This window comes from Magnolia sinica, chromosome 18 (assembly GCF_029962835.1).
Source record: "Magnolia sinica isolate HGM2019 chromosome 18, MsV1, whole genome shotgun sequence".
Classification (NCBI taxonomy): Eukaryota; Viridiplantae; Streptophyta; class Magnoliopsida; order Magnoliales; family Magnoliaceae; genus Magnolia; species Magnolia sinica.
Genome location: NC_080590.1, coordinates 27,855,698 through 27,999,876, shown reverse-complemented (window position 1 = coordinate 27,999,876; position 144,179 = coordinate 27,855,698). Strand labels below are relative to the sequence as shown.

At 39.2% G+C, this 144,179-nt stretch overlaps 6 protein-coding genes and 1 pseudogene across 9 annotated transcripts; 3 read left to right on the top strand and 4 right to left on the bottom strand.

Moving 5' to 3' along the window:
* Positions 1-16,889: 16,889 nt before the first annotated feature.
* Positions 16,890-34,429, bottom strand: LOC131232814 (uncharacterized). 4 transcript variants are annotated; one of them, XM_058229297.1, is made up of 6 exons: positions 33,962-34,429; positions 24,204-24,358; positions 23,785-23,851; positions 18,250-18,292; positions 18,014-18,114; positions 16,890-17,429 (listed from the first exon to the last, which is right to left on the bottom strand). In XM_058229297.1, exons 1-5 carry the CDS (start codon positions 34,299-34,301, stop codon positions 18,021-18,023), a joined length of 699 nt encoding a protein of 232 aa, XP_058085280.1. In that variant the 5' UTR covers positions 34,302-34,429; the 3' UTR covers positions 16,890-17,429; positions 18,014-18,020. The 4 variants fall into 4 exon arrangements, with proteins under 4 accessions (XP_058085280.1, XP_058085279.1, XP_058085282.1 ...); XM_058229296.1 differs by having other exon boundaries at positions 18,250-18,298; positions 33,962-34,425; XM_058229299.1 differs by lacking the exon at positions 23,785-23,851.
* Positions 34,430-58,713: 24,284 nt separating this feature from the next.
* LOC131233287 (protein ROH1A) lies at positions 58,714-60,100 on the top strand. Its single transcript, XM_058229934.1, has one exon. The coding sequence runs from the start codon at positions 58,832-58,834 to the stop codon at positions 60,035-60,037; it is 1,206 nt and encodes a 401-aa protein (XP_058085917.1). The 5' UTR covers positions 58,714-58,831; the 3' UTR covers positions 60,038-60,100.
* An 8,120-nt stretch (positions 60,101-68,220) lies between these two features.
* LOC131234042 (CAAX prenyl protease 1 homolog) lies at positions 68,221-104,587 on the bottom strand. Its single transcript, XM_058231004.1, has 14 exons — positions 104,350-104,587; positions 101,851-101,998; positions 101,556-101,640; positions 101,389-101,484; positions 97,764-97,829; positions 95,798-95,896; positions 95,484-95,597; positions 95,159-95,269; positions 92,214-92,276; positions 72,260-72,352; positions 71,352-71,465; positions 69,912-69,983; positions 69,253-69,318; positions 68,221-68,733 (listed from the first exon to the last, which is right to left on the bottom strand). The coding sequence occupies exons 1-14, from the start codon at positions 104,378-104,380 to the stop codon at positions 68,617-68,619; spliced, it is 1,275 nt and encodes a 424-aa protein (XP_058086987.1). The 5' UTR covers positions 104,381-104,587; the 3' UTR covers positions 68,221-68,616.
* Positions 104,588-112,036: 7,449 nt separating this feature from the next.
* Positions 112,037-112,628, top strand: LOC131232325 (small ribosomal subunit protein uS4y-like). The gene is made up of 2 exons (XM_058228561.1): positions 112,037-112,138; positions 112,263-112,628. Exons 1-2 carry the CDS (start codon positions 112,037-112,039, stop codon positions 112,626-112,628), a joined length of 468 nt encoding a protein of 155 aa, XP_058084544.1.
* Positions 112,629-117,866: 5,238 nt separating this feature from the next.
* LOC131232830 (non-functional NADPH-dependent codeinone reductase 2-like) lies at positions 117,867-120,994 on the bottom strand. Its single transcript, XM_058229319.1, has 4 exons — positions 120,614-120,994; positions 120,224-120,467; positions 119,961-120,140; positions 117,867-118,501 (listed from the first exon to the last, which is right to left on the bottom strand). The coding sequence occupies exons 1-4, from the start codon at positions 120,925-120,927 to the stop codon at positions 118,277-118,279; spliced, it is 963 nt and encodes a 320-aa protein (XP_058085302.1). The 5' UTR covers positions 120,928-120,994; the 3' UTR covers positions 117,867-118,276.
* A 4,206-nt stretch (positions 120,995-125,200) lies between these two features.
* Positions 125,201-128,255, top strand: LOC131233696 (pentatricopeptide repeat-containing protein At1g06140, mitochondrial-like). The gene has a single exon (XM_058230484.1). It carries the CDS (start codon positions 125,578-125,580, stop codon positions 127,693-127,695), a length of 2,118 nt encoding a protein of 705 aa, XP_058086467.1. The 5' UTR covers positions 125,201-125,577; the 3' UTR covers positions 127,696-128,255.
* A 3,408-nt stretch (positions 128,256-131,663) lies between these two features.
* LOC131233385 (small ribosomal subunit protein eS10z-like) lies at positions 131,664-140,555 on the bottom strand (annotated as a pseudogene).
* Positions 140,556-144,179: the final 3,624 nt, after the last annotated feature.

Here is a 144,179-nt window from a genome sequence, read left to right as displayed (position 1 = left end):
AATATCAAAATTGCAGATAAGGAAATCGAACCGTCACAGATTACACTGAAGAATTTCAATGGTTGGCTACACGAAATGATCTGTCAGAATCTGAGTCACATAAGGTGGCACAATTTATAGGTGGGTTGCGACCGACAATTCAGGACTGAGTTCAGATGTACCCAGTCGGGACTATGGATGAAGTAGTTTAATTGGCGAGTAGGGCAAAAACACAACTTGTAAGAGCTCTTGCTCGTCCATATCCTTCAACATGACCCCCCATGACGGGTCCCACGCAGGATCTAATGCTGCCATGAGGAAAAGACCCAGTACCTCAACTTCCTTCAACCACAAACCATGATACGGGAAGCAGCTCATCCAGACCTCAACGTGCAACACCCACAACAGCGGGTCCGAGCAGGATTCCAAATCCTTATGCTCGGCCAAGGTTGAACAATTGTTACCGCTGTGGCCAACCAGGCCACTTATCAAATACTTATCCTCAACATCCCGCAGCACACTTGACTATAAACGAAGGGGGCACTGAAGATGAGGCCGTAGAAGAAGACCATCGCTTTGATGAACATGAGCAAACCACTGAAGAAATAGCAAGTGGCGATGAAGTAACGGGCGAGAATTCTGGTGAATTTCTAGTTGTGAGGCGATTACTGTATGCCCCATGAAAGGAATTACATCCACAGCGACACAATATATTTCGTACTCGATGCACCGTCAATGGAAAGGTCTGTGATATGATCATAGATAGTGATAGTAGCGAGAACATCGTCTCGAGAGTGATGGTGGACAAGTTGCAGCTACCAACGATGAAACATCCTTCCTCATACTCAATTGGATGGATAAAAAAGGTGAATGAGACCAAGGTAACTGAACAATGCACTATCTCATTTTCAATTGACAAAAATTATAAGGATCAAATACTTTGTGACGTGGTCGATATGGAAGCTTGTCATATGTTACTCGGTCAACCCCGGCAGTCGGACCGTGATGTGACCCATCGGGGACGAGATAATGTTTACGTATTCATTAAGGATAGTCGAAAAATAATCCTTGCCCTTATGGCACCAGAGAACTACCTTGAAGCCTCTAAAGTAGAGGGAAGTTCCCTCTTGACCATTCAGAATTTCATCGAGAAATCCAAGGAAACCGGCGAGGTATACGCCATATAGTGGTGAAGGGCGAGGAAGAGGAACCCTCAAACATCCCTCCAAGTTTAAGATTGTTGCTAAACGAATTCAAAGAAGTCTGGCCTGAGGATTTACCTGATGCATTGCCCGCCATGAGGGACATCTAACATCACATAGACCTCGTCCCTGGGGCTAGCCTGCCCAACCGCTCTCATTATCAGATAGTCCGAAGGAGTGTGAGATACTTCAAGGGCAAGTAGAGGAATTGACTCGTAAGGGTCTCTTAAGAGAGAGCATGAGCCCATGTGCCGTACTAGCATTATTAACGCCAAAAAAGATGGAAGCTGGTGCATGTGTGTCGACAGGCGGGCAATCAACAAAATTACCATCAAATATCGGTTCCCAATACCACGGTTGGACGACATGCTCGATATGTTAGAAGGGGCCAAGATGTTCTCTAAACTAGATCTAAGGAGATGGTCCATCAGATTTGTATTCGACCCGGTGATGAGTGAAAAACGGCATTCAAGACCAAGGAAGGGTTGTATGAGTGGTTGGTCATGCCCTTCGGCCTATCGAATGCACCAAGTACTTTCATGCGTTTGATGAATCAAGTTCTAAAACCGTTCACTGGCCGATTTCTGGTAGTATATTTTGATGACATATTGATATATAGCTAGGATGAGGCGGAGCACAGGAAACATCTCAGGCAGGTGTTGCAGGTCCTACAAATTAACAAGTTATACCTTAACTTGAAGAAGTGTAGTTTTTAACTGACAGCCTGTTATTTATAAGATTTGTTATAACGTCCACAGGTATTCGTGTGGATGATGAAAATGTGCGAGCTATTAGGGAATGACCGATCCCGACAAACATGCATGAGGTGAGGAGTTTTCACTGGTTGGCGACTTTCTATCGTCGATTTGTGCGAGATTTTAGCACCATAGTCGCGCCTATAACAGATTGCATGAGAAAAGGACCGTTCTAGTGGACGGATAAAGCTAACAAGAGCTTTCATGAGATCAAGCATTGTTTGTCTACAACACCGATCTTGGTGCTTCCTAATTTTGACAAATTGTTTGAGGTTGAGTGTGACGCTTCATACGTCGGAATTAGAGAAGTATTATCACAGGAAGGCAAGCCGGTAGCCTTCTACAGTGAGAAGCTCAGCGAAGCCCGAAAGAAGTGGTCGACTTATGAGCTTGAGTTGTACGCAGTTATTCAGGCGCTGCGACATCCGCGGCATTATCTGATTCAAAAGGAGTTTATTTTGTACACTGACCATCAAGCATTAAAGTTTATTAATAGCCAAACTAACGTGAATCGTGTGCATGCTAGATGGGTTACATTTTTACAGAAATTCATGTTCGTTCTGAAGCACAAGTCAGGGCAGCAGAACAAGGTAGCTGATGCACTTAGCCGTCGTGCATCACTACTTATTACGATGAGCAACGAGGTGGTCGGCTTCGACTGTCTCAAGGAGCTGTATGTCGAGGATGAAGACTTCAAAGATTCTTGGATGAATTGCTAAAAAGGTCACCCCAATGACCTTCATATACAGGATGATTTTCTCTTCAAAGGAAATTGATTGTGCATCCCCCAAAGTTCTCTAAGGGAGCAGATTATTCAGGAGCTACATGGAGGTGGCCTCGGTGAACACCTGGGGCGAGATAAGACACGAGCTCTTGTGGAAGAGCGGTATTACTGGCCGCAATTAGTATGCGATGTGGGAAAAGCTATACAACGTTGTCATGTTTGTCAGACTTCCAAGGGACAATTTCAGAATACGGGCCTCTACACCCCGTTACCTGTGCCTGATGGTCCTTGGAAGGATTTATCAATGGACTTCGTGCTTGGTCTCCCACAAACACAACGCGACATGGATTCGGTGTTCGTGGTGGTAGATCGTTTCTCCAAGATGGCGCACTTTATCCCATGCAAGAAGACCCTCGATGCAACACACATGGCGAATCTATTTTTCATGGAGGTCGTATGGCTACACGGGGTCTCTAAGACCATTACTTCTAATCGTGATATGAAGTTCATTAGGCGGACTTTATGGAAATGATTCGATACACGACTTCAATTCAGCAGTGCTTACCACCCACAGACTGATGGGCAAACCGAAGTTATAAATCACACGTTGGGAAACCTCCTTCGCTGTATTTCAGGAGAAAAATCTAAGCAATGAGATTTGGCCTTGTCTCAAGTAGAGTTTGCATTCAACAACATGGTGAACCGCTCGACAGGGAGATCACCGTTCCAGATTATCTACGGACGAGTGCCTCGTCACACACTTGACTTGGTCCCTCTGCCCAAGCACCCAGGCACGAGCATTGCAGCAGAACATATGGCAGACAAGATCATGGGCATCCATGCAGAAGTGCAGATCAAGCTACATGCCTCGAACGAGAAGTAAAAGGAATAAGGACAAGCATCGGCGACAACAAGTGTTCGAGGTAGGCGACCGCGTTATGGTCCATCTGCGCAAAGAGAGATTTCCGACCGGGACGTATAACAAGTTGAAAAATAAGAAGATTGGACCCGTCCTAATCATTCGAAAGATCAATGACAACACTTATGTTGTTGATCTTCCAGATGACATGGTGATCTCACGGACTTTCAATGTCGCGGACCTGACCAAGTATCATGAACCAGAGCAGGATGAGAACTCGAGGATGAGTTCTTTTGAAGTGGAGGGGACTGATGTAGAGTGGGTCACGGACAGTTTCATGGCCAAGATGGATCAAAAAAGGCCCGGTCGATGACAGAAGTGATCCGGACCGTTGGACCTTAGATCGGGCGTATCTCGCAATCCGGAATGAGTTACCTGACATAAAATATATGATTTTGGGGTAGGATGAGCTACTTTAGCCAACCAACCCTGCTACGCCGGATTACGTAGCCTGGAATTGAGAAAAACCCCTGGATCGACGGTCGTTTCCCTATTTTAATTTCGTTTTTACTATAAATAGTAAGTTTTAGTTTTATTATAACTCTTCATTTGTCGGGCTTTAGGAGTTGCGCCCAACGTGAAAAGAGCTTAGAATAATTAGGAGAACGGTTTGGTGAAGCCAAATAGGACACTTACTATTTTTGGCCGAAAACCTTGCGCACTAGTAGACATTACGACCGTCTATAAATAGTAAGTTTACTATTTATAGTAAGTTATGGATTCTAGGAGTTTTGAGTTGTAGTTTGATTCTGATTTCTTTCCCATTGCTTGGTACCCCTATTTAAAGGGTTGTGAACTCGTTTTTATTCATCAATTAATCAATTTCGAATTTATTAGAATTTATTTCTATTTTCTACTTTCTTTCCTCGTGGATTCGAGAAGTCTCTGTGAGGAGTCTAGAGAAGCTCCGTGGATTCGGAGTAGTTATCCTCATCACATTCATCTCTGCGTCAATGAGAGACCATAAACAATTAAATAACAAAAAAGTTGTTCATCGTGGTCTCTTTAAAATCTGAAGTTATAGGCTCTGGTTCAGAATCTCTCTCCTCCACTTGTAATGGTAAGAATTTAATGTTAGTGGAAGGAGTGACATCAACTTCCTGGCCAATATGATCGTTTAAATCCGCAAAGTGATCCAGGGAGACATCAAGAGATTCAGGAGTTTCAGTTAAAAGAAACTCATCATCTTCAAATGTATATATTAAGTTCATTTCATGGGTCAGGTCCTCATCCTCTTGTGGCTTGTGTAAATGAAACACATTGAATTCTACCGTCATATTCACAAAAGATATTTTCATTATTCTATTATGGTAATTTATGATGGCATTAGCAGTGGCCAAGAATGGCCGGCCTAATATGATCAGAATTTGAGCACCCATATTTGAAGCTAAGTATGTGTTCAAGATGATGAAATCTACTGGGTAGTAAAATCTATCGACTTGGACCAACATATTTTCTATCATACCTCTCAGTATTTTAGTCGAGCAATCAGCTAGTTGTAATGTTGTTTTGGTGGGTTTCAACTCACCGAGGCCTAACAGTTCATATACCGAGTATGGTATCATATTAACACTTGCCCTAAGGTCTAGAAGTGCGTTATCAACCCTAAAGTTTCCAATCACACATGAGATCATACGACTTCCAGAATCCTTATATTTTGGAGGAGTGTTTTGATTGATTATGGCGCTCACCTATTCAGTCAAAAACACTTTCTTGTGTATGTTCAGCATTCCCTTTACCACGCACAGATTTTTCAAGAATTTGGCGTAAGATAGGAACTGTTTAATTTCATCTAACAAGAGGGTGTTAATCTTGACTTGTTGAAAACCCTCTAGAATATTTTGATTCTCACTTAGCCTTTTTGATCATGTGATAAGAAGTTGGGGAAATGGGGCCACGAGTTTATATCCTTACAATGGCTCTTTGTCATATGGAGCATTGTTAAATTCACCACCATCCTTTGAATTTTTGAACTCTTTAGGTTTCTCAGCCTTCCTTAGAATCTCTGTCTATTTCATTTTCACTTTTTAAGGTGGTGATAGTTTTAACATATTCCAGATGCTGAGTTAAAAAGTTGATATTACATATCTCACATTGTTTTTTGGGTTTAAGTTGTGGTTGGGCCGGAAAGATCCCAATTTTCCTAACATTCAGTTGTGTCTCAAATCTTGCAACCAAAGTTCTAACCTCATTTATATCCTGCAGTTGCTCCTGCCTAAAGTCCTCATGATTTACAGTAATATTATCATCTCGTTGGGAAGCTTACCTATTTGTCTATTACTCACCCCAACACCACTTAAGTTGTGAATGTTATTAATGATCAATTCATACAGAAACCATGCATGCTCACATTACTTAGAAGCAATGTACTGTATTTTTCATTATTTTTAACTATCGCTGGGAGTATTTTTCATTCTAACCATGGTCATCTTGACATTTATGCTTGTTGTGTACGTTACTGATTTTAAGTCTGCATCTGGGTTCTGTAGTTTGATAGGTAGCAACCTTGTTACATAGAAAAGCAAGAAACGGTATCTTATTGTGCGTTTCTTTACCAAGGCTGAATATAAATCCATGAGGCATGGCATAAGATATTTTTCATACTTTATTTGTCTCTCTATGATATTGCCGTAACAATCAAAGAAACATTCACACGGCTTCTAATCATGTGTTTTATAAACATACGAGGCGCATTGAAGTTAATTATCATTTTTATGTTGAAAAAGTTATCCAGTAAAATTATTTGCAGAAAGAACAATTAATTAATATTTTATCAAGAGAGTTACTGGGCCTTATTTAGTTAACATTAATTATCTCCAAAGCTAATTATGATTGACATTCATACGCTGATCTAAGAAAGAACGTTAGTATATATGTATTTCTCTATAATATTACAAAGACCATGGTATCTTTTGTTTTTTCTTTCTTTTTTAATCCTTGTCTATTTGACATTATCTCTAAACACGCATGATTAATATTTATACTCCAGTAAGAAAAAGTGTTAGCATGTATATATTTCTCTGTAATTTTATAGAGACCACCATTATCTTCTTCTTTTTCCTACTGTCTTTGTAAATAAAGAGAAGGGAGAGAAAAATCCCGGCCTAATTTGACAATAATTAGAAATTATTAAGACATGATAATTAGTAATTAGTAGATTAGTTAGTTTGTCGACTCATATTTGAAACTGCCACAACACTCGATTTTGACACTTTAGTTGGTGTTACGCATGTCATGTCATGTGGCAAGGACTTTTAAGCAAAGTTCGTTTGGATAATTAACCAGTGTTATAAGTTTGGAATCTTGGAATATCTACTCCATCGTTTACATGCTTCATGCGCTAATACGATTTCCGTTGTTCATGGGCGTTGTTTTTATGTTATGCAAATACAGTATGAATACTGTAGTTGAATATGTACTAGTACCCTTGAATGGCTGAGTTGGGGCCCACCTTCTGGTGATCAAGCTGTTCATCTGGTGGGTCCCATCGTTGGATAAACGATACCCAAATACTCACTTGTCAGATGGTCTGTATTTACTGGGGTCCATCATCAGTAGGTTAGGATCATCCAGCAGGGGTCGTGGATCACTAAAAGGTGGGCCCCATGTAGAATTTGTTGGGCAAACAAATCTCCACTGAATCGCTGTATCGGTTTGGATTATTGGAAGATGAGCCGGATTCAAAGCCTAAGATCCCGACGTATCTTATTGGATTTATTCCAGCAAACGGAAGCGGATTGCGTACTGAGTAACTCACTACGCAATTCTGTGGGATCCACCATGATTTAAATATTTTATCTACTCCGTCCATCCATTTTTACATAAAATTTGAGGTATTGATCCCAAAAATGAAGTATATCCAAATCTCAAGTGGACCTCCCCTCGGGAAACAGTGTGAATTGAAATTCTACCGTTGAAAATTTCTTGACGGCCATAGAAGGTTTGGATCAAGCTGATATTTGTGTTTTCACTTAATTCATGTCCGTGTGATATTATGAACAGGTTGGATGACAAATAAACACCACTGTTAGCCCTAGAAAGGTTTCAGCGGTGAAAATCATTATTCCCACTGTTTCTTGTGGTGTGGTCCACTTGAGTCTTGGGCATAGTTATATTTTCGAATCAACCACTAAAATAATCTGGAACAACGAATGGACGGCGTGGATAAGCCACGTACATTTAAAATAGGCCCAACTTAGTTTACTCAGTACGATAAAAGCGTACTGAGTAACTCAGTACGCAATCCAATTTCCCAGCAATCCTTTCCCTCATGCATTCAAAAGTTACCTGCCCTTTCAACAAGGAAGAGTGTAATAACAACCAAGCTTTGTGGTCCACGGTAATGTTTGTGTAACATCCACTCCGTCCACCAGCTGCAATACGTCATGCTAGCATCTAACCCCAAATCAGGATGATATAAAAACTCAGGTGGGCCACACCAGAGGGAGCAGTGTGGATGGGAATGCCCATCGTAGAAACCTTCGTGGGGCTTGCCATGTTGTTTATATGTCATCGAACCGTTCGTTAGATGGGAACTTCCTGGATGAAGATAATTAATAAAAATAAGCCAGATATAAAAATAAGGAGCACAACAACTCGAGATTTTAGAGGTTTTAGGCGTTATTTTACATTTTTCTCTTGGTGTGGCCCACCTGAGTCTTGGATAGCTCTTAAATTTCTTAATTGTACGGTGAAAATGAGGTAGCGTATCTTATGGACGGAATGGATGTCTCACGAACATCACTGTGGCGCCATAGAAATTTGGTGTTTCAAGCGCTTTCCACAACAGGTGTTGTAGAGGATTCCGGCCCCCGTCCGACACGGAAGCGATTGCGTCCTGCACCCGCCTCCACGATAATCCGTCCATGCAGGACACCGTGCGGCTCATCTTAATGTATGCGTTTTATCCACACCGTTCATCCATTTTTTCAGGTTAGTTTTAGGTATGAACCCAAAAATGAGGCAGATCCAACGCTCAAGTGGACCACTCCGTAGGAAGCAGCGGTGATAATGACACCTACCGTTGAAACCTTCGTAGAGGCCATCGTGATGTTTACTTGCCACCCACTGCTGATAAGGTCATATAAAACCGGATGAAGGGAAAACACAAATGATATAAAACTTCTGCGGTTCCCAGAAGTTTTTAATGGCAGGCATCCAATCCTCTGTGTGGCGTTCACTTGAACCTTGGATCTACCTAATTTTTGGGTTTATATCCTAAAATGATCTTTTAAAAAATGAATGGACGGCGGGGATAAAACCCATACATCATGGTGGGCCCCACAGAGCCCTGCCTGAACTGATTATCGTCCAGGCGAGAGCAGGACGCAATCCGCTTCCCTCCGACACGCATACATGCCCATCATTACCACCAACCACATGAGGGGCATTCCAGTTATTAAAAAAATCAAGGTCATTTCCGTAATTTGAGAGACTGCTGTGGCCAAATCCGGAGGCATGATGTGAAACGATACCAACGTGATGATACGAGAGAAAATCAGAGACTTTCGAGTGCCTTCGGAGCACTGTAACTTATAGTGCTCCTTGTTGTACTTGGACACTTGTACGTTGTAATTAATCGATCAGTGCCGTCCATTAGGTCCTGCAACACAGTTCATGGCCCACCATGCAAACATCTAACTGACCATCTGATGCAATCCATCCGTTATTTTCCCTTCCTCTTCATAGCCAACTATTTTCCAATCAATGGATGGGATGCTTCAGATTCTAGGACGCAAGTGATAATCTAAGTCCATGAGCGTTGCATGATGTTCCCAACAATTAGATCGCTTAAATTGTTGATCGCACCTATTTCCTGTAAATGATCTTGGCCATCCATTTTTTTGGCGATCGATCAGACGGGTAGAATCTTCTGATTTGTGTGGTTCTTGTCTGGTAGCCCATGAAATGTGCATGGGTCGTGATGGACAGCCCAGATCACTCAATTGAACCGTACAAGTCTCTCAATGCAACTAGGAGCCCTGTAACTTACAGTGCTCTGATAGCACTGCATCATTTCCCAGCATAAATCAAGTTGCTTTCTCATCATGAGCCTTGAAAGGGATGAATGAAAGACGAGCGAACGTCCCTCGACAATCCGTAAAGAGTAGTTATTTGATACTCTGGCAGGGTGAGATGCTTGATACACAGGCACTTAACCAAATTAAAAACCACCGACCCTAGAATGACACGTCAGAATCACATGGAAGTTCAATTTCAATACCAAACCAATGTATATATATTGTATTATATGATCCGAATCTGTTTTACGTTGAGATACTTGTAAGCCACATGTACAGTATTCCATAACGGAAACGGATTTGCTACTCCCCTGCCACGGCTAATGGCTGCTGGTCGGTGCTCTGTGGGCCCCAACATGATGTATTTGTTTCATCCATGCTGTCCATCTATTTTTCTAGTTCATTTTAGAGTATGAGACAAAAAATGAGGTATATCCAAATCTCAAGTGGACCACATAATAGGAAACAGTGTTGAATGAACATCGACCATTAAAAACTTTTTGGGCCCATAAAAGTTTTGGATCAAGCTGATCTTTGTTTTTTCCCTTCATCTAGGTCTGTATGACCTAATCAACAGATTGGATGTCAAATAAACAGTACAGGGGGCTTTATGAGGATTTTAATGGTGGATATCCAATCACTATTGTTTTCCTGTGTCGTGGTTCACATGATATTTATATCCCGCTAATTTCTGGAATGAAGCCATAAAATGATCTTTAAAAATGGTTGAACGGCATGGATGAAACACATACATCATGGCGGGGCCCACGGAGCACCGACCACCAGCGACCCGGCTGGTGGCAGGGAGAGTAGCCAATCCGTTTCTATAACAGACATCACATAACCGTAGGATCGAAGCTTCTCTTGTACGGAAACCCTGGCACGCAAATCTATATAATAATAACAATATTTAAATTAAAAGGACTTTGTGTTTTCTCCTGCCGTCTTTTTCCCACAGAGAGACGGAGATTTCCCACCGACTATAATCCTCTGCAACGGGTGCCATACCGAGCGGCTATAGCTCGCTATAGCACCGAACTCTGTGAGGCCCACCACATTGTGTTTGTAAAATCCACACCGTCCATTGGTGATACTTGTTCTTTTCACCTAGTACCCAAAAATTGGATAGATCCAAAAGCAAGTTGGACCTGATGCAACATATGAAATACTTTCCACGGCGTGGCTTGGACTGATTTTGTACCCCAAGAGATGATCAAACCTGATGGACATGATGGATTTCACATGCACAATACAGTGGACCCCACAGAGATTGAATGAGATAATCACATGCTATATAATCTTATCTATTGTAAATGATAATTCAGCCTACTGCATGCAAATCAATGACTCCTATGTGGAAGGGGGGGCTTGCTTCTATTTCGTACTCGTGTTTCTACTCTTTTAAAACCATAACTCAAGTTGTAATTATTAATACTTAAAGAGAATGAGGACAGGTTCTTGTCTCCTACCCTGAATGATTATAGCTATAAAGATATGCTAGCTTCTCATTAATCTCACGTGAGAAATGCTGCCGACACATTCGGGTATGGGATCCTCTCAAAACGACTCGATCAACCCATTTGCACCAATGACTTGTGCTTCATTATCCACCGTTGGATCCGCAATATGGACCGTATGATTTTTCAGACTAGAGAGTTCTATTGCATGTGAACGGTGGATGCATGGTTTTGAGACTCAGTCATTACTCGGGCTAACTTGTTCTGTCCTGAGTCGAGCCGAGACTCGGCCACTTACTCCTTATTTTCAAGCCTGGCCGAACCAACCCATTTTTTTCAAAAAACGACAAGATTTTCTAAATCTCATGATATTTTCAGGGAAATTTTAATAAACAATAATATCGTGGGATTTTCAAAACTTGGCAAATTTACATTGTATAGCAAAATAATAGTGATTTTAATGAAACAAACATTTAAAAGTTTAAATTAAATTATTTTTAGTTTTTAGAAGTATTTAATTTGTTGATGTGGTGGTTCATTGTTTTCTCAATTTAGTCACTCGATCAATCTGGTTGAGTGTGCCAAACTATTATTGCCTTGGTCTGTTATTTTACTAATTTAGTTGTGTGAATAGCATTGGCATATCAAAATTGAGTTGGCAATTCAATTCAAACTGAACAACTATGACTCCAAGCATTGAAAAAGGCACATATATGGTATATGATTGAGATGGAATGAGATTAGTCGACTATTCAGTCACTCGCTTAATATATAGATAGAATAAGGAGATATTCAGAAGACAAAGTTCATTTTCTAATTTGGCTTCAGTATGAAATGACTTTCTAGTACATATGAAAGATCGAGAAAGAAATCCTTACAGCTAGTCACGAAAAGCAGATGTGGAACACCTTCCTAATCAAATAGATAACTAAATCTAGTATATGAGCACAAATAAGATTAACAACTAATTGATTATTGTCACGAATTGGTAGAAAAAGATAAATTGATTACACTAAGGAATGTAATTGACAGATAATTAAATAACCATTTAACACTACACAACCTTTTTTATCTTACTCTTGCCATCTATCTTGTATCTGCTTCTACACTATTATTCTTCGATTAACCACTTAATGAATGATTTGGCGTCGCTTGATATGCTCGAACTGTACTATTATAAAAAAAATTTCGTATGTTTTCATAGATCTCCAAATATACCACGCAAATCCATTCAGATCATACATATCTTACTTTGATAGGCTTTTACATGAATCGGTGACAATGGGAGTGAATATAATTTATAATAAATATTTTTTAAATAGTTTTTTTTTTTTCCTCAAAACCTAAAATCTCGTGAGAAATTCCAATGCCGAGAACGAGATTTGTTACCATTGCCTGATCGGCTCCACATCGAATCCAAGAGTCTTACCTAAAACCTTAGGTGGGTGAGCCGCTACCGTTCCTTAAAATTATGGTGAACTATCATACGAGTCTGACCTAAGAGTGTACATTTGCTCCTGCTCAAACATGCCAACATGATACACCTGTGAGATCGAAGCACTTCAACAGATGGGCCTCGGGGTTCATATTTCATGTGTCAGGAATCAGGTCCATCGGTTCATCTGACAAGCCACACGTGTACGTTAAAAGTGGACCTTTTGATCAATATTTCTTACCCATCCATTTCTTTCATACGCTCATGGCCATGTGAACCACTGATTTCTGTGGTGTGGTCCATCGAAAATTTATTTCTACTTCGTTTTTGGGTTGACCTAAATAAATAAGTTAAAAAAGCAGATGGACAGCCTAAATATACAATAGATACATCAAGATGGACCCTAATTCCGCTCCATGTCAACAGAAATCATGGCCCATCTACAGAATGAGGCCTAAGCAAAAAGCGTCTTGGATTTCTCACACGTGCTAAGTGGACTAATGCTAGCCAAACGTACGCAAAAAGTACACGTGCATGGGGGTACACTGATCTGGATTGACGTCTGCATGCTTGGTATCTACGAAAGGGTAACTCAACACGTGCCTACACTGCTCCAGCGCATGCGTGGTGTAGCTAACTCCACACCTGAGTACTCATGGTGCTGCGTATCAAATGATTATTCGCAATGAGAGAAGCTTTGAACAGATTGTCTATGCCGCGTTTGGATATCCAATCGAATTTAATTGCAATGATGAAAATCCTAAAAGAGTAAAGAGTACTAAAGTGGGGACCAAGCTATTTATGATTGTGGATTAAAGTGATGGCACCTGCTGTCGCCGTGTACTTTATAATAATCAAACTGAATGTATTGCAATTCAGTTCAATTGAACATCCAAACGCACCCTCTATCTAATTTGTTGTCTTGGGGTTTTGAAAAAAATGGTTGATTAATTTCATTGAGAACAATGGAAAGTGTTCAGGTAATTAGATTGATGATCATGGCCAATTATTGGATTTGATTGGATTTTTAATACGGATGTATTGAAAGGTCATCCAATGGTCCAGATGCATTGTCTCATAGCCATTTTGATTAGCTAGATATGGTGTACTCATTTAATTTATAGGCTTGGTACTGTGAGTACAAGTTTAATTGGACCATCCATGTGGAACCCCATTGTATCAATGGACCATGGCTTGATGATCTTAACCATTCATGAGGCGTAACATGGGTTATTTTCCGATAACCTCTCTGATTCGAAGAGCCTATCAGTGCATTTGCAGGTCACATATCTTCACTCAGGGTTCAGGTTCGGGCCAATCCCTCGTTTCAACTGGCAGACTGAGTGGAGATACCTCGTTTCAACACTTGAGGTCTTGGTATCGATCCCTAGCGGGGGTGGCTAACATGGAGTGTGTGTTCTGACATGGGTGTGTACTAACAAACTAATGCAAAAAAAAAAAAAAAAGGTTCAGGTTCAGGCCATTTCTCAATCTACTTGCATAGGATTGCGTCATCATTTAGTGATAGAAATTATGTTGTATGATTGTATGAGGTTTACCGGGCAACAATGAAATTCATGAATTTGGGATTATAAAATTTGAAAACTCAAATTCATGAGTTTTGGATTTTCAATTTCAGTAGGAGTCTAACTAAAATGAGCCATGATTATTATTTTTAAGTATTTGTTTAAATAAAATTTATGGTTCACAAATTGAGAATATATTCCATGACAAATTTGCTATTTCCACTATGATACCATGTCATTCCGCTATGATATCGTGTCCAACAACCATGCACTTTCTCTAAAATCTCGACCTGTCAAAGGATGGTGTATTAATGTATGTAAAGGGATATTAACTCATCATTTTTTTTATTTTTAACTTTTTTTTACACACCCACACACACCCCCACACACTCACGCTGGTGGAATTTCACCACCTATGGGTACTCGAACCCTTGACCAGGAGTTGAAACTCCTGAGAGTCTACCACCCGAGCAAGAGTAAGGACCCATCTTAACTGATCATCATTACAATCAAATATAAGTGATGTCATTACACAATCACAAAGTAAATAATTATTAGCCACTTCCAGCTATTTACAATTGTAATTGGAAAACCATACACCCTCTCAAACAACTAAGTAATTCCTAAATGAAAAAGATGAGCATTGATAAGTTGATTGATCGGGATGGCTCATTAGGTTCTGAATGTATTTCTGGGGCTAAGGCATAAAAAATCATGCTTGACCAGATGATTTGGTCCATTTATAGGTTGCCTTCTTTAATAGCCATCTGTTTTCAACGCCATGGATGGGATAATTTGGGTCCTTAGAAAGATTTGATCCTCTGAAACCATGAATCTCAACAATGGATGGACTAAACTATCAGTTAGGTCTATATTTTCGTAAATAACATCAACTGCCCTCGTATGGTTATGATCGTCCAAACAGTGTATCTGTAAATGCTTGCTCATGAAATATTTTCTGGACCTAATGGACGGCCCAAATCAGTTAATTGCATATCCAAGTTCCCCGGTGCAACTAGGAGCACTACAAGTTATAGTACTCAAAACTGATTCCTGTAGAACTTTTTTAATAATGCTGGTAATCATTTGAAACTCTGGCTGCCTATGGTGTTTGATAGGATCCGTGGAACAATCCTAACCTCTGATTCTTGATTCTTGGACACTTGTTTATAGGAACAGGGTTATTAGATATTTTCATTTTCAACCGTCCAATAAATGTCCGCTAATCGGGTATTTGACTAATTCACGTAAGTGTAATTTTCCGGTTCATGATACATCTATATTGGGACACACAATTTTAACAGTTTAATTTGAATTACATGTTTTTTCAGGTATGCAATTTCTAAGTAATTAATAATTGCATGCATATCATCCATCACATTGCCAGAGTAGCAAAGTTTTTCTCTTTTCATATAAATCCATGGAGAATTTGTAATATTGATTGTGATATGAGGAAATGAACAATGATTTAGGCCATACCACTGTAAAGGAAACTTGTTTAAAACTACCTATCTGGTAAAGAGGTTGAATTCTTGATGTAAGATGGATCCAGAAAAAGGGAGGTTCTAGTTATAGTCTAGAAACGGTTAGATTGATCTGCGTATTTTACTACATAAATGGTTTGTTTCACAGCTTGACGATCCCTTGTTTTCTTCACCTTCATGAGAAGCTAGTTCTGTAGGTGACTCTCGAGCCTTCAGCCGTCCATCGCATTGTGAAAATAATCTAAAGGACACCATCATGTGTTTAGCTAGAGCACTAAGTTGTGGGTAATCCTATGAAAGTAGCAATCAGAAGCCCTTTCTGCATAGTTCAGCTCAAACTAATTTGAAGGCAAAGCACACATGGGTTTTAATTGAATTTCTATTGACCGCGTATGGCCATTAGCATAGATGATTCATCTTGCAAGGCAAACACAAAGGGGTTCTTTGGATGAATGAACGGGCATTTGGAAAGGGAAGTAATCCGTGATCCATGGATATTTGATTCCTAGATATATATAGACTTAGAAGATGCTGAAATTGTGTTTGGATGCATGGATAGCTGGTCCATGGTTGTTGAGAATATTTGCTTAAGAAAACCTCTTGGAAGTCGTTTTCCTTAAGATTGCAGAGCAGAAGCATATGTAAGAAAGATGATCAGTGGTGTATATGTCCGCACGATCTCAGCCATGTAGTAAATGGGCCCTAAAATATTAAAATGACCTCTTCTTAAATTGGGGCAATGTTATGTTCCATTAACTAGGGTACAATTGCAGTAGGAATGTGGCATGAAGAGCAATCCTTGTGGAACACTTCGTGACGCAGCTGCACCCCGACGCCAGGATATTCAATTCATGTGGAGACCCATGCCACAAGGAACCCTGACTCAAGCGACAGCTGCAGCCAAACAGTGGAAAACTCTCTCACACACGAACGTCTTTAACTTGGATGGTGTCCGTGGTGGACAGATGATGTGGGATCTGCAATCTCTGTTTTGCTCAGCGGGCCACAATTAGACCACCGTGACAAATCACCAAAATGATGAAAATATCACAACAATATTGCCAAAAATACACTAAATGATATTATGGAGAGGGCACCACATATCCTCAACCTGTTTCTGTATTTTATTCTTAACAGGACAACGGTTCATGGGTTAGACAGTTCCAAAAGAGAGGTTTCTCTAGGGCATGGCCCATCCAATCAGTGGTCTGATCTGCCAAAGCCAGGAGCTGACTTTTGTGGACTCAGGAACCAGGGCACCACATAACCTGGAGCCTTGAAACCGTACACATTGGGCTTGTTGATAAATGCTTCAAAACCAAAAGTAACTCTACCAGAAAGAATGACTGCAAACTTTCATGTTAGGCCATTTTCATGCAACTCATTCATCACCCAAAAAAAGGAAAAGACAAATCTATTCAGCTGATGAGTATATATTTACAGTATAAACTACCCGACAACTCCGACATTGTATACACATACTCAGGCCAATGGTCTGAAATCGACAAACAAATGTTGCCAATTGGAGGTTAAGAATATAACATAAATCTGATTTTGGGGTTGTGCCTCATCTACAGTGGTGCCCAGTGGATTGGATTGATGTACAGGGACGGCGTGCATCCAGCGGCTGTCTGCAAGCATATGGCCAATCAAATGCCAGAGTATCAACTTCACCCCAACCAAGTATCTAGTTGATGTTAGGATCTATGGCACAGAAATAGAACCTTATACAATCAGAACTTATCCGCAATCTAACGCATGATCACTTCTTGGATCCAATTGGGTCAGCCTTTGCCAATTCATATTGAATCGTTCGCATTACAAAATTAAGGCTTGAAAAGGAAACATATGGATTTGAAACACAGCTGGATGCTGGCGTGCACTCCACCTCATAGTATCTATGGTGCACTGCAGATACTGGCCTCAACCTGCAAGCAAAATTATTTACATGGTCAAGATGGTTGATCCAATGGGACCCACAGGAGATGATGAGTGATGTAACAAGACCTTATAACTCCTGACATAGATCACATGACAGAACCTACCAACATTTCAACCAAATTTTCATCATGTGTTCTGTAAATCTGAACATCTGTACAAAAAACTTTTATCTACACAAAATAACAAGCTGAATGGTACAAAATGTCGTCTTGCATGGACCATAGTCTCTTTCATTCAGTACTAGACTTTTTACTTCTTTTATCCTTTCTTTCCTGACAGTAGCCCATGCATGTTTCAATTGCATGAAAGACTACACTGCATCTCATGCAGGCAGTTGTTTTACTATAAGTGGGGCCACCATAACATGGGCTCTCATGAATGCTCACATTAAAGTGCATTGAAGTGGGTTGCTCTAACATGCATTGCCACCTGTTGCCAATGATGCTGCACACGTCACTGCCAAGCATTTCGAAAGACTAAACTGATCTGGATTGTCCTATACATGATGATTCATGACATGTAACAAGCTTTTGCTTTCAATGTAAAAAGCTTCGACGTGTCAAAAACGCACCTGATATTCAAGCGCCTGTTCTCCGACCCCATGCCCCATGGCCAGGTGTGAATATTTGCTTGAGCAGTGCCATTTTTGGAACATTCCAGTGTTCCACATGCCTGAAACCCCAAATGATATTGGTTACAAGAAAAAAAGGCGGCAGCCGGGGGGGTGGGGGGGTGTGGGGTGTGGAGAAAAAAAAACAAAGGACTGAAAGGTTCAAAATTAAAACAATATTATCAAAAACATGTTACCTGCACACTCTTCCAGATTGAGCGAAATAGTATTCAGTATATCCTGTAGCTATGGAAAAAAGAAATGACATTGTCACAATCAGCAAGACAGGAGCATAATAGAGAAGAATGATAACCCAACAATGCATGTGGTATAAAAGTTGCTCACATGCACTTGGTTCACACTTCACATAGGCAGTGGAATCAACATATATGAGTACTCAGTGCACCACCTACACAAAGCAATCAAAGCACATACAGGCACCTTTTTGGTACGTGAGCATGGTTGTAGCATTCTTCCCATGCTTGATTAAAAACAAAAACATTGTTTTGACCAGTTTCTATTAAATCTGCCAGCAACCAGTATGTATGGTAGATATGTGAACAGGTATTTTACAAAGTTCTGCCGAGAACTTGGACATAGCCCTCAGTTTTAAATTTGCGCAAGTTTCGCTCATAGTCCAATTATCCAATCCTTTGATATGATGGGACCCACTGTGAATGGTCCATGCACCATAAATCCCAATCCTAGCTATCAAAATTTTGGCCTTCTTACATTTGAATGTGGACAGTTGATGAATTGTTTAATTACCCATCTATTTCCTGGACACATTGAAGGTGACTGAGCCTCATTTTGTTCCAAATCTGATAAGCATCCAATGGGGGAGTTATCTTTAGAGATTAGGGTTACAGCAATGGCACATCATGATTTTAATCTGGAGATCGTTACCGTGGACACCCACATTCCTGAGCACCCATGAAGCTGAATACCCTTGCTTTCCAAATAGGGTTTCTGAAGTTGCAGAACTCGAGGACCCACGAAGGGATCCTGCAGAGGTTCATCTCAGACTTATTAGCTTCAGATGTTTTCATCCAAGGAGACTAATCGTCTAAAGGGGTTTGCAACCCCGGATCAGTCAGAATCTTTCTGGATTTCTCGAGATCTCTATTGACACAACACCTTCCATCCTTATCTGAACTCTCACTCTAATCTAATCAGAATCCCCAGGGAAGCTTGTTGAATATGGGCACTGACGTGACAGTTTTTTATTCACTTGAGCCAGCAGTGTTCAACACAGATGGGTCCATCTAGAGCCGTCCCCGAGTAACTCGCATCCACTAATTTCCCAGCGTCTATATAAAGCATTGTATTTGTTAATTTCAAAGCTATTAGACATAATTAGGAGAGTGGCTTGAGAAAGATGGGAGCCAACCGTTGGTCCCAGACTTGAAGCACATTGATAGTTGATTTTCACCAATTCTTCTTCTCTGTCAGTATTGTGAGTCAGTGTGCTTGGTCTAGCTTGCATGCTGCCAGCCACACCGTTTTGCTTTTCTTGATTCTTGTAAGTCTACCAGACCACGCCTTTACCTTTGCAGCCAATCTTGTTAAAGTCATTATTATATCATGAATCGTAATAGGGGTTGAATCGTATCAAATTGCAAGTCATCCATAACCGTTTTTCTTTTCTTGATTCTTGTAAGTCTACCGGACCATGCCTCTACCCTTCCAGCCAATCTTGTTAAAGTCATTATTATATCATGAATCATAATAGGGGTTGAATCATATCAAATTGCAAGTCATCCATAAATCATAAGTTTTTTTTTTTTTCTGATTTTCTTTAAAAAACAAGAAAAAAAATCTGAAAAATTAAAATTAAAAACTAAATCAGAAAAAAATTAAAAACTCATCAAACATTCATCTCCCATCATTATGCACCCAGAAAAGTAAACACATCATGATAGTGTTAAAGGATTCTTGTTTGTCCTTTATTTTTTGTCTTTCAAGAAATTTACCGCAAGAAACGTATGAGAATCATTTAACTCATGTCCTTTTTTCCTTTCTTGACAGTACAATTGCATTGGAAAAAGCGGCATTCGATTAAAAAAGTAAAATGGAATTTATTAAAATAAACCAATCGACCTGTTTTAAAAGATTCTTAAAGTCCCACCAATTTAAAAACCTAAAATTGAAGCCAAATAAAAAATTAAAAGAAGAAGATGAAGAGAGAACGAGTATAATTTGAATCATAAAATGGGAACCAAATCCTAAATCATAGGATTCCAATCACATAATTGCAGGATTCACCCAAAAAAGGGATTAAAATCCCTTTGCCTAAGCAGAGGTTATATTGGGAAGTATGGTAGGGATAGGTGGTTAATGATCCTGCCGACTGTGTGGTGGGCTTTATGGAGTGAAAGGAACAAGAGGCTATTCCAGAATTCCTCAAAATCTCTTGAGGGCAGTTGTAGACCAAATATTTTCGTCTATTTCAGAATGGTAACCGTTAATGGTTGGGTTCTTGTGGGTTGATCTCTTTTCTTTCCTTTTTGTACTCGTTTCCTACGTTGCTTTTGGCGAGCAGGCCTCATAGATCAGAATATTGGTATCGTATCGACCGATATGACCATATCATATCTGTATCAGCCAGATACAATACGCAATAAGGGTGTGTAATGCAGGGGCATTTTCACACAGGCTCGAGTGGGGTAGCAAGTGAGATGCGGGGACACACTCGGGGTAGGCAGCCCGTGTGAGGCGGGTGGCTCGTGAGATGCAGTACCCATGTGATTTAGGGCCCACGAGGGTGGTTCGGCCGAGGTCCTAACCCATGAGATGTGGGACCTGAGCTATGAGATAAAGGGATTGATTCGCCATACTCTAACAGTTCGAGCTTTTAGAGAAAGTGGTTAATTGTCCTGCATCAAATTGGTATCAGAGCGAGAGTTCTCGGGTTCGAGACTCCTCACCGGGGGTGATTAATGCAGGGGCATTTTCACACCGGGCTCGAGTGGGGTAGCCTGTGGGATGCGGGGATACACTCGAGGTGGGCTGCCCGAGTGAGGTGGGTGACTCGTGAGAAGCGGGCCCCACCCGTGTGATTCGGGTGGCTCGTGTGAGGCGGTGCTCATGTGATTTGGGGCCCACGAGGGGGGTTCGGCCAAGGTCCTAACCCATGAGATGTGGGGACTGGGCTATGAGATAAGGGATTGATTCGCCACGCTCTAACAGTTCGAGCTTTTAGAGAAAGTGCTTAATTGTCATGCATCAGTATGTATCGGCCCGTTATGAAAAAAGGGTACCGTATTGGCCGTATTGTTGTCGATATTTCATGGGCGTATCGGCTTCAACCAATACAACTAAAAAAGACTTCTTTTTCTTCTTCTTTTTTTGGCGTTTTTCTCTACTCCTTTTAATTTCTCTGCAGAGAGGGATTGTTTTCAATGCATTTCCGACCAAATATAGATCAGATTTGAAGATCGAAACTTGTTTTTTGCATTTCAAATCAAAGAATCGAAGCTCTCGGGTTTGGTTTTGCAAGAATCAGGAAAAAAAAAAAAGGTAAATAATTTTTTTTTTTTTTAAATCTAGAATCCTATCGAAACAACAATATAGACTATTTCAGTAAGATCTTTGGTTGATTTGATCTAGATTTGGGGTGTTTTCTTTTTTTCTTTTCTATTTTCTTTATGCAAGTTTTTTTCTGACAATTTTAGGAAAACGTTTTTCAATTAATTTTTTTCATTGATTTTTGTTATAAGGCTTGAGTATTAGAAGACTATGGATCTACTGATTTGTTGAAGATTTGGGAGTTTTACTCTTCTTCTTCTTTTCTTTTCTTTTTTTACATAAGTATTTTCTGAAATTTTCTGAAATAATCTTAAATTACTTTTTTTTTTTTCTTGTTATGAATCTCGAGGAGTATTAGAATATGAAACTACTGATTTGTTGAAGATTTGGGTTTTTTTATTTACACATGTAATTTCTAAAAAAATCATAAGAAAGTTTTAATATTTTTTTGTTTAATTCTTGTAATGATGCTCGAGGAGTATTAAAAGACTATGGATCTAATGATTTTACACATGCATTGATTAGAAAAAATATTTTCTACATTTTTTCTATTTTCGAGTTAATTTTTGGACATTTTCTGTTTTTAAAAATAATTTTAGAAAATTTATATTAATTAATAGATAATCATATCAACAATTTATGATATTAATTTCTAACATATATCAACAATTTATATTAAAAAAATTCAACACCACACCTTACAATAGGTCAACTCGTCAGGACAACATTCTTACCAAAGAATGGTCCGATGCACCATTGAATACATGATCAAAACACAAAAAAAAAAAAAAAAAGGGATCGATTCTTGCACATCTCTTTTCTTTCTTTTTTTTTTCTTTTTCTATTTTTCCAATATATTTCTGTATTTTTTTCTTTTTTTAAAATTAAAAAAAAAAAAAGACCGATACAAGCCAATCTAGCCCGATATGGCCCTGATACCGATATGCGACACCGTATCGTATCATTTTTCCACTGGGCTGATACAACGATCAATACTGTCATTCAGAACAATGGCAGGCTTTTAATAAAATTTCCATTAATCTTCAAAAAAAAAAAAAAAATCCCTTTGCCTAAGATTAAACTTAAATTGTAAATCGTAAACCATAGGTTTATGAAAACTATGCTTGCAGCCAGCCAGACTTTGTTTTGGTAGCAAAAATGGCATGCCCACCTAGTGTTTTAAATAGTGAATAGTGTGTAGCACAGTGATCAACCCTCTGATGCGTGAGGCCTAGCGTATAGCTTAAGCTATACATTACTGCTAGGTTTTTAATCAAAGTTGCGCTTCATTGCAGCAATTCAAGATATTTTACACCAAATTAGACTGATTAATAATGAAATTTAACAAATTTTCATGATATTTGGTACAACCTAACATAATAGGGAAGGGCAATGATTAAGTATAAAGGTAAAGGAGCAACAAAACTGATTTAATACTATCACCTATATTATTTTACTAAAAGCATTGAAAAGATAAACTAATTTTTATAGAGAATAGAAAATTGTAACAAATCATTGAAAACATTACTTGATCTTAATGTTGTAGTAAAAAATAACTTGTAATGTGAGTTATGTAGCATGTAGTGTACTCTATGTAGCATTTAGCGTATGCAAATTATCATGTAGCGTAGGTTACACACGACTCAAGCTACTTTCATAAGCTTCGTAACGTTACGGCTAAGCTACGCAACATAGCATAAGCTACACTCTACATAGCATAGCTATTTAAAACACTGTGCCCACCATCTGTAAGAGAAAAAACCTTCCTAGCAAGGTGTTTTCTTAATAACAGTGGAATCTATCAGCTCGACTATTTTCTGCCCCCTTCTCTGCTGTACCAACGGTAGGACTGAACATCAAGCACCTTTGCATCATCCAGCATTTTCATTTGCAGTTACCCTCAACAGTAGAGACCTGAGCGGAAGAACAAGGTTTTTCACAAGCCATTCCATAGTCGGTCCAGTGGTTTGATTACTGAACCATGAGGATCCATGTCCAGAAAATGAAAACCTAAGCCTATTGTACAAATTCTCAAGCTGACTACTGCATAATAAATACCTCATACTTAATAGGCAGCTAGCCCCGTGCACTAAAACAGCCGTTATATCACAATATAAACATCAGAATATGTTTCCGCATATGCCTGGCTCATGTAGCTGTGACAATAATTGACACTAATATTTTAGAACTAGTATTGAACATACCTGAAAGAACGGGCCTCCAAGGAAATGACATGACACAACTAAAACGCCAATGCCCAATTCCCTTATCCTGCATCGAGGCACAATTTGTTATCACAAGTTAGGTAAGGCCGCTAATAATTCATCTTTTACAACTTTGACTGGTGATCCAAGAATGATCAGAATTGCAGATGAGATTCAAAAGCCCACAACTTGTACCATAACACCAAGTGGGTTCGGGTTGGCAAATGGACCAAGCTGCCCTGAGCAAAATAAATTTAATTAGGCCCAGCCCTCTTGTCTGAGCAGTTCAAAATCTGGACCCAAATAAAATCCATGATGCCCATTGCTACCCCTTAAGTTGGTTGAAAGAGCATTGTAAGTTCTTTGTCAAACTAGTTCTTCATCCCAAAGCGCTAGAAAATTAAACTAAGCAGACTCACCTCAAAGTCTTCCCATTTTGTTAGTTTCATATCTGATTTTTCAAGGAGGGACCCAAAATTCGTACAATTTCGTTTAAAACGACGAAGCCCTCGGAATGAACCTGCTGGATCAGCAAATTCACAGTCCTCTTCGTAAGCGTTGAGTGTCAAATTTCCTGCAACATGAGAATTTATGGCTGTGACTATCATCAACAGTAACAACTTTCCCAATTAAAGTAAAATATCACAATCATAGCTAAATACATATTTTGTACTATACTGCACAAGGAAACAGATCTTTGCCTGTGATCATTCATATAACCATGACAGTATCCATATAAAGAGTTCTTTTCTAATGCAATCTCAAACACATTATCCAACCAGAATTTATGCATGTTCCTCATATACAAATCTATGTTCTACTTGTAAATTTGTTGATGATAATGTTCAAAAGCAGTACCCGAAAAAAAAAAAACTAATATCAATTATTTTATTGTAGAAAGTTAGGATTTTCATCATAGAATTCCTCAGGAATTCTTATTATATATATATATTAAAAATGATAGACTTTTTGCAAGTACCAGAACATGCTTTTTGTAGGCTCAACTGACCAAAATGCACTCTCTACCTTTTCTTCTAAAATCTGGAGGTTGAGCATTATGGGGCCCATGTGGTGCATGACATCCATCCCTTCCAACAAGTGCAACACACCATGATGATCAGACAAACAAAAAACTCAGGCCTATCCAATCATTAGGTGGGCCATGCCATAAAAACAATACACACGACCCAAAAACCTCCAATTTATGTGTGACCCACCTGGTGATTGGATCTGCCTGAGTTGTAGATCCTATGATGTTGGATGTCATACACACACCACATGGACCCACAGTGCTCTACTCCACTTTTTAGAAGAAAAAAGTAGGCGAGGGCAATTCGGTAATTTCATTGCCTAAAAGCACTTTTTGTACCTCAGAAAGTCAAGGCATTGCTTGGTAAAACCCGAATTCTTGAGGAATTTTGCGGTAAAAATCCCTAGAAAGTTTGACTTGTTGTACGAAAAAATTCATGTACTCTGCAATGTTTGAAAAGCCATGGAGGCTTACGCCCCAAACCAAGGCCAAAGGGACACACCTCAAGATGCAAAAATTTTATTAAAGAAGAACAAAAGAGGAAATACAATGCTGATGATGAGAGATCATCACAACAACCCCTCAAAAGCCTCCATAGAAGAACTAGCAAATATAAAAGAGGATATTGCCCATTCCGCAATGAGACTCTTGGCTTTTAAAAGACCTTATCTGAAGAGTTCGATTTCTCACAGAAAGGCATATTGTTACACTCATGCCAAATTGACCAAATACCAACAAATAAAGAAATCCACTATAGAAACTTCCTTTTTCTCCCATGAATATCAGAATGACACAACGTGAAGAAGTCAATTATAGAACGATGCATCACCCACCCAACCTTTAACAAATAAAAAAATGACTACCAAATCTTCCGCGAGAAACAACAATGCATAAGTAGGTCATCCATAGATTCAATGTCTCAAAGGTGCAAGAGACACATGCTTATTCATCTCCCTCCCTCCCTCATATATATATATATATATATATATATATATATATATCGACGGGTAAATTTTATTAGAGAGAAAAAAAATAGAACCACAAGGGAAAAAAAAAAATTTTAATACAACATGGAGAACCATCTCCTATCTATAACAGACAACGACCCAGCACTGGTTCCTGCTTTGGCAAGGGCATCGGCCATACTATTCGCACCCCTGTTGATTCTTGAAAATTTCACACACTAATTTTCTAACAGCTTGAAGATTTCCTCCAGGATATTGGTCAACCTCCAGGGATACGCCTTTGAAACCGCCCAGGAGATGGCATTTGTTGAACCTCCCTCAACAAGTGCCGGGAAACAATTGTGGACAACAACCACTTTGATCGCATTCAGAATAGCTGCAGCCTCTGTGAAATTAGAATCAGCAATGCCAATCGGGCCTGAAAACTTGACAATCACAACCCCACTGCTAGAGCAGATAGCCCGTCCCCTCCCAACACTTTGAGGTTTTCTTTTAAATGGTAGTAAGAAAACATTTTTCTATCAGCTAGATATCCAGCCTTCCTCTCTTAGTTGGGTGTGTGAAACAGACCATAGTTGAGGCTCACATTGAAACCATTCACATGCAAACATAGTCCCCCCAAAGTATTAACCCAAGCACAACTATTACATCCATGCCTTGAAGGGCGAGCTATGAGCAAGCAAATATATGGTCAAGGAGGAGCAGATAGTATTCTATGTACCGATGGTATCGACTAATACTATCATAACGGAGCCCACTGACATGAGATACATGGGGAACTGAAAATATCTCTTGTAGTGCAGTAAATATCACATTTATCGTGTGACATATAGCAATTCGCAATGATATTGTGATATATCACATAAGGACCCTTTCTGAAAATCCATTTTATTATCTATACATGCAATAATATCGCTTGCATTGATCATATGGATTGAAAATCCTGCAAAATCCGCATAGTTGTTTCAACTCAGAACACAATTTTGGAGGAGAAATCATGATCCGGGAGTGGAAATGCCCCAGGATCCACTCTGAGAAAAAGTTAAATTAAAGTTTAAATTCGTTTCTTTTGTACATACTAGGGAGAAATAATTGCAACTTCGTATCTATGTAATTTCTAGGACAAAAAAAGGCATGACCCATGAACAAAATGTCAGCTGCATAATCAAGATCTGGGAGAAAATTAGGCTTGTTTTATACAGTGTAAGTCAATGGACAGCCAATGGCCTGACTCAGTTTACTGGCATGACCCACGTAATGAATGGATTGCTTGGTTTTTAACAGTAAAAGATCTTGATGGCGTGAACCATCCTTTGAACGGCTCGGATGTACATCACACATTGGTGGAAAGGACCCATATGTTATCAATTTTTCTCCCCCACCACCACTCGTGACAAAATAAGGCAGCTTGAAATATCCATCATCTTATGAGGACTAAAATGCCATAAAAATGCCCGCCAAAATATCCATTCTTATGGATAGCTAAGGCCACAGGACCAACCTATCATGCATTGAACATAAAAGCCATACATATGGTGCCATGTAGATGACCAAAATTCGAAATCGTCAGTTCAACACGAGCCATGTGTACCTTCAATAAGATAACACATGTTGCTCGTGTTATTCTCATAGATTCACCCATGGGTTTGCAATTTTCATGGATAGAGAGCTAATTCTTAAAGTAGAAGTGATCTAGTGGGCTATGTGTTTAGAAGCCTTCCCATGCATGTAGCTACATTTGGAGTAAGTTCGCATCCACATCATCCATCTGACCATCCATTCCAATTCACTCTTCTTCAACTACCATGCAAAAGTCTGACAACCAAGTGGTCCTAAACAAACACAAAATTCACCACAAAATGTAAGATTTGCTTGTAAATGACTCACAGGATGTAACTCACTCACAGGTGAAATTTCACACCCAAACACCATATGTGAGTTATAGGTAAGTCACTTCTCACTAATGGAACTTACAGGCATCCAAACGACCCCTATAGGTAAATGATTTACAGGCTGTGTTTGGATGCTAAAAAATGCCTAGAAATCATTTACAGCTTTTAGCCCCATTTGATTTCCCAACAAAAAGTTGTGATTTTATTTATAGGCTATCCATTTACAACTTAACGGCGATAATTTCGAACGTCAGAGAGACGAATCCTAATTAGATCAGAATTTTTTAGGGCCTACATCCCAATTGGACCAAATTTTATTTTTGGGGCCCACATCTTGATTGGACTTTTTTTTTACCCACATCCTGATTAGACCAGATTATATTTTTAGGGCCCACGTCTTAATTGGAACCAATTTTTTTGGGGGGCCCACGTCTTGATTGGACCCTTTACTTATTTATTTATTATTTTATTTTTTTGCTTGACCCCCACCCCAAGGATGAAACTCTTGAGTTAATTAGACCTAATGGTTTAGTTACTTGGGGTGGCCCGCATCTTGATTGGACCAAATTTTTGTGGGGCTCACATCTTGATTGGACCAGATTTTTTTTTAGGCCCCACATCCTGATTGGACTAGATCGTTTATGGTTAACCATTTTATATTTAGTCATTTGTCCTCACAAAAGGGCATTTGAATTCTTGAGTCCACTTCTATAGCTCACCTAAATGCTTTGTTTAACGTGAGAATCAGCCCTAAGCTTTATTGAAATGGGATCAACCTAATGATCCATCTTAAATGAAGCTCTTATATGTTATTTGAATATTTTTTAAGGATTTAACTCTCCAAGCTATATCGTGAGTGAATACCCAATTACAATATATAAATAATTCACAGGCTATCCAAACTGTTGAGAAATAAATATAATTTTTGTAAAGTTGTAATAGTGTGGGAAACTAATATTGTAAAGATAAAAGTTTCAAGAGAGTCACCTAGAATGTTCATGGTTTTAAATTCATACGAAAACTGGCATGAGTAGTTGGGGTAGGTAGAATCTCATTAAATGAAAATAAAAGTGTAGAAAGAACCCCAAGGGCCTATATATACATGTAGGGGAGCTTCATTGTAAAACAACAAGTGAGAAATATTCAATACAAGTGAGTTTTTTCCATTTCTATTCTTCAAGTCCTTCCTCTTGTCCTATTTCTTGCTTATGTAAAAGCCTAAGAGTGTCAAAGGCCTCTTTACATACAACACAGTAGTATCAAAGCTAAAGGTCCATAGATGGCAAATGGGATGATGCCGTTTAAAGCTCCTCAGCTCACCAAAGACAACTATGAGAATTGTTGTATCCAAATGAAGGTGTTGATTGGCTCTCAAGATGTATGGGAAATCATTAAGAAATGGTATGTTAAGCCACACGATGAAACCGCGTTACCCCAAAATCAAAGAGAGACTGTACAAGATGCAAGAAAGAGAGACAAGAAGGCTCTCTTCCTCATCTATCAAGAAATGGATGGGGCCGCTTTTGAGAAGATCACGTGCGCCACCACCTCAAAGCAAGCATGGAGTATTCTACAAAACTCGTTTAAAGGGATTGATCAAGTGAAGAAGGTACGTCTCCAAACTCTTAGAGGTGAATTTGAAGCTGTGCATATGAAAGAGTCAAAATTAATTTTAGATTATTTTTCAAGAGTATTGGGTATTGTAAATCAATTACGAAGAAATCGTGAAACTTTGGATGAAATTCGTGTGGTTGAGAAAATCTTACAGTTTAAGATCCAAAGTTTGACCATATTGGTGTAGCCATTGAAGAATCAAATGATTTGGATTCTATGACCATTGATCAACTCATGAGATCTTTACAAGCTCATGAAGAAAGAATTAATAAGAAGAAACAAGAGTCGTTGGAGAAATTACTTCAAACAAAGCTCACATTCAAAGATGACCAAGAAGATTCTAAAAGTCAAAGAGGTCGAGGATGAGGCCGTGGTCGAGAAAGAGAAAGAGGAGGACACATCTACAACTTCAAAGAAAGAATTCAAAATTATCATCATACAAGAGGACACATAAGAGGAAATTTTACAAGGCCAAGGTATGAAATCTCGAGACAAATTTCAAGTTCAATATTTTGGTTGTAAAAAGTATGGCCACTATGCTCATGAATATAGAAGTCGTACTAACCATGTTGAAGAGAAAGGTAATTATGTTTAAAGGAATGAAAATGAAGAGTCAACTGAATTGTTGGCTTATAAAGGTGATGAAAGAGGAGAGCAAAACGTGTCGTATCTTGATATCGGAGCAAGCAACCACATGTGCAGGATGAGCATGTTCATCGAGCTAGATGAATCAGCAAGAGGCCATGTCACATTTGGAGACTCGTCTAAAATTCCGATAAAAGGGATAGGTAAAATCCTAATCCGTTTGAGAAATGAAAATCATCAATTTATCTCTAATGTTTATTATGTGACGGATATGAAAAATAATACATTGAGCTTGAGGCAACTCTTAGAGAAAGGCAAAGATATTCATATGAAAAATCGTAGTCTTTTAATAAGAGACCAGAGAAGTAATTTGATTGCTAATGTGACCATGTCAAATAATAGGATGTTCGCATTGAATATTCAAAATGATGTTGCAAGATGTCTGTATGCTTGTTTGAAAGATCTGTCATGGCTTTAGCACTTACGATTTGGGCATCTAAATTTTAAAGGACTAAAATTATTATTCAAGCAAAAGTTGGTGAGGGATTGTCATTAGTTGATCATCCATAACAACTTTGTGCAGGTTGTGTTCTTGGCAAACATTTTGGAAGAAGATCTCCAAAAGAGGCATCAAGAAGAGCCACAAAGCCACTTCAACTCATTCATACGGACGTGTGTGGGTCAATTACTCCTTCCTCACTTAGTAAGAACAATTATTTTCTCATTTTTTATGCTTTTAGTTGAAAAACTTGGGTTTATTTCCTTTTTTAAAAAATCCAAAGTTTTTTGTGCTATAAAGAAATCCAAGGGTTTTGTTAAAAAGGAAAGTGGATTACATATTAAAGCCATGAGGTTTGATAGAAGCGAATTCACATCGAAAGAATTTGAAGCATATTGTGGAAAACATGGGATTCAACGTCCTTTAACGATCCATACACGCCTCAACAAAATGAGGTGTCCGAAGGAAAGAATAGGGCATTTCTTAACATTGCTCGAAGCATGTTGAAGAGCAAAAGAATACCTAAAGAATTTTAGGCAAAAGCGGTAGATTGTGCAGTTTATTTAATGAACCATTCCCCTCACAAGAAGCGTGTGGAACAAAACACCACAGGAAGCATGGAGTTGAAGAAAGTCGAGCGTTTCACATCTGCAGGTTTTTAAAGGCATCGCTTATGCACATGTGCCTGATCAAAAGAGGTCCAAGCTAGATAGCAACAATGCAAAGTACATCTTCCTTGGCTATAATACTTGCTCCAAAGGCTACAAATTGTATAACCCAAGCAATGAAAAAATGATTGCAAGTAGAGATGTTGAGTTCGATGAAGAAGGCACATGGGATTGGACTACAAAGGAAGAAAACTATGACATCTTTCCTCTAGAAGAAGATGATCAAGTGACACGAATGCCCGCTACTCCACCTCCATCTCCAACTTCATCCACTCATGGTGAGCCACCATCATCATCTTCATCAAAAGAAAATTCAAGTGAAAGGCCAACGCACATGAGAAGCATATGGTAGATTTATGAGGTAACCGAAAATTTAAATGATTTTACATTATTTTGTCTCTTTGCTAATTGTGAACTAGTAAGCTTTGAAGATGCCATACAAGACAAAAGGTGGAAAGAAGCCATGAATGAAGAAATCAACTCAATCGAGAGAAACAATAGATGGGAGTTGGCCACTTTAATAAAAGGGCAACAAGCAATTGGAGTCAAGTGGGTGTTCAAGGCAAAGAAAATTGCGAAAGGAGAAGTTGAAAGATACAAAGCAAGATCGATAGAAAAAGAGTATAACCAACGACCCAAAATTGACTATGATGAGATATTAGCTCATGTTACTCGCTTGGAAACTGTAAGGTTAATCATTTTTCTAGCCACACAAAAATAGATGGACAATATTTCAAATGGATGTAAAATTCGCCTTTTTAAATGGATATCTTGAAGAAGTTTATGTGGAGCAACCATTGGGCTATGTTAAAAAGGGGGCATGAAAATTAAGTATTAAAATTGAAAAGGGCCTTATATGGCTTGAAGCAAGCACCAAGGGCATGGAAGAGTAGAATTTATCAATATTTCCAAGAAAATAATTTTATCAAATGCCCATACGAACATGCCCTTTATACTAAGGTGAATGAAAATGGATATATTTATTTGCATGTATATAGATGACTTGATTTTTACAGGAGATAATCCAAGAATGTTTAAGGAGTTCAAGGAATCAATGGTTCGAGAATTCGAAATGACGAACATCAGCCTCATGTCATACTTCATTGGCATAAAAGTGAAGCAAATGGATGAAGGAATCTTTATCTCTTAAGAAGGCTACACAAGATAAGTTCTCGAGAAATTCAATATGTACAATTGCAAGCCGATAAGCACACCCATGGAATGTTATCTCAAGTTGACAAAGTATAATGAAGAAGAAAATGTGGACTCCACACTCTTCAAGAGCTTAATCAGAAGTCTTTGATACTTGACATGCACAAGACTGGACATTCTATATAGAGTTGGGCTAGTGAGCCAGTACATGAAAGAATCAAAATCTTCTCACATTAAGACAACTAAGAGGATTCTTCAACATATAAAAGGTATAATAAGTTATTGTTTGCTTTATTCATCATCTTAAGACTTTCAACTTGCAAGCTATTCAGACTGTGATTAGGGATGAGACGTGGATGATAGAAAAAGCACATCTGGTTTTATATTTTACATGGGAGAAATTGCTTTTACATGGCAATCAAAGAAACAACCGATTGCCACTCTTTCAACATGTGAAGCTAAATATGTAGCCGCAACATCGGGGGTATACCATACAATTTGGCTAAGGAATCTTCTCAAATAGATTCAAATGCACCAAGAGGAGCCTACAAATATCTATGTCGACAATAAGTCCTCCATTGGCATAGCAAAGAATTCCGTATTTAATGAGGAGCAAGCATATCGACACTCGCTTCCACTTCATCCAAGAGCATATGAAGAACAAGAAGATCGAGCTCATTTTTGTCGCATCACAAGATCAAGATGCTAACATTTTCATGAAACCCGTCAAAGCCGACATCTTCAACAAGTTAATAAATATACTTTGAATGGTTGATGGAAGAAAATTATGCTTAAGGGAGTGTTGAGAAATAAACATAATTTTTATAAAGTTGTAATAGTGCAAGAAACTAATATTGTAAGGATAAGAGTTTTAATAGAGCCACGTAGAATGTTCATAGTTTTAAATTCATATGGAAATTGGCATGGGTAGTTGGGGTAGGTAGAATATCATTAAATGAAAAGAAAAGTGTAGAAAGGACCCCAAGGGCCTATATATACATGCAGAAGGGCTTCATTGTAAAACAACAAGTGAGAAATATTCAATACAAGTGAGTTTTTTCTATTTCCATTCTTCAAGCCCTTCCTCTTGTCCTATTTCTTGCTTGTGTAAAAGTCTAAGAGTGCCAAAGGCCTCTTTATATACAACACAGACAATCACTTGCTTAGGGCGTGTTTGGTTTTCCAACTTCCCGTGTAATGCAAAGTAAATGAGCCATCATTATCATTTCAATGTCTTTGTTTAAACAACAATTACAACTCGTAAATCAAAAGTCAAATACACTCGTAAAGGAAACAAGTAAAGAAAATTGTAATCATTATATTTTTACATTATAAAACTACCAGTTTTTTACAGTGATCTCCGGTGAAACAAACAATGGTAGCAAACTCATCATTGCAATCAAATGTAGGTGATGTCACCACACAATTATAGAAGTAATCATTGCCCATTTCCAGCCATTTACCATTGTAATTGGAAAACTGAAACACCCCCTTAACGCCAAACAGGACAGGCTGTTAATGATTTACACCTTTAAAACAATTACCACTTAAACCATTTACACGCATCCAAACGAGCCCTTATCATGAAATGTCATGAAAGAACCAGTGCCATGTTTTTGCGTGTGTTTGGTTGCACCCAATATCACGAAATTTCATGAATTTTGCACCAAATTAGACTGCTCAATGATGAAATATCATGAAATTTCGTGATATTTGGTGCAACCAAACGCAGCCTTCAAGAACCACGAAAACGCTATTTGAATTTCTCGAACCTGTGACGAAGTAAGACCGGCCGAAGTCCTCCTTGATGGTTTCAACGACCACACCACGATCGATCACTCCCAACCCGTCAAGCTCTACGTCCGCAGTTTCAGCAACAGACTGCGGCCGTGGCCGAAAGAAGGACGCAGCAATGCCGAGCAGCTCGGATCCGTACCAGGCCACCTTGAGCAACGCATTGTCGGATTGGGACTCTCGATCGATGGGAGATTTCGGGTTCTGGGCGTTGCGACGGAAGTTGCAGGATTTCCGGCGCGGCTCCGGCGAGAAGAAGCCGGCGAGGCGGCGAGAATGGAGATTGGGGGCGAGAGAGACAGAGAGAAGGGAAGACATTTGGGGAAGCAGAGAGGAAGGAAAGCGTCTGGAATTGGATTTGGATTTTGTTCGCCATTGCTATCAATTCATCTGGAGTGAATGAATAGCAGCCAGTGACATTGCACGGTGGGGTTACATGCGCACCGTCGTCGAATAGTAGAAGTGTGATGCTAACTTGCGCAGCTGGTGACGAGGGTGTAAATGGGCCGAGCCAATCCGAGCCGGGCTCGGGTAACAAGGGAAGGACGTGCACAGCCCAGCCCAGTTAGGTGATACAGGTTTTGAGCTGAGCCAGGTCAGGTCATCCATACCAGCCCATTGGGAACCTGTATGGGCAAGCTGGGTCCCCTATGGTTCAACCCAAGCCCAACCCATCTTTTCAAATGGACCGCATTTTCAAACCTCCACTGCCATACCTGATGATGGTCGGTGACGCCCAAGTCGGGCACGGATCAACTCGGCCCACTTCAATGATGAGGTTTTGCCCTGCCCTATCAAGAATAGCCCATAGGGCTGTGCAGCATTTTCTAAAAAAACACGGGGTTTACCTTCAATTTCTCACAATATGCAAAATAGCAGCAGCAGTAGTTTACCCGTATTTCATCAAACACTAAAATCAAAATACAAGAGTAGTTTGGTAATGTAATGTTTTTTTTTTTTTAGTGATTTGTTCCATATCCATACCTTCCTCGCCACCCGCATATCCTACAGAGAATGTATGCACCCGAAACAACATTTGGCTGTGTCATTTCATCGAATACTTGGTGAGCAACATCAATATCAAAATAATTGAGTCATCAAATTGGTTCGACCTGAGTTCGATTCAAGTTGAGGTTTGATCTAAGTCAATTCAAGCTTAGACAAGCACAGCTCAAAAAAAATTTCGAGCTCCAAAAATCAGTTCGGCTAGGCTCGAACTCAGTTTCGAACCGAGTCGAATCGAGCTTTTTCGAGTTGAATCGAATGAGTTAACCGAGCTAAGTTGGTTCATGTACAGCTCAACCCATAGGTGATGGAGTGAATCTAGACCGTCCATCTGTTGCGTACTTGCCACAAATGAGTTGCAGTTGAACATCAAACGGAACTGATGCCATCCATATGGGCAGCAGCATTCAAATGGACAGTCAAAGTTAAAATAGATTCAGCTTAAGTACTCTGACAATTTGGTAAATTGTTAATTTCATGATGAGCTCTTCAAAGTTTTATAAACATGGAATGCAACGATATCTGAAAATATATATTACAACTCATAACATTCATTATTTGTTGAGTAATGTAGTGGAATAAACTCATGGGAATCTCTCCATGCACATCGTTTCATTAATTCGGACGATTTGGACCGTCCATTAAGTCTGGTATACCTTGAAAATTTCAGACTGATCAGACAATCCAATCTTTCCAGTCAGTAGCATGAAAAAAGGATGTAGAGGATTATTAATAGCAGATAGGCCCAGTCAGGATGATTTAACCATCTGATGATTGTGATTCTTGACTGGGAGAGGTACATAGTCCACAAGATCATTACTCTTATTTGTTATCAACATTTTTCCAAGATGGACGTGGGACCCACCAGTCTTCTGGCCATTATCTTGGCATGATCACCTGTTCAACGTAATTTTTATTTAATTTTTATTGATCGAAGCGTCTTTAATCTGTTATTGAAACATGATTATTTTTTTTCAATCAACAACCTTATCAATTTGATCGAGAAAATTCGAAAATTCATATTTGCTCTCTGGATACTTTTAGACATTGTCGATTCGATCAACAGATATGTTAATTCGATCAATGGTCTGTTGAGTCCTTTCAATTCAATCAACAGTTTGACTGGCAGTTTGCATAAGTTTTGCGTAAGTGTGTATTTTGTTTCTAATTATGTATGAGGTGTATAAATACCATGTTAATTACACTATTAGAATTTTAAGACATGAAATAGCATAATATGAGAGCTTGAGAGTGAAGAGTTTTGAGAGGGAGAAAGCCAAGGTTTTTGATTCGTAAGTTGTTCCATCTCTTGTAACCTTTTAATATAATGAATTGTTCGCCGCTTTGTGCCGTGATTTTCTTTTTTTTCCGCAAGGATTTTTTCACGTAAAATTCATGTGTTATCTATGGTTGCTTAAATTTTCTTTCTATATTACATTGTTTGATTCTATTTGAGGTTACTTCTGCGCCCAACAGGTCGAGTTAGGGCTTATTGTGTTTCCATCAAGTGGTATTAAAGCATACATTGGGTTTTCTAAATGAATATGTAAACATGGCATATAGGGGATTGAATGTGAAGTTTGATACGAAGAAGTTCACAGGTAAAAACAATTTTGAATTATAAAATTTGAAGATGAAAGCCTTCCTAATTCAACAAAGACTTCAGCATGCACTCCTTAAAAAAGTGAAACATCTTGAATCGATGAAGGAAGGGGTTTGTGATAAACTTGATCAAAAGGCGATTAGCACAATCCAATTATGCTTGGCTGATAAAGTCATGTACAAAGCCATTGATAAGACGACCACCGCAGGATTATGGGTGAAGTTAAAAAGCATTTACATGATGAAATCGCTCACCAATCGCCTGTATTGAAAAGATTGTTTTATAATCTAAAGATGACGGATGGGTTAGATCTCTCTAAGCACATCAACATCTTCAACAAATTAGGTTGCAAACTGACAAGCGTGGAAGTGAAGATTGATGAAGAAGACAAATCCCTAAATTTGTTGACGTCTCTCCCGAAGTCCTACGAGTATCTGGTGGATACTATGTGTTATAGTAGGGATACCTTGGACCTTGATACCATTATAATGTCCCTTTAGTCAAAGCAGTTGAGAATGAATAATGGAGAGAAATATATTTCTAAGAGTGTACTAGTTGATAAGGGAAGATAATTTGAGCGAGAAGAATGGAAAGTCGCAATCAAGGTCCAATTCGATTGGTAAGATAAGTTGAAGTATTGGAATTATAGTAAGATGAGACCTAAAAAGAATAATTGCACAAATCCCAAAACCCATAAGGAGGATAAATTAGATGATTCGTTGAAGGAAGCCAATTCTGCGAAATTTAGTGAAGGAACGAGTCATTGTGACGTGTTGTCCGTGTTCAAGGTCAGTCACTTTTTATAATGAGAGGATCTTGGATACAGGGCATCATGACACATACATCCTCATCAGAGTTGGTTCATCACATATAGTAAGTATAATAGTGGCCTAGTTCTTACGGGCAATTATCATGCCTATAAGATGATAGAAATTGGTTCGGTTTGTATCAGAATATTTGATAGAGTGGATACTGATATGGTTACGTTATGGAATTGAAGAAGAATTTGATATATCTGAGAGCTCTAGATACAATCGGGTGCAAAATTTACCAATTGCGAACGTGTCTTGAAAATTTTTAAAGGGGCACTCACTGTTATGACGGTACAGAGGAGAGGAAACATTTACTGGTTTAATTCTTAGTCTTAAAATTTTTTATTTAGATATATGCGAGCACTACATATACGTAAAACAATCATGTTGAGTTTTAAAACCAGAAAACATGCTAATAAAAGATAGCTTAACTATATGCATTTGAATGTATAGGAGCCGTCAGCCGTGTTTCTGAATAAGGCTTTATTTTTTATCACACTTCTTGATAACTTCTTTAAAAATGTTTAGGTTTATTTCATGAAGCATAAATATAATGTTTTCGCCACTTTCAAGACATAGAAAATAATGGTTGAAAAGCAAAGAAAATGAAAGTTAAAAATTATAAGGACAAACAACAACGAAGAATTTACTTATAGGGAGTTTAATCAATACTATAAAGATGAGGGGATCATAAGGCATAACACAGTGAAGCATACACCAGAACAGAATGGTGTGGCTGAAAGTATGAATCGACTCTTTTAGAAAGAGCCTAAGTATGTCGAGTAATGTTGTGTTAAGTAAGGAGTTATGAACTGAAACCATAAACACAGGTTGCTATTTAGTGAATTGATTTTCGTCTATACTAATTGATTGTAAAATTCCAGAGGAAGTATGGAGTAGTTAGGAAGTTAATTACTTTACTTAAGGCTTCACATATTTAGTTGTGATGCTTAATCTCATGTACCGTCAGTTGAGAGAGATGGGCTACACTAAAGGGTGAAGAAGTGTATGTTTGTCGACTATGGTGATGGTGTGAAAAGATACAGACTGTATGACCAGATTTTACACAAGATCATATTTAGTCAGGACGTGAAGTTCAATAAAGATTCCTTATTCCGGAAGGATAAGCATAAGGAATTGAAAAAATCAGTAATTGACACTAAATAAGATAAAGTTAAAACACTTAAGTAAGTTAAGCCGCATATAGAGGTACAGGAAGAGGTGGTGCCACCACCTATCAGGAGAATCTACTGAGGGATCTCATGGTACTATTGAGATACATGAATAACTCAAATGTTGCGTTTGCTCTCATTATAGATGAGGGGGATCCATCTACCTTTCAGGAAACATTAGAAGACACAAACGATGAGATGTGGATAGCAACGAAGTATGATAAGCTAGACTCTCTATACAATAATGAAACATGGGAGCCAGTGGAGCTGCCTATTGAAAGGAAAGCAATTATGTGAAAGTAAATTTTTTGTAAGAAACTGAGTAGGTATAAGGTCAGATTAGTAGTGAATGGTTATGCTTAAAATGAGGATGTTAACTTCAATGAGATATTCACACATGTGGTCAAGCAAGTATCTATCAAATTCATATTGAGATTGGTTGCCTAATATAATCCGAAATTGAAACTTTTAGATGTGGAGGCTGTTTTTATACGGAGAACTAGAAGAGCGGATTTAAATGAAGCAACCTGAAGGGTTCAGCATACAGGAAAAACATAATATGATTTATACATTAAAGAGGTCGTTGTATGACCTTAAGCATTCACCCAAGCAGTTGTACAAAAAGTTTGATTCCTTCATGTCGAGTCAGCGGTTTATTAAAAGCAAATTCGATCATTATGTCTATTTCAAATAATTGGGTGATAAGGAATTCATTATTCTGGTGTTGTATGTTAATGATATGCTTTATCATCAGCCATAACATGTCTGGAATCACATATTGAATACTTAGTTATCTAGGACATTCGAGATGAAAGATCTACAAGTTGTACAAAGGATTCTCGGCATCGATTTATATAATGAGGGGGAAAGGAGTAGGCTATGGTTGTCTCATAAAAAGTATCTTAAGAAGGACTTGGTCAAGCTTGGACTAAAAAAGGTTAAACTGGTTAACACACCCCATACTGTTCACTTTCGACTTTCTTTAGAACAATGTCGTACGTCAAAGAAAGAAAAGTGGTATATATCTCGTGTACCCTATTCAAGTGCGGTTGGCAATCTTATGTATATCATGATCTGTATTAGATCGAATATTTCACATGTGATGGGTTTTGTGAGCAGATATATGTCAAACCTCGACAAGCAACACTGACAATGAAGATGGTTACTTCGTTACATATGAGGTAAGACGGACTACATCTCGATGTTTGAAAAATCTAAGGAGAGATTTATAGGCTATGTGGATGCGGATTATGCTAGGAATGTGGATAATAGAAGGTCGACTCCCAGTTACTCATATGTGTTAGCGGGTGGAGTGATCAATTGGATGTCGAAGCTTCAGTCTGTAGTCATCCTTTCCGCAACCGAAGCGGGAATATATGATAGTTATGGAAGCATTTAAGGAAATTGTTTTATTAAAAGGAATAACAAATGAGTTGAAGCTTTAACAAGAAGTCGTACCTGTGCATTGTGACAGCGAAAGTGCAATCAATTTGGCGAAAAACTTGATATATCATTTTTGAATTAAATACATTAATGTTTGTCATTATTTTATTCGACATAAGCTAGAGGAATGCGGTGTTACTTTTAAGAAGATTCACTTTGGTGAGAATCCAGCGAACATACCTACAAATGTGGCTTTTACATAGAAGTTCAGATTTTGCTCGACTTCTCTAGGCTTAACAAAGAAGGGATGAAGATAAAGTATGCACAAAAAGCGACAATGATGAATATTAAAGATGGTGATAGCACTCAGCTTGGAGTGGTGGAGCTTGAAGATTAAAGCCACGGTAGAGATTGTTAATCAAAGCACCTTTAATATATTGCTGAAATAGGATTTTCGATTCGATTGACAAACTTGTCTATTCGATTAAGAAAATCTATAAATTCATGTTTGATCTCCGAACACTTTTAGACGTTGTCAATTTGGTCGAAGTTGTGTCGATTTAATCGATGGTTTATCGACTCCTGTTGATTCGATCGACAGCTTGCATAAATTTTGGATAAGTGTGCATTTTGTTTCTAATTATGTATGGGGTGTATAAATATCATTTTAATTATGCGATTAAGGTTTTAAGACATGAAGAAGCATAAGGTGAGAGATTGAGAGCCAGGGGTTTTGAGAGGGAGAGAGCTAGAGTTTTTGATATACAAGTTATTCCATCTCTTGTAACCTTTTGGTATAGTAGATTGTTCATCACTTTGTGTCATGGTTTTTTTTCATATGGGTTTTTTTACATGAATGTGTTCTCTATGGTTACTTGAATTTTCTTTTTCGATTGCATAATTGTTTGATTTTGTCTAAGATTGCTTCTACACCTAATAAGTTGTGTTAGGGTTTGTTGCATTCCCAACATTTTTTTAGCTAAAGGCATCACTCACCACTAGACATTTCTAGGGAGAAGAATCAACCTTATGGCACAACAGAGTTGATGTTGTTTTAGCACTGATCTGGCTACTTTGCCAACACCAACCAATGTGACACTTGTGTGCGCCATTTCTCATATGGACCCCCTCTTTCTTTTTCTTTTTCTTTTTTACACCCGCACACACACCCCACACACTCATGCTAGTGGAATTTCACCACCTATGGATACTCGAACCCTTTACCGGGTGTTGAAACTCCTGAGAGTCTACCACCCAAGCAAGAGTTAGGATCCCATATGGACCCCTTCGTATGTGGCTTGACTAGAATATCAGGCCGATCTGGTCATCAGGTAGCCACACTTGTGATGAATGGCACCCATTGCATTTCTTTCGAACACATGCAGCTGCTCAATTATCATACCAGCCTATGCATGGGGAGCGGTCCCATTAGATGAACCACTACAGCTGTTAGAGAAGAAACTTAGGATCTAAAACATAAAAGCTTGAATCGTGTATGAGTGTCCTCAAGACTGTAAATGCCCCTACCACTTTAACTGGCACTGCAAAGGAATATTCCAGCATATCCATAGATAACCAAGCCCAATCACAAGACTTTTGTTGCACAATAAATGTAGTACTATTGGACAACTCAAACACATTAGGAAATAATTCGGAAAGAGAGATTGTGAGAGTAAGAATATTTTCCCAAGGCACCCAAGTAGCCCTATGTCATGCATGTGCATTTGAGTATAGTGCTTCATATGATCCTTATGGCAAAACTCGACTCCTCCTCTAGCCATCAAATTTTAAAAAAAATAAAAATTAAAAATTAAAAAAAATAAATCAAAATAAAAATAAAAAATCAAAATTTAGTGGGAAAATAAAAAATCATCCTCAAATTATTTTATATTTTGAAAATATCCAACAATAGGATGTATGAAAGAGCTCGCATTTCTTTGTTTCAAGTTAGGCGGATGGCTTCCTACTTAGGCGACGTCCTGCAAGTCGGGTAGAGGCAGGGCAAGCCTTCTGGCCAGTGTTCACGAACCATATCATGGCTGGGAACCATTTGGTAAACGGTTTAATGACCAGATTGGCAATGGGCCAATCTCGACCGACCAATTGACAAGCCATCTCTTGGATGGGCCAGTGATCAATATTCACAATAACCAGATTCTTTTAACCATTCAAGAGCTGTTTTCTTTATCTCATTGCATTATTTTGTCTCAGCCTGAAAAGAATCTACAAATCATGTGGTTACAAACTTCCATTGGACACAATTTTGGGCCATGGCTGGTTCAATTGGTGGTCCACTGTCACTAATCAACTGTTTGTAAGGTTGGCATTATTTATAAATGGCGCCCTCATGCATCATCAAAATTTCAGTGAACGTGGTGAGGTGGCCATTTGGAAATGGGCTGTGGGCCATATCAGCAGTGGATCAAAGGTGGGTCCATGACCTCGCTGGACCCAACACTATTTTCTCCCACATAAGCCATGGACCAAAAGGTCACTTGCAGTGGATCAATCACTACCATCGGCACTAAACAAAAATCTCACTTGTTTTAATTATGAGATTGGAATGGGCTCATCGTTAGAATTTTCCATTTTGTTGGCAATAACAAATCAATGGTTTTGATGCAACGTAATGGTTGTGTATTAGATGGATTTTTTACATCGATACGATAATTCTAAATAGTTGTAATTTTTATTACTTTTCATGTATATTTATTATTTTTATTAATTTCTTTCCTTATATAATTGAGAGAATTCTCCAGGTTATTACAACGTTGACTAGTCCGTTCATCTCTTTGATAGGAAAGGCTCAGTACCAGTGATGGTCCTGGCCCACCACGCAGTACGGCTCGAAGCGGTTAACTTAGATCTTAGGAGGGTTCTATTGTGGGGGCTGCTAGTTTTGAAGATAGACACAGTCACTAGAAATTGTACACATGAAATATACTAACTCAAGTAGACCCACTGTATACCTCATTTCAACAATGAGGTCTTGGTATCGATTCCTAATGGGAGTGACTAACAGTGATGTGTGAACTGACAGTGGGGTATACTAACAAGGTAACAATAAATATATATATATAGAGAGTCACTAGATTGTGCAGCTAATTGTAGCCAAGTGTCAATCCCAAGATCAGGTTGGCTGAAGAATCCTAACCCTTGATTCGTGGACACTTGTCCATGGAAATAGGACCATTGGATATTTTTCATTTTTAACTGTGGAATAAATGCCTACCAATCCAATACTCATATAATCAAATTTTTTGGTTGGATGCATTTACACTTGCTGCCATAATTTGACTACTCATATTAGAGTTGGGCATGGAAAGACTAAACTTGTTCAGGCCCGACACGACCTGAGCCGAGTAAGTGATTCGATTCAAACTGAGTAGACTTTGTCTAATTTGAACTCAAACCGAGTCGAATTTGGGTCACCTAGTAACTCAATTCAACTCAACTCGATTCGAAACCTGACTCATGTATATAAAAAGAACTCAAATTTGACATTTCATATATGAGATGCCATGTAGCTGATGGAGAGGCTGCGTTCTAAGTTGTGATTTCAGCTCATAAATACCTGTCACACCTGACTCGACTTGTCGCTAACTCAACCCAACTTGGTACCTGTGACCAGGTCGGACTCTGTCCGAATTAGTCCAAGCCAAACTCGGACTGGGATCAGGTCAGGCATGCTACACTCGGTACCGAGTCAAGGAGTATGGGTCAGGTTTGTTTCAAAACCAGGTCGAGTTAGGTCAGCCCTAACTCGGTCCGCCTTGACTTGATGCCGGCTCTAACTCGCATGCCACATATGCAATTTCGAAGTGCCAGATTATCATCCGTCACTGCCAGAGTAATCAAAGACGGTAGTGGATGCAAGAGAGGGGCCTTGATCCATGGGCCAGTATTGATGCAAGTCCAGTAAAAAGCCCATGTTGGACTCCCGTCGTTTTTGGATTTGAGAAAAAACATTGCATGGGTCCCACAACTATAAGGATACTTAGCATGCACGCAAAATCCTGAGCTTTTGTCAGTAGGGCCCACCATATATTGTCCATATCCCTTTAGATCACCTTACTCAGATAATCCTGATTGAACCAACAGAGCACTTTTGACCATGACTTTTCTTTTTCTTTTTCTATTATTCTGGAAGTCGTAGACTCCCATGATAGTTTTGCACCATTTTGAAAATGGTGGTGACTCTATCCTCCGTCTCGGACTGACGTACATCCAGATTTCCCAAATTTTGTGTTCGATCGTGGATGAAGTCACACTGATCAAGCGATCCTAACCATTCACAGCCATCAAATGGATGGGAAAGTGAAAAGTGAGTCGTCCAAATTTGAAGGGAAAAATCAGACGGTTAATTTTATCTTCTCAGTACAATTTTTAGTTATTCTCCGTTCACAGATGGCATGTTTGATTTTCTCATGTAAATATAAATGCAGTGAAAATGGACAATAATTATTAATTACCATCATCGATACCTTATGTTGATTTGGCTTCTACTTTTTTCAACTAAAAAATTGAGGCTACCAAATAAATAGGGGACCGACCAAGATGTATGTGGATTATCCACACCGTCCATCCATCATGCTAATCGAATTAAGGCATGAGCCAAAAAATGAGGCAGATTCAAAGTTCAAATGGACCACACCACATTAAAAATGTAATCGAACACTTACAGTTAAAAACTTCTTAGGGCTACTGTTTACTTTGGTGTGGGCCATTTGAACGTTGGATTTTTCTTATTTTTTGGCTCATGCCTCGTAATGTTATGGTAGAACGGATGAACGATACAGATATGTCATATACATGACGATAGGGCCCACAAATCTATGCCAATCATTTTGAACCGTTTTTCAAAGCCAAATACCCACTAATTTTCAAACAGGTGAAATTGTAGTAATTAACCAATTAAAAGTATTTGCCTTGAATTTGGAAAATCAAATCGGCATTAAAAGGAAATGGTACTACTAGGAGTTCGACCTTACGGAACTTTTCATGAGATAGAGATGTGTGGGCCCCACCGTGATGTGTGTCCAAAATTAATACAGTAAATTTGATGGGTACTCTTTAGGTTATGGGATGTGCCAAAAATCAGCTATATACAGTACTTGGGTGGGTCATATCAACTAAAACCATGTGAATACATGCCTAAAACATATAAAACTACATTGTGGGGCCCACATGAGTTTTAGATGTTGCTGAAACTTGGTCTGACCCCTCATCAAAATGGGACACACACAATGGATGGTATGGATTTTTTTAAAGAAATCTCGATGGGCCCAATAAATGATTGTGAATGTTTTAATGGGAAGGTAACCCCTCTCAACTATTGCTTGTGGTGTGGCCCACTCAATCATAGATTAACTTTATTTTCAATTCCATAACCCACCATGGAATGTTGCATCTGACTGATAGAGTAGATTTTCAACACACATCATGGTGGGGCCCACACAGCTCGACCCCATGGAAAGTTCCCATGAGGTGACCTCATAGTACTATTTACCATTATAAAAATACCTAAGAAATGCTAAACGGGCGGGCTCTGACGGACCCTAACCCGACCAACAGGTAAGAATTTAGGCTCGGGTCTATAACCGTGCCTGATATACCAGCCCGAGCCTGGGTCATTATAATAAACGCCCAACCGTCTAAACAATAGTGGGCCCACCATTATGATGGGCTGTATATCAACACTTACATCCAACCCATGTTGGATCAGATACACACTCCTTGATACATTTTTTTATTGGGTCCACAACAGACGTTCATTGAAAATGGGTTTCTCACGTGGTAAAATTGAACAATAGTGGTCAAACGAGCCATCCTTTGCCAGTTAGCTAGATGCCGCCTCTAGATGACGTTATATATAGTAGAGATGGGACCCACCATTATTCAATCATAATCATGTGTATTTTCACTGTGGGCCCTTATTAGATGATCTTAACCTTCTGATTCCCATCTTTAATCGATCTTAACCATATATAGCAGTTGATTAGGTGGATTTCCATGTTGGCCCATCTTTAGATGTTCTTAACCATGTGGGTCCCTTCAAAAATCGATCATAACCATATCTGACGGTGGATGATTTTAACTATGGGGCCCACCATTAGTCTATCCGAATAAACTTAATTTGCACATGTATAATAGTAAGAGTTTGATATTTATTAATATGTATACCAAGCCATAATTTTCTAGTAGTAAATTTCAATAGAAGTCCTATAGTAAATTAGGACTTGGATACAAGCCACCGCAACAAGCATAGATATAATGCAAGTCGTGGTTGACCATGGAACGTGAGATCCAGGTAGACCATCAGCTGGGTCCACGTTATTGATGGGCTGCTCCAAATGTCGGGTTGGTCCATTCATCACCTACCTGGACTGGTAGCCAGCTAATGATTGGCTGGGCTGATGTTGAGCCTGGACATTTGATACTGTGGGCCCATCTGATGAATGGCTCAGATCTCACTCATGATCCACATGGCACGTGTGGGATACTAGAATTCCTATGGGTACTAAAACCTAGGATTTCAACTGAATAAATGTCGTGATGGAAACAGTCCAAAACCTCATAAAGACATGACCATCATTATAACCAATAAAGAAGAGAGTCAAATTGATTTTTGGACCACTTGCAACCATTTCTTTACTTGTATATATTTCAAAGCGATAGACAAAACTGATAATTTACCACCATTTAAGAAAGAAAGAAATTTGACATCAACCCTTCTGAGATGCAATTTCAATGAGACTAAGTTAACAGATGGTCTCATCTCCTAGGTGATATATTTTCCGTCCATGCTTCATCCACGATGGCACCATGATTTGGACGGTCCGGATTGCTTCACATATAGTCTCTACCATTCCAAAAAATGTGATGAATGATTACCATACTTTGGCCCTAATAAATATAAAAAATTGCTACAGTCAGTCAAAATATAAGGAGACGGGACGAGACAACAGTGTGTATTTTGGCCTCTTCTGTGTTGAAAGTCTACTAAAGAAGAAATGACATTTGGCAAGTTTCCCACAACTCATACTTCCATGAATTTGTTTTATCTCCATGGATTTTATATGTCAATTAGCATCCTATACCTACTTAGCATTTGTATTATAATAGTTATTTGCATGTGTAATTATATGAATAATGGAAAACTTTGATACTCAGGCAAGGTGTGATGGATGATACGCTGGCGTTGAGAAATCATTCCACACGTGGTATGCAAGTAATTCAAAATGAATTGGCCAGAGTATTGGCTTATATAAAAATTACACTAATTTGATTATCTTAATATCGAAATATTGGTGGACCTTATTTGGAGGGTTGGAGAAAAATATCCAATGGTTCTATCTTAGCTAATAAATGTACATGTATAAAAAATTAGGATTGTTTAAGACTTTGGTTTTTGGCATTGTGACTTATTTACAGTGAGATTAGTCAGTTTATCTCATGCTACCATATCCTATGTTTGCAATTTTTGAGTGCTCGGATGTCATGCACCATGTAAATTGAATAGGTACCTGGGTAGCACTGCCCCGAACTACTTGAAAGATGCTGACTTACTGGCATGTTAGTTTTTGGTAGAGGATGCAATTGATGAAGTGTAGTAGAGAGAAGGGGGAGTAATAAAGAGTAAGGTATAAGTTACGTGTAATGTAAAGAGAGATGGTGCAAAATGATTTCACTAGTAGATAATTCATTCTTTCTTTTTTTTTCTTTTTGTTTTTGTGACTCATTTAAATATTCAACTTATCTTCTACTTATTTTAAGAAAACATCCTAAAATGAGTCGAGGTAAACAAATATATAGAATAAATTCATAGTACCATCACGGTGGAGCCTAAAGTATAACTTTGTCACATGATGTAAGAAAAGATGTGAAACCATAAGAAAAAGATCATCATCTTCTTCAGGTGATTAAAAACCTTTAATCATCCATAAGAAAATTCTTTAATCCACAAGATTAAAAAAGAATTCAAAATTTTATTAATAAAGATCTCTCTAACACAACCAGTTACATAACTTATAAAGAAAGGCTCAAATTCTAATAGAAATTCTAATTCAATTAGAATAGAAATTATCCCAAATAGTACTTTTTATATTTTAGAAAAATAATCCTAAATTAGCTTTATCAGAGCATTCCCAACTTGATTCGGAGCAACTTTTTAAAAAGACAAAAATACTAAACTCTAAAAATAAAAAATACAATGGAATTAAAATTTACTAAAAATAATAAATTTCACCTAAAAACATAATTTTAAATAGGAAACAAGCACATTCTTATAAAATAAATTGACACGAACCATTGGAGGGTTAGTTGACCCCATATGGCCCACTATATAAAGATCAAAACGTGGATAAGAAGTTATATCTAATTTACAATGTCCACTTTGAAAAATAATTTCTTCTTATTTAGAAGGAATTTTTTCAAACCGTGTTTGGAACTTAATTACATTATGCCCTATATATGTAGGATTGAGCCAAATCTTATGGATTAAATCCACTTTTATTTGAACTTCTTTCAATCCAACTATGCCGAGAATCACCGCAAAAGCTATCTAAGAAGATGCATAGAGGTGAAATTGGTATACACAATTCATAAGAAGGAATCAATATAACAATATGACACACAAGCTTTTAAAAAAAAAAAAAAACTAAAGAGCATATATCTTGGCATTATTAGTTACCAGAGTAAATTTTGCTAAATTTTTATGAACAAATCTGAACCGTGTGTTAGATACCAGATACATTATTCATAATTTCATTGAAAACGTTCTCTCTTATTCTTGATATATTCAAAATTCTCAGGAAACTTGGCCAAACGCTACTTGCATTATTGTATATGGTGTAGATATTGTAATGTCATTCGCATGCATGCTGTCATGCAAAGGTAATTAGTGGGCTACCCTTTGCTGAAGCGGTGGACCCCACTTTTTTGTAGCCATTCAACCAAAGTTCCATCATCTCATGGGTGGGTCCCGTTGCTCTGTCAGTACTGGAAGGAAGCTGATGTAGGAGAATCTCGTTTACAAGATTTCACGCGTAAAGCTCCAAAATAAGAAGATAAGAAAACGATGTGTAGGATCTGCTGTCGGACGCTTTGAGAGGAGTGGATATGCGTTAGGTAATCTGGACCACTAATCCGTTGCGTCCCTCCGTAGATGGACCATGAACCCAAAGATCTGTTTCATAGGGCAATCATTGATGCGATTTTCCTCCTCAGGTCAGAGGAGATGAGGTGCGGTTCGGATGCCACAAATAGTAGAATCTCCGCACTGCTCGACCAGTCCTGCAACCGGTCGAGTGAACAGTGCTCGACTAATCCTGGGTCACTCAACTTAAAGTCTAGCGAGCTCTGTGAACAGTACTCGACCAGTCGAGGGTCGGCTCGACCAGTCGAGTGAACAGTGCTCGACCAATCCTGCAACCTGCACGACCAGTCTTGATTACGCAGATTTGAGTCTGATTTTGTGTGGGATTCGAAATTTTGAAGCGGCTTTCACAAGGGTGCGAAAGAGAGTTTCCTAAACTATAAATAGGAAGTCCCTAGAATTTTCTGGGGCATCCAAGAGGTAAGGCAAGAGGGTTTCCTAAAACTTTACAAGGATTTGTTAAAGGGTTTAGGGCTATCAAAGGTGTGTGAGAGAGAGAGAGAGAGAGAGAGAGAAAGCTTGTGGAAAAGAGACTATGCTCGTAGAGGTAATCTACCATATCTCGACGCTTCCACGTCCTCGTAATCAGTGAGATCTCTCCATTTTCTTTGTTTCTCTTATTATTTACCCACTCCTGCGTAAGTGAAAAGGTTGTAACGTTCTACTTCATAGTGAATTGTTGATCTAGACGAGGTCCCGTGGTTTTTACCTCTTTGAGGATTTTTCACGTAAAAATCTCGTGTGGTATGGTTTTTGCTTTGATTTCTTTCATAGTTTTATTATCCCATAATTCAGGTTTGTTTTAGGATGCTAGATCCTAAGGTTTTGTGCAAGGCCCCCAATAAATTGGTATTAGAGATAAGTTCATTAAACGGGTAAGATCGGTTTTGAATTATGGAAGGTGGCTCATCAAGAATTATCAACCTCAATGGTTCTAATTGGACCATATGGAAGGCTAAGATGGAGGACTTGTTTTATTAAAAGGACTTATATTCTTCAATTTTAGGCATATCAGCAAAATTCAAGAACATATCTGATGATAATTGGAAGAAGATGGACCGGAAGGCGGTGGGGTTTACTAGATAATGGTTGGGCGTTTCTGTATTCCACCATGTGTCTACGGAGATATCAGCCGCTAACTTATGGCTGAAATTGGAAGGACTGTATGAGAGGAAGACAGCCGGTAATAAGATTTTTCTGATAAGGCGACTTGTGAATCTCAAGTTTAAAGATGGTGGTTCTATGGCCGAGCATATGAATGAGGTCAGCAATATAGTGAACCAACTCTCCTCTATGAAGATGGTCCTGGATGATGAATTGTAGGCTTTGTTACTACTTAGTTCATTGCCTGGCAGTTGAGAGACATTGGTGGTACCTCTAAGTAACTCCGCGCCAGACGAAAAGATTTTCACAGAACAGGTTATTAGCTGTCTCTTTAATGAGGAGACAATGAGGAAGTCTCAGGGGTCTACTCAGCAAGAAGCCCTTGTGACACAAGAACAGAGGAGGGGAAAGAACAAGAAGGGTGAGAAGGCCTGAGATAAATCAAGAGGCAAGTCGAGTATCAAGAAGGATGTTGAATACTGAAATTGTGGTAAGAATGGCCACTAAAAGCATGAATGTCGTAAAAATAAGAACGACAAGAAATGTAAAGGAAAGGAGAAGGAAAATGAATCAGATTCAGATGGCGACGTTGTAGTTATTCTTTCAGTAGATCATGATGTTTGTCTCACGGCTACAAGTCATGACACCAATTGGGTGATTGACTCAGGAGATTCTTTTCATGCGACTCCACGCATAGACTTCTTCATAAGCTACAAGTCAGGTGACTATGGGACCGTGAAGATGGAAAATTCTGACGTATCGAAAATCGTAAGAGTCGGTGATATTTGTGTGAAGACCAATGTGGGCTGCATATTGGTTCTCAAGGATGTTAGGCATATTCCAGACATTCGCCTCAACTTGATGTCGACGGGAAGGTTGGATGATGATGACTATGAAAGTCGGTTTGCTGGTGGGCGCTGGAAGCTCATTAAGGGTTCATTGATCGCAGTTAAAGGAAAGAAGTGTTGCACCCTTTACAAGGCAAGTGTCAGTGTGTGCAAGGGTGGGTTGAACGCAGCGGAAGATTCAGCTATTGACATGTGATACAAGCGTCTAGGTCATATGAGTGAAAAAGCTTCAAGTACTAGCGAGGAAGCGACTCCTTCCAGACGTGACAGGTATACCTCTCAAAAACCTGTATTGATTGTTTATCAGGGAAACAGCATAGAGTTTCATTTATTAAATCTACTTCTCATGTTAATAAGGTGCATATATTAGATTTGGTTTATTATGATGTTTGTGGTCCTATGAGGATAAAAACCTTGGGTGGGGCATTGTATTTTGTTATTTTTATAGATCATGCATCTAAGAGGGTTTGGGTTTATATTTTGAAATCTAAGGACGGGGTCTTTGGTGTGTTTAAATTGTTTGATGCTATGGTCGAGAGAAAGACAGGTAGATCATTGAAGTGCATTCACACTGACAATGGTGGTGAATACATTAGTTACTTTTATAAGTATTGTAAGTCCCTGGGTATACGACATGAATAGACGATTCCCAAGACCCCCCAGCATAATGGTGTAGCTGAGCGAATGAATTGCACCATTGTAGAGAGAATCAGATGCATGTTATCTCATGTGAAATTGTCCAAGACGTTCTGGGGAGAAGCAATGCACACGGCGGTGTATTTGATAAACAGGTCTCCATCAGCCCCATTGAATGGAGTACCTGAGAAGGTGTGAACTGGACAGGATCCATCGTACAGTCATCTCAGGGTGTTTAGATGCAGGGTATCCGTTCACGTACCAAAGGACGAGAGGTCCAAGCTCGATATAAAGATCAGGCAGTGTGTGTTCTTGGGATATGGTGATGAAAAGTTTGGTTACAAATTTTGGGATCCGACCGAGAAGAAGCTCATCAGGAGCAGAGATGTGGTTTTCTTTGAAGATCAGTGTATATAAGACATTGATAAGCTAGAGAAGAACCAGCCTAGTTCAAGTGAGCTAGAGGACATAGATCTGATTATTCATCCCGTGGTGCCTGATAATGGGAGAGTACAGCAAGGTGTAGAGGACGAGGGAGTTCCTTTAAAAGATGGACCAGGGAAGCAGCCCCCACTTGATCCACCTGTTAAGCCACAGGTAAGGAGGCTATCTAGGGACAGACAGTCGTCTAAGAGGTACTCGCACCATGAGTACATTATGCTGATTGATGAGGGGAGCCAGAAGATTATTCTGAGGCCATAGCCGACGAGCATAAGGAGTGGTTGAAAGCTATACAAGAGGAGATGTAATCCTTGCATAAGAACCACCTATGATATGGTGAAATTACTTAAGTGTAAGAAAGCTTTGAGCAATAAGTGGGTGTTCAGAAAGAAGGTTGAGCAGAAGAATTCATAGACGAGATTCAAGGCCAGACTTGTGGTAAAAGGGTTCAGCCAGAGGAAAGGTAGAGACTTCGAGGAGATATTCTCACCAGTGGTGAAGATGACATCCATATGGGTGTTGCTTGGGTTGGCGGCTAACATGGATCTGGAGATAGAGCAATTAGATGTTAAAACTGTCTTCCTCTATTGTAACTTGGAAGAAGAGATTTACATGTACCAACCAGAGGGGTCCGAAGTTAAGGGCAAAGAGCATATGGTGTGTAGGCTGAGGAAGAACTTGTATGGGCTAAAAAAAGCTCCACGGCAATGGTACAAGAAATTCGACTCATTTATGTTAAAGCATGGGTATGACAGAACGAAGTCGGACCACTGTGTGTTCACGCGCAAGTTCTCAGATGATGATTTCTTAGTTCTACTATTATACGTTAATGACATGCTCATCATGGGAAAAGACATCAAGAAGATCGATAGGCTGAAACAGGAGTTGGACAAGTCATTTGCGATGAAAGATTTGGGCTCGGCGAAACAAATCCTAAGAATGGAGATAACCCATGACAGAAGCAGCAAGAAGCTTTGGCTGTCACAAGAGTGGTATATTGAGAAAGTCCTAAAGCGGTTCAATATGAATGCAGCGAAGCCGGTCAGTACTCCACTAGATGGTCACTTCAGATTGAGCGACAGACAGTGTCCCAAGACGAAGACAGAGGTGGAAGAGATATAGAAGATACCCTATGCGTCAGCCGTAGGAAGTTTGATATATGCTATAGTGTGTACACGCCCAGACATAGCATATGCGGTTGGTGTTGTTAGTCGATATCTTGCCAATCCTGGTAAAGAACATTGGGAAGCGGTGAAGTGGATACTGTGGTATCTAAGAGGCTCATTCAGATTGAGCCTATACTATGGTGACGGTAAACCTGTGTTAGAGGGCTACACAGATGCAGATATGGCGAGCGATATAGACTCCAAGAAGTCTACATCGGGATTCATGTTCACGTTTGCAGAGGGAGCAGTTTCTTGGCAGAGCAAGCTACAGAAGGTCATAGCATTGTTTACGACAAAAGCCGAGTACATTGCAGTCAAAGAGGCATGTAAAGATATGCTTTGAATGAAGAAGTTCCTACAGGAACTTAGCCTGAAGCAGGAGCAGTACATGGTCTATTACGATAGTCAAAGTTTTATACACTTGAGCAAGAATTCAAGTCAGCACTCCAAGTCGAAGCACATAGAGATTCGGTATCACTGGATCAGGGATACTTTTGGAACAGAAGGTGTTACAGCTTGAGAAGGTCCACAAGGACGATAATGGGTCAAACATGATAACCAAGGCTTTGCTCAAGGATAAGTTTGAGGTTTGTCGAAACCTGACTGGCTTGAAGAAGGTGAATTCCTCCTGATTCAGAAAGGGAGAGATTTGATGGGGTTTTCCTCCTCAAGTTAGAGGAGATGAGGTGCGGTTCGGATGCCACAAATAGTGAAATTCCCGCGCTACTCGACCAGTCCTGCTTCCTGCTCGACCGGTCGAGTGAACAGTGTTCGACCAGTCCTGGATCACTTGACTCAAAGTCCAACGAGCTCTGTGAACAGTGCTCGACCAGTCCTGCAACCTGCACGACCAGTCCTGGTTACGCAGATTTGAGTCTGATTTTGTGCGAAATTTGAAATTTTGAGGTGGCTTTCGCAATGGTGCGAATGAAAGTTTCTTAAACTATAAATAGGAGGTCCCTAGGGTTTTCTAGGGTATTCAAGAGGTAAGGCAGGAGGGTTTCCTAAAGCTTTGCAAGGGTTTGCTAAAGGGTTTAGTGTTATCAAAGGTGTGAGAGAGAGAGAGGAAGCTTATGGAAGGGAGGCTATGCTCGTAAAGGTAATCTACCATATCTCAGCGCTTCTACGTCCTTGTAATCAGTGAGATCTCTCCGTTTTATTTGTTTCTCTTATTATTTATCCACTCCTGCATGAGTGAATAAGGTTGTAACGTTCTACTTTATAGTGGATTGTTGATCTGGACGAGGTCCCGTGGTTTTTACCTCTTTAAGGATTTTCCACGTAAAAATCTCTTATGTGGCGTGATTTGTTCTTTGATTTATTGCATTGCTTTATTATCTCATTATTCAGGTTTGTTCTGGAAGGATAGATCCTAAGGTTTTATGCAAGGCCCCCGACAATCATAACCTTTCAATTTATGGCCCAGTTGATAAGATAATTAAAGAAACGGTCCAGATTCATCCATCCACGATTGGATACAACAGACCAATGGTCTGGATTTACGGGTCTACTTGGGTACAATGTTCACAGCTGCAGCTCTGTCATCCTCACATCTTCCGATCTAACATACACATACGAGACTGATCGTTCATCAGATTGGGCCAGTTTAATCATCAGGTGGATTGCACGTGCGTGAAGAAATGGATAATTGAAGTGATAATAAACAGTGGTCCAAAATCAACGCACATACGGCACCTGATTAATGGGCCAACCTGATGAATTTCCATGGCCATCAAGTGCCACGTCAGCATGTATGGAGCACTTGCAATGGACCCACATCGTCCGCTTGCAGTTCACTGACAGGAAACTCTCATGTGGACATTGGATGACAACCGTTCGATCACCGCTGACGGTATTTCTCGAACTACCGCCATTTTCCCTGATTCCATCTGCATATAGCTTACACGGTTGTCACTTAAATGCCAACACGAAGAAAAAAGCGTAGTTTATTGGGCCAGATTACAGTGCGAGTTTGCCATAACTTTACCATGACAAAATACATGAATGTTCGACAATCCAAGCTGTTCAAATTGTCGGCCCCATTGTCATGGGGTCATATATAAAAATTCGTATTCATCAGATCATCCTAACTGTTCATTTTCTGTCCATCAAATGGACAGTTCAATGAGCAAAAATTAGGTAGCTAAACTCATCCGATCAGCTTGCATCTCAAACTATGATCGAAAAACAACAGGGCCCACTGTTTGGACGGTCTGAATTAACATACATGTTTGCCAGTGTCCCTTGATGAGTTGCCACAGTTTCTAAACGCGCCCCAGCGTCTTTTTTTTTATTTTTCATTGAAAAGAAAAGAGTAGAAAGACAGCACCGTCGCCTATCAACTGGGATGGTTTGATGGTTTGGCCAGTGAATCGCGCCATCCTAGTTCTATTATCCCACGTGCAAATGATACACGTGCGTGAGATCCGGCTCGTTCATCAGGTTGACCGCGCGCGTATGCTTAAAGGAAGTTAAGAAAAAATATTTTTTTAGAAAAAGACCAGCAGTTCACACCGAACGCGCATGTATGGCTCATCTTGTAATCGAAGCGGCCTACTTCTCGGCCGCTTAAATACGGAATAAGGCCCACCATATGAACGGCCTAGATCTCGTAAGAAGGCACCGCCTTTGCTTGTGTAGGCATACATACGTATGGCTTCCCAAGCAAGTCCAAAGAAAAGCCAAAGAATTCCTGTGGCTCTCCGTCGCTGTTTGGACTTTGGACTCTCAAGGCAGCCACGTGGGAACACGACTAGGCAAGCATGGGACCCAACCAAGCGTCATCTAACGGCGCAATCGACAGCCGGCAACGGCCGTTAGTGGGCCCAAACTGACCTCAGCGGATCCTTGAACGTGCGGGGGCGTCAGGTATCGGGTCGCGCGGACCCGGTCATATCGCTTATTTCTATTTTGAATTTTCAACGAACAAACCCCTCCCCAGTTATTAGATACCCACATGCCGGGGCAGAAATGCCATCTCTTGCTGACTCGGCCCCATTCCGACGTAGCACGTTCAGACAATTCGCTCCCTGAATAAAAGACCATGCTTCAGCAAGAAACTACGATAATGCCATCCAGTTTGGTAAAACCTCTGGAAAAAAATGGTGGGTCCCCGTTTAGATATTTCACGAGCCAGAAAAGCAGCCTATGGTCTGGAATCAACAAACATGTTTCCATAAATCAGAGTCTAATGTCGTTCAATCGATCTGGCTTTGACCTATTTATCTATATGACGCTTTATTTGCTTCATTAGGACAAGTGTACAACTTGTCAGTGCCTGAGCATCAACCATCACAGTCCGCCAGAGTATCAAAGCTTTCCCAGAGGTTTGACTATGGTGAAAAGCTGTGTACGGTACAGTAATTCCTTTTTACACTCTTGAAATTATGGGTACCAGTTCAGATATATCGTAAACAAAAACCCACCGTTATTTGATCATCTGATACCGGATTAGTGGACGGATTTTAACAAAAAAGTGTTCGTAAATCAGATCGGTTAAGGTTTCTGAACCAAAATGGTTTAGGGACGGTAACTTAGCAACAGTGAGTTCCACAATTTGGTCGGCTTATTTTGAATTATGTATGCCACGTGTACAAGTTCCAAGTGCATGTGTATCAAGTGTCGTACTCTGCCAGAGTATTGAGTAACTTCCTTTTAAATCTTTCTTGCAAGTTGCAAGTTGCAACCGCCTTCAGCCACAAGGAAGAGATACTTTTAACGTTTTTGCTTTTTCTTAATTGGTGAAAGAGATGCTTTAACGTTTACAGTAGAGGAGTTATATAATACTCGAGCTGCAATTGTACACGTGCTGCATATAAACCAAAATAAAACCTACTAGATTGTGCGGTCCACTGTCGCAAGTCACGGTACAAAGATCGAATCGGTTGAATAATGGGGACGCGGATTGAATAAAACCTACTAGATTGTACACGTGCTGGGAACGAGCAGGAGCGTTAAGTGGACACCTTTGATGTATGGGTCTTATCCACACCGTCCATTCATTTTTTTCGTATCATTTTAAGGTACAACCCAAAAATAAGCAAATAAATCAGTTTTTCATATCATTTTAGGGTATAAATCATTATGGGCCTAAAGAAGTTCCAAACGTTGAAAGGTGTTTTGTGTTGGAGAGAAAAAAATGAGTTTTGTGAGCGGGTGTCACCGGCGATGACATGAACCAGTGAGAAGCTACGGCCCAGAATTTCAGTGTGCCTTCAGCACGGACGATCTACACTAATTTTTGGTTCATGATACATCTACACTGATTAAAAATATCATTTTTATGGTTTAATTTAACTACTTGTACGCCAATTGTGTAATTACTAAGTGCCTGCGTATCATCTGTTACGCTGCCAGAGTATTGAAGTTTTTCTCATCACAGAAGGCATATGGACAATGGCAAAATGTACAAGATTGTCCTCTGCCTCTGCAACAAATTAGCGCGGTAATCTAATCTTCAGGATAATTATCTAACCAAAGGTGGTGATGAAGGGCCCACTTACGCCCACCACTCAAAAAGTGAAAGCAGGTGGGCACTCCACCTCCTACCCAACTTGAAATGACAGTGGTACGATTCTCCATGCAGGAATCCTGTCCAACAAAAAGCTCTGTAGATCCACACCGTCTATTTTTGGGCTACGATCTTTCCAGCCTGGGAGATTTCAGGATATCCCAACCAACGGTGAGGTGCAATGAAAGCAACGGTCTAAGACAGATGAACATATCATGGGCCCCACGGAAGGATGGAAATGGATCTACATCAAAATCTTGGAGGAATGATTTTATGCAGCTCACCATACTTCCGTAGCCATCCGATCATAGGCCAGGAACATTCAGACAGAGCTCAAAGCAGAGCAATAGTTCACGTTCAACCAGTGTAACTCATAACTGCATACGGTCAGACTTAGCCAATCATTGGATTTTTACCGGTAGCCCATCAACACGGTGGCCCACCAGATCAGACCAATCACGTCCACATGTCATGACCATTGAAAATGGCAGGACAGACCACGAAGACCACCTGGCAAAAATCCAGCCGTTCCACTCATAAGGTGGGCCACACCGTTGGAATCAATGGAAAACTGACCGAGTCAACATACAGTAAAGGCCCAATTAGTGATCGGTTAGAAATATGATAATCATGGTGGAGCCTATCGTTTTCAGGGTACTGATTTCACAGAAAGAAGGCATTTTGGTGCAAGTTCTGGTCCAGTAGGCTGTAGGTGATAAGATCCCTTCCCCAAGCAACCCAATGTCATTGAAGTAATTGTATCCACAATCATGGGCATTTCTGTAAATCCAAAATCAACGTCCAAGAGAAGAAACGGTCTTTTCCCACACAAGCCATCCATGTATAAATTCCCAGACGATTCTTCTTCTCAAACCCCCTCTCTCTCTCTCTCTCTCTCTCTCTGTCTCTAATAAGCAAACCATCCCATTTCCAACCAATTCATACACTTAGCTACATCCTATCCATCCATCCATCCATCCATCCATCCGTCCGTCCATCCATACAGCAAAGATGCCGGCGACCGATTACCAGGGAACTTCAGTTCCTCTGGCTTTCTTCGGTCGTTCGATCCTCAGCATCCGTCGGAACCAAGTCGTTTCGATGGAAGGCAACCATGAACAAGAGCTCGAGGACTTTGAGCTATTCCAGAAACATGTCGCCGACCGCCTCGCCGATCTTGCCTCATCAGACAGTAAGGACGACAGGGAGGATGGCCTTCTCTCCCTCCCATGGCTCCGGAAGCTCCTCGACTTCTTCCTAAGCTGCGAGGAGGAATTCAAGGCCATGCTCATTCTAGGTCGCAACCCGACCCACATCTCCAGGCCCCCGCTCGATCGCCTAATCACAGAACTGCTCGATCGGGCTGTGAAGGCGCTGGATGTATGCAACGCTATCACCGATGGAATTGACTCGATCCATCACTGGAGGAAGCAAGCTGAGATCGCCGTTTCCGCTCTCGAGCAACGACCTTTGGGGGAAGGGCAATTCCGGCGTGCGAAGAGGGCGTTGACGGCGCTCGTCGCTTCGATGACCATTGACGACAAGGACGGCCAAAACAGAGCAGCGGAGAGGACTTGGTCCTTTGGAAGGAAAGGCAATGGCAGTGCAACTGCAATCAAAGAACATGGCAACAGGCATGTACGGTCGTTTTCTTGGAGTGTATCGAGGACGTGGTCCGCTTCCAAGCAGATGCAAGCAATGGCGAACAATCTCGCCGCCCCACGCGGAGCAGAGCTTAACGGGCTGGCATTGCCGATATACACGATGGGCACGATTCTGCTGTTCGTCATGTGGGCCCTCGTCGCCGCGATCCCTTGTCAGGATCGGAGCGGCCTTAATATGCATTTCCCCTTGCCGCCGAGGCAGCTAGCTTGGGCAGGGCCGTTGATTAGCTTACAGGAGAGAATTGCTGAGGAGTGGAGGAAGAAGGAGAAGAAGGGCTCGGTGGGATTGATGGAGGAGCTGCATGAGTTGGAGAGGTGCGCAAATGGCCTGATGGAACTCACTGATACAACTCAATTCCCGGTGGAGGCAGATCAGATGGATCAGATTAGAACACAGGCAGGTGATCTGGCCCAGGCATGTAGGACCATGGAAGAGGAGCTGATTCCATTTCGGCGCCAGGTCAGGGAGGTCTTCCACAGGATCGTGAATAGCCGGACAGAGGTTCTTGATTGCTTGAATCAAGCCACCCGACTTCCCACAACGGTTTTGTAATGGCAAGGAGCAGTGTGATTGACTACGGCAGACAGTGGCGAGAGTGGTTTGATGATGATGAACCTAGTGGTTTGATGATGATGAACCTGGTTTTGGCCTGCATAGATGAATTTGTGTATGAGAAACAATTTGATGAGAATGAATGATTCTTTCATTCATGGTGGCGGTTGTACATTTTTGTTTTAATCAACTTGGTTTGATCTCAGATCGTCTGTTCCGTGGGTTGATTGAGGGAGGTTGAAATCAGGTTGATTTGAGTTACTGAGTCATTGTAAGGGGTTGAAAAGCCTCATTGAGACACTCTGCATCAAAAGAGCAAACCGTGCTGTTTGTTCTATTTCTCTGTATGTTCTGTAGATAGAATATAAAACATTTGTTCAGTGCAATCTTGTTTTGAATCATAAACCTTTCTTCCCTTCTTGTATTTGTGCAAAAGAAAGTGACAATCTTGGCCATTGACTTGGATGGGTCGCGTTCAAGAATCTGATTAGGAGAATTGTCTGGATTAAGTGGTAATTGGAAGTAATGTCAATGAGTGATGTGCATCAGGGCTAATGCAATTCCAGCAAACACCCTTGATCGATATGCAATCACAGAAAGGCTATAAAAAATAAGGCATGAAGGCCACCCCACCATGATACATACATTGATGCTTCTTTTTGAACCTCATCTCAAATTGATCAAACCAGAAAGAATTCAAGTGCAGGATTATGTGAATCTTCTTCTTTATTTGCATTTGAGCAGATATCAATTGGCATTCTCCTTCTCAGTCATTTTATTTTCTAATTTTTATTTCTTGTTTTGGTTAGTGTCTCTTTGACTGCACCATGACTAACAAGATACAAATTTTAAGTTAATAATCTTAAGGGTGCGTTTGGTTGCCATATCTAATTGAATTTCAATTACTTCCAATTTGAACCTGAAAGGAACAAAATATGCAATTTGGAGGCTGCTTCATCATTATGAATGCTAGGAAACATTTTTTTTTCAAATTGCCTATTGATTAAACTGAATGTTTGCAATTCAATTCACTTATGGAACCAAACACAGCTTGAATGATTAGAATCTTAATAAAAATGCATCAGGTACAAAAGCATCCGCCTTTGCAGTTGCATTACCTGATTTAACCCCATTAGGTTGCTAGGGAAAGTAATCCTTTCAATGCACTTCCATGTCAAATCCTCTTCTTCTTCTTCTTCTTTTTTCTCCCCTTTTTTCAGAACACCGCAGTTCCCATTCTACCAATTCGTAGACCCTTTTTTTTTCCCAAGGCAGTGTGGTGTTCTGCACATCTCTTCAACTGGGGTCAAAGTCTCCATCAGCTGCGATTGGAAATTAAAATAAGCATTGAAAGGAGGGCGGATCATTAACAGATACAGCTGGAATTGCTTCAAACAAATCATAAAAGAATATGATGATGGGACACTTGTGATTCAGCAAAATGAAGATAAACCATCATAAACATAAAATGCACTAATTCAAGTATTAGCATTGCATACAGGATCTGTTGCCCTGTTGGTATGTATGGTGAATGCCAATTTTCAACGAGTTTTTATCCATAAGGATTTAAATCCAAAGCATAAGGGCATTTGCTTCTTGAAAAAACCTCCTGCATGCATTAAAGGGCCCACCTATCTTATTATAAACTTGGGCCCAACCGTCCAAACAAGCCTTTTCTGCAGATATTGTCCTGTAAGTTTCATTTGGACGTGTATGATCTGTTCAATCAATCTCAACAGGCCATCATCTAGCCCACTATTCATAGGTCACTGAGCGAAAATCACACCAATTGGATGATTCTAACCATTCAATCAATAGCCTACAAAATGGATGGTCGAGATTGTTTACAAAAAATTAAAAAATAAAATTTGGTCCAATCATCAATTTAAACCATCCGTTACTTGGGTTCCAGCTCAATTGACTATTCGGTTCCAAAAAGACTCCGTTAGGCGATCGTAACCATCCCATCCCAGCCTTGGAAGACATACAGGTGTAAATAGAAGGCCGTGTTTGATCATCCAATCACTGACTTTTGCATGGGGGTCCATTAAGTGTGGATTGGATCTAATGGATGGTACAGATCACTTCATTCAGTTATCCTCATGCCCAAATGTAGCTTACAGCACTGTATCATGTCACTGTACTCAAAATTTAACAGAGCATTGCTGCAGATGAGCATTTGATGAATGTCCACTGAAAAGATTAGTGGCCATCACATCATTTCAGTAACTCAGTCGCAACCACAGACCTAGTTGCATAGGAAAGCTCTCGCTATGTGAAGCTCGTGAGGGCATGTGAAGCTCGTGAACAAAAGACATATGGATCCTTGAAAAAGTAGGACCAGAGAGGCCATCACAATCATCACTCTTTTAAAAAGTAAGAAGATATTAACTCCAATACCATCGTTACAAAAACTGTTGGTATGGCCCAGTGGAAAAAACACTTGATGATCATCTGATTCTTAAATAAATAAATTCCTAGAAAACTGATGGATCATTTGTTGGCCCATGCAGGGATCAATGAACCGTAACAAATGCGCCCAACTACACCCACTTTTACTAGTAATTCGATGATCTCGTAAAGTGAGCTAAAGCATATATAATCAAAATCTTGAGCCTCACACCTCTTGAGGTCTAATGATTAATCTTCCAATGCATCTTAAAGTCAATCATAGACAAAACCTCCCCCAAACTAGAGACTACAACTAGGTTAACCAGTGCAAGAATCCAATAAATCCAAACTAGGATCTTGTATTCATGGCACACTCACACTCACACATGGGGTAGGGGAAAGGCACACGACTCAATGTCATGCTTGACAGTGGAGAGTTTCGTTACGACTCGTCGTTAATCCCCTCACAAACAATGACCATATCTATCATCATAGTGATGACAATAATCACAAGTTTGTCCTAAAACCTGCTTTATGATAGGGTATTAAGATCTATGGATCACAACCCTCATGTGGTTAGTGACCACAACTCTCCTGTATATTTTAGATACATCTACGTATTAAGTAAAGCATACCAAAAAATTCATCTAAGACCTTTGGTCTTGATGATCTATGGTTTAGATCATCAATATCACATCACTAGTGGATTGGGTTCACATTGGTTCTCCAGGGCACAACTCCAGCATTGATTCTTCTTTAGGGCTATTTTGGGAACATGGAATTGAAATCCTGAATCTATAATCCTTTATTTGAAATTCTGGATTTTCAATTCTGTTTGGCAACTTGGATTTCAGAAATTGTATTTGGGAGCCTAGGTTTTCACTCTTGGATTCCTGGAATTATTTCATGGTGTACTCACCCATTAAAAAATGAATGTGACAAATTAAGTGCTCCTAGATGTTTTAAACATAATATATGTGTGCAACATAAGATGACTATAGCATTGAACCTAGACAGCTTTGGCCCCAAAATAAATCAATTCTAAGCTTTTGGTGGCCTACTAAAATAGGCCCACTAATTTCATAATTTCAATAAAATTCTATATTTCTGTTTAGGTAACTGTCAATTTTTTTATATGGTGTGGCCCATATAATGATTGCATAAGGTTTATTTTTATAATATTTTATCATTATGGTGTGAATGCAAGTGAAAACATACTAAGATATGAATTAATGTGAAACCTTACAACAGTCAGAGATGACATCAAAATCTTAGATTTCACAAGCTAGAGGTCACCCTTAGAATTAAAAAGGGGTGAAAATCTTGGATTTTGAACCACCCTGGAATTAAAATCCAAGATTTTCAAGGGTGCTAAGCGACCCCACTATTACAAAACCTGGATTTCCATTCCCAACTACGCAGAATCCCGAACAACCTCTTATCATCCTCTTATGCTATTGCCACTACTTTCCTTTTCCTTTCCATGACCTGGAATTAAAATCCAAGATTTTCAAGGGTGCTAAGCGACCCCACTTTTACAAAACCTGGATTTCCATTCCCAACTACACAAAATCCCGATCAACCTCTTATACTATTGCCACTACTTTCCTTTTCCTTTCCATGACCGTGTAATCTGAAGCTTTTTCCCACTTCAAACCTCTCATCATCCATGACTGTATAATCCCATTCCATCATCCATCTCTCCTTCAGATCTCTCCTTTTTTTTTCCCTTGCATTGTGGTTTTTATATTTATACCCTTGTAGCACGTGGCAATTGGGAGAGATCTAGACCATTTGGCAGGCCCAAGAAAAATTAAGGCAGGCATATACTCATTAGGTCTACTAGCACTAGTACGAGAAAAATGCACGACTGGAGAAGACCAATGATCTGATTCAAGAGAAACATGTGGCCCACTTGATGAGTGGGTTGGCTTGAATTTTGGGTGTGTTACCCTATTGACTATGCTCCCACCTTCCACGAACATTTTAGAGATTAATTGCCTTCTTCCCTAATGCAGACCATTCATTTAGAAGGTGGACCGGATCAGAGATCCTCACTGTCCATGCAAAGGTGAGTTAGAGACTATCTTTCTATATTAGCACTTCTTATTGTGGAAATACACCCGTACATGATCGATGCAGGCAAAGCAAAATTACAAAATAAAATAGCCAAACAAAAAACTCAAAAAGCACAGAGAAATGTAGGAGACAAGAGGCACAAAGATTTACATTGTTCAACAATATGCCTATATCCACAGGGCAGTAAAACAGAGCTCTCTCTTTCACTAAAATTGGAGAAAACAAAAATACAAGGCTTATCTCTGTCCCACTCTTCCATTGTACAAAATTTCTCTCACCAAGAAATACCCTAGAAGAATGGATCCTCTCTCCACTTATGTTTTCCTTTTATAGACTACATGCTAGAAAGAAAGAAAGAAATTAAATAAATAAATAAATAAAAGCACATGCAAAGCCTAACCAGGCTTCACATGTACACACATACGTACATGGGTATGAACGCATAAAGGAGAGAGAGGAATGACGGTTTTGATCTTAGAACATGACTTAACTGTTGACTATACGTTATTATTTCTTTTGCGCATTATAATGGTATGTTTATAAATTTATCTATATAGACTTGGCAATATGTGTATCCAAGTTGAGTCGCTGTCAGTATACATTTTCCATGGACTTTGTACAACAAGATGAAGACTTTTTGAACACTTGTACAGGAAGTAGACGCTTTTCCTTGTGATTAGAAAGGAAATATAGTGGCATTTTGAGCATAATTGGAGAGGCTTTTTAGTCGTGATTGTAAAGGAAGTAGAGTTTTTTTTTTTTTCTTTTTTCTTTTTTCTTTTTTATTGTGATTAGAAAGAAAGCATGTTGAGAGGCTTTTTGAAGAATTAGGATTATTCACAAACTTGGACAGGAAAACCATCACTTGATCATTTGGGATTTTTGGTACACTTCACTTTTTTATCACTTGGAAAGAGAAACTATCACTAGATTATTTTGCATTTTGGTACATTTTCATTTTCTTTTTAATAAGCATTTATCATATGATAATTGACTGCAGTTTTTGAATAAGCACTGAAAGAGAAGTAGCTAGCTATATGATAGCTTTTGAATAGAGTAAACAGCAAAAGGTACCCATGATGGTGTTGAAACCATGGTCACTTCTGGCATGGTTGTGGTAGAAATTTTCAAACTTGTCCTTATTGAAAAATTGACCATATTGGCATCTTCCAACATTAGGTAGATTGATGTCAGAGTTTTCTCAAAGAACCTTTTGAATTTTGCATCTTTTCCAAGTTACTATAGCTTGTGATTTGGCCTTGTGTGGAAAGGAAGAAAAGAATGTTCAGTTGGTCTTAAGTGATGTTGGAGGACTTTAATCATGCCAATTGTAAGAGCTAATATTAGATTAGAGACATGTCACAACGTTGTGAAACATGTGCCACATTGGCCTTCACGCATATGAGATCCACAAAATTCATTAGCTGGTATACCAGCAACAGTGAAGAACAAAAATTGAAAGTTTCAAGATAGTCTAGTCCGGCCGGGCTGGTAGGGTCAGGCCAGCGCCTACACAAATTTTATCGGGCTCAATTCTACCATGCTTGGCCTATATCAGGCTCGGCACAGGCCTTGAACCATGTATGTCAAGCCAGGCTTAGACTTATCTGGCTCGACCCACCCACACTATAATTGCTATGACAATGATATCATCCACATACGCTACCAACACAAGGACGCCAGCCTCACTTCACAAAAACAGAGTGGTCAGCCTGACCTCATTTCATCCTATATTTAAACATCACTTTATTGAAGTACAAAAAGCTCCCCGTGACTCAAAAATAATAGACAGTTGCATCTCAAAAAGAATAGACAGTAGGACCACATGCCGGCATCAGGCCAGTACCTTAGACAAGATCTTATATAAACTACCCACCCAATTGATTGGGCGGAAATCCCTAACACAGTCGGCACCATCCTTCTTAGGAATCAGAACTATGAAGGAAGCACCAATTCCGGCCTTCCTCACTCCTCTGAAAAAATCAAATAATTCCCCTCTCAGAATACCTGGGAAAAAGCTAAAGGGAAACCATTGGGGCTAGGAGCACAATCCCTTGGGAAGCCAAACACAGCTTCTTCTTTTTTCATCAAACTACAAGCTGAGAGGTTGCAGACTACTGCCATCAAATTCAATATGAGCTCAAGGCACAGATTGGGTAAAGTTCATGGACTCTCCAAAGACAAATTATATGTGTAAAATTGGCAAACCATAAAATAATAATAATAATAATAAATAAATAAATAAATAAATAAAAAGGCAATTTAATTAGAGTCATTACATATTCTAGCAGAGTATGTATGATGGATGTGCTGGCACTAAAAAACTGTGGACATTGCATGCATCAACTCAAATTACATCTGAATTATTAACCCCACCGTTTCTAAGCCATTGTTTGATTAGTTCCCACATCTGAATGATCCAAAACATTTTTCTGTTAATGGAACCTTCAACTTTAACCATCTAATTTATGTCCACAATTCCACAGTCAAATATGATGTAATAGATTGGACAGCTTACCGTCAGTTACTTTTATGAAGTACAATGCAATTTCTAAATAATTTCCTTGTGTCTACATATCATCCATCATTCTCTACCGGAGTGTCAAAGCCTTTCTCATTTAATTACAAGATGAGAGCAATTTCACCAAGCAGCCACAACGCCAGAGGTGCTAATTCCCAATAAGCTTGGACAAGGTATCAACGACAGTGATGATGATCTGCAAACTTTGATTGTAAATGATCATAGAAAAACTTTCATGTTCTTCTTAAGCAAGGATTTCTTTTCTTTTATTATTGTTATTATTATTTTATCAGGGCTGTGATTCAACAAGGATCTGTGCAAAATGACATTGTACTTTTTCTCTCTAGGCCCCAACTTTGGCCTTACGTTTTGACCTGCCCGATGAGCGGACAAACATCATTTTTGGTCCATGGAATGTTCAGAGTACACCCTGCCAACGAACAGCCCATATCTTTGACACGTGTGCCATCCACCAGGATCCCTCACGCATGTTCCACCCCCTCGCACAAGGGTCACCATGCACCCCATTGAATCGCAACTGTTTTTGTCAGTATTTTTCTAGGAGAAAACCAAAAACCAACTCTTCATGGAGTTTGGGATCCCTTCATATTTCCACTTATACTAGTCAGAACACAACACATCTTCATTGAAGCAGGTAATCTATTATCATTAAAGCTGGGCACTCGACTTGTTCAGACCCGACTCGACCTGAACCCAGGGGGTAAGTCAATCTGAACCAAGTAGACTTCGTCCAATCCAAACTCATACCAAGTCGAGTTCAGGTCACCCAGTAACTCGACTCAACTCGACCCGAAATCCGACTCAATCCATAACCTGACTCATATATTATAAAAATAATAAATAATAATAAACAGATTTGACATTTCAGTTATGAGATGCCTATTAGCTGATGGAGAGACTGCAATTCTGGCAGGTACACTTAGGTTCTGAGCTGTGACTTCAGCTCGCAGAATCGCAGATACTTGCTGCACCCGACTCGACTCAGTGCTGACTCGACCCGACTCAGTACCTGTGATCAGGTGGGACTAGGTTGGGTTCGGGTCAGGTCTATTTCAAAACCAGGCCGAGTTGGGTCAGCCCTAACTCAGTCCGACTCAACTCGATGCCCAGCTCTAATTATCATCACTAGCCGATTCAAAGAAACACATCCACTTAATTCATCACAGGCTGGTGAACTGAAAAGACTACCAAGTTCTAGATGGAAGGGAGAGGAAATGGCGATCAAGTACAACTTCATAAAACTGTCTTACAAAATGGTATTGGCCTAGGAAGAAAAGAAGTAAAAAAGAAACTAAGAAGAAAAACTGAGCTTCAAAGACTTCACAGGCTGCTGACATATTCAAAATATAAGTTGCTACACATCTGAGTGTGTTTTTCCCCTTTCTTTGGAGTGTGATTGAGGTATTACTAGGGACCCAACTGAAGTTATGGAATGAATGCAAGTTTCACCCAAGGGGGTAAAAATATCATCGATTTCATGCAAGTCTCGCAACTCCCTTTGCTCTAAGACAATAGATGATGAAATGCAGGCATCATCCCAATTTATATCCACTTGCCAAGGTGTGTTTCAGTCCCTTTTCTTGTCAGAATCATCAAGTGCCGCCAGCCTCTCAACTAGTGGGGGATGAGAATAATGGTAAGCTGAGTACCATGGGTCCGTATTCATTGCTGACAGATTTTCCTCCTGAAACCCAATAAATAAACCTCTGATCAGTCATTAATAAACAGGGAAGAAAGAAAATAAATCAACAAACTAGAGGTATTATATGAAGCTTGATCAACCTACTAATAATACATGTGGGGTCCATCTTCAGATAACCTAAAGGTGTTCATGTGGTGAGCACCATCATTTGATTGGCCATGCCCCATATCTCCCATCGGCTAACCTAGCCACCTAATGAATGTGGACAGCAATTGCAACCAACTGTCCACATCTGAGGCCCCTCATATGGAGACAATTAGGATTGCCTACCAGGAGATTTTCGGGATGTCTGATCCATCATGGTTCCCACTGTAAGGTGAACCCGCACACAGTTTGTTGGGCCGAGAAAATACTCAATGGAATTTGCACAGGCCACGAGATTTTATTCTAGAGCCAAAAGAAGGGCCTGTAGCATTTATCTCATCACTAACCACAACTCTTTCACAGAAAATCAGAACAATAACAGATATCTTGGATGTGACAAGCACGAGAATCAGTCACCTGCAATTTCACTAAGCCTGCTCGAAGTGGCGAGGCATAGCCAAGCTTCTTTGCAAAAGCATCAGCCTGCAATAAAAAGAAAACATCAAACATATTTCAAAACAGGATAGAAGACCGGATGTAGTTCATGCTCAGCTCTATCTGGCACTGCACTCTCTAGACATCAACTATTCACAAATGCCCCTGTGGGTAGAGAGCAAAATTTTGCTTAGGTGCAGTGTGGGGCCTAACCACGATGTCATGTGAAACATGTTCGTAATCATGTAATGGTGAGTTCCATGTTATTTTATGGAACCATAACTCTGCTTAGTGGTTTGCCTTGAAACTACACCCCAATAACTCTGCTGGCTCACCCTTTGGGGTGTGCATCTGATAGTTGGCTTGGGGGTCAATATTGGGTGGAATCATGCTTGCATGTGAGTGGTGTGAATGTTAGCCTCTGTCGTGGCAAGTTCAATAAAAGAGAGGGTTAATGTCCAGTGGACAACCAACTGTAGAACTTTTGCCAATATATCATTTGAAACCCAACCATGAATTGGAGAAAATTGAGATGATGATGACAGAAGAAAAATTGAAGATACAGATGTGCACAGTCCCACCACGGATCTTACAGATGGATTTTAGGGGACATTGCTTTGTTAAGTTACATGTTTACATACCTGAAATTCGAAAGCTCGGCTTACAAGGTTAAGACCAAAGCTTACAAGGTGCTGAAGAGGTATAACAGTGTGCTGCAACAAATGAGAATGCTGCATTACAAATCAATGCTTTCAAGAAAAGAAAAGAAAAGAAAAAAAACAGCTGGAGATCAAGTTGGTCACCCTGCAATTTCAACCACCAGCTTGAACTGTGACATCATCCCCATGTCCATAGATTTACATGTGTTTACATATATGTAATTATGGTAAAACCTAACAGTTCATACAGGTTCAACTGCAGTTTGTACCAGTACAACTTTGTAGCGGTTCAACAGACAGCTCGCAATGGTTCAGACAGCTTTTGAGTTTCCAAGTGGTTTGAATCAAACCAAACTAGGAAGGACTCTGATTCCAGTTGAATCCTGTCAGACCAGATAGTCTGGTCCAGTTTTTAGAACTGTTACAAATACATGGAACATCCTGCCAACAATATGGATGCTTCTTTGTTTCCAAAACAGCAACTTTTGGAACAGTGACCATCACAAGGAAGCATACAGTCTAAAGAATTAGAAGTCTAAGATGACAACAATCAGGATTCCATAAGGTAAATGAAATGCTTGGCTGATCCTGTTATTAGCTGAATGTTCGCAATCTTCTGGGAAATTTCTACTCACATCAGTGAAAGAAATGTTTGTTTTAGAAGCCAATACATGAATCTTATAAATGAAATAAAATAAAATCAATGACAAGCTCAAAAGGGACTGACTCAGCATGAAAAGCCCTGAGAATTCCAAAATGTTCAGGGTGAGAACTTTTTTTTTTTGGGTGGGGGCTACAAGTTGAGAACTTATATTGAAGCAATACAAGTAAAAAAAGAAGACTGACAAAAGTGTGTTTAAAAAGACTGGTAAGCAATTTGATAAGATAAAAGGGTTGGTCAATAGAAAATAGACAGCTATACATTAAGACTTTAAATTTTATTTTATTTTATTTTTTTTTTTAAATGACTGCATTGTACATATGTGAATGCATTGGTAGACCTGAAAGTAGAAATTAAACAAGAATCGGACAGTAATGCCTTGATACCTTAAAAAGTGTTCTACCTCGTCTCTCTCACAGATTTTACCTTGATACTTTAAAAAGTGTTCTACCTCGTCTCTCTCACAGATTTTTTTTTATATAAAAAAAAGGGTGGAGAAAAGGGTCCTTGGTGTTTTTGGTGACATGAATAAAAACAAGAAGACTGAGAAATACCCCAAGTAAGCTTCTAGGGAGCACATACAGCCCATGATCAAGTTAACACTGAGTCATTTCGATCACAAGGGAGCCAAAGTAAAAAAGTGGGAGATAATCCCAGATAATCCCAGAGAGCACAGTAGATAAATATTACAAATTGCCTAGATACAAACACATATCATATGTTCCTTAACTTTCAATAGAATATGGGGCAAAGTTAAACACCTGAAAAATTATGAGCCCGATGAGGACTGGTTGTGTATCAAACCCAAAACTTAGAAACAGATCCTTTGAGTTCCTCACAAGAGTATATCCTCCAAATTGCAGAAACGTGAGAATCTGCAATAAAATGTAAATCTGGCTGAGAATCCCATTTTGAATTGTATAAAACTCAAAAACAAAAATTGGATCAAATACTCAGCGCATTTAGAGACCTAGTTATGTTTTGTTACAGGATTTCAAAGTCTAAGACCCATTACAACAAAGAAGAACCAACAGATATGCATACAACCCTATTTCTCATATTTGGATAGAATGTTGAATTGTGATCAGAATGAGTGTTCCAAAAAAAAAAAAAAAATGCAGTAAATGAAAACAGGGGTAGCATTATATCACAATTCTGATTGTAGATCATAAGATTTGTGTTCGGATTACTTCAGACTATTTAGGAAAACAAAATAGAACTTCGAGAAAAGATCAGGAAAAAAAAAATGAATTAGTCTGCATGACCTAGGGTTGACATCAGATTGCTGTCAGTCACCATTGTAAATCATTATTCTCGCACCATTCATGTACTCGATGATCCAAATATCCCTCCAAAATATCTCTGAAACTTTTTTTCCCCGTTTGAGCCTCCAAATCTAATTCTAATTCAGGTGAAACATATCTCATCAACCCCAGAAATTTGAGGGAAGTTGTTAAAACTCTGAACCAGATATCTAGAAATTTGTTCGACTGAAACTGAACATGCATTACACCAATATTTGAATAGTGTTGGTACTTGCACTATGATACTTAAACGTTTCCCACTTGTGACTAACAAAGTTCAGGAATTTTTACAGGGAGAAGATGAAGAAAGGATATGGTAAAGGAAAACCAAGGGACATTTCAGCATCTCTAAACTCAGAACATACCTGCACCGCGATGAAGGAATACATTGTATGATTGAGTTTCCAATGCCCAAGTTCGTGGGCAAGAACAGCAACAACTTCCTCCTCATTTTTGCACTGCAAAACATCACTTCTTCATCATATGGAAACAGGTTTTGGTAATTCAACTGCTAAACAAGCACAAAATCTAAACTGTACATAGAAACCAATGGGGTAAAGGATAGAAGGAAGATGCCAGCACATCCAGAATGTATGATAAAAGGTTTGATATTTTCAGCAAAAGTTGTTGATTACTGATAGCATGTTAAATTACAAAAGTATAAGGGATCACAACAAGTCAGAGGGAATGACAGAGCCTACAACTATACTTCAAGTGCCAGGAATCAGAGAAATGTCAAAAAGACAAAATTTCATATCAATTAGTACTGTAATTACATTTTGTTGAAAAATATCTTTCACATAACTTGATGGCAGCCCGACAAGGATAAAACATTGAACTGAAGCAGAAGATCAACCATGCCCAAAACGATAAGGATCTTCTCCTCATTTTTATCAGGATCCTCAGTAGTGGTGGTGGAGTCGCTAAATATCATAATTGATGAAGATAGCATTGGAGATGGCAACCGTAATGGATGAAGATATGACTTGGGTTTTGAATGTTCCACATACCAAAATATCCTCATACTACTACTTTCAGTTTGACACATCCAACAAGATGTATACATCCATATTATTTATCAACTTATGTTATCTAGATGCTTCAATGTGGTCATATCCGCATGTCACACATACTGGGTGCTGGTACCACTAAGAAAATGCCCATGTTATCCCTAATCCAAAACTTAAAATAATACCTGATTATATATATATATATATATGAGAGAGAGAGAGAGAGTTAATGGTGGTTTTATTAGAAAGCACGCCCAAAAGGCAAGAAAAGAATACAAAGAAAACTAAAGAAAAACCCCAAACGACAACCAAAAAATGAACTAGGCTGATTTTACATAGAGAACCCATTCAAAGACGAGGTTCTTAATTCTACCAATTATCTCCTCAAAAACTACTGGGGTATTGCAAAAATAGCAAGCGTTCCTAGCTCCCCAAACAATCCACAAGATGGCCATGATGAATAACCTCCACCTAGCTTTCCCAGAATTCCTGCTCCCTCCGCCATGCCAAAGCCTAAAAAAGATCCTCCACCGCTTTCGGCATCACCCGCTTCATAAAAAAAGGCCCAAAACATAATCCCATATCTTTGAAACAAACAGGCAATGAATAAAAAGATGATCAATAGATTTTGCATCTTGCATACACATCAAACAGATGTTCGGCAAAACAAGCAATCTTCTCTAAAGATTATTGATGGTAAGGATCCTCTTCCTTCCCACCAACCAAACGAATACTGCCACATGGGGGGGAGGAAAGCGAGAGGGAGTGGGCCCAGATATTGAACCACAGAAAGAACGAACTGACAACTTTTTGGAAGAATGAGCCGACCAAATCAAAGAATTCGCATCTTGGCTTGAAGGCATTGCATATTTAAAGCAGTCGAGTAAAGCCACAAAATCCTCAGCTTCAACATCCGTCAAATTCCTACAGCAAGGAGGGGACCAAATGATAGCTCCTCCACAGGCAGAGAAGCATTCCGCCACAAATATCAGCCGGTCGGTAGCAATTTGAGCTAGCCAAGGGAACTTACCTTGGAGGGACGCATCTCCACACCAAATATCCACCCAAAATCTAATTTGGCGACTATTTCCAAGAGAGTTTGCAATCCCTTGTTGAACTAGAGGCTCGGTAGCTGCACTCACTTTCTAGACTGAAGAGAGTATCCAATCCCTTGTTGAACTAGAGGCTTGGTAGCTGCAATCACTTTCCAGACTGAAGAGGCTCCATATAAAGAGGACCTTTTGACGAACCATCTGCCAAATTGAGTGTCGTAATTACTTGCAATGAGCTTCCTCCACATCCTTCCTGTTTCAGTATTGAACATCCATATCCATTTACCGAGAAGAGACGTGTTCACAAGCTCCAAAGATTTGATACCCACACCCCCCTTATTAATCGGTCTACAAACCTCCTCCCATCTAAGAAGATGGAACTTATGACCCTCCATATTGCCTCTCCAAAAGAAATTCCTTCTCATCTTTTCTAACTTCTACAATATCGATTTCAGGCAGTTAAACATCAACGAAAAGAAAATCAGCATGTTAGCGAAAGCTGTCTTGATGAATAATAGGCGACCTCCGTATGATGAAAATCGTGATTGCCAACTTTTTAGTTTCCTATCAATTCTTTCCAACACCTTGTCCCAAATATGCGTGGGAGGCTTGCCAATACAAAGCGGAAGGCCCAAATAGGTTGTTGGAAAGTCCCCCATTTTACACCTAAAGGAGCCCCCGTTTTACACCTAAAGGAGCATGCGAGCTGAAATAAGGAGTAGGCACTGACATGTATCCCTAACATTTCTAATTTGGCCACATTCATCTTAAGACCCAAGACTGCCTCAAAACAGACAATGATTTTCCACAAATTGTCAACTGAAATCAAATCCACATCACGAAAGAGGAGAGTATCTCTGCATATTGAAGATGGGTGAAGGAGATAAGAGTTCATTAGCTACTTTGAACCCATTAATCAAGCCATTTTCCTCCCCCTCCTTTTAAGCATCATGCTAAAAGCTTCTCCAATAACGAAATTGTATTCTGAGAAGTTCTTTTTATCTGGTTCTCATGATCAACTACACTAGAGTTGGATTGGAATTCTGTAATGCTTATAATTGGATTTGAGATTTTTCTTTTTCTTTTCATTTCTCGCTTGTCTTCCTTCTCTATTCCGAAGCTTAGACCGCTTTCCATTTAAGAGAAGATCCAAATGAAGCACTTCAGGGAGCTTCCAATAATTTGATTGATTTATTTATCCCTTTTCAACATGAGGAGAAACAGGAAATGAATTTAGGCTCCTCCCTTGCAAAGAAAGATCATCTGGTCTGGGATTCAGGCTCTCTTATCGAGAGTTTGAAGCCTACAGTCCACTGAGAGTGGCAATCAATGAAGGGGGTGAACACCCTATATGATATGATGCATGTGATGATGGATTACACCGTATATGATGTACTAGTAAAGCATATAACTAGAGAAGGTCACATATAAGAGTTTGAAAAGGTTCGTTTAAGACTTTCGAAATAGAGTATAAGTGGTTGGTTGTTTTTTAAACACACCCCACACTCATGCACTCACACCACAGTAGAATTTCACCACAATGGGTACTCAAACCCATGACCTCGTGTTGAAACTCTTGTGAGTCTACCACCGAGGCATGAGTTTAGAATCTCTATCAGTGCAGTTGTGGTGACAAAAATTGCCCACTCATCAACATATTGTGGTTTTCCCCTTTCTACTCCCCTCTCTCAGGAGATTGGTGTCCAGTGTACAACACCATATAAAAAAGAATGCATTGGATAGCTACCTAGGCCCTACGCATTGAGAAGGACATTTTCAGAATCACCTTTGCCAATATGGTTTATCAATCATGTATCGGATGCAACAATCCTTAGGGTTAGCAAGTGCAAAGCTTCAGATCAAATCCACACCCACTTTCTAGGAAGCCAAGAATCTTTTGAGGTTGAGAACTCTGCCTGGCAAAAACCCAAGCTTTGAGAGTTCCATTAGAAACTACAAGCACTTTCTCCACCCAGGAGTTACTTTACTAGCCAGTAGTCATCGACATGTTCCCATAATTTTCCATAGACCTCTCTGAGATAAATAGTTTTTTCTATGCAATTCCCAATGTGAAGTCTCTAAATCTTATGGGGATGGACCATAAATTGGTGACATGTCCACGCTTGTGCAAATCCAACTTGAACAAAGAATCACCAATCCATGAGGATGATATAACCAATATGTGTTCAAACAAAGCTTGTCCCATAAAGAAATAAATGAGCTATAACATAAATAAATGTGTTCTTCTACTCCAGCAAGTCAATCAAAAATAAGAGAAACAAAGAATATAAGAACTGACACTACTATCATAGGAATGGAAATAGACTTTCATGAAAAGCATGAGCAGGCAACATAATCCCTGCTATTTATTGTTTCTAGCTAATTCAAGAAGAACAAAAAGTAGTTGTAATTTGTAACTGTTAATATCCGTTAGGCAACTTGTTCAAAAAGTGAGATTGAGAAGGAAGAGAGAGAATGTGAGGAGAAGAAAGAAAAAGGAGAGACTCAAGAGAGACCCACAAGGTTGTGACAGCCCTAGCCCCTCATCATTGTATAATTAAGGCTTTCAAAACCCTCTACTAAAGTTATTGCATAAACCAAAGCCTATGCACTTAAACTCTATTCTAATACAACTTTTAAGAACTAAGAAGAGAATTAATATGAAACAATGGAAACCATCATTTTCATGTAAAGTGAGCAACATGAACTCATAACAGTTTATTTGAGAGGATTAGAAGGGGAATGAAGAAGAGAGAAGGAAAGAAGGAAAGAAGGGAAGAATAAGGGAAGGGAGAGTTTTGAGAGAAGCACCTTTTGTTATATTACCAGAGAACACCTTGCATGCTCCTGAAGAGAACAAAAAAAACCATGTACAAAACACACCCACACTAACATTATATAGGTACATTGCATTAACTTCCCCTCAAGTTGGAGCATAGATTTCAAGCATGCCTAACTTGTCAGTGATATTGAGAAGAGCATCTTGACTGAAAGACTTAGTAATGACATCAGCTACTTGTTCCCAAGAACGAATGAAGGGAGTTGCAATATCCTTGTCAACCACCTTCTCCCAAATGAAGTCGTTCACTCATGAAACACTGGATTGTTGGCAATGTGAATGACAGCCCAATTATCACAGTGCAAATGAATGGGACGGGAAGGATTATAACCAAGTTCCTGTAGGACGGCTCGAAGCCGAACAAGTTCACATGTTGCATGAGTCATCACCCTATACTCAGCTTCGATAGGAGATCGTACAACAACGGGCGGCTTCTTACCCTTCTAGGTGACAAGATTGCCACCTACAAACGTACAATATCCAGAGGTAGACCGTCGATCAGGCAAACTTCTAACACAGTCGTTCACTCATGAAACACTGGATTGTTGGCAATGTGAATGACAGCCCAATTATCACAGTGCAAATGAATGGGACAGGAAGGATTATAACCAAGTTCTTGTAGGACGGCTCGAAGCCGAACAAGTTCACATGTTGCACGAGTCATCACCCTATACTCAACTTCGATAGGAGTTCGTACAACAACGGGCGGCTTCTTACCCTTCTAGGTGACAAGATTGCCACCTACAAACGTACAATATCCAGAGGTAGACCGTCGATCAGGCAAACTTCTAACACAGTCAACAATGGGTAGCCCGAAAGGTAAAGATGACCATGCTACTAAAAAAGCAAACTTTTACCCGATGCAGACTTAAGATACCGAAGAATACAATACACTGCCGTCAGATGCGTGATACAAGGGGGATATGTGAATTTACTAACAACACCCATAGCATAAGAAAGATCCGGTCGGCTAATAGTGAGATAAATAAGTCAACCAACCGACCAATAGGTATATCTTTGGATCAGAGAGGAGAGCACCATCATCAGGATTGAGTTTCATAGTGTCCATATGCGTAGTGGCAGGCTTGCATCCTAGCATCCGTCTCTGAGAGTGGATCAACGGCATACATTCTCTAAGAGAGCACCACTCCCAACTTCAATCGAGTGACTTCAATCCCCAAGAAATACCGAAGAGCCCCTGGGTCTTTGATCTCAAATCGAGTTTTGAGAAAAGATTTAACAGCCACCATTCCCTCAATATCATCTCCAGATATTACAATATCATCCATATAGACGATCAGTACCATAACTCCTGTGGGTCGATGGCAAATGAATAGAGAATTATCGGCTTGACTGCAAATAAATCCAAAACTCAGAAGAGCACAACTGAACTTATCAAACTAGGAACGTGGAGATTGTTTGAGACCATAAATTGATTTCTTTAGGCGACACACAGGGGGTGAATTGCGAGAACCGTTAGGCATGGAAAAACCCAAGAGTTGGTCCATGTAGACCTCAACAAGATCACTATGTAAGAAAGCATTTTTCACATCTAGTTGAAATAAGGGCCAAGACAAATTTACTACCACAAAGATAACCACAGGAACCAAAGTTAAGTTTGGCCGCTAGAGATTCTCAAAATAGTCCACACCATATGTTTGAGTAAAACCCTTTGCGACCAATCGTGCATTATAACGGTCGACAAACCATATGGGCGATACTTGGTGTTATTATCCCATCAACATCCAACAGTTTGTTTTCCCGGAAGGAAATACGCTCCCAAGTATTGTTCTTCTCCAGCGCCTGCATTTCTTCCATATGTTTGAGAAAAATCCTTTGCGACCAATCGTGCATTATAATAGTTGACAAAATCATCTAGGTGATACTTGGTGCTATAAACCCATCAACATCCAACAATTCATTTTCCCTCGAGTAAGGAAATAAGCTCCCAAGTATTGTTCTTCTCCAACGCCTGCATTTCTTCCATCATAACCTTAGTCCAATCAAGGCTACTCATGTCTTCCTTTGAAATACATGACATAGTAGAGGAGGATATGGAAGCTATAAAAGGCTGGAAGAAAGGTGAAAGATGGTGGTAGGAAACAAAATTACTAATGGGATGCTTTGTGCATGAGCGGGAAAGTTTACATAAGGCAATGGGAAGATTGTCATGAGGTTGAGAGTGAGAGTTTATACCTGAACCACCACCAGGAGCAGATGAGGTGGTAGGTTGGAGATCAGTAGAAATTTTAGTTCGCCAATGATACATAAGAAATTTGAACTTGCAGGGGAGATACCATATCATCATTTAAACATAAATCTAGAAGCGATATAGGGTTAGAATTACATGGTATAAACTCCCCCTAACTAGCAAGAGAATGGTGCAAAGATCTCCCTTCAATAGAAAAGTATGGAATCACTTCAAAAAAGATGACATCTGCTGACACAAACCTCACAGGTCAAAAGGATCGTAACACTCATACCCCTACTGAGAGTTTGAGACCAATAGTAACCTAAGAGAACACACTTTATGGCCCCAGGACTCAACTTTTCATTACTCCCATCAAGAATATGAACAAAGCATGTACACCCAAAAACTTTAGGGGGTAACAGAAACGGTTTGTCCCATGGGTGCAAGAGTTCAAAAGAAGACTTGTTTGATAGTATTCAAGATGGAATACAGTTAATCAGGAAAACAACAGTAAGGCATCATCCCAAAATCCTTTTAAAAGATTCATACCAAATAGGATGGCACAAGTAACTTAAAGAAGGTGACGGTTCTTTCACTTAGCTACACCATTTTGTTAAAAGGGATCGTGGAAATTATGTACGGGACAAGATACCATGATCCTACAAGAAAGACAAAAAGGCATTCAACATATACTCGCCCCATTATCAAAATGTAAAACTTTGATGGGGCATTAAAATTGGTTGGCCACTTTGTTGTACAAAAGCTTGAACATATCAAAAACTCATGCTTGGATTTTAGAAGATAAACCCAGGTTATCCATGTGCAATCATCAATAGACATAACGGCCTTTCATATACCCGAGGCACGATAATGCGACAATTCCTTTATCACCCATCCACCAATTAGACACCATATTTGGAGGCTATCACCTCTCTCCATAGCCTATCCTCTTCTGCACGGAATCTCCATTGCCACTTTCCTAACAATGCCACATTCATCGATTCCAATACCCCTATACACCCTCTGCCGTCAGAGAACGGTTTGCATACCTCTTCCCACTTAAAAAGATGAAACTTGTGCCCATTGTCGACCCATCTTCACAAAAACTTGCGCCTTAATTTTTCTAACTTGTCCAAAACAGTTTTCGAACACTTGAATAGGGACATGATAGAGAGGAAGATTGTATAGCGCTACTTTGATAAGCGCGATCTGCACTCTTAACAATAGGCATCAACTCTTCCATTTAGCGTCCTCGCGATCCTTTCAATCACCTTGTTGAACAAGTATTTCGTTAGTTTACCCACACAAAGGAAGGCCTAAATACGTAGAAGGAAATATTCCAGCACCACACACAGATACCGTGGCGAAACAAGATGAATGTGGTGGAGTATTAGCTTTCAAAAATTTATAGAAACGAATCATACTCCTACATTATGCATGTTGATGGATTTTTTTAACGAGTATTTGGTAAAGTCTCAATTAGATCAAATGAAGGCTTGTTCTGGCAGTGACAACAAGATTAATGTTTTGAATGGTGTCGGTGGTGCGGAGGTTCAAGTGTATGATAATGATATGCTTCTAACTCAATATGGAACAATTGAAAAAACAAAGTCCAAGTTAGATTTGTATTTAGATGAACCAATCGTTGATCAACAGGGAGATTTGGATATTTAGGATCATTGGAAATCAAACAAGTTGTGGTACCCTATTCTCTTCCAAATGGCTCGTGACGAGTGTTCGATCAATATCATAGTTCCTTAAAACTGAATGTTGTGCAGGCAGACTCAGATTCAGTAATGACCCCTCCAGTACTGAGGTGGGTATTGGTCCGTGTTGGAAAAAGCTTTGTGGGCCGTACCATAATGTATGTGTTTTGTCCACGCTGTCCATCCATTTTGTCAGCTTATTTTAAGGCATGATCCAAGAAACGAGGCAGATACTAATCTCAAGTGGACCACACCACAGGAAAAGGTGGCCACTGAATACCCACCATTAAAAGCTTTCTAGGACCCACTGTAATGTTTATTTGACATCCAACCTGTTGATTAGGTCATACAGACCTAGATGGCCTTTTAGGGCCCATCGTAATGTTTATTTGACATTCAACCTGTTGATTAGGTCATACAAACCTCGATGAAGAGAAAACATAAATATTAGCTTGATCCAAAACTTGTGGCTCCCGATAAGTTTTTAATGGTAGGCGTTCAATCACCACTGTTTCTTGTGGTGTGGTCCACCTGAGATTTGGATCTGCACGTCCTAAAATGAGCTGGCAAAATGGATGGATGGCATGGATAAAACACACATTATGGTGGGGCCCACAGAGCTTTTTCCAGCACCGACCAGTACTGACTTCGATACTGGAGGGATCACTACCGAATCCGAGTCCTGTGAAGGCACCGAAATGCACAGAAGATTGGATTCATTTATCATGTGGTATGTTCCCACATTATCTATGTAAATGTAGATTGACTAGTCAAGTTAGTAGTTGTGATTAATTCTCTTCTACCAATTTATGTAGGGGTGAAGAACTTAATCATTCACAAGGACTCCTCCAATTTCTAGTTCTAATGATGAGGAAAGACAGTTTTGATCTTGGAACAGGTAACTTATTAACTATTGACTATATTTTACATTATTATTTCTTGTATGCAGTCTAGTTGTATGTTTATAAGATTTATCTTATATATAGGACTTGGTAATGTGTATCTAGGTTGAGGACTTGTTAATATACATTTTCTATGGGCTTCGTAGAGCAAGATGAAGATTTTTGGAAAGCTATAGTAAAGGAAGTAAGCGCTTTTCATTGTGATTACAGATGAAATACAGTGGCATTTCTTTGACATCTACTTTTTTTTATCCTTCAAAAAAAAAAAAAAAAAAAGAAAGAAAGAAAGAAAGAAAGAAACATAGTGCCATTTTGAGCATAATTGTAGAGGCTTTTTTATTGTGATTGTAAAGTAGAGCTTTTCTTTTTTATTGTGATTAGAAAGAAAGTTTGTTGAGAGGCTTTTTGAAGAATTGGGATTATTCACAAACTTGGAGAAAGAAACTATCCCTTGATCATTTTGCATTTTGGTACACTTAACTATTTTTTCACTTGGAAAGAGAAGCCATCACTAGATTATTAAGTATTTTGGTACATTGTTATTTTCTTTTATAATGAGCATTTTTCATATTATAATTGAAAGCAGTTTTTCAACAAGCATAGAAAGAGAAGTGGCTAGCTATATGACAGCTTTAGAATGGAATAAACAGTAAAAAAAGGCTACTCATTTATAATGGTGTTGAAACCATAGTCACTCATGACATGACTATGTAAAAATTATCAGACTTCTTACCCTTTATTAAAAATTGACCATATTGCCATCTTCCAACATTAGGTAGATTGATGTTGGAGTTTTCTTAAATAACTTATTTGAATCTTCCATCTTTTCTAAGTTACTATTAGCTTGTGATTTGGCCTTGCGTGAAAGGAAGAAAAGAATGTTCAGTTGGTCTTTGGTGGTGTTGGTGAATTTTAATCATGCCTATTGTATGAGCTGATTTATATTAGAGTAGTTCCACAGTGTTGTGACCAGTGTTCAAAATATCGATACTATCGGCCGATATTATCGGTATCGTACCACGGCGAGACGAAACACCCCCGATAACACCCGGAAGATACAAAAAATTCAAAACTTTAGATATCGTACGATATTATTGTCGATATCGTGCGATATATCGTCGATATCGTGCGATACATTGTCGACATCGCCGATACAACCCACCCCAATTTAGATATCGTTGTATTTCCGCCTCCATTATTGTCGGAAATCGACAAACAGAGTCACGGACAGTCACGGGTGTGTTTGCAGGGGACTCACAAGTCCCACTGTAGCCAACAACCCACGACGATAAAAAGCCGATGCCGTAGGTGGTGGAGAATAAAAAAAAAATTTAAGTAGAAAAAAAAAAAGAGAGAGAGAGGGAGAAAGAAATCGGAGACATACCTGTAGCCGTAGGCTGTAGCAGTGATTGGAGGTGGGCCATTCGACAGGTAAGTAGCCTTCTCCCTCTTTCTTCGAATTTTTCTTGATATTTTCTTCAATTTCTCGGTTCCTTCACTGATTGGAGCGTGCCTGTGTGGATTTCTTGGTGATTCGGCGAGAAATCAGGCCAGATTTGAGGAACCGGAAGAGAAATCCTCCTCTGGAACCCTCGCTGCGTGAAGGAGAGGGAAAGCTCTCGCGACGGATGGGGAAAATGAAGGAGATGTGCGGGAGGGGTGAAACAGGGATCGGCGCATAAGGTGGTTTACCGAGCACGTTCTTATCGTACTCAGTAAACTCAGTTGGGCCCACCTGTAATGTATGTGGTCTATCCACGCCGTCCATCTGTTTTCCCATCTAAATTTAGGGGTTTATCCCAAAACTTAGAGAGGGGCAGTGGATCATACCACATGAAACAGTGGTGAAACTGATTTCCACCGTTGAAACCTTTCTGGACCATACAGTGATGCTTATCAGTCATCTAAACCGTTAATAAGATCAGATAGACGTGGATGAAGGGAAAATATGAATTTAAGATGGATCCAATCATCCAAGACTTCTGTGGCCAAAAAGGGTGTTTTAACGGTGGATGTTCAACTCAATTGTTTTGTAAGGTGTGGCCCATTTAAACATTATATATGGTTTATTTTTGGGCTAAAGCCCTGAATTTATCTAGTAAAATGGATGGACGGAGCAGATAATATACATAAATCGTGGTGGACCTCACATGAGTTTACAAAGTATGCTAGGCCTAGCGAGTTACTCACTGTACACTCGCATAAAGCCATGTCCGTGTTCCGTGGGTCCCACGGTAATGTGTGTCGTATCCACACCATCCATTAATTTGGAAATAATTTTTTAGGGCATGACACAAAAAATGATGTAAATATAAATCTTTATTAGACCCCGCCACAGAAAAAACCGGAGAGAGTGACGCCCACCATTGAAACTCGTAGCATTGTTGAGGGCTCATTATAATGTTTATTTGTGATCTAAAATGTTCATAAGTCCAGTAAGATATGGAATAATGGAAAACACAAATATCATCTTGACCATCCATCTCTGGTGGCCCTCAAGAAATTTTTAATGGTGAACGTCACTCTCTCCACTGTTTTCTGTGGTGGGGTCCACTCGAACCCTGGATCTGACTTATTTTTTGGCTCACACCCTAAAATGATCTATTGAAATGGATGGACAGTGTGGATAGAAAAAATACATCATGGTGGGACCCACGTAACTTGGTGACGTCACTTGAGTAGCGCGCATAAACAGGTTGGATAGTCCACGCAACACCAGCGTTGGATTGTTGAATCTACCTCATTTTTGGTATTTGGTGTGGGCCGACCTATCATCCATACCGTTCATAACGCCATTCCTACTAGGATGAACTGAAAACACAAATATTAGTCTAATTCAAAGTTTCTATGGCCCCACGAATATTTCAACTGTGGAAGTTCAGTCCTCACGTTTTCGGCCCACTTGAATATTAGATCCTGCTCATTTGTGGTCTCATGTCCTAAAATGAGCTCACAAAATGGATGAACGGTATGGATTTCTCGTGAACATCATGGTGGGCCCCACTTAGGTTCCCGCGCAGGACTTGCTATAAAAGGCTTTAGCAGGAAATCCGCGTCCCACAGTTGCAGTATAAGTCCCAAGCAACGCGCAAGAGTGCGAATCGTAGCAGTTCACCGCCTTATCCACCTAAAATGCGCTACTAAGGGGATATGCTTGAGTGGTCCACCTGACTCGTGGGCCCTATGCATATGTTAGCAGTACGCATAACCGTGTTAACCTATGCATTGTTAGTAGAGCCCAGGGCGCATGTTAACCTCTCTTCCCTTCCATTTATAAGGGATTTACCAACATCAGATGGCACAAATTGTTTAATCTGGACCACTTATTTGATAGCACAAACTGTGAAGAGTCCACACACCAAAATCAGAAAAAGAAACCCATCAACTGGGCCACACATCTACCTTTAATATAGTAGGCTTAAAATGAGCCGTATCCAGTACTCAAGTGGACCTAAAATGTGAGTATTGAACGTACACAGTTGAAATATTCATGGGCCATAGAAGTTTTGGATTGGGCTAATATTTCTGTTTTCAGTTCATCCAAGTAGGAATGATGTTATTAACGGTATGGATGTCATGTAAACATCACTTTCTAACTCAGAAAGTTTTCAACGGTACGAATTTTCCTACCCACCTTTTACTCTAATGCGGCCCACTTGAGTCTTGGATCCTTCTCACTTTTGGTCTCAAGTCCTAACATGAGCTCCAAAAACAGATGTGCGTGGTGGATTTCTTAAAAACACCACGTTGGGCCCCACCCAAGTTTCCAGCGCAAGAAATCTGCGCCGTGGACCGTGTCTGCAAAGACGAGCACTAATGCTCCTCGAGCTCCAGCTATATGAACAATTCAAAGGAGATCAAAGTTACATGGCCCCAAAGTGATGTATTTATTATATCTACACCGTTCATCTTTTTTTTTTAAGCCCAAACCATCGGATTTTCAAACTATAAATGCATTTGATCAGTCCGGTCCATCTTAAATCTCCAATTCCATCCGTTGGTTTGGACTCCAATGTTGTTTCTGATCATCTGACGGCCACATTTTTTCAATGTTTAGATCATCAAATCAATGAGAATTTTTCAATATGGTCATCCACAATGGGACCCACAGTGTGGACGGTCCAGATTGTTGTTTAAGCTTGCCAACTACAGATGCCTTCCAAAAGTAACCAAGGGCATATACCATAGTATAACCATTTCACGATGCGAGATATGTCAACTTTTTATATTAAATATGGTTACCTCCGGAAAAAAAAAAAACAAGTTTTTCCCATCTATTTTGAAAAAAATGCTCCAGCGCTTTCGAAGTATTGTAAGTTATAGTACTTCTAGTTGCACCATGATACTTGAATAGTCCAATCTATTGATCTGTACCGTCCATTAAATGCACAATACATGTCATTGAATACCATGTAAAAATCACACCAATCGGGCAAATCTAAGCGTCCAATACCATGTACGTGTGGATGGTGCTCTATGGACTATTCCTTAAAATAATCTAACAAAATGGATGTGTCATGGATATACAGCACATGCCCCAAGGTGGGCCCTAACAAGTACTAATATAATATTATTTTACAGATAAAATATGTCGAGAGGAAGAGGAGGTAGGCAACCTAATATAGGGTGGACGTACGGTCGGCCCATTCCCGATAATCGATTCAGGAGTATATGTAATTTATGTGGCCATATATCGAGGAGTGGTGAGGTAACCTGCTTAAAGGAGCATTTAGCGGGAGGGTATCGCAATGTTGTGGATTGCCCGAAGTGCCCACAGGATGTGCGAGAACAGATGAGGACCATATTGGAAAAAAATGTGAAGACAAAAGATGAACGACATGCATGAGAGAGGGAGATTAGGGAGGAGTTGGGGCGGCCACCATATGCAGGTGAGGATGATGTAGTGGATCTCGATAATGATGATGATCCCGAATACAGACGTGCAATTCAAGAGTCCATACGGGATCAGTGGAAGAGGGATCAGGATAGGAGGTGGGACACAAGTAGGCCTAGATTTGAGGGGTCTATCCATGAGCGTGGTGGGGGGAGTGGAGCAGGGGAGAGTGTTAAGGGTGGATCAGGGGAGGGTAGTAGGCGGGGAGGAATATGGGGCATGGGCAGGAGTAGTAGCATGCGGGTACCGGATCTACCTTCAAATCCGAGGATGTACAAAGAGGCAGGAGGGACGCAATAGAAAATAAATGAGATGTTTAGTGGAGGGGATGTGGGGAAAAAAGTCGAAAAATTTATAGCAAAAATTTTTATATGCGATCAAATCCCCACAAATGCCGCAGCAAACCCGCACTTTAAAAATATGATAAGTAAAGTGCAGCGTGGGGGTAAGGATGTGCAGCCTCCCACACCCGCCCAGATCATGGGGAAATACTTGGATGATGAACATGCATAAATGAAGACATACGTTCATTCGTATCGACAGTCATGGGAGATGTATGGCTGCACCGTCATGTGTGACGGTTGGACCGAACCGACGAAGATGTCGATTATAAATTTTATGGTCTATTCCAGGGGACGGGCGGTGTTCCTAAAGAGTATAGATGCAAGTAGTAAGATCAAGGATTCTAACTACATTTACAAACTAATGCACAACGTCATGCAAGATGTTGGGAGGAGAAATATTGTGCAGTTTGTTACGGATAATGGGAGTGCATTTGTTAAGGCGGGGAAGGATATTCAGAGTAAGTATCATATGTATTGGACCCCCTGCGCAGCCCATTGCATCGATCTCATGCTGGAGGGGATCAAGGATAGGCCATCGGTGAAGACTGTAATTACTAATGCAAGGCTCATCACAAACTTTGTATACAACCACAGCTGGTTATTAGCCGCAATGCGCGAGAGGTGTGGTGGGGATATAGTGCGCCCCAGAGCGACGCGGTTTGCCACAAATTATATTGCTTTAAGTAGCCTTCTCAAACACAAACAGGGGTTACGAGAGCTTTTCGCCTCATGATTACGTAGAATGGAAAAAGAGGTTGACAAAAGTAACCTATAGAATTGAAGAGCTGGTACTGGGAAATTCATTTTGAGATAAAGTGCGTGGTGTTGTGGGTATTATAGAGCCTATTTATGTGGTGTTGAGGATGGTGGACAATGAGACAAATCCATCGATGGGGTCGTTGTATCCGTCTATACAGCTGATGAAAGAGGCTATCATGGTTAAAGCTCCCAATGCATATAAGTGGGTGCATGCAATAATAGACGATCGTTGGGAAAGGACGCTTTCTCACCCACTACATCAGGCTAGTAAGTACCTATATGGATTTTTTTCCCATATGCAATAATAAATGAGGGTTGTATTGATGTGTATATGTTGGTTTTCAACATATTTCCTAAATCTCAAATACCATTACAGCCGAAACCTCTTCGATGATAATTCATTAAAAAGGGCTGTGCATGAGGTGTACGATCACTTATCCCCGACTGTCCAGAGAAAGGCACCTTTGGTAGTGAGGTAAATATGTTCTGCACTTACATTCTCCTTATCTTCATCTCAATCATTAAATACTTATTCTAGTTGCTATACACCATCAACAGATTGTTAAATTCCGCGACGCAGTTGGGATGTTTGGGTGTCACCCTGCAGTGAAGTCAAGGAACGCCATGATGCCATGTGAGTCACTGTAGTAAACTTAACTTTTATATTATTTTGGAAAATCTAGGATAATGAAAGAATCTTATGATATGCAGACGAATGGTGGTCCATGTATGGGACTGACTGTGAGGTTTTACAACGACTGGCTGTCCGTGTGCTTGCACAAACGGTGTCCTCGTTACCCTATGAAAGGAATTGGAGTACATTCTCCCTCATTCATACAAATAAACGTAATAGAATAGGGTATGAGAGGCTTCAGAAGCTAGTGTATTGTCACTACAATATGAAGTTACGAGAGAGGTTGCTCCGCTCGGAAAGAAGAAGAAAAGCACAGGAAGACCCACTGGACCTGATGACGGTCGGACAGCATGCATATGCTGAGGATGCAGAGGATGACCTAGTTTACCAGTGGGTTAGGTCGGATGACCTAGATACCTCGGATGGGCGACCAGAGCCACATATTGCAGCAGAAGCAGAGACACAAGGGATTAATGTTGACAAACATGTGGAGCAGCAGAGGTCTCCTGATGAAGCATTCGACCCGTTGACGAGGAGTCCGGAGGGCAACCCGCGGCAGTCACTATCACGCGGGACACGTGGCGGGGAAACATTATCTGACACCGAGACTGAGTCAGAGAGTGATGCAGGAAATGAGTCCGGTGATGATGATGGCGGCGATAAGGGTGACGATGACTCTGATGACAGTAAGGATGATGATGATGATGGTGGTGGCGGCGGCGACGGGGATGGTGGCGACACGGGTGGGAGTCAGGATAAGAGGCCTCTTAGCCCTTTTACCGGGGAGGAGAATTTCGATCATTCCATGCAGGACCCTGACCATGGTTCTCGTCCAGGAGAACCACGACCTCGTCTTGTTTACAATAAAACATACACGCGTCAAAAGCTACTGCAGAAAAAGAAGACTCATAAACTTTCAGATTTTGAGGAGGAGCTGCTAGCAAAATGCATGAGGGACACAAGCGTTCGTGGCAAGCGAGGTGACCCTAGATTTGGATCACGGACGAGGGAGGGGAGCTCGAGTTACAGGCCACAACATGAATCTGGATCACAAACACTGGAGAGTAGCTCGAGTTCTGTGCCACAGTATGGGCATGGATATGGACCTAGTGGATATGCGACGAGTGACTCCAGCAATTACGGCACATCATTTTTCAACGCTGGTCAGGAGTTCACTTCTGCATATGGGCAAGGATATGAGCGGCAGATGGATATGGCCAACAATATGGATACCAAGGAGCTTCATATGTGCCCTTCCCAGATCCATATCAGTTACAGACTGTGACGATTACACAGTACCCACGAATGGGCGTATTGATTCAGTTCGGAGAGGATGAGTACCAGCGTTATGTAAGGGAGTATCTTAACTGGTACCAATCTACTATGACTTGAGCACAATATTGTCGAATTGTGGAGCAGCAGTACTATGCCCAGCCCTGTCGAGATGGAGATGATGATTACGAGCCACCACGCAACTCTATGTGGGTCTAGACCACAACTAGTCCCCATCATTGATATATATATTTATCAAATTTTACTTCTTCAGTTCTTATTTTGCTTTTCAATGAATTGGTTGTGTTTTCATACATGACTATGATATATTTATAAATATCATCCATTCAATTTAAATATAGTTGCATTAGTTCAGTTAAACACCGCATAACTTAGGACCCTATACAAAGGAAATTTATTATGTGCATCTTTTTTTTGAGATGTTATGATTTAAAAGTGTGTATTAAGGGCCTTTTTAACAATCCCCAAAGTTCCATTAAAAAATTCAACCATTTTCCCAATGTTTCCCCATGTTTCCCAAAAAGTGTGATAAACTATGCGATACAACCGATATATTCTGTGTGATAACCAATACGTATCTGTATCTCAAGGGTGCGATACATTGTGCGATACCGATATTTCGAACACTGGTTGTGACACATGCCGCACTGATGCTCATGCGTATGAGATCTTCATTAGGTGGTATGCCAACAGTAGTTTGCACCAGCAACAAAAAAATAACATTCAAGATAGTCAAGTCGGGCATGGTCAGGCCTGGGCCCACACAAATTTTATCAGGCTCAGGTTCGGGCATACTATGCTTTGCTCATGTCTGGTTCGGGCCTTGGGCCATATATGTTAGGCCAAGCTCGGGCTCAGCCTAGCCTAGCCCTAACCCCACCCATTGCCACCCTTAATACCCACATTATCATTCCCAATGCAATGATATCATCCACATGCACTACCAACACAATAACATCTGCGTCACTCCACTTCACTAGCCAAATTCCATTTCATCCCATATTCAAATACCACTTTACTGAATTTGTCTGACTTAGGAGATGTCATATACTCCATTTGCCTATCAGAAACACTTCTACCGATGTGTTTTATTATAAACAGTCTGCACCATTGAGTTCAGACGATGTAATTTGAAGATTCATTATCTCAAGAGTCAGGATACTACTCTTAGCATCACTCTTAACGGACATATTTAAGGAAGAGAATAAATCAAACAAAACTCACCCAACACTTGCTTTAAGAGACCATAGATCGATGATCACCACCACACACATACAAACTGATCGATACAATGAACCCTTCACTTGCCTTTACGATCTCTAAACCCTCACTTGATCTTCAAATCTGGCCATAGACATATAATGACCCACTTTGAACCATCATGATTGGTTTGGGTGGAAGTGGGCCTCAAACACACTCACAAGGAACAACTACACAACCCACCATGTGGTGGTTGAACAACAAATGAGAACAATGTGCGTAGACTAGCCCCCAAACAAGAGAGAGAGAGAGAGAGAGAGAAACCAGATCTTCACCTCTCTATTCTAACACAATTTTAAGAACTAAGAAAGGAAAAGTAATACAAAAGTACCGAGACAACAGAAACCATCATCTTCATGTAAAGTGCTCCACATGAACTCATAACCATCCATCACGATCCATCAACATAACCATTGCTGCATTAGATCAATGTTCCTTCTAGTGCCAACACGATTGGTTTTAAGAAAAGACAGCCCCCTTGCAGAAAGGTTGGCTAGAGATTTCTTGTAAAAACACCAGCCTCCATCTCCTTCTACATACTTTCAAACTATTCTCAACTTCATCTAGATGATGACAATTGAGCTACTGCATGAATTGATTAAAGGACAAATAGCCAATCAATGACAGGTCTAGATAGAGGCACATATAGCAAGTTTCAAGCCTTCTGTAAACTGTTCATTCCACAAGTAATTCACTATCACTTGCTCACGTGCGCCAGTCTAACTCCTGGAAAACTTGGTCTCTTGAGAAGATGGCTACTGCTCACGATAAAAGGTGTAAGCCCATCCAGACATCACACCTTCAAGTGTCATGTCCCAACATGAAACGTGTGGGCACAATGTGGGATGTGCATCACAAGGTTCCTTCAATGCATGTGACCAGTCCTAAAAATCAGGCCAGCCCCACTCACCAGGTGAGAGCACTGGTTTCATAACCATCAATTTGTTCAATACCCAAACCTGGGTAATGAAGGTATGAATTCATACACTAACATGAGCAAAGTGCAGATTCTGTATGCCAAAAGATCGTCCATCCAAAACCACTTGGACAATGTCTTACTAGTGCAAATGCTGACAATACTGCCATACACTGATCCTAGAAGACAAGGTTAACATCCGTTCACTCTAATGATCTTCTGCATGTCTAAAGACTGCTTCCAAAACTTCTTAGACCACATCTTATTAGTGTCGGAAAGCTAAAGCTACTAATATTATCGTTCACCCAATCAAACTTTTTTTTGGGTGTTTGGGGGAACGGGTGGACATCAGAGGGCACTGGTCAGTGTATGCAGGATATTTTGTAGCACTGTAACTCAAGTTGCTGAGGAAATTGTACATCTCTTAAGTTCTAACGGAGCATAAAAGCAATCATAACTATGCCATATTTGGACTACTGAACATGAATAAAATATTCCTTGTAAAGAGTGCTTTCTTACCTGTTGGATCAATGTGTCATAAAGAACAATGCGCTTGTTGTTGAAAAACCCATACATGTATGCCTGCCAGGCAATAATCATATGATTTAGAAAACAACAAAGAACCATAGATATAAATGCAACATAAACATGATATGGCAACAGGCAATGTTTACAAGAGGAATTTCACATGCTCATGTGAATTTTAGCATGATGTGGTAACATCTTTATAACAAGGGGAATCAAGTTTCTAAGATAGGAAAGCCACCAGTTTCAGTTGGTGGAGCAACACAAGCAATCAACTGGGGTCAACTTAAATAAGCTATTAAAAGGCATAAAATAAAAAATTTGATGAAAGCCTGAAACCAAGAATATTCTTAAATAGCAAAAGTGCGAGAAAAATCTTGGAAGCTTATTTAAACAGGATTAAACTGTCAGATCTTCATATTTATTTGTTTGACACAAAGGTAGTAATGCACTCATCCAATTCAATTGTTTATGCACTATTTTAAATTGGTAGTAAATGTTGGATCCCTGATGTACACGCACAACGGAATTGTGTACAAAACAGTTTTGATCAAAAGACCCATCCCAGGATGCACCGATCACAGTAATATCAATTTTCTAAAAGAAAAATAACATATGAATGGTGACTAACATGCCTGGACATTGTGTCTATAATGATGATGTGAATCCATCAATGTCAATCTCCTAAGCCAATGAGTTTTTCCCTAATCTATCACAGATGAAGGGAGCCAAAAGAGAGTAAGGAGTCTCTCCTTGATCTATTGTAGATGAAGGGAGCCTGAGGAGAGCACACACCAATCCTCTAGTGAAGGCCGAGGATGGCTGTCAACCGTCCACCCAAGTAGACCACAGAGAGAATTAGGAAAATGTAGAGAGTGGATTTCTCTCTCTCTCTCTCTCTCTCTCTCTCTCTCTCTCTCTCTCGCCTTTGACAAGGTATGGGACATCCAAGCTTTCTCTCCTCTCTTTTTCTCCCCTCACCAATAGGATCTAAAAATGGGGAGGGGTTAGGGTTTCAAGAGTGCACTCAATATGGTAGTCCCCCACCTTATGGACTTTGGTGTGCCCTACCATAAGGGAAGTCCGTCAATCAGCCATGATCTAATCCCTCCACTATCGAGGATATCCACATATTATCCAAATCCCATGTTGATCATGAAAGAGACCATCAGATCATTATCAAGTGCAATCAAAGCAGTTTTAATGATTAAAACAAAACTTCAGTAGTTCAAAACTTTTCAAAAGCTCATTAAAACCTTTCAAGTGTTGGACCTAACGGAAAAATCACGTGATGATTTCCTGATCTAACCAAATCTCATCCTAAACAAGTCCCATGGTAAAACTAGTAGATACCTTATTGGCCCATGTAAGAATCAATGAGCCATGATGGACATTCCCAGCATCACCAACTTTCAATGACCTCTAGGAAACCTCATACCTGCCCAATCAAGATCCAAGACCCTCACACGCCCTCAGGTCTAAGGATTGATCAATTAATGTGTGCACACTCAAGTCCCGAATCACAATCCAGGCTGAGAAGCCCCTAAACTATTGACTTGAACTTTTATCTACCAATTTAAGGGTTCAAGCGTCCACACCAGGATCCCAGATCCATATCACACTCATACTCCTATGTAGGGTAAGAGCAAAAAGGAACAACCAACTCGAAGTTGGTTCCCGATGGTAGAGAACTTCCATCCTTACCCAAGAGTAGAATGATCATACATCTCTGAGATTGATGTCCACAAATGTTGTCTTAAGTATCTGTGACAGTCATGGCTCAACTAGGTACCGATATCCATGGAACACAATTCTCTCCAGTCTATGACCACTTTGTCCAATCTCGAGTTCCCTATACTCCTCACACAACCTAATGAATATAGGATAAATGTAACACTAAATATGTCTAAGGTATACAACACATCCAACTAGGACGAATGGTCATCAAGATTAACAGCTAAGATCTACCCAATCACATCCACATGGTCAATGGTTTAGGGCACACATTGGTTTCCCGGGCACTAACTCCAACAGTAAAAGCTCATATATCAAGTAATAACGCACTCATCAAATTCAATTGTTTCTGCACTTCTTTCGAGATTTAATTTTAGCAACTAGACTAAAGCCCCTTTTTTTCTGTGGGTGCTCTGGCAAAACTATGTTGTAGAGATTTTAGGGGTGGGTAGTTGAGGGATTTTTTGTAGTTGAAATTAGGGATTGGGATTGATACAAAAATCACTGTGGGATTTTTGGGGATTAGTTATATTCTCTTGGAGACTCAAGTTTTGAATGTTTAGGGATGCAAGCAATAAGAACAGCTTGAGTTGAGGAACTCTATTACTTTGTTCTGTGTTTGTGGCCTATTTTAGTTTCCATGCCCCTTTGACACCACAAAGAAGCAATTTGGCAAGAAACCTAATGGTTTTAACAATGCGACTTTATGCATGCATGCATACATACATAACTTGATTCTTGAGAATTATAGAAGATTCATGAGTTATTTTGGGAGATGAGATATTAACTCATGAGTGGGGCATATACCCACCCTTACCACTTTCTCTTCTATTTTGAAGATAAAAAGATACATGCAAATACTGAAATAATCCAAACCCATCAAATCTAAAGTCTTCAAACATGTTATTAAGAATCTAAAATCTAACCAAGCTTGCTAAGATAAGCAGCGGGAACAAAGAGAGAAATGGGATATAATATGTTTGGGATGTCAGTTACCGCTACCCCTTATGTGATTAAAGAAACCAGCATGGTACAGAAAATAACAAGGGAAAACATCTCTCACTACAGTAGTATTCTGATCATATCAACAAGAGCCGTCGTCACAACAGAGGATCTGGATTTAGAAAGTAGATTTTTTTATAATAATAATAAATTAATTAATTTTAAAAAAAAAAAAGATTCAGAATATATAACTAAATACTCACATTACTATGGCTTGACCTTGTAGACCCATCAACAACAAAAAGCTTCTTCAAAGGAAACTTGAGGGAGGAGGCTAGGTTCTCAATTCTCTCTCTAAGTCCTCCTTCAGGAAGCTATTTGCCACAGCATCAGACAGAGGAAAAGGAAAAAAGAAAACCAACAGCATAAGTCAGCTGAAAGAAACAAGAAACACACTTCAACAACATTTTCAGAACCATCAATACAAGAAATTAGCTTTAAAAACATATTATAACAAATAGCTCATCTGCACAATCTGCAGTTTTTTCATCAGTTCTCAGGTTACAAATACCCAATACAGATACTCACAGGGGTGAACTTATTGAAGAGTGGAGCTATTAGGATAGGATATAGCGTCATCATCACAATCGACAGAACAAACATAAAGCCCCAAAGGTAAATAGCCAAGTAAGGTCCTCCTTTCTGCAACAATGCCAAACAAATATTTACTGTAACTGGCAAAAACACATCGTGGTAATCTTATGCAGACAACTAATATAGCTGAAAGACAATGAAAAAGGCTTCAGATTTAAAGAAACGATTTCCTCACATTAGAAGCACTTGAATTGCAGAAACAAAACATTAGACTCGACAACTTGCTCGGTAGCCGGAAATAGCAATACCTGTACTATTACAATGATTGCAGCCACAATTGGAGGTCCGAGTAAGATGGAAAGGCAAATGCTCTTGAACATGTCCCTAAAGAACAACCATATTGTTTGCTGCAAACAAAAGTTTAGAAAGGCCTTTGTTGGTAAGAAGAAAACTAACTAACAAAGAAAAAAGAAAAACAACCATGCAGGAAGCTGAATATCAGTTTGCACTGTGTCAATCACTGTTATCTTAGGCAATCATCTAGGAATCTTCGAGGGAATCCGGCACCAATGTGAAGTGGTCACCCATGACTAGTGATACGACTCGAATGAAATAATAATGTTCTTGATATAACTATATGTTCTACAGTATATCATAAGTTTATACATTTAAATAATTTAGGGCTTGAGTGCCAGAAATAACCTATGCAAAGATCTGTTTTGGCAGCCAACAATCACTCACAAGGAGCAGCCGACAGTTCCATGTCTTTATTTTCATTAGCTGTTGTGTAATGGAGTGCCTCTCTCACAATCAATTTCCATTCTTCGTTAAGTTAGAAGGAAATCCATTGTAATAGCCAGGATCGTCTCTGCAAAGACGAGATAAATAGCGCCCCAGGCCGTAGGTTGTCAGAGGATAACAGCAACCAAAACAGATCGTCACTACTTCTACTTTTCATAAGCAAACAGCGTGTTATTACAAATACAATAACCCTACACATATACGTACTAGGCTACTTAATATATGCAATGTGGAATCAATTATGCAAATAAATTATGTGTACCAATCATAGGGAATGCTCGTGTGCCCAGCCAATTAAAAAGAGAAGAAAAGAAGAAAAGAAACAAAACCTCACCTGCCCACCCGTTCGGTAATTGGACAGTCTTATATGGCATTGAAAAGCTCTGCTACAGTGCTAACATGCTCATGAAGGTGGGCAGGTCAGATTTTCCCTATAACTATCTAGTATCTATAATGTCCATATATACTAGAGAGATGTTCGCATCCAAGTTCTAATCAGTTGGACCACCAATTTACCATCAAACCAGCAGAAAATTTCAATTCTGTCATGTCTGCGCAACATCAAACCTGTCCAGAAAGTTGTCCTCAATATGAGGGTCACCTTATAAAAAAATCAGCCCGATCGACCTATCAGGTGGACCACACCTGTGTTTTTTATTATATCAGCAACTATCCATTGTTTTCTATGTTGTGGCCCACCCAACGAGTGGATTGGGCTGATTTTTTTTTTTTAACTGGGTGAACCTCATGGTGGGACCTCCCTATCAGACAGGTTGGATGCCATACACACATGAGAGGTCCGAACTTATCTGCTGGTTGGACAGGAACTTACCTGCTGGTTGGACAGGAACTTATCATCCAACTGGTTGAACATGAGCATTTTTCTTTATATTAAATGGGAATTGATAGTAACAGTCTCCTTTTGATGCATGCACCTTTGTCTTCTATTTTGCATTAGAATAGTACCAAAAAGACCTATTATACCAAAAGCTGGAATAAAGGGTATTAGCATGCCAAACAGTGAAATTATCATTTCTCTAGTGACAAGTCCATAATTTAAGGGTCCATTTGCATAGTGCATACTGCAGAACCAGGAATAAGACTTAATAACATTTTTTGTGGGCCCCATATCCTCCACATCAAATAAGGACACCTCCCTGCTTAATTGCAATATTCAATCTTTTTAGTTTTTTTGACTTAGATAATTGTGATTGAGCAGAAAAAAAGATCTGCTTTTGTGAGACAGAATCTATGTGGAGGATAAGGGGCCCAGCAAAATCAGAATTGAGGCATATTCCCCGTTTGCAGGATCCCCTACCTGTATGGAGCCTTATTGTTTTCTGGTTTTGGCAATCAGGAGCCTTGCAGCCAGAACAGCTGGCTAACTGTGGTGGCAGGATGTAGTGCAGCTGAATGGAGGATATGATTATAGAAGGCACTGAGAGATAAAAAGGCTCAAGAAAGAAGACAAACTTTATTGAAACCATGGCGGGACTCAATCACAAAAGTTGAGTACAGTGAAAATGGCAAGTCAGTGATCTGCACAAAAATAAGCAGTTAGTCATTAATCAATTCCACAAAAGTAGGATCATATTGGTTAGATCCAGAAATCAACTTGGATTCATAGAAAATAGCCTTAAACTCATAAATATGTGAGTCAGTATTTTCATTTGCTATAACACACACACGCACGCAGATGCCTTAAGAATATTTAAAATTTCAACAAAACCTTGAACCGCCTCGCCCTAAAAATTCAAATACGATACAATTAAAAATTGCAGGTTGAAGATCTTCAGTAAAGAAGTTATTTAAGCAGGTACACATTACAAAATTTAATGAACAAATGTCGATTAGAAAATTTTTTGAATTACAATCCCTAGTTCAGTTTTGTGCTTAGTTTTACAAAGCAAACCAGCAACTCAGAAGGCATAACCAAGGCAGCAGGTCATTAAAATGCCATTGCCACTTTGTACACCTTGAATTGGTATTTGAGAAGAACCGCACCTTCATCCCACATGACCACACTGCTCTTTTTTTCTTTTTCATTTTTTTCCTTCCATTGGCATATGATCCATTTTTTCAATCTAAGAAAGCTTTACCAGAAGTCTCGATCAACATAGTTTAGGTCATGACATCAGGCTACAATACACCCATGGAATAATCCATCTTGACAGCCTCATTTATTAGAATAAGAAGTTTCACCAGCCCGTATACTTGTGGGCTTCATCATGCAAAATGCAAGTTTTTCGTCTGCTATCTTTTTTTCTTTGCAGATAACAAAGAAATTTTCTTAGGAAGAGAAGAAAGAAAACAAAGAATGAAATTCAAAGGTTGGCAGCTGCCTCAGCCACCTAAAATTGTGGGAATTAATCCTTGTAGGCTCAAACGCTGCAAAGGAATCCCTACTAAACCTTCACTGCCTAGGCCATCAGCAACCCCATTTGCCTCAGTGTACATGGGATGACGAGATGACAAGAGTAGCTACAAGAACTCCAAATCCCTCCATAACATCCAGCCAGCCTCAATGGAAGCTTCCCTGAGGAGGCTCACTAAATGGCATTTAAAGAGTTCCCTCAATCACTAGAGAACAGTGCTGGGATGATTGGCATTCTGATTATATGAAGCAATGTACACTACCAAGATGCATCTCAGAAAACAGAAAGGGAATAATTTTTCTATATGCAAGGTATGTGAGACTATCCGCATTCTAGACACTCTAGGGACTTGTGAGACGCTGCAAGGTTGATGAAAATCTTCTTCTTTTTTTCGAAGTAAAATTATGCCCCCGAGGTTTTAGATCACCAGAGGAATGCTTCATGGAATGCAAGGTGTGATGGTCACCAAAGAAATGCAGATGGTTAAAATCAATATACAATTCTCTTACATGTTTTCCTCATTTTGGTATTATCTATTTTCTTATTCTGTTTTTTAAATAATCCAAGACAAATATACAATTGCAATACTATTCTAATCCAAAAGGTCCACCCCTTATCCCTGAAATTCCAATACAGTTCTTTAGAATATCTACTAAAAGAAAACTTCTCCCTGGATAATTCGACTCCATGTCAGCAAGACAAATTTCGTATCACTAAGAAAGGGACATATAATTCGAGAATGATAGAACAAGAATCTTCCACATCACTACCAATCAGTCCAATATGAGTATGAACAGGAATCTTCCACCGCAATCAGACAACAGTGAAGAATGAACATGGTTAAAAGATTCAGTGACTCGGACCGACTCATTCAGTGCTGCGTCCCCCCTATCTCTCAATTTAGGCAATAGTAGGGCTATCCACACTGTCCATCTGTTGAGCCAGATCATGTCAGGATGTGAGTTAAAAAATCAGTCAGATTCAAAACTCAAGCGGGCCACACCACAAGAAACAGTGGGATTGAGCATGGGCCATTGAAACTTTCTTGGGGCAAACAGAAATTTTGTGTCAAGCTGATAATTGTGTTTTCCCTTCATCCTGTGAATTATGATGGACCTTATGAACAGTGAACAGGTCGGATCATAAACCTCATGATGGGCACCTGGAAGGTTTCAACGGTGGGTGTTTCCATCCCACTGTTTTCTGTGGTGCGGCCCACTTGAGTTTTGGATCTGCCTCATTTTAGGGCTCATGACGTAACATGATCTTGCAAAACTGATGGACAGAGTGAATCTCTCACACAGACATCTAGGTGGTCCCATTGCTTTTGGTTACACAGGCTAACTGGAATACCGACTGCTCCAATCGTATTCCTCTCTTCTAGGGAGTTATCTGATACTTTGGCTGCATATGACGCTTGAAACTCAGGCATCTAGGAATGAAACATGTGGCATGTACTAACTCAAATTAAATCGACTAAATTGTCGAAAACATTGATGTTAAGTTAGTGTCCAAAACTCAGACTTGTTAAGCAAACCTAACCTCTGACCAAAGGACACTTGTTTGTTGAAATAAGACCATAGAATATTTTTCATTATTAGTCATCCAATAAATGTCTACTAATTTAATAATTAGATATTGAAATAAGCGTAATTTTTGGGTCATGAATCATGATACATTTAAACCTATGTGCACAATTTGAATGGTTCAATTTGAATTACTTGTCCAGAAAGTGTGCAATTTTTTAAGTAATTTCTAAATGGCTGCATACCATCTGTCCCACACTCCAAAGTACGAAAGTTTTTCTCTTTTCCTTGTTTTAAGTTAAGAGAGAGATGGCAAGTCTTTCTACTTGTTTTCAGTTGAGAGAGAGAGAGGCAGAGAGATTTTCTCCTTATTTTCCCCAACTATTTACCCATTAAAATAATAACAGGAGTAATAATAGTGATTCCCTTGGAACAGTCTACCTACTATATGAAAGATGAAGTCCTTTTGACCAAGGGTTGTCGACGGAGTAGTCCTTTCCATTAATCTCTCCTCCAATTTTTTCTCCTTTTGTTATCTTTTTAATTCAATAGTTGACTAGTTTTTCTCCCCTCTTCAGTAACTGCTTGGATGCAAGTCAAATAAATATTTTTGGTGGTCAGTTGGACCACTCAAAAAAAAAAAAAAGAATATATATATATATATATATATATATATATATATATATATATATATATATATATATATATATATAACTGTACTACACAATATAGGCAACATCATAACTATCCTAATTTTTGGCCTAGACACATACAAGCTGGGGCAATGGGCCACCTGCTAAACGACTTCGACCTTGCATGAACTTCCTTGCTGACTTTAGCATGTACATGCAATCCCGCATATATTAGTGACAACAAATAACAATATGTACTGTGTTGGACATACAATCAATCTATTTAACTAGTGAAGTTGGATGTGGATATCCATGTACTGTTTTATATATCCACGTTAGAAAAAGGTTAAAAAAATTACAGGAGAAGATTTCTCAACTTCACAAACTCAGTGAGGAAAAAAAAAAACGAGATATCTCATCATATGATGGTTACATGAATGAAATTCAAGTTTCCACACCAAATACAAGAAAAAGAGTACTACGAGACATGAAAACTATAGTCAATTTTTCGAAAATGAAGTGCAATTTAATTCTTTGAGAACCATTGGAAGATTTTATATCACACCTGTGACCAAATCATAACACCTCCTAAGAATGCAAGGGTGTGAAGTATTTCATTCTCTGAATTAAGGCCCATGTGCACCAGAAAGTCTCCAGATCTCTGCAGCCCAAAAAGCACAGCAAATGAATTTCTGCCAAAAGAATAACAGTGACACAATTCTCTTGACTCACCTTCCAAAACCATGGCAGCACACCAAAGAACAAAATTGTGGTATCCATTAGTATGGTTACAGCCCCATGAATAAAGTGGAAGTTGCTGAAATATATAAACCTCAAAGAAGTTAGTCTCAGCCAGCCAGAGATTCCAATCTATATAACCAATTTAATTTCATGTAATAAGAAGACCGATGAAGCTGTAAACTAATTCAACCGCTGAAATGGGTCGACAGCATGTTTAAAGCAGATTGTTGAATCACAAGCGCGTACACATGGGATGTAGAATGATCCTCAATGGATAAAAACAAACCTTTTATCAAGACTATATGCTCGAGACTTCTCAAATTTGTCTTGACTGACCACTCCAACCAAAGGTTTAGGAAGAATTGGCAGCTTTAGAGATGCATGTTGCCGTATATCCAGATATGTCTCAAAGATGTACATCAAGACCATAAAGCCTGCAAGATGGGATTCTCATCACCAAGAAATTCAAGCAGAAAATAAACTTGACAATGCAGAAAATGATCAAACATTTATTAAGCATTTTCTGACAATAGTCAAAACAGAAATATAAATACATGACACCAACCACATTTATTAGAGTTAAAAAGGAGTAGGAATACAAAGAGGTTTATATACATGGACATGAAAGTCAAGCAGCTCTCACTAGAAATTAAACAGTAAAAAAATAAAAATAAAAAATAAAAAAACTTCCATGCAGACAACAAACCAAGTAACTAAAGTATGGATGACAGTGTGAAAGTTCCTTGTTTATGGATACCCCACAATTTATTAAAAAGGAAAAGAAGCACAAAAATGAAAGATGGCAATGCAACACGAACAGTAGTAAATACATCAATCAGCAGTGCGCAGCAGATACCGAGAATTTCCTCCAATAATATTGGCCAAATGCTGAGGAAAGTACATGATTTCTCATACTATCATATCCTAAACTTAAGAAATTAAAGGCACATTTGATCGTCTTCCAAACTGACCATCTGAGGCAGAACAGATGCTCATCTGTCATACAAGCATTTGCCAAATTCTGAATTTAAATAAGCAGCATTTCCAATAGTTCTTCGCTCCAAACTGATAGAAGTGGGGAAACAAATCTTCCAGCATTGCTTTTTTAGATATCCTTCAATCCCACAATGGTTACATGGGACATCCAACAGGCCCTAAACCTGTCAAACGAGCTAGAAAGTATAGCTGCAGCCAAAGTTTTTGTTTTGTGCCCACAGTTAATTTGATTCAAATACTTTGCAAATTTCATGGAACTCCCAGGACCCATTTCTCATTTCCATCTCACATAAAAACACCATATACAGGGACTGTAAACTTGAGAGCCAAAATTCTGTATTTATTAACAGTTTGTGAGGCCTAAATCCAATGGCTGCCAAAAAAAAAAAAGCCTCACATTACAATCCAGGCACCTGAAATATTCCGAATCATAAGCTGATAATAAAGCCACATATATCACAATGCAATATTGTTCTCAAGGAATGGTCTTGAGAACTTCATGAAAATTTACGACATGCATCATATCTTGTGCTGTGAACAAGAAGACCGATTCAAGAAATAGAAACACGTGATCATATCATCATTCAAGACCATCATCTCCCGATCAACAAATCCAAAATGATTTCTTTTCCCTTTCCAAATTATTAGTTTTTATGTTATAGCAATTTGAGCAATAAAGAGGTCCCTTCCTCATCTTCTTATGCTGATTACTACCTTGTTGACAATACCAACATTGGAAATTTTAAAAATAATAATAATAATCCATTTATACTTCAGCAAAGCATAGACTACTCAACACCCAAAAGAAAAAAAAAAAACAATTAAAAGGTTCTAGATCAACACATCCAAAAATCATCAGACATCCCAAAAAGGAAGGACAGAAAGAAAGAAAGAAAGGAGGTTCTATGATCAACCCATCTCTCAATAAAGCACCAAATTATAGCAAAAGCAGAAACCCATTTTCTTTCATTTTCCAATCTACTAATCTATATAAAGGATTCCATTATTGTCCTCATTCACACACCAATAGCTTCTTGCCAATACCAACATCGCAAACTAAAACCAAGAAAATCTCAAAAGCCACGTGTAATTCTCAAAACACCAAGAGTCTCTACAATCAAAACAGCCAAAAGCCCGAAAATCTTATTGGGGTTTCCTGCTCACCCATCAATAGCTTCTTGCCAATACCAACATCAATAATTAAAATAAATAAAATAAAATAAACACACACACACACACACACACACACACACCCTACTCATAGAAACAGACTGCACAACACAAAAAACAAGAGGTTCTACAATCAACACATCCAAAAGCCAGAAAATCTTATTGGGGTTTCTTGCACACCCGTCAATAGCTTCTTGCCAATACCAACATAAAAAATAATAATAATAATAATAAAATCAAAAATCAAAAAAAATCAAAAACAAAAAAGAGACCACATCTAATTCATCGAAACACAGACCTCACAACACAAACAAGCGGTTCTACAATCAACACATCCAAAACCTAGAAAATCTTTATGGTTTTTTACATCACCAAATGTTAGCAAAAGCAAAGAGAATATATATATATATATAGACACACCACAAAGATAGTTATAAAAAATTTAAAATTTTAAAAATTAAAAAAAAAAAATCCAGAAACCAAAATGAATAGAAAATGCAAAGCCAGATACACTCATATTATTATTATTAAAGAAAAACAACAACAACAACAGCAGCAGCAGCCGATGGATGAAAATCCAAGTCCATCGAAACCCAGAAGAGAGAAACAGAGATCTTACCTATAACCGCTTCCATGTACGGAAAAGCCATTTTGGAATACAGCGAGAGAGAGAGAGAGTTTGGGATTGGTATTTGTCGTATGGAGGGGTATTTATAGAAGCTAGACGAAAAAGAAATTGGGCGGATATTTTCCGACCCGATTTGGCCGGACGGAGTCCGGAGCGATGGTAGACGTCAGAGCGGTAAGAAGAGAGGATGGAAAATCTTTACTTACAGGCTCGAGCTTGCTCGGTTGGAAGAAAATCTTTCCAAAAAATCTTTTGGAATTGTGACATATTACCCCTTCCTTTTGGCCCAAAGACGAAGGACACCCTCCTTACGCATAATTCCCAAATACCTACTTCCGTTTTTCATTTTAATTTAAACCACCTCGTGGTTAATCTCCGTGCTGTGACAAACCATGCCACAACCGTTACGATCGACCCTTTTTACCCCTCATTTATGGAGTTAGGCTTAAGTTTTGAGAGAACGCAGAAAAAGATTTATCAACAAAGGGTTAAGGTTGGCGTTTTAAAATTTTAGAGTAGATAATCAACAGGATTAGGGTTGAGCCAAGGCTGGCCATTATATTATGAGATATCTTAAATTTGTACAATAAACAATTATAATCGATCAATTAAGTAAACTCCGAATTATGCACATTAGTATCTGGACAATTTTTGACATCCTCGATCGATCAAACTATTGAATTAATTAATTAACATAAATTTAAAAATACCTATAAACTCTATGAACACCTTTGGATGTATTGGATTGCTCAAATATGTTGGCTCAATCAATCAAGGATTGCTCGATCAGTGTCGATTTATCAATACTTCGGTCAACAGTGTGCAATTTTGCATAATTGCATGGATTATTTTCTATTTTGGGTGTTAGAGTATATGCTAATCAAGGGCTAAACTTTTTTAAGATTTAAGGAGGTGCAAACGAGAATTTTTCAAGTTTTGTAAGTGATTTCATCTCTTGTACTTTTACTTTCATATTGATTTATTGTCACTTCGTGACGTAGTTTTCTTCCGTAAGAGCTTATTTGATTTTTCAGCTCAAGTGTAATTACCATGTAAATGGGTAATAATTATTTACCTACGTAATTACCACATCTTTCCCAATGCGGATGTGACAACTTACTTTTTTAACACTTAAATTGAGAAATTTACAACATCAATGTGGGGTCCATTATGTTGTATGTTACTTATCCACGCTGCTCATTTGTTATGCCAGCTGAATTTATGGCATGAACAAAAAAATGAGGCAGATCCAAAGCTCAAGTGAACCACACCACAGGAAACAACAGGAATCGAACACCTACTATTAAAAACTTCCTAAGGCCCTTAAAAGCTTTGGATCAAGTTGATATTTGTGTTTTCCCCTTATCCATGTATGTGTGACCCTATGAACGGGTTAGATGATGAAAAAACCTTATTGTGGGCCTAGTGAAGAAAATAACTTTCAATGGTGGACAAATTAAGGCCACCGTTTCCTTTCGTGTGGGCCATTCCTCATTTTTCGGTTCATCCTCCAAAATGTTCTAATAAAATAGATGGACGGTGTGGATATATCATATACATTATGGTGGGGTCTAAATATTTGAGTCAACACTTTTGTTTTAATTTTCGAGGTAAAATTACTCCCATATTTTCAAACAAGGTGAAAAAGTAATAATAACTTATTTACCATGATCTGCATGTATCATAGAAAATCAAATAGGCCCTAAGGGTTTTTCCATGCAAAATTGGTATGTATTTATAATTACTTTGTTTATGTTTACTTAATCTTGTGTGATTTAAATTCATAGTTTACTTTCACAAATTTCCAATAACTTATTCTTTATGTCCAAACCCAGTCTAAGTTTGTGATAAGCCAAAATAGTCCAACCCAAAATACATATATAAAGTTTGGCCTAAGCCCTAACCCAACCATTTCTAGAGAGAGACATTATTAAGATTGATGCAAGGCACCCTTTAATTAAATGATTAAAAAAGAAATGAATAAGAAATCTTATTAACTTCCGAGGCAATATAAACTTATGTCTTAGAGTAACCCTGTAACTCGTGGCTCAACACATAGCATGTTCTAGGATTATGGCAACCAAGTACTCAAAATTCATTGGGTTCCAAACTATAGCTCAGTGGTAAACAAAGTGCATTTCAACATAGAGGTCATAGGTTCCGGGTGTGCATGTTATGTGTGAGTATGTATGTGTTAAAAAAAAAAGTACTCGAAATTCAAAAATTAGAGCAAATCCATATTAGACATCTTAAAATAAGTAGAAAATGAAAAAAAGAACCTCCATTTAATGATAATTAAAGGCCAATAATTGATATTATGATGAACAATGAACAAGAGTCACATCTCTAAAGTAGGAGCACGGTGGTGAAAGGTTCTTCCATCTAAAGAACATGCCCTATTTTTATATACCCATGAAATAGGAGATGAAAAGTTTATTCCGTATGTGAGTGAGAGAGAGAGATGCAAGCATACTCACATCTTGGATTATATAACCATTTCCTAAACAAGTGAGAAATGAAAACACGTATATACTAAGAAAGATGTAGGCACCCATATCACATACAACATCAACTCCATTACACTCAAAAGGATACTTCTCTTCTTCAACTCTCCTCCGAAAAGAAAAGCTCTATGCTTCTTCTTGAGAGAGAGAGAGAGGCATTAAGGGCATGTTTGATTTTCCAAATCCAATGTAAATACATGGAAAATAAGTAATGATTACTCTTGCATCCGATTTGAAAACTCATGTGTATTTTCGCATGGAAAACCGGTCTAAATGGACTGGTTTAAATTTGTTGGCCCCAATATGATATATATATATATATATATATATATATATATATATATATATATATATATGATGTATCTGTGCCATCCATCCATTCTAGAATAACATTTTGAGGCATGAGCCAAAAAATGAGGCCGATCCAACACTCAAGTGACCCACACGCCCCAAAAAGTTTTTAAAGGTAGGTATTTGATTTCCTAAATCCTGTGATATAGTCCACTTGATCTCTGGATCTTCCTCATCTTTTTGGATGATGCCCTAATTTTAGCTAGGATAATGGATGGACCGTGTGGATAAGCCACATATATCACCGTGTGCTCCATACATATTTCACAGCATCACCGATTTTTGTGCTAAAAAAAGCAAGAGCCAAATCAAGCATTAGTGTTACTGCTGTAATTACTCAAGGAAATCATTATTACTCATTTCCCATGTATTCACTGTTGGTTTGAAAATTCAAAAAGAGGAGAGATAGGTTTTGCATTTTGGAAAAGAGAGGGAAAGAGGGAGAAAATTGGTAAAGAAGAAAAAAATCAGTTTAAATTTTAAAATTTTGAAAATGTTAATGGGCTGATAGGGCTAATGAGCTTTTAAACTACTAAGTCCAAGCCCAACCAACTTGAGAAGTGGGCTAGATTTTTTTAAGCCCAAATCGAGCCCTCAGGCTTGATACTCTAGTCCAAGCCGAGGTCAAGCCCAAAAAGCCCATCAGGCTAGCCCAGCCCAATGATGACTCTAACAATATTAATATTTTTAAAAAGATTTCATTAACTTAACCATGAAGCGTGAAAAAGTAAGGTGGTTTCCATTATGTAGAGGAAGTTATTATTTAGGAAGAATGTTACATGTCAAAACCTTAGGGCCTATTTGGACAGTGGTATTAAGTTGTATTAAATGGGATTGCATTACTAATCCCACTTTGAAAATGGGAATGGCATGTTCGGGAGGAGTGTGAGATAGGATTAAAATTAGGGCCTGTTTGATAGCGTGGATTTGGAACCCCCTGGATTCGGAACCCCCGGGATTGGAAACCCTCTGGATTTGCAATCCTCACATTGTGTTTGGCACCCTAGAGTGTGAATCAACTTTAATCCAAAAATACCTATGCATGGTATTTTTACAAGGGTTTCAATTTAATTGCTAAATCAACTTTAATATCTCTAATTAGTGGGATATATAATTTTTGACACTATGGTTGTGATAAGCCTGCTGAAATATATGCTTTGCTTGAAAACGATAAAATTCCAAGTCTCGGATGGACCGCAAGCACAAGATCATGTCTGAGTGACTAACCAACAATTTTTAATCGTTGATTAATATGGACAATGTTTTGACGGTGCTAGACAATGTTTGGACCGTGCTGATTTATATGGATAATGTTTGGACGGTGCTAATCATCATTAGTGGGCCATGTGCCCAATAGAATGATAGTGTACAATGACACATTGAAATGATTTTAGGTGTAATCCAAGCTCTCACTGTGGATTGCAAACCCCCTCAAAGAGGGGATTAGAAACCCCCTGGATTTGCAACCCCCGGTTACTTTATGCGCCAAACAACCGAGGGGATTTGAAACCCCCTCCAATCCCCTCCAATCCACAGTGCCAAACGACCCCTTAACTTTATAGGCATTGGAAAATGAGCCTTGTGTCGTAAAGTGTGAAGATGGGATTACTAATCCGATGGATGATGAATTTTTGCTTCATCCAAGTGTAATTTGAAAGTAAATCCCGGGATTTCTTTTTTAATGCATACATTCCAAACATAGTATTAGAAAACATGGGATACACCTAATCCAAGGACAATACCTTACACATACATTTATTGTAACTTTTATATATTTTATAGGAGGATTACTTGGTGTAGAAGTTACTGAGAATTTTATAAAAAAAAGAAATCTCTTAATTTTCTTAAATTATGAAAAAGCCCCTGCATGTTCTAAGTTAGGAATAGCCCTAATGTTGTAGAGAATGTTGGCTAATTGACAAATTTGCCTTCTTAACACTTTCTAAAGATAAAATTAAATTCATTCTTCCACAATGATTTTTTTTTTTTTTTTTTTTTACAACCTTTAGTATCAAGAAGCTCTTTATAGTATAGTCTTTTGGCGCAAAATAAATAAATAATAATAATCAAATTTTAAGACATCACTTGGATGCTTGTAAAGTCTTATACTTATAAAGGGCTTATATGTAATGTATTTAGTGAGTATTTAAATGCCTTAATTCACATATAATAATTTTATAGGTTGTAAAGACTTTACATGAAAGAGTACCATGTTGAAACCTGATAAAAGATTGTGTTTCACATAAATTGTAATGTCATTAACCTAATTATTAAAAATTTTAATTTATATTTAAATAGATAAGTGCATCCTCTCTCTCTATTTTCTTATTTGGAGCAGCACTGGAAAAGGCTAGTTTCCTTTTATATTGGAAGAGAAGAAGAAGGAAATGGTACAACACCCTTTGCCATTGCTATTGTTAAAAAAACATGGTGTACACATACTATTTGCGGTACCTACTATGATTTTTGTAGGTCATCCAATTCATCCATTTGTTGTGCCCAGCTGTCTTTATATAACTGGGCCCCAAAAAAATCAAGTCGATCTCAAAATTAGGCTGGCATGATCAACAATCTCGACAGTTTTTAAGGTGGTCGTACCCATCACAATTGTTCATTATGACGTGGCCCGCCTAATTATTGGAATGGCCTCTTTTTACATTTCTAATCATCCCAATAAGTCAAACCATCACACTAGATTAGATGATATGTATAATTTATGACAAGCCCTGTAAATAATAGTAAATTTTAATGTGGCCCACATGATCCTTGGAATGACCTCTCTTTTTTTAGTCCAATCAACTTAGCTGGACGTATAATTTGGCTGGATTAGTTGACATATGCAGTTCATGATGTGCCTTACAAATAAGCAAAAATTTTTAATGGTAATTATACCTATCCTAACTTTTGCTTATCGTGTGACCAAATTGTGAATGCCTCGCACGAGCAGACACTCACTCTCTCGCTTTTTTGCTCTTCCAATTGGTATAGCTTGGGGTGTGGTATTGACTCGAATATGGTAATGCGTTTAATTTGGAGTTGTCACTAGTTAAATAAAACTTAGAATCTACGGTTAGCTAGAAACAATAGAATTGTTTAAAGGGTAAGATTTCTCAATTAAGCAATTCCTACAGTTGGTATGCGACCATTGATTTCAAGGGCCTCGGTGACACAAAAAAAAAGGTTAGACATTATTTTCTTCCTGCACTTATGTGTGTTTCTACTTTACACGGGATTTATCTAGTTCTAGGGGATTTAACAGAACTTTAGTTATATTACATTTAGCCTTACTTCTCAGGATTTATGATCCCAAGTAGGTAGAAAAGGAAGAAGCAACAACTAACCTTACCATGCAAGGTTTAAGGCATTGAGTAGGCAAATAAAAATCAAAAGGAGTGTAGATAGGGGAGTAGGACTGCAAGAATAAATAAAAGAGTGTGCGCGCGCGCATGTTTGTGTTGATGGTATTTTTGGAATGTGCAGAGTGGAGTGCAGATTAATTTGATATGTGAGACCAGACACCCTTTTTTTAAGGGGATGGTCTGATATCCCTAATCTTAACCCTTACTCTTATCTTTGAGTAATAGTTGTCGCGTTAGTTGGGCAAAACCTAGGCACAGTCAGGAATCTTCAACACACACATGCACATACACGCATGCATGCATGTGAGTGTTGATGGTATTTTTGGAATGTGTAGAGTGGAGTGCAGATTGATTTGATAAGTGAGACCAGACACCCTTTTTTTAAAGGGATGGTCTAATATCCCTAATCTTAACCCTTACTCTTATCTTTGAGGGGGCTTTTTTAATAGTTGTCACGTTAGTTGGGTAGAACCTGCGCATAGTCAGGAATCTCCAACTACTCCAAAACCTCGGGCAAGCACTATACGAGTACTAGGCACAGCCAAAACTCCAAATCTCTTATAGATGTATCCTCCCCGACCTCTCTCTGTTGATTTTTTTCTGCCCACAAGCTTACTTTTATGAGATTTATATAAGGCCATAAATGACCCCTTGTAGGCTTATAGGCTTGCTTTTAACTAATGTTAGCCTCTAACAATTAGAAAAGGGTAACATATAGCTAAGGCAACCTATGGTGAAGGACCGCCTGTCCAACTTTGTCTTTTTCTTTGCATCAACTGTCACGTACAATGTTTATCCAAGGTTATTATCAATTGTCCAGCAATGCCAAGGGTTGTTGTTAGCCTCTATCAGCTTTGCCTTTTTCTTTGCGTCAATTGCCACGTTTGGGGTTTCCAAGGTTTTGAGAGCTAGGATATACGACCTTGAATTTAGCGTGGGTCAATTAGATCTAATAGTTATCTCCAGGAGATGTCGAGGATCCCTTTGACTTGACTCGATTGGATTTTTTTACTTTTAGAATCTAGCAAATGCAACTTGATCGAAGCTATGCGTGCCAAGGTTTCCGGGTATTCTGAACAATTGGTCAATATCTGATTCCATCGACCTGCCGGTAGGGTTGCACATGGTTCGGTTTGGTCCGGTTTTGGGGTGAAACCGGAACCGAACCGTTCCCTACGGTTCTAGGAATTTTGGAACCGGAACCGGACCGTTAGCACCTAGAACCGAACCGGAACCGGACCATGAAAACCGGTTCAATTCCGGATTGGTTCCACGGTTATGGACGTCGGATTTCACCGCCATGCTTTTCAAGCTCACCACATGGGTTCTCTCTAGCAGAAGAATAAGGAGAAACCCAACGTGAGAGAGAGAGAGAGAGAGAGAGAGAGAGAGAGAGAGAGAGAGAGAACTTCCTCGAGTGTAGGTTGTGGACGACCGGAACGAGAAGGGTGAGGTACCTCCGTCATGTGGCTCGCAGATTCAAGAGCAATTTTAGAGAAGGCACTGAAGCTGCTCCGAGGAAGAAGGCGGCTGCTGCATCATTCTAAGCTCATAAAGGTGTTTCAGGCATGATTTTGGTATACTCTGCTTTAGTTTAATAGTAGCGGGTTCTAGAAATGAGTTCTTCAGATTTTGCTTTCTGGAGATTTGATTTTGAGTGGCAATATCTTTAATGGTATGAAATTTCAAGTGCTGGGATAAAAAAAGAAGAAGAAGAAGGTTGCAGACGCTTGTCTTCAAGTTGGGCAAGGCCAAGTCCATCCATCACGCCCATGTCCTCATCTGGCAGAGGCACATCAGGATTGGTAAACAGGTGGTCAATATACCATCCTTTATGGTCTGGGTGGACTCCCAGAAGCATATTGACTTCTCCCTTACAAGCCCACTTGGTGGTGGACGCCCTAGAAGGGTGAAGCGAAGTAACCAGAAAGCTGCTACCAAGAAGGCATTAGGTGGGGACGGTGATGAGGATGAGGAAGATGATGGATTTTTGCGGGTTCTTTTTAGATGTGAATGCGGCGGTAGGTATTGGATTGAGTTGAACCTTACAGTTTGATAGATACAAGAAATGGATGGGCTATGGTTACAAAAAAAAAAAAGAAAAAAGAGAAAGAGATGGAGAGAGAGAGAGAGAGAGAAGGCAGAGGATCCACGGTTTGTATCATGGTTCGGATCTACGGTTTGTGTAATGGTTCGGATCAACAGTTCGGTTCGGTTCTATAGAGCCCTAAACTGGAACCGATCCATAATCAACGGTTATGAGAATTTTGGAACTGGAACCGGACCGTTAGCACCCTAGAACCAGACCAAACTGGACCAATCCAACGGTTCCGGTCCGGTTACATGGTTCCAACGGTTCGATGTGCACCCCTACTTGCTAGTCTACTAATTTGGTTCATTAGTCGTTTCTGGGTTGGGCCAAAGACCCTTTCCATTTTATCCATTTGTTTTTTTAAGGCATTCTGATCGGTCGAAGATGGTTTTATCAGAGTGATGCACATTTTGAATCTTCACAAGGTCCGAGCAATTTGATCAAGATTGGATTGGTGGGGCCCCGGATATGTCGATTTAGTCCATTAACTATTTTCGTGACTAGCCAAAAACTTATTTTACTCGACCCGCGTGGTTTTCAAATGGGCTATGAATCTTTCAGGGACATTTTTATCAAAGCATGGTTACAAAGCTGAAGAGTAGCTTATTCTCATATTGAGTGAGGTGTCTACACCACCTAACCCTTGGAATGACTTCTTTTCTTTTTTAGGGGGGGTTGTATAGTCAGCCTAGTCAGATACATAATATGACTAAATTGGATGGTATATATGGTCCATGGTGAGCCTCACAAATAAGATGCTTGATATTGCATAACACTTGATATAACCCACTTGATCCATGAAATATTGTGTAGGCACTTAGAAATTATCTAGGTTCATGTATCAACTCAAATAAAATCAACTAGATTGTGCACCCCACTGTCACTTGATCGTGATTGTTGGACATTTTTCATTTTTAACGATCTAATAAATGTTCATGAATCATATATATATATATATATATATATATATATATATATAGGTAATCATATAAGCTTTTTAAAAAAATAAAATCATGATGCATCTAAATTAGTTATATATACCATAAGTTGGATGGTTTAAATTGACTTCTTGTATGCTACATGTGCAAATTCTAAGATGGTTGGAGGAGGACTTTAGCACATTGAATGATAAAGTGGTCCCCCATATGCAGGACTCTGAGGGCAATGAAGAAGAAAAAGAAGGTGATTTCCTATCCTTCCCTATGCATGTGTGATACAAACATTGAGTCACCTCTGTGATATGATTGACAAGTATTTAATAGAGAATCAAAATTAGTAAAAAAATGTGTGAGAGGAGCTACAAATCTCGTAATCATCATTAACAACATAATGTGGAAGGCCTCCAATTATCTTGCAAGACAACTAGATTTATATGAGAAAAGCTTTTCTTAAAATTCAACAAGCTTAAATATATACGAGTGGAGAAGAATACTCTATCATGAATATTTTGTAAACCTTGTTTTATTCATTTTGGATGTTGTTTATTGAAACATGATATTTAAGTAGTTTATTATTATTAATTTGTTAGTATTTTATGTCCAATTATTTAATAGTTCTCCACATGAAATATTTGAAATAGTGGCCTACCTTTTGTGGCCCACTTAATGCTTGGTTTAGCTTAATTATTGGTCAAAAGTTTTATCAAAATGTGTAAATATCCACACTCTAATTTGTAAATACTTTATAAGTTACCCAAACACAGAAAATTTGTTTACATATAAGTACTTTACAACTTAAAGCCAAACATGATAGGTTGTAAACACTTTACAGATAAAAAGAGCTTCACATGTAAAGTGATTATAATTTAAAACTTAATAAACACTCAAATGACCTCCCATGCAACAACAACCATTTTTTAATGACAGGTTGATAAAACTATGGGCCTATTTGAAATGTAGGATTAGATAGTGTGGAAATGCATTAGGTAGAATTAACAACATTATTACATAATAATTGTATGTATGAAAATACCATATGGCATATAGCTGTCCAATCCCATGTTTGGGGTCTAATTCTCCTTTTAAGAAAAACATGGTATTAAGTGAAACCTGTGTTGTGGTGGGCCATGGAATTGTAATCAATGTACTAGATTTCACAACCGATATATGTCACACGTATGCTTATGCAAGTTAATTGCCATGCAAAAAGGATGCATATGGATGGACAACATGGAAAAAAAAAAACACATGCATCAATATGGGGACCACATATGTAGTGGATTTTGAAATCAACCAGATATTCGTCGTATCTCTTGTTGGGGCTAAATGATATGATACTTGGATTAGTCCAATCTTTTCCATTGTTTTCAAACATTGGAAGGTACTTACATTGTACAAAATGCAATTTCATACAACCTTAATCCCATGTTCCAAACATGACTAAGGGATGGCACCTCCAACATACATGGAGAGTGAGAGAGGGGTTGTGGAAAAAAAAAAGAGAGAGAATGTCACTAACAAGTGGGCAACCCCATCCACACTTTTTTCATGTTTTGTGGCGTAGTTGAGTTTTCTATGTCTTTTGTTTGGGTTGATGTCTAAGGCGGGGGGGGGGGGTGAAAGAGAGAGAGAATGTCACTAACGGTGGGCGACCCCATCCACACTTTTTTCATGTTTTGTGGCGTAGTTGAGTTTTCGATGTCTTTTATTTGAGTTGATGTCCTAACATGAGGTAATGCAAGTCATCACGGTGAATCCCATATAGCTTTTATTGGATAGACTTGTCATGTGGGCTACATGCGAACAGAAGGAGAGGTGGCAGAAGCCGTTTGTTGATATGTTTAAAATCTAAGTTATTCATTTATTGGCATTGGCACCTAAAATTTTAAATTTTCAAAAATGTTGCTGTCTATATTCTCACAAGCCACAGCTCTCCTTAAACTAATTGTATAGGCGAAAATGCCCTTGGCTCCTAATGTTATCATAATAGAGATTGAAATTGATAAACTATATACAAGTGATAATTGATAAAATTCTTGAATTTTGGTATTAAATTTATTAAATCTTGATACTAAAATTATTCAATTTAATATTAATTCAGTAAAAATTGATGTTATTGTTGCTTTAAAAATTTCTTAAAGAATTTATCTACAAAAAAAATCCCTTTGTGCCAAAAGATAAAAGAAAAATAAAACCTTCTACTACAGGAAGGTTTTCATATTCCGAATTTTGTTTCGTAGCAAAAAGTAAATCTACTTTTTCTTTAAAATGACTAAAGGGAAATTTCATCATTTGCTTCGTTCACTCAATACAAGCATCATTTGAGAATTTTCCCCGGCTCTCACTACACGAAGTAGCTCAGGGTAATATAACTACCCTCGTAGTCATGATCATCCATCCATGGGCTAAAATTTTATGTTGAGCGATGCATCAAAGTTGTGTGTCAATACAACACCTTATATGAAATACAACACAATCACATCACATAACAAACCGACATGCAACATAATCATATGCACAATCGACAAGGTATCTATCTAGACTATTTTGTCCGTAATTATGGTACTTTTGATATTTGTAAAGCCTTAGGATACAACTCACGTCAACAGACATGGGATTATTATGATAATGTCTTGAAGTCTCCATCAAAACGACCTAAAGACCAAGGAGCCAAACAAGTGGACTGGCCTATCAAAACTCCATGTTGGACGTACTTGGGCTAGATGGAATATACATTGGAACGAGAGAGAGAATGTCACTAACGGTGGGCGACCCCATCCACACTTTTTTCATGTTTTGTGGCGTAGTTGAGTTTTCAATGTCTTTTGTTTGGGTTGATGTCCTAACAAGAGGTAATGCAAGTCATCACGGTGAATCCATAGCTTTTATTGGATAGACTTGTCATGTGGGCTACATGTGAACAGAAGGAGAGGTCGCAGAAGCTGTTTGTTGATATGGTTAAAATCTAAGTTATTCATTTATTGGCATAGGCACCTAAAATTTTAAATTTTCAAAAATGTTGCTGTCTATATTCTCACAAGCCACAGCTCTCCTTAAACTAATCGTATAGGCGAAAATGCCCTTGGCTCCTAATGTTATCATAATAGAGATTGAAATTGATAAACTATATACAAGTGATAATTGATAAAATTCTTGAATTTTGGTATTAAATTTATCAAATCTTGATACTAAAATTATTCAATTTAATATTAATTCAATAAAAAATGATGTTATTGTTGCTTTAAAAATTTCTTAAAGAGTTTATCTACAAAAAAAATCCCTTTGTGCCAAAAGATGAAAGAAAAATAAAACCTTTTACTACAGGAAGGTTTTCATATTCCGAATTTTGTTTTGTAGCAAAAAGTAAATCTACTTTTTCTTTAAAATAACTGAAGGGAAATTCCATCATTTGCTTCATTCACTCAATACAAGCATCATTTGAGAATTTTCCTCGGCTCTCACTGCACGAAGTAGCTCAAGGTAATATAACTACCCTCATAGTCATGATCATCCATCCATGGGCTAAAATTTTATGTTGAGCGATACATCAAAGTTGTGTGTCAATACAACACCTTATATGAAATACAACACAATCACATCACATAACAAACCGACATGCAACATAATCATATGCACAGTCGAAAAGGTATCTATCTAGACTATTTTGTCCGTAATTATGGTACTTTTGATATTTGTAAAACCTTAGGATACAACTCGTGTCAACAGACATGGGATTATTATGATAATGTCTTGAAGTCTCCATCAAAACAACTTAAAGACCAAGGAGCCAAACAAGTGGACTGGCCTATCACAACTCCGTGTTGGACAAACTTGGGCTAGATGGAATATACATTGGAACATGCATGCCCATGCCCATTGTGTACACACGCACACACAACAGGCACATACACATGTATGTATGTATGATTATGCGTCCATTATGAATGGAGCACATCTCAAACGATGGTGGTCATCAAATGTGCAGACCATAATGTTTTTAGATCATTTGGACGGTTTCACTCCTCAGGTGGGCCACATTACAAAACAAATGGATGGCTATAAATTTTTGTTATAACCATCCAATTTTTAGTAGATTGTGGTCCAGCTAAGGAGTGAAAAGGCAAACCATTTCCTCTGGCAGCCCAACCATTTCCACTAGAATTTATAGTGGCCCATTTAAGAAAATCGAAGACTTTCCAAGTAATCTTTTTTGCTTTACATTACAATCGCTTCAATATATCAAATTTTATATTGTCTTGGCTAATATAACGGTAACAGGATGGGGCCCGCGAGATGGCCGAGAAGGCACCCTGCCGCACGCATGCCAACATGGTAAGCGATTAAGTGATCCAGACCATTCATCAAGTGGGGACCACCATGAGAATTCCCTAGTTAAAAGTCTGGCGAGTCCAATTATCTGGTGGTAGAAAAATGGGAGGATATTAAAGAAGTCACAAGTCATCCCTGTGTGGAATTTCGACTAGCGGCTGTGATGACTGACCAGACTTTTTGGTTAGGACATGTTCACATTAGGCCTAACCAATGACTGGCCTGGATCTCTCACACGTGCAGAGGCCCCTCTCTATGAGCCCCTTTAAAAAGGAAAAAAGAAGTAGAATACAGAAAATATCTAACATATAAGCTGATTTGATTTTCCAAGATGCTTATATTCTATCATATCTCCCCATCCCACAACTCCTCGATGGACTTGTAGGGCCCACTGTTTGAGACTAACTCGACTGCAGTAAATCCCCTCCTTTGTGTAATCTGACTGATCTGTTGAGACTCTATTTCAGTCAAAGCCCAATCAAAGATGAGCAAGTTCTCCTTCATCCTCTCTTCATTGTAGCTCTTCACCACAAAACTCACCCCTTGCTCGTACACCCACCTTAATGAAACCTACAAATCAGAGAAAATGGTTGAATTGACATTATGTTCCCTCGCCATGTTTGGATACATAGAACTTAAGGGAAAATTATGAGATGATAATTTTCATGAGCTCAGTTGAAAGATAGATTGTATTTTTTTAGAGTCATGTTTGCATAATAAGTGAAAATCTCATATTCATTTAGATAACCTTTATTTTGAATCTTGTGATAGAAAATCCTAATAATAAATACGTGTAATGATTGCTTTGTAAAATTCACTATTTTTTTTTATTTTTTCATCCGAACAGCATAAAACATTAAATCAACTTAAAAGCTGTATATTCCCATCAATCTTACCTCTTTATTTATTTTTATTTTTTTACACACCTGCCACAAACCGACGTACGACCATAGTGGGATTTCACCACCTATGGGTTTCGAACCCAAGAAACACAACTGCAATTTAAGGGCTACTTCCTAGGGTCATGAAGGTAACCCTGTGGCATGTGGCCAAAATGACCATTTACATTGGGGTCACGAAGGCAATATCAGGTAGCGCATGACCAGAATGCCCATTAAGAGGAGCCATATGTAAAACCTTTCTTCAATATATATATATATATATATATATATATATATATATTATAAAAGAGAATTTAGAAAAAAGGGTTATGGCGATATTTAAGTGATTAATTTTTCTATCTTTACATTTCAATTATAACATCATAGGCGCACCCATACAAGTATCATAGATACTTTGTTATGAACATATAGGCGTATACCGTTACAATCTGATCACTTCTTCTTGATTGAATTGAAGATTTCCACTTCAATTTATTTGTTCCACCAAACTGATCCAAACCGACTGTTAGGAGTCGTTTGGATGGGTGGAAGCTTCACTTAAAGCATGAATGGGAAGGGGAGGAATAGGATGCAATTGTCCATTGACAAAAAGACAAAGGCTTCCACAAAAGAATCCTCCCTACTCCACATCCCTACTGCAACTATGCTACTGAGGATGTGACCCAACATCACATGGCCTTAGATTTTGGGAGAATGTTCACATTTTAAGACCCACTTAGTACAATGACAGGGTCACATGCACATGTGCCATGGCTCACCTCTTTAATACATGCTCCTGCTGTCACTCCTAGATGTCATCCAAACACAAAATCTCAACATCTACGGACCCATCCATGTATCCAAACACAATATCTTGGTAGTTGGTATACATCGAAGTCCATCAACGTGGACATTTTTGTCTCAACTGAACTTTCCACACATCTAAACAACCCTTAGAAACAAAGCACTTGACTATCATATCTTGTTAAAGGGGTTTGGACAAATGGCTTGCGTCATAGGTTTGCTCCTCAGAGTTTGATTTCCCTTCTCATGATTTAACCTGATGCACGTGGTTTGCGAGTGATTGTATGCATCTACAAAGATAATTCTCAACTTAAAAAGGAATGTGAACACTCTGTTATCATTACCTGAGCAATGGTTTTGCCTCTCGCTTTCGCAATCTCCTTTAGCACCTTGCACTCCATAACTTGGTTTGTTCCCCAAAGAGTCCCACTGGCTCCTAAGGGAGAGTAGGCGACGACATCAATGCCCTTCGTCGCGCAAAATTCCCTTAAGTTCTTTTGCTGCCACAAAGGATGCATTTCCACCTTCAAGGTGGATCGCATCATGATCATCGTTTATCTTCAACAAGAAAAATCAAAATTCCAAGGGCCCATGATCATTAACTTACTTGATTGACGGCAGGGATGATCTTTGCCGTACGGAGCAATTCAGCCAGATTTTTGCCAGAGAAGTTGCTGACTCCAATAGACCTTGTGAGGCCTAGAGTCTGACACTCCTCCATGGCTTCCCAGACAGCCTTGAAATCCAAGGGTTGAAGATGGTCCTTGTTAGGTGACCATGTATATCCTGTTTCATTGGAGCTGATGGGCCAATGAATGATATAGAGATCAAGGTAGTCCAATTGAAGATTCCTACAATAATAAAAGATGACTTGTGTAATTAAATAAAAAAGCACACTTTACATATAAATCAATACGAGCACCTCACACGTATTAAATTTAAATTTTTATATAAGATCTAAACATTTGGTGCTTCTATCTGTGCAATAAGGTATTACGTGAGTGTTTTTCGGAGCGCCGGGATGACAAGGTGTCTGTGGGCGTCAGTAAACCATAGTTTGGAAGTGATGAAGAGTTCATGTCTGGATTTTATGAGGCCAAGGCGAAGAGCTTCGCCTATGGCTTCACCTAATGGATGCTCTGAGATGTAGGCAGGTGATGTGTCGAAGTGCCTGTAACCGATCTCGATGGCACGAAGAATGGCCCACTTCGTATCTTCAGATGTGACTATTGGATATGCTGCAGTGCCCATGCCTATGATGGGCATGTGTATGTGGCCTGAGCTCAAGGTCTTCACTGGAATGCTTTCCATCCCTTGTGATGCTGGCCTGAGGTATCTGTCTATGTTTCAAGTGCTTACTTCTTATATATATAAAAGAGACTGGTTTCTCTACCTGTCCTTAAAGAACAAGCTCGTCCATGTGTGGGGCCCACCGGAGCGTGTATATGGCATCTAATAATGGTGGTGGATCCCTGATTGCTGGGTCCACCTTGATGCATGTACCTTACATCTACGCCGTCCATCCGTTTTGACAGATAATTTGAGGGCATCATCGAAAAAATGAAGCAGATTCAAATTTCAGGTCGACCACATCACATGAAATAGTGGTGATTGAATACCCACCATTAGAAACTTTTTAGGGGCCACAAGAATGTTTATTTGACATCCAACCTGTTGATAAGGTCATAAAGACCTGGATGAAGGGACCACCCAAATATCAGTATGATAATTTATTTTTTTTGTGGCCCACAAGATGTTTTTAATGGTTAATCATCACTGTTTTCTGTGGTGTGGTCCACCTGACTATACCATGGAAAATAATGGACAAGAATCTCAGTTGATGGCCCACATGATGGTTGGATGGTATAGATATTCCTCGCCTATGAGTTACCAAAACGCATCAAGTTAATCTGGTGATGTGCTAGATTGAAGCCAATCTGGACCGTCCTTGGGCTCGCTGTGGACACTAGCAGATGATCATAACCGTTTGATTTTGTCTATTGAATTGTGGCTGCTGACCACTTCATTTAGCCGTCATTTGGTTGTTCGGAGCGGACGGTTAGGATCATTGGCTCAGTATGGTTTTCATGCGGTGCATCCACATTGGGACCTACCAATCGCGTCGGATACGTTTGTTTGACATCGAGTGTCCGTTAGCATGGTCTGTTATGCGACAAATCCCGTTGTCAGCAATTTCTAGGCCCGGAAATTTCATGGAAGATTTTTAAAATTTATATTTTCTCGCGATACCATGGAGAAAATATCGTAAAAATGAAATAATAAAAATATTTTTTATAAATTAATGGATTATTTTAAAATTTGAAAATATTGGCGTAAAATGGTTTATTTTAAATGTTAAATATTTTTTAAATGGAGATAATTTCGGGATAAAATCGTGAGAATTACACGCTGACGATCTTTTGAAATTTCACGATATTACCGCGATAATGGTTTTATCAAAATTATGCGATAATATCGCGATATTTTAAGTATATCAGCGATATCTGTCACGAACAACCTGCCGCCCAAGGAAGCGGATTGGCTGGTGCACAACACACCAGCGTTCTGGCTATGTGTTGACGTCACCAAGTTCTGTGGGTCCAATAATGAGGTATTTGTTATATCCAAACCGCCCGTCCATTTGGAGAGCTCTTCATAAGTATTGAGACCAAAAATAAGACAGATCCAAATACCAAGTGGACCACACTGTAAAAAGCAGTGGGAGAATGAACGTCTACCTTTGATATCCTTTTTGGGGTCACAGAAGTCTTGGATCGATATGATATTTGTTTGTACTCTTCATCCATGTCTGCGTGACCTTATGAACAGATTGGATGGAAAGTAAACGTTATGGTGGTCCCACTAATATTTTGTGTGTGGTTGACATGAGATTTTGATACGACTCATTTTTGGGCTGATGCTTTAAAATGATCTGTCCAATTGTATGAACGGTGTGGATATACTAAATACATCATTGTGGGGCATGTAACTTTAATCTCCTTTGAACCGCTTGTACATCGTACAAAGTACACCAGCCAAACCGCTTTCGCTGCCCAAGCGGTGATGGGAAGCCACGTGAATCGTCCAGAAGAGACCGAGTCACAGAGAAAGGGTTGGCTCCGGCGTGTCGCGTTGGACCTAGACTAGTTGTTCATTCGCAGGCGTGGGGAAATGGGCCGTCCAACTAGTTGGTCCTATACACATGGACGGCGATGATTATGGGAGCAGATTAGGAGCGGCCTATGTCTCCCCAAGAGGTGCGGCTTTTACCGCGGGCACACCTTGATGTATATATTCTGTATTCACGCCCTTCATCCGTTTTTCATAACATACTAAGGCATGAATCAAAAAATGAAGCACATCTCAGGTGAACCATACCATAGGAAGTAGCAGTGATTGATCACGATTGGTCACAAAAGTTTTCGATCAGACTGATATTTGTTTCATCCTTTCATCCAGGTTTCACGTGACTTACCAATACGTTGGACAACCTACAATGATATACAAAAACATGAACTGCTTGGGTATTGAATACATACGTAACGTGGATGATTTTATTATTTTTTTAAAATTATTATTTAAATTTGAGGTAGAAATTTATCAGTCTCATCCAAACTTAGTTCAAATATTAAGTAAAAGATGTTACGTGTATATTTGAAAAAGGACTTTATATAACTCAAATTTATATATTGTTTAAGGTTTTAATTAGCGATCTAAGTTGATTAATCAAAGATGGAACCCATTATATAATAAAATTGGATCAAACAATAATGTGGTGTATATAATTATCAAATTTTAACTTCTTTTTTAAAACTTAAATATTATATATATATCATATATATATATATATATATATATATATATATATATATATATATATAATATATATATATATATTTACCACCTTACTTTCAACACCATTATTAATGTTGCGAGCCGAGTCGACCAAGCTTTTCAAGCTAGCTTGACTCGTGTACAACCTTAGTTACGAGTATATTTGAGAAAAGACTTTGTATAACTCAAATGTATATATTGTTTAAGGTTTTAATTAGCAACTTAAGTTGATTAATCAAAGATGGAACCCATTATATTATGAAATTGGATCAAATAATAATGTGGTGTATATAATTGTTAGAATTTCTGAATTCAAATCAATTTGATCATTTCATAGATTTTTCACTGTTAGATTCAGGTAAGTAATCCCAACATATCTCATGTTTATGAAAATTAAAATAGAATTGTTTGTATGGTTGATTATTGATATATTGTTTTGTTGTTTTAACTAGTGGCAATATATGAAATTGTGAAAGATGCAAATATATGATCTCACATTTGATTATTGGAATATGATAAAATCATATATATATAAAATAAAACAAGAATTTATGAATAATCATGAAATGATGAAATCATACATCATTCATCGCATAAGCATATTGCATTGTCGATCCTATGAGATTTCTTTGGAAGAACGTCGATCATGGTAGAATCGTTACCAGATGCGGGTCATGCTTATACCTATTGAAAGGTGAAATCCTACCCAACGGGTGGATACGAGTTGACAATTATCCAACCCAAGCAAATGGACGATAATCTCATCTGATGCATTCATACATCATGTGTATTCATATAATTTCACATTTTATATCTTGTACTATTTTAATCAGTATGTATATGAATCATATTGGGTTATTTCACTAAGCCTGATTAGCTTACCATTGTATCGATGAAAAAATTGTATAAATAACGATATAGTTAACAAAGTTGCTCAAGATCCAGAACATGCAGTGGAACATGAGCATGATTCATAGGAAACGTGGCCGTATTTGTCCGAAGGTAAATTGGTAACGGTAAAACATTTTTAAACATATGATTTTATTCAGAATAGTTATTTTTAGCATCTAGCATAGTAGTAATAATTATAGGATTTTGAGAATTTGATTTAATTCCATTTGATTTTAAAATTTAATGCTGGAATGAGCATATTTTTAATTGGTCGCTAAAAATAATAAATAATGTTTAAGATTGAAGTTATATAAGTAAGCGTGGAGATCTATAATATACATGATTGAATATTGTTAAGAATTACATATGTGTGAATGAAAGTTGATAAACTTTAATGAAACTTAAAATGAACATAATTCCCACATCTAATTAAACCGATCAACAAATGAAATTAATATATTTTGTATACAAGTTACAAACCAAAATTCAGATATAAGGGTGCACACTCTATATTCGAATTTCTAAGCATGACAACATACATCAAGATAAGGCCCAACGGTAAGGGCCATACCAACTTGGGTGAGCCCGGCCGCACATAATCCCCTCCCAATGATTATGGTGACGACTCACGGTGAAAATTGATTACCTAGTATAAATCGATGAAGAAGATTGTACGTTTGGTTTGATTTTAGTTGAGGGTCATCAACAGAGTGGACCAACTAATTGGACGGCCTGGATGCACTTCCTCACATGGCATGCGGCCTTTGAACAGTTCATCCTGCGGCCAGTTATCGTGATCCACCATGTGGAGGTATTTATGCTCCGATGGAGCTTGATATGCAACTCTGAAATTGTACACGTGGCATAAATTTACTCAAATTAAACCTCCGAAATTGAGGAACCACTGTAAATAGGTTGATTAAATATTCTAACTTCTACTCAACTTACATTGATTAGTTGGATAGGGCCCGTTTATTGTTTGAAAATCCTACCGTCCATTAAATGTTCACCAATCGGCCAATTACAAAATGAATAAATTTTTTTAATGATCTATCTATCACGATTTAGACGGTTTTATTTTTAGTTAATTTTATGCCACGCATACAATTTCTTAAAGCTCGCGTATCAACAATCATACTATCCCAGAGTATCAAAGTTTCTCTCTCTCTGCAATGTATTTCCCGCTTCTTCCATTTCATTTGGATCTTTTGAAACAAAACCTCTTCCCTTCCCAAAATGCCCTCAGTCTCTCTGCAACTCCCGCCATTTTCTTCTCCCGCCAAACACACCAACACCTTCCAATCAAACAAGCCCCAATCCATCGATTCCCTACGTCTACTACCCGAAGATCCCTTTCGCAACTCCATGGCTTCCGTCCAGTTCTTGAATTCTTATGCGGCCAATCGCGATCTGAAATCAGCAGCGTGCATTCACGCAGGCGTCTTGAAATCTGGCTTTGATGCCGACGTGTTCGTCGGCAATTCACTTCTGGATGCGTACGTGAAATGCCGGAATTTGGAAGATGCTGTTAGACTGTTTGATCGAATGCCCGAGAGAAATGTTGTGTCCTGGACTTCAATGATATCAGGTCAATGCCAGAGCAGATTGCATGATACGGCAATATCCACTTTCAAGAAGATGTTAGAGAGTGGGCCACCGCCTAATGAATTCACTCTCTCGGTCATGCTACAAGCTTGTACCCAAAAACAGAACCTCAAGATGGGTGAGATGATACATGGTTATATAATTCGAAATGGGTACATCCGTGATCAGTTTATACAGAATTCTTTGATTGACATGTACTCGAAATCTGGGTCGTTGGTGGCTGCAGGGAAATTGATGGATAGATTGAGTTGTAGAGATGTTGTCTCTTGGACGTCTGTAATTTCCGGTTTCGTTGTTGAAGGACTTATTGAGAAGGCATTGGTTTTGTTCTTTCAGATGCAAGAAGATGGTGTTATGCCAAATGCGGTGACTATCATCAGCATCATCCATGCAGTCTCTTTGGTGAATGAATGGAGGTTTTTTAGGTGGATCCATGGCTGGGTTGTAAAAACAAAGTTGGGTAGTGATCCTTTTGTGGTGAATTCTCTTGTGGAAATGTATTCTAGAAATGGGTTTGTTGAAGGTGTGAAGATTTTTGGTCAGTTCTGTTTTACGGGAGAACGTCGATATCTCAACCCGGAGACCATGGCAACCCTTGTTCAAGATTGTGCCCATTCGGGTTCTTTGAAATGGGGCAAAGGGATACATGGGTTCTTGATTAAAAATGGATTTTTCCCATGCATCATGGTAGAAAACTCTCTCATAGATATGTATGCAAAAACCAAACAGGTTGATTCAGCATATCAGCTCTTTACAATGATGAACGGAAGAGATGTAATCTCTTGGAACACCATGCTCTTATGCTATGTGAAGAACGACCGTCCTTGTGATGCTCTGCAACTTCTCACTGAAATCCACACCATTGAAAGAGATGTTTTGGCCCCTGATTTTGTCACAATGTTGAGTTCACTCCAAGCTTGCGCAGAGTTAGCATCATTGCAACAAGGCCAAATCATCCATGGATACATAACAAAATCAGGATTCGGGTGTGATGTTTTTATTGGGAACTCCCTTATAGACATGTATGCCAAGTCGGGTAGGATTGATTTTGCGAAGTGGATCTTTGAGGACATGCCTACTAGGGATCTGGCTTCTTGGAATTCAATGATTGCAGCATACGGAATCCATGGGGATGGCATTTCTGCTCTATGGGTTTTTCGTGAGCTTGAGAGATTTGGGGCTCACCCTCCAAATGCAATAACGTTTCTTAATGTTCTCACAGCATGTGGGCATTCGGGACTGGTAAAAGAAGGATATGCGTGCTTTAACAAAATGACTAGGGACTATGGCATTGAGCCTAGCATGGAGCATTTTGCTTGCATGGTCGATCTCTTGGGAAGGTCGGGACGACTCAAAGAAGCCGAAGATTTCATAGAAGAGATGCCTATGAGGCCTGGCCTGGCTGTTTGGGGAGCTCTATTGGGTGCTTGTGCGCTTTTTGGTGAAATTGAGATTGCAGAGAGAGTTGTGGAGAGGCTTTCTGTTTTAGATCCAGGTAGCAAGGCTTGGAGAGTGGTTATGTCCAATGTTTATGCAGCGGTTGGCAGATGGGAAGATGCAGTGAGGTTGAGAGAGGAAATGAGGGGTGGTGAGGGTCCTAGAAAAGAAGCAGGATGGAGCTGTGTGGAGGTAAGAGGGGAGAGCTTTAGATTCATGGTGGGAGATACAAGACATCCCAAGAGCACAACTATTTATGAGACATTGAATGGGATTGGGGACCAGATAAGAGATAACTGCTTTGGTTGCTAAGAGATTCTGATAGACATGGAAGTAGGGTAAATGGTCCAGTTGGTCTCTGGTTTGGATGTTGAGATGAAAAGGACAGTTGATGCCAGGTGGTCTTCAGCTTTTCTTCACCCCGATCAAAGGGCTGATGTTAAGTAGGAAGCCGGTCGTTGAACTTTTGCCAAGCAATCATGAGAATTACTATTTCAAATCTAACTTGGCTAAGTTTTCCGAAGCCGACTGAAATTCCTGAAACAAGGTTATGATGACGGTGACAATGATGTGTCCATGATCATTTTGAGACTAAAACACATTGGTCCATGCAATTAGATGCAGTGTATAGAACATTCAAGAACTTGCTGAAAATGGGAGAGAAATGTAGAGGACACATGTTTTCGTTTTGTTGCAATCAAGTTTCTTACTTGCAATGTTGATTGCTAGCGAGTTTCTGTATCCAAAAACAAATTGTCAATAATTTCTGCCCTAGAAATGCAATTCTAAAGCTATTTCTAAAACTAACATTAACTATCGATAATTTGTGATACCAGTGCAACTAGAAAGCATACTTCACGGAAGCTCTAAGATGTGCAGTACCTACAGTACTAGTTTCAGAACCTGAACAAACTCGACTAAAATAGATAAAAATAAAATAAAAATGCATGGAATTTGACAAACTCAATTCAACCACCAAGACTCGACATTTTATATATATATATATAAAAGGAAAAGGTACTATGCACTCGACCTCACGAGTCCGTCCCATGAGGTCGAGCTGTGTGGGCCCCATCGTGATGCGTTTCGAACATCTAACCCATCAGTCAGATGCACCATTCCATCGTGGGCATAGGTCTCAAAAATCAAGTCAATCAGTGACTTTTGTGGGCCACACCACATACAGAAGTGGGGAGGGGCCGTGCACCATTAAAACATTCATAATCAGTTTTTTGGGCCCACCGAGATGTGGTTTGCAAATCCAGCCCATCCATTATGTGTGTCACACTTTCATGAGGGTTCAGACCAAGTTTCAGAAGCATTCAAAACTCAGTTGGGCCCCACCAAGTGCTTTTATATGTTTTAACGGTGTTTCACATGATTTTAGATGGTATGGCCCACCTGAGTTCTGTATACAGCCGATTTTTGGGATATCCCATAATTTAGAGGGTACCCATCAAATGCACGGTGTTGATGGTCGACACGCATCACGGTGGGGCCCACACAGCTCGACCTCACGGGAGCTAATCGTGAGGTCGAGCGCACAGTACCTTTTCCCATATATATATATATATATATATATATATATATATATATATATATGTATATATATATATATTACCCAAAAACTTGAAAGCAAAACCTCCATTGATTGATCGTGTTGAGTGATCCCTTGCCATATGGGGGAGGCATCCCAGCCTCAATGAAACCGTCTGAGTGATCCCTCACCATATCAGTGGATTGGATTAGTTTTTCTAGCACTATCCTTATTTCTCTCCTCTCTAGAGCCTATTTGGTATTTCCTGGACATCAGTATTTCCTTAGATCAAAAGAAAAAAGAAAAACTCACCAAAGGAACTCAGTTTGGTAAGCACTGACATTCAACATGAGTTGCAGAATTTCAAATAATCAAAAAAAGGGACGTGCCAAAAGCATAGTGACAAATCTTGTTCTTGGCAATTTCCTGGCACATAAATTTCTTTGGGAGATTTTCAAATTTTGAGGTTTTTCTTGGGATATTATTGGTAAAATATTTTTAAAAATGTTAAAAATTTCTCAAATTAGTAAATATATTTGAAATATAATTATTTACATAATAAATTCCCTGATTATTTGGGAATTTTACAAAAAACCACTCCTTAATATAGAATTTTTATTAGGGTTCCTTTTTCAAAAAAGGTTGTCAATAAGCTGCCCTATCTAACTACCAATGGAGTACCTCTTGTGATGCTTAAGTGAAATTCATCTCGACAACCCATATTAGGCCTGCCCCAAAAATTAGCCCCATCTATAATTCAAATGGACCACATGATTGAAAACAGTATATAGGGCAACCCTCACCCTCTAAATTGTTTCCCTCTGTGTGACCCACATAAATCATTGATGGGCTTGATGTCCGGGCTCTAAGCATAAATTTTGACAGAGCATCTAATGGTTGGAGTGGATTTCATATAATCATTGCAAGAGACCCTATAAAAATAGAGGTCAACATCTCTCTCACAGCAGGTACCCGTGGCCACCTGATTACGAGTTAGGCAGATTTTTATTTTTATTTTTTGGCTGGGGCCTAACATAGTTTTACACATATAATTGTCAAAATGGATCTTACATAAACATTATGGCGGACCCTGAAGAAGATAAGGGTGGGATAAATTCCCTTTAAATCTCTATTTTATAGAACAATTGAAGAGGGACGCCAACCTTATTTTCACGAGGTCCACTGTAATGTGAATATAAGATCCACTTCAACCATTAGATGCCATGCCAAAACTTAGGCCTAGGACCCAAACATCAAGCCCATCCAAGGGAAGCAGTCTGAAGAGTCAAAGTTACCCCACAAACTGTTTTCAATCACGTGGTCCACCTGAATTACGGGTGAGGCTGATTTACTGATGGGGTTATTTTTGGACCCTGGGCCTAAGACGAGGAGACATACTTTGGTTGTCATAGTGGATTTCACATAACATCACGGTACTGAAATGTAAATTCTATACTAAGTATGTAGCTTTTTGTAAAATTCCTCTTTACTAATATTCAAGTTAAAATTGATAAACACACGATATTTTAAAACCTCGGTCATATTTATCACTTTCATCAAAAGTAACTTCTTGAAAGAAAAAAAATCTAGTAATAATCAGAATACTATTGTGCATCAGACCTGCATGACACAAATCTAAATGTATATAACCATGGAGATGTGTTTGTATCAGGAAAAACGAAAATGCCAATATAGGCAAATGATTAAATTTCTCTTGCCAATTTAATCAGTGGAAAACTGACCTACAAATTGATATTTTGAGTCTTAAAAAATCAAGAACAAGTGGCAGACCTTCGACTTAGATTTCAGGTTTCTTGAACATCATGAATAATTGCATGCGTGCAATCGGAGATACTCCAGAGGGAAAATTCACATCTACATGAATCGCACATCATGGTACGCATTTATCAAGTGTTTGGCTTGGCTTAGTCAATGGGTTGGTGTTAGAAAAATCCCTTCTTTCCAGCAAAATGACAAAAAAAAAAAAAAAAAAACACGAATGAAGGTGTTAGCAGCACACGCATGCATTGTTGCTACCTACGCATTGCAGCCAGAATCTGAGCTGCATCCATCGCATGAGTAGTTCCACCACATAAAAATCTACGATGGGTGTATTTAGTCAGTCTAAAAAAGGGGGGTCCCCTGCATGATATCCAATCAGGCCGCGATGGTAACTTAAGCAGAGGATAATTGCTGACTTTAGACAAGCAACAAGCAGGGCTAATTCCAATCATCCACTCCCATTAAGATTGATAACAGTATCAGAAAAGAGGGAAAAAGAAAAAGAACAGGAAGGCTTTGCTGGGACACTTCGCATCCTCCAAACTTTCTTTCAACCACAAGATGAGAAGTGATCACCTACAACAGGTTGGAGGTTAGTTTACAATCCTTTTTTTCTATGCCTTCGTGAAATTTTTTACCAATGTGCTTGAAACTAACAAATGCAAAATGCTTGTAAAAATAGGGTGTTGTAGGTAAGTCAACCTACAGCCGGTTCTGGGTGATCAGTTCTCTAATCCAAACTAAATGCACTGGAGAAAGATGTGGACTTATACTAGCAACCAACCATGCTTTTGAGTTCTTCTTTTAAAGAGACAACTGCACCGTGTAGGTCTACTTCTGAGCTTCATCCACCACATTATCAAAAATAGACTATCTCATAAAAAATTCATATCTAGTGGAGCTTTCATCCATCACATTATTTAAATTTATTTATTATTATTTTTTTTTAAAAAAAGACTATCCCAAAATGAACTCATATCTAGTGGAGCTAAAACCTTCTCAACCATCATCAAAACAACAAAATCCATGGTGTCTGCTTGCCAAAATCGGGCCCAAGTGTGCAAAATTAGGGGACTCCAAACCAACACATGCGCTTAAGATAGACTGGAGCTTCCCGGACCTGCACCAAAACCACCACCTCCACGCCCGAAGCCTGGCCTTCCTCCAGGACCCTGCAAGTTACATGAGGTATGCTTAGATGAAATGCAGGAGAAGAGGGGATAAACAAGCATGATCAGTTTTTTTTTTTTTTTTTTGAAAGGTGCGAATACAGACTCTTACACTCCCGCACACACCACAGGGGTTCTCCAACCCCTAACCTCAAGGTAGAAACACAGTTTCTACCACTGAGCCATCAGTTGGCAACCCCCATAAACAAACACTGCAAAGACATTGTCAATGCTATCATCTCCAAACAGGAACACCTACTTCTGTTACAAAAACAGCCAAGCACTCGAACATCAACCCCTGCAGGAGGAAGACAAGTAATTCTAGGAAGGGTGCACCAGCGTTGCTGGTTTTGGCAAGCATTGAACTAAAAAAAAGGGTCAGCATGCCAACCAAAATAAGCAAGAAAAAAGTGCCTCCATGAGAGATGCAAAAGTCTCAATGCAGCAAGTTGAGGATTTGATGACACATGATGCTGTTGCAAGTCCTAGGATTAGCAGGCAGAGGAAAAATCAAGGATCACAGTTGGTGGCAGGCTTGCGCGAAGAATCACATCTAGTTGAATCAGTCTTGAGTTTGAAGATTGTTTTTTTTTTTCCTCCCCAAAATGGTAACTGAAATTGTATTAGTAACAAAGGATCTGAAGATCCAGAAAACAAAGCAAAATACAGAAAGTGACACTCAAAGCCAAGATAACTAGCAAGGGGACCAAAGGACCACTAGATAAAATGTAGTGTTTAATTTGGATCCATAACCTGACCCCGTGCCACAATATTTGACCATTCATTACAAACATCCGAGGGAGACATCCTCCACACTTTGGAGGACAGAGAAGCCCATTCAATGATTGACCCTACGAATTTGCCCCAAGGATCCTTGTTCCAGATTCTTTCACCATCTCTAGAGGTGACGACCTAAACTCATTCACCAAGCCCAAGGGTGATTGGAAGTCCTCTAATTCCTCTTCTTTTAAGTTCCAAATATGTACATCAGATCAAGTTCAGTATTAACAGCGGGGATTTGTTATGTCATCCAAACTTCTTTTCTTCAGGCATGTTTGGATCCTGCCTATGTTCTCACTAATGCCAAAATGGACTGAGATGGCAATAAGAAGTGGTCTTGGGCAAACAAAATCATTTGCACAAGTGCAAATTTGTCATGCCATTCAAACTTGTTTAAATGGTCTTGGTTAGGGGAAGGCAGTAGACTGAGATACCAATAAAAAGTGGTCTTGGTTAAACAAAAATAATTTGGGGGAGGTGGTAAATACCGCCTCCCACACAAGTGCAAATTTGTTGCACATGTGCAGCACCCAAACTGTCCAACTTAACATGATAAGGGCTTTATAGCCTTTGTAAGAATGTAGCAGCTGCCGCAGGGTTGAATCAAAATAAACACTGGAACCACTGGTGGGTGTAACAACTGCATGAATAAATATGATGCCCTCACTTCCACAGCTTTCCTTCATGTTTTGCACGCTAGTGAGGTGCCATACTGACTCAAATATGATATGTTTGACTTGAGTCGCCACTAGTTGGATGAAGCTCTAAATCGATGGTCTGCTAGAAGCAACGGAATCGCTTTCAAGATTGGGGAATCAAAAATTCTCCAACTTGAGTTACTCCTGTGATCAGTCTACACAACCATACATTCCAAGTAAGGGCCTCACTGACAGAAAAAGAAGGGATTGGGCACATTTTTCTACCCACACAACGTGCGATCTCTACTTTATAGGATTTTCAAAGATGTGGTAGAACTTCAGAGCTGCTAGTTTTGGCCTTCGCAAAACCCATAGGGGCCAGAGCGGACAATAAAGAAAAGAGTAATCTAGCCTTGCTTCACAAAGCCGATGGCTCAAGGCAAGCAAAAAGAGAAATTAGACGTAGTGTTGCTCTTTGGAATGAACATAATATCCCAAATGGTAGCTGTTGTGACCTTTTTACAGGCCACATCATCGTTGGTCCCTGGGTGACTGACAATGATATAGTCCCTTACTTTCTATTTTTACGAAACTACATGTATCAAAAACCATTTTAAAAATAAAAAATAAGCTAGGTGGACCATTGATCAACAAAGGACTGACGATCCACCTTACTTTTGATTTCCAAAATAGTGTTTGACACCTCTTGGTTCACAAAAACAAAAAGGGACTGACATCACCATCGGTCGTAGTAGAGTAACCCATAAACAGGTTACAACAGCTGTCATTTGAGACATTTTTGTTTATTCCAATGAGCGATGATTTTTTTTTTTTTTTTGGGGGGGGGGGGGGCGGCGGCAAAGAGAAACGAATGTAAGGTAAATATGATGCTTTGAAGCCAAAGGGAAGAGAGACGAGAGAAGCCTAGCCACCCCATCCCAACCACATATCCAAGCCATACAAACCCAGTTTCTAGCCAACGTAAGCTTCTTTAATAGTCCAAATTCGATGACGTAGGGAGGGGATTGGAGATATTTGAGCACCTCTTCCACAAATGAGTATCGATTCTCTTTCTTTCCTCTCTCACATCTCCATAGTGTGCAGCCATTCCATGTGATTCTACTACAACATTCCACTTCTTCATTCATGCTGCAACATTTACTTTCATTTTATCTTTATTTCACAATATTTCCCTCTATCTTCTTTTACTTTGTTACTTGCCTTAAGCTATTGGCTCTGTGAAGCAATGCTAGGTCTCATTTCTCTTTTTTGCTTGCCCTAAGCCATTGACTCTTCAAAGCAACGCCAGAGTTTTACTGCATCCTTTAAAAAACTTTAAAATCCCATAAAGTAGAGACCGCGCGTCATGCAGGCAAAAAATGATGCCTAACCCCTTCTATTTCTGTCACTAAGGCCCTTACTCGGAATCTACAGTCGTAGACTAACTATAGGAGTCTTATGGTTCTCCAACCAATAAGTAATTTTATGGTTTCTAACCAGCTATAGATTATAAGCTTCATTTGGCTAGTGGTGCCTCCAAGTGGTATGAAATCTCTCATCTGAGTCAAATCACACCCCAATCACACAAACACCAAAAGAAAGAAAGACAAAGCTGAGGAAGTGAGGCCACCGCTCACACGGGGGCGTTCACACAACCAAAAATACAATCTCTATGCAAATTACCATCCCAAACCCCTTCGAATAATTCCCCAATATGAGACCGCTTAATTAAGCAACTTCAGATATTTTCCAGTAATCTTTACAACTTCTCGCCAATAGAAGTGTGATTACAACCCTCTGCATGCCCCAAGATCTTCCCTTTTGTCCTTTAGAAATCCTCCCTAAGAAGGACATACTACATGGTTATCATTGCAAGTATCCTCCAAGAAATCAGCATATAGTCCAAATTAAGAATTCAACATAAGCATAACGATCCAAGATCATATATGCCATGGGGGCGTTTTGGGGAAACCAAAAAGGAATTTTTCCGATTTTTTAATTGGATGGGTGTGATGACAGCACAAATTTCAATTGATGGTTTAAATTTGGTCCACTATCAAGGGCCACCTAAAAAACCGATCAACATAATTTCAGTGGAGGCATGGGCAAGTGAAGGCTCTTCAACATGACAAATTAAGTCCTTGCACATGTGTGACACATCAACACGTGTGGATATGGTCCCTAAATATTTCCGTGCAATGTAACATTGCCTGAGACCACTTTAAACTACCATGTTAGTTAACTTTTGAAAAAATGAAAACAAATGAAGATGGGCAACATCCAAACATGCATTTAAGGTTTAAAAAACTCAATTTCAAAGTCCAGTTTGACTAGAGCGTAAACCGCCACTACATGTTTGGTTTTAGCAAAAACCAACAAATGAGAAAGTGATTTTTCCCAAAACATACATGTTTGGGAATGACTTGGTTCTTTCTCATGCAAAGCCAAGATGACTTGTCCAAGGCAACTTGATATTGACAAGTCTTTGTTCCTTCTGATAGCAATCATTATAGGCCAAGCATGCCAAGCCAACTCTTCCAATCAATGAGAAGAGGTAACTCACATCATCTCATATTAGCCCCACAACTACTCATCTTGAAATGTCAAACAACCATGGTAAATAATGTCTACCTACGGGTATAATTGAGTAAAACTAGGATCTGGTCAACAAATACTCAAAAACCAAAATCTCATGTCATGGGTAGGGCAAGGATTGCCCAAAGCTCATTAGTACAATCATGTTAAAATACTTCATTAATAATACCACAGTTTGGATTTGTTGCTTGCATGATATGATTCACTAAAAATCCTAAATAATTGATTAGTCCAAAGTTAAAAATGTTGTAAATCTGGATCTCAAGTTTGGGGAAAGGGGATCCCTTATCCTTGTAAAGTATCCAAAATTAAAAGAGGGCATTCAAATGAATAAAAGAACAAAAACTTATAAAAAAGTAAGGAAACATATGATTCAAACAAAATCGCAAGGTATAGTGTTAAGGGCCTTAAAAGTGACACAATTTCCCAAAAATTAACTTGTGCATGCTAAGATGAGAATCCAAAAGTCATGCGATCAAATGACTGCACAAACTGGTTGATCTAAGATCTAATTAATCCTACCATCCCAAATATCTTAATTAATGATCTGAACCAAATTTATGGTCTAATGATCAACAATCAACTTTGATGACCATATAATTGATCCCATAGGCCCCACAATTTAAAGTCGATTGTGGGATCAGCTATTTGGTCATCAATTTCGTAGTTTTTAATTATTTACTTAGTTTATAGGGTGAGATTGAATCATGATTTAGTTAATAATCACTCTCGCATGATATTGTTAATAAACTTCTCTTTTGTATTTCCGTCACTTTCTTGTCAAGCTTTTGAGCCACCAAACGATGTCCAAATGACATCAAATTGGTCCTGTTTGACAGCATATTGAGTAAGCTTTCAAATGAGCTCAAGATAATGCAACTTCGGGGCCGGTTGAGTGAGATATCACCCATTTACATAAGGCTCATACGGTAATGATGGGATTTAAGGACAATTTATTTTCCATTATTAGGGATCCTCTCTTCTTTTATTTATTTATTTATTTTTTATTTTTAAAAGCTTATATAAGGCTACATTATGGAAGTGCAATACATTATTAAGATTATTTGAATAAACCTTCTTTCTTTTCTTGTTTCTTTATTTGGTAGAAGATTTGGAGAGGGAGTTTTTTCGCGATATCTAACATTTGACTAGAGGATTGTTGGGTTTTTCCCACAATCTCTTTCTTCTTTTCTTTGATCTATTTGCCGTCTCTTTTTAGGGTATGCATTATTTGGTATCAGAGCAAATGCTACTCTTGGGAAATTGAAAGAAGGCAATTTCATCATCTCAATCATTCCATTTCTTCTTTTCCCTCTTCCCCAAACCTTCATCTTCCATTTTCTTTTCCTTTTCCCTCTTCCCTTACCCTAAATCCCACCTTTTCCCTTTTCTGAAAACCCTACCATACCAAGTAAAAAATAGAAATAAAAAACTCGAACACATAAAAAAACCCTGATTGTACCCAATTCCTACCCTACCAAATCTTAATCCCATTCCAACCCAACCATTCCCTTGCCTTTTTTGCCAGCAAAGCCCATCCCAAAACTCTTTAAGTCTAGAACTCAAGCCTAAAGTTCCCCCTATATTCTTTCACGTTCTTTCTTAGAGATGTCGTGCATAGGAAGATGTTTAAATGCCTCATACAATTATTCCCTATTCGAACTCCTGTGACTTCCATATCCATTGCATTATTCTTATCCAAGTTACTTCGATGATCAAGATTATCCTTCGTATTACCCGAGTCATACCCATCTTCACATCCGTGCCTTATAGTGATTCCTTTCAACTTCCTCTCAATATTATGAACAATGACAACCACATGTCGATTATTTAAAAGCCTCCTATTGCACGGAAATGTTAGCGACAGCTAAGAATGTTCAAGAGACGAGAGGATAATCTAAGAGAACTAAAGGAAATTAGAGAGTTCAAGGATGATATTGCAAAAATAAAAAATAAAAAATCAAGGAATTCAAGAAGGTGATAAGGGCTTGCTTCAAGGCCTTGATTGAACAAGAAAAGTGTTATGTACTTTAATGCATTGTCTATGGAATTCCTAAGAATGACGTGTATGAAGCAAGTGTGGTGTCTCAAGAAGAATCCACTATTGGCTTACTCAATGAATCAATGGATACATGTACTGATGGATCAATAACTCAATCAAAGAAAGCACCAATGAAAATGGATGATCCACCATTGAATGACAAGGTAGAGGAGATTGGATTAACATGTATGGACGATTCAATGATTGAAAAAATGGATAGTTTCATGATCACCATGGTGCCATCTCAATGTCAATCAAGTCCCATAGATCAAAACCGACCGTGATGAAGAGTCTGCAATCAACGTCCAGAACGTAGAGGAACACCAATAAGGGAAAGAAAAGATGGTGCATATCTCAATTTTGTATTATGCACAAGCTGCCCGTCAAGCATGCAAGTCTCCACATCAACTACCAACAAGCAAAAGCAAAGAAGTCACCCTACATGCGAGGATCTACACAGGAAATTATGCCCATGAATTTAAACTCAAGAATGAGTTTTTTTTTTTTTCGAAGCTGGGTGGAATTAATGCAACCAAATGACCACACAAGTTGGTCGATCTAAGATTTGATCAATCCTACCATTCAAATTGTCTTGATTGATGTTTTGGACAATGTAAATCGTCTGATAATCAATTGGAAAGGATCAACGATCAGCTAAATTTGTGGGCCTATGGGATCAATCATATGGTCATCAATTTCATAGGTTTTATTTATTTAATTAGTTTTTAGGGTGAGACTAAGTCATGATTTAGTTAATAAATTCTTTTGTATTTCTGTCACTTCCATGGCAGGCCTCTTTTGGAGCACCAAAAGATGTTCGAATGACACAAAATTGGTCTTGTTTGATAGCCTATTAAATAAGCTTTCGAACAAGCCCAAGATCGTGCATTTCTTGGGCCATTTGGATGAGATATGGCCCATTTACATTAGGCTCATAAGGTAATAATGGGATTTAGGGGCAGTTTGGTCATTTTCTATTGTTAAGGATTTTCTCTTCTTAGGCCTAAGTAAAGCTATTTTAGGGAGTTGTAATGCGTCATTATGATGATTTGAATAAAACTTCTTTCATTTTTTATTTCTTTATTTGGTAGATTTATTTATTTATTTTTTATTATTATTATTTTTTTGGGGGGGGGTCTCGCAATCTCTAGCATTTGACTAGAGGATTGTTGGGTTCGTTCCCACGATCTCTTTCTCTTTTCTTTGATCTATTTGCATCCCCTTTTGGGGTTCGCATTAGAAAGTATAAGCATGGCAAAGTAGCAAGACATCATAGCAGCCTGCTACTAGGACAACATCAATCGACAAATTCATTAAGATATTTGTGCCACAAGGAACCTGTTACAACCAGAAGGGAATCACAGTTCTACCAAACACACAAAAATAATGTAAATTTCAGAGTTTTTATAAAAGCCTACATAGAAAAACAAGAAGGTATCAGACAAAAGCTCTATTCAGTTAGATCTATCACACTCAAACATAACACATTCCAATAAACACATGCTTTGAACATATCAAGCCACAATAGCAGAGTATGCAAACAACAGATGCATTCTAAAATTACAGGAGCGGTCGTTCTCCTTTTGTCAGAAGGGATACAAAACCAAGAATTTTTTTTCTATCGTAAGAAGCTACCTCAACAAACAAGTGAGAGCAGAACAGCCAATAAGATCCAAGTACAAAACTTATAACAATAAACCATTTTAAGATAACAAAAAATATACTGGGTGTGTTCAGTTGAACCAAATACCATGAAATTTCATGAATAAGCAGTCTTAGTTTGGTGCAAAGTTTCATGAAATTTGGTGAAACCAAACACAACCTCAAGAAAAAGGTAATATCACAATTACCCTAAATGAAGGCTGGAATTCAGGTGGAGCTCCTCCCTTGTCACCACCAAACTCACCCGGAGGACCCCTCAGGCCTCCACGATAACCATCGCGGTCCCCACCGAACCGTGGACAATCACCTTCGAAGCGAGGTGGGCCCCTGCAATTCCACACACATAAGACAAATTCACAAGGAATTGCCCTCAAAAGAAAAGAAAGACAGAAGGAGGGTATACGTACTGGGGACGATCCCCAGGTGGGCCACCGCCCATGGGCTTGACGAACTTCTTCAAAGTGGCAGGGACGATCTCGGACGGTAGATTGAGGTAGTTCCGGCGGAACTCGATCCCGTCGTTGGTCAGATACCGGTAGTAGTGCATCCAAGAGAAAGTCTAACGAACGTATTCCTTGGATTTGAAGCTCTGCATGAGCTTAATAACCCGGAGATTCGGGACATCGATATCCGGATGTTTCGCGAGGTTGTAGTCCTTCTTCGCATAGCAAACACCCTCTGCAGAAACGAAGGAGGAAAATAGAAAGACATATCAAATGAGGGGAAGAGAAGAAGGGTGCGTTTGGATGCAACCCGAATTGCAAGCGGATCTGATTGTTATTTGGGTCGACTCCAAACGGAGAACAGAGAAGAAGTAAGACCTTGGAAGAGGTATTTGGAGATCTCCTTGCGGTTCTTCTCTGGAATGATCTGAGATGATAAATGGAGTAAATCATTAGATAGAATGGGACGAGAGAGATAGAAAGAGAAGATAGAGAGAGGGAGGTTACCATTGTTGTGAGTTGGGAAAAGCGAGTCGTCAAACCCTACAAATCTCTCACTCTGTAATCGCGAAGGGCTTTAAAGGCCCAGACGAGCACCTTTTATAGTAGCCGTCGCAGGGGTCTCTAACGTGCACCACGGCTTCCGTTATGTCCTCCTAAACTAGCTTCGCGCCGAGATCGGATTGGCTACTCCCCCTGCCACTAGCCCGTGGCCGGTTGGTGATCTGTGGGCTCCAACATGATGTATGTGTTTCATCCATTCTGTTCATCCATTTTTACAGATAATTTTAGTGCTTGGTACCAAAAATGAGAGTAATATAAATCTCAGGTGGACCACACCATAGGAAAACAATAGTGATTCGATAGCCACATTAAAATCCTCCTGGGCCCAATCTACTGTTTATATAACATCAAATCTGTTGATTAGGTAATACAGACCCAGATGAAGGGAAAAAAAAAAAAAAAAAGATCAACTTGATCTAAAACTTTTATGCCCCCAAAAAGCTTTTAATAGCCTACATTCATTCAACACCATTTCCTTTCCTGTAATGTGGTCCACTTGAGATTAGGATATATTTAATTTTTGATCTCTTTTTATAAAATGATCTAAAAAAATAAATGGACGGCATGGATGAAACACACACATCATGGTGGGGCCCACATGGCACTGACCACCGGCCGGACTGAGTAGCCGATCCGTTTCCCTTCGAACGGATTGGCTACTCCCCCTGCCACTAGCACCGTGGCTGGTGGTCAGTGATATGTGGGCTCCAACATAATATATGTGTTTCATCTAATCCGTTCATCCATTTTTACAGATAATTTTAGGGCTTGGTACCAAAAATGAGAGTAATATAAATCTCGGGTGGACCACACCATAGGAAAACAATGTTGATTAGATATCTACTATTAAAATCCTCCTAAGGCCCAAAGTACTGTTTATTTGACATCCAATCTGTTGATTAGGTAATACAGACCCAGATGAAGGGAAAAAAAACAAAGATCAGCTTGATTCAAAACTTTTATGGCCCCCAAAAAGCTTTTAATAGTCTACGTTCATTCAACACCGTTTCTTGTAATGTGGTTCACTTGAGATTGGGATATATCTAATTTTTGGTCTCCTTTCATAAAATGAGTTAAGAAAATAGATGAACGGTGTGGATGAACCACACACATCATGGTGGGGCTCACATGGCATTGACCACCATCCATTTTCCGGTGGTAGGGGGAGTAGCCAATCCGTTTCCGTTCAAGAGATGGGATTGACTACTCCCCATGCCACTAGCCCCATGGCTGGTGGTCGGTGATATGTGGGGGCTCCAATATGATGTATGTGTTTCATCCATTTTTGCTGATAATTTTAGGGCTTGGTATTAAAAATGAGAGTAATATAAATTTCAGGTGGACCACACTATAGGAAAACAATAGTGATTGGATATCCATCATTAAAATCCTCCTAAGGCCCAATGTATTGTTTATTTGACATCCAATCTATTGATTAGGTAATACAGACCCAGATTAAGGGAAAAAAAACAAAGATCAGCTTGATCCAAAACTTTTATGGCCCCTAAAAAGCTTTTAATAGTCACGTTCATTCAACACCGTTTCCTGTAATGTGGTCCACTTGAGATTGGGATATATCTAATTTTTGGTCTCCTTTCAGAAAATGAGCTAGAAAAATAGATGGACGGCATGGATGAAACACACACATCATAGTGCGGCCCATATGGCATCCACCACCAGCCAAGGTGGCAAGGGGAGTAGCCAATCCGTTTCCATTCAAAGGAGATCAAAGTTACATGCCCCCCACAGCGATGTATTTATTATATCTACACCGTTCATCTATTTTTAGAGATCATTTTAGAGCATTATCCAATAAATCAATCATATCCAAAGATCATTTGGACCACACCTTAAATAGTAGCGGAGATACTGATTTTCACCATTAAAATATTTTTAGGGCCCACCATAACATTTATTTACCATCCAATCTGTTCATAAGGTCACAAATACCTGAATAAAGAGGAAAAAAATAAATTCATATTGATCCAAAACTTCTATGACCCCAAAAAGGGTTTCAATGGTATATGTTCAATCTTCCACTACTTTTTGAAGTGTGGTCCACTTGATAGTTAGATCTGTCTTATTTTTCGTCTCAAGCATTTATACGAGCTCATTAAATGGATGAACGGTTTGGATATAACACATACCTCATGATCAGAGCCACAGAATACAACAACTATATAGCTGGTGTGAGGTACACCAGCTAGGGGTGTACACGAACCAAGCTAGCTTGGTTAGCTCACTTGACTCGACTCGACTCGAAAAAGCTCGATTCGACTCAGTTCGAAGTTGAGTTCGAGCCGATTCGAGCTAATTTTTTGAGCTCAAAAATGAGTTTGAGCCGAGTTCGAGCAGGCCCCAGCTCGACTCGACTCGGATCAAATCCAGCTCGAATCGAACTCGGGGGTTACTTTGCCATTGATGTTGCTCACCAACTATTTGATAAAATGACTCAACGAAATATGGGTGGTGGCAAGGAAGGTTTGGAGGGTGGCAAGCAAGGTATGTACATTAAATAAATACCTTTTTTCTCTTTCTTTTTTTCTTTTTTGTGGGTTTTAATATTACTTAGAAGGTGTTTGATAAAACACCCATAAAACCATTGCCTCTGTTTGTAAAACAGTGGGTTTTTGAAGTTGCAATTCAGGTGTTTGTGGAAATGTCTCAATGGAGAACTCAACTCAATCTTGGCTTGAACTTAGCCCTAGCTAGCCGAGCTGCTGACCAAAACGAGCTGAGCTGGCCAGTCAGGCTCGAGAACCGAGTCGAGCCGAGTTTGAGCTAGCCAAACTCAGCCCTAGCTAGCCGAGCTGCTAACCAAAATGAGCTGAACTGGCCAATCAGGCTCGAGGACCGAGCCGAGCCGAGTTCGAGCTGAGGCCAGCTCGACTCAGATCGACTCGATGCACACCCCTAACACCAGCCAATCCGCTTCCCCTTTGAACCGTTCATACAACTCGGAGCTCAAGGAGCAACAGTGTTCATCTTCGCATGACAAGTACCTACAGTAGCTATATAGCTGGTGTGTGGTACACTAGCCAATCCGCTTCCGGACATAACAGGCCAGACATCGAATGCGACCCAGCTTTGCCCCGGGCTGTTGGGCTGGCAGGGATGTTGCATGTGGACCATCGGTTAGGTAACACATGAATGCTGCATGTGGACCATCGGTTTCATTTTTCTAAATATATATTTCATTATTAATGTGTGTCCCACCTGATCAGTGGATGGATTAGGAAGATTCTCATGAGTAAAAGAGATTTGATCAAAATTTCAGGGCAGGACTGAAACGGCTAGGCCTAAGAAATTTCCTGGGCTTGGGTGAGGCCTGTATGGAGGGCCATGCTGCCTTGTCGTTTAGGGTCGTGTTGGGACAGAGCAGTGGCACCCATAACAATCAGTGGGCAGGCCCAAGCTGCTTTAAAGCATGTCTAGAACCAGCCCAGGAGTTGAAAATACGGTGCTCTAAGCCGGGCTTGTATCAATAGATAAGGATTTTAGGTCGAAGCCAAACCAGCCTACCAGTCAAGTACCCGTTCCGGTGACAAATACAGGCCAAGCTAAATGGATAGTGGGCGAGCCTCG

Bases quoted from the DNA above. Each gene is read 5' to 3' on its own strand.
- LOC131234042 (XM_058231004.1), bottom strand. From the start codon at position 104,380: ATGGCTTTTCCGTACATGGAAGCGGTTATAG. The intron at 95,598-95,797 runs GTATTGCTATTT...GCATTGTTGCAG, and splicing joins CAATCATTGTAATAGTACAG to AAAGGAGGACCTTACTTGGC. The intron at 68,734-69,252 runs GTGACTGATTCT...ATTGGGTTTCAG, and splicing joins CAGGCTTAGTGAAATTGCAG to GAGGAAAATCTGTCAGCAAT.
- LOC131232830 (XM_058229319.1), bottom strand. From the start codon at position 120,927: ATGGAAAGCATTCCAGTGAAGACCTTGAGCTCAGGCCACATACACATG. The intron at 120,468-120,613 runs GTAATACCTTAT...TTATTATTGTAG, and splicing joins GCGCTCCGAAAAACACTCAC to GAATCTTCAATTGGACTACC. The intron at 118,502-119,960 runs GTAATGATAACA...TCTGATTTGTAG, and splicing joins GAGGCAAAACCATTGCTCAG to GTTTCATTAAGGTGGGTGTA.
- LOC131233287 (XM_058229934.1), top strand. From the start codon at position 58,832: ATGCCGGCGACCGATTACCAGGGAACTTCAGTTCCTCTGGCTTTCTTC.
- LOC131232814 (XM_058229296.1), bottom strand. From the start codon at position 34,301: ATGTCTTCCCTTCTCTCTGTCTCTCTCGCCCCCAATCTCCATTCTCGC. The intron at 18,299-23,784 runs GTATGTTCAATA...TTTTTTCCATAG, and splicing joins TTGGAGGCCCGTTCTTTCAG to CTACAGGATATACTGAATAC. The intron at 18,115-18,249 runs GTAACATGTTTT...TTGGGGTTTCAG, and splicing joins CAATCTGGAAGAGTGTGCAG to GCATGTGGAACACTGGAATG.
- LOC131233696 (XM_058230484.1), top strand. From the start codon at position 125,578: ATGCCCTCAGTCTCTCTGCAACTCCCGCCATTTTCTTCTCCCGCCAAA.
- LOC131232325 (XM_058228561.1), top strand. From the start codon at position 112,037: ATGTGGCTCGCAGATTCAAGAGCAATTTTAGAGAAGGCACTGAAGCTG. The intron at 112,139-112,262 runs GCATGATTTTGG...TGAAATTTCAAG, and splicing joins AGCTCATAAAGGTGTTTCAG to TGCTGGGATAAAAAAAGAAG.